Source organism: Eleutherodactylus coqui, chromosome 1, assembly GCF_035609145.1.
Source record: "Eleutherodactylus coqui strain aEleCoq1 chromosome 1, aEleCoq1.hap1, whole genome shotgun sequence".
Lineage (NCBI taxonomy): Eukaryota > Metazoa > Chordata > Amphibia > Anura > Eleutherodactylidae > Eleutherodactylus > Eleutherodactylus coqui.
Window position 1 is genome coordinate 536,351,600 of NC_089837.1, and position 144,179 is coordinate 536,495,778.

The 144,179-nt window shown below is 50.8% G+C and overlaps 1 protein-coding gene across 1 annotated transcript; it reads left to right on the forward strand.

The window, feature by feature from the left end:
- Positions 1-13,619: 13,619 nt before the first annotated feature.
- On the forward strand, positions 13,620-112,984 carry DCHS1 (dachsous cadherin-related 1). The gene is made up of 21 exons (XM_066588563.1): positions 13,620-14,096; positions 19,282-21,038; positions 32,441-32,617; positions 41,422-41,653; positions 58,630-58,866; positions 59,013-59,993; positions 63,612-63,799; positions 63,891-63,987; positions 67,661-67,818; positions 74,207-75,047; positions 79,525-79,764; positions 79,850-79,975; positions 80,054-80,263; positions 81,240-82,109; positions 95,514-95,627; positions 98,730-98,941; positions 99,018-99,172; positions 100,749-100,879; positions 102,796-103,082; positions 103,206-103,347; positions 104,700-112,984. The coding sequence occupies exons 2-21, from the start codon at positions 19,326-19,328 to the stop codon at positions 107,303-107,305; spliced, it is 9,717 nt and encodes a 3,238-aa protein (XP_066444660.1). The 5' UTR covers positions 13,620-14,096; positions 19,282-19,325; the 3' UTR covers positions 107,306-112,984.
- The last annotated feature ends 31,195 nt before the right edge of the window (positions 112,985-144,179 follow it).

Below are 144,179 nucleotides of genomic sequence, written 5' to 3' on the forward strand. Positions count from 1 at the left end.
TCGCACAGACGTGTGTACACAGCGCAGCGTCTCCCCCCCAGGGTGTTGCGCGGTGTGTTGCGGGGTGTTGCTCGGTGTGTTGTGTTGCGGTGTATGTGCGTTGCGCTGTATGTTGCGGTGTATGTGCGTTGCGCTGTGTGTTTTGCGTGGGGGGCTGTAGCACGGCGCACACACCCCGGCCTCGCACAGACGTGTGCACTCGGCGCAGCGTCTCCCCCCCAGTGTGTTGCGCGGTGTGTTGCGGTGTATGTGTGTTGCGCTGTGTGTTGTGTTGCGGTGTGTTGCGGTGTATTTGCGTTGCGCGGTGTGTTGTGTTGCGGTGTGTCGGGTGTATGTGTGTTGCGCTGTGTGTTGCGCGGGGGGCTGTAGCACGGCGCACACACCCCGGCCTCGCACAGACGTGTGCACTCGGCGCAGCGTCTCTCCCCCAGTGTGTTGCGCGGTGTGTTGCGGTGTATGTGTGTTGCGCTGTGTGTTGTGTTGCGGTGTGTTGCGGTGTATTTGCGTTGCGCGGTGTGTTGTGTTGCGGTGTGTTGCGGTGTATGTGCGTTGCGCTGTGTGTTGTGTTGCGGTGTATTTGCGTTGCGCGGTGTGTTGTGTTGCGGTGTGTTGCGGTGTGTTGCGCTGTGTGTTGCGCGGGGGCTGTAGCACGGCGCACACACCCCGGCCTCGCACAGACGTGTGCACTAGGCGCAGCGTCTCCCCCAGTGTGTTGCGGTGTATTTGCGTTGCGCGGTGTGTTACGGTATATGTGTGTTGGGCGGTGTGTTGCGGTATATGTACGTTGCGCTGTGTGTTGCAGTGTATGTGCGCTGCGCTGTGTGTTGCGGTGTGTTGCGCTGTGTGTTGCGGTGTGTTGCGCTGTGTGTTGCGCGGGGGGCTGTAGCACGGCGCACACACCCCGGCCTCGCACAGACGTGTGCACTCAGCGCAGCGTCTCTCCCCCAGTGTGTTGCGGTGTATTTGCGTTGCGCGGTGCGTTGCGGTGTATGTGTATTGCGCGGTGTGTTGTGTTGTGGTGTGTTGCGGTGTATGTGCGTTGCGCTGTGTGTTGTGTTGCGGTGTGTTGCGGTGTATGTGCGTTGCGCTGTGTGTTGCGGTGTGTTGCGGTGTATGTGTGTTGCGTTGTGTGTTGCGGTGTATTTGCGTTGCGCTGTGTGTTGCGGTGTATGTGCGTTGCGGTGTGTTGCGCTGTGTGTTGCGGTGTGTTGCGCTGTGTGTTGCGGTGCGTTGCGCTGTGTGTTGCGCGAGGGGCTGTAGCACGGCGCACACACCCCGGCCTCGCACAGACGTGTGCACTCAGCGCAGCGTCTCCCCCCAGTGTGTTGCGGTGTATTTGCGTTGCGCGGTGCGTTGCGGTGTATGTGTGTTGCGCTGTGTGTTGTGTTGCGGTGTGTTGCGGTGTATGTGTGTTGCGCTGTGTGTTGTGTTGCGGTGTGTTGCGGTGTATGTGTGTTGCGCGGTGTGTTGTTTTGCGGTGTGTTGCGCTGTGTGTTGCGGTGTGTTGCGGTGTATGTGTGTTGCGGTGTATTTGCGTTGTGCGGTGTGTTGCCGTGTATGTGCGTTGTGCGGTGTGTTGTGCGGTGTGTTGCGTTGCGCTGTGTGTTGCGCGGGGGGCTGTAGCACGGCGCACACACCCCGGCCTCGCACAGACGTGTGCACTCGGCGCAGCGTCTCTCCCCCAGTGTGTTGCGGTGTATGTGTGTTGCGCGGTGTGTTGCGGTGTGTTGCGGTGTATGTGCGTTGCGCTGTGTGTTGCGGTGTGTTGCGGTGTGTGTTGCGCGGGGGGCTGTAGCACGGCGCACACACCTCGGCCTCGCACAGACGTGTGCACTCAGCGCAGCGTCTCCCCCCAGTGTGTTGCGGTGTATTTGCGTTGCGCGGTGTGTTACGGTATATGTGTGTTGCGCGGTGTATTGCGGTGTGTGTGTGTTGCGGTGTATGTGCGTTGTGCGGTGTGTTGCGGTGTATATGTGTTGCGCGGTGTGTTGTGTTGTGGTGTGTTGCGGTGTATGTGCGTTGCGCTGTGTGTTGCGGTGTGTTGCGGTGTATGTGCGTTGCGCTGTGTGTTGCGGTGTGTTGCGGTGTGTGTTGCGCGGGGGGCTGTAGCACGGCGCACACACCTCGGCCTCGCACAGACGTGTGCACTCAGCGCAGCGTCTCCCCCCAGTGTGTTGCGGTGTATTTGCGTTGCGCGGTGTGTTACGGTATATGTGTGTTGCGCGGTGTATTGCGGTGTGTGTGTGTTGCGGTGTATGTGCGTTGTGCGGTGTGTTGCGGTGTATATGTGTTGCGCGGTGTGTTGTGTTGTGGTGTGTTGCGGTGTATGTGCGTTGCGCTGTGTGTTGCGGTGTGTTGCGGTGTATGTGCGTTGCGCTGTGTGTTGCGGTGTGTTGCGGTGTGTGTTGCGCGGGGGGCTGTAGCACGGCGCACACACCTCGGCCTCGCACAGACGTGTGCACTCAGCGCAGCGTCTCCCCCCAGTGTGTTGCGGTGTATTTGCGTTGCGCGGTGTGTTACGGTATATGTGTGTTGCGCGGTGTATTGCGGTGTGTGTGTGTTGCGGTGTATGTGCGTTGTGCGGTGTGTTGTGTTGCGGTGTGTTGCGGTGTATGTGTGTTGCGTTGCGTGTTGCGGTGTATTTGCGTTGCGCTGTGTGTTGCGGTGTATGTGCGTTGCGGTGTGTGTTGCGCGGGGGGCTGTAGCACGGCGCACACACCCCGGCCTCGCACAGATGTGTGCACTCAGCGCAGCGTCTCTCCCCCAGTGTGTTGCGGTGTATTTGCGTTGCGCGATGTGTTGCGGTGTATGTGTGTTGCGCGGTGTGTTGTGGTGTATGTGTGTTGCGCAGGGGGGCTGTAGCACGGCGCACACACCCCGGCCTCGCACAGACGTGTGTACACAGCGCAGCGTCTCCCCCCCAGGGTGTTGCGCGGTGTGTTGCGGGGTGTTGCTCGGTGTGTTGTGTTGCGGTGTATGTGCGTTGCGCTGTATGTTGCGGTGTATGTGCGTTGCGCTGTGTGTTTTGCGTGGGGGGCTGTAGCACGGCGCACACACCCCGGCCTCGCACAGACGTGTGCACTCGGCGCAGCGTCTCCCCCCCAGTGTGTTGCGCGGTGTGTTGCGGTGTATGTGTGTTGCGCTGTGTGTTGTGTTGCGGTGTGTTGCGGTGTATTTGCGTTGCGCGGTGTGTTGTGTTGCGGTGTGTCGGGTGTATGTGTGTTGCGCTGTGTGTTGCGCGGGGGGCTGTAGCACGGCGCACACACCCCGGCCTCGCACAGACGTGTGCACTCGGCGCAGCGTCTCTCCCCCAGTGTGTTGCGCGGTGTGTTGCGGTGTATGTGTGTTGCGCTGTGTGTTGTGTTGCGGTGTGTTGCGGTGTATTTGCGTTGCGCGGTGTGTTGTGTTGCGGTGTGTTGCGGTGTATGTGCGTTGCGCTGTGTGTTGTGTTGCGGTGTATTTGCGTTGCGCGGTGTGTTGTGTTGCGGTGTGTTGCGGTGTGTTGCGCTGTGTGTTGCGCGGGGGCTGTAGCACGGCGCACACACCCCGGCCTCGCACAGACGTGTGCACTCGGCGCAGCGTCTCCCCCAGTGTGTTGCGGTGTATTTGCGTTGCGCGGTGTGTTACGGTATATGTGTGTTGGGCGGTGTGTTGCGGTATATGTACGTTGCGCTGTGTGTTGCAGTGTGTTGCGCTGTGTGTTGCGGTGTGTTGCGCTGTGTGTTGCGCGGGGGGCTGTAGCACGGCGCACACACCCCGGCCTCGCACAGACGTGTGCACTCAGCGCAGCGTCTCTCCCCCAGTGTGTTGCGGTGTATTTGCGTTGCGCGGTGCGTTGCGGTGTATGTGTATTGCGCGGTGTGTTGTGTTGTGGTGTGTTGCGGTGTATGTGCGTTGCGCTGTGTGTTGCGGTGTGTTGCGGTGTATGTGTGTTGCGTTGTGTGTTGCGGTGTATTTGCGTTGCGCTGTGTGTTGCGGTGTATGTGCGTTGCGGTGTGTTGCGCTGTGTGTTGCGGTGTGTTGCGCTGTGTGTTGCGGTGCGTTGCGCTGTGTGTTGCGCGAGGGGCTGTAGCACGGCGCACACACCCCGGCCTCGCACAGACGTGTGCACTCAGCGCAGCGTCTCCCCCCAGTGTGTTGCGGTGTATTTGCGTTGCGCGGTGCGTTGCGGTGTATGTGTGTTGCGCTGTGTGTTGTGTTGCGGTGTGTTGCGGTGTATGTGTGTTGCGCGGTGTGTTGTTTTGCGGTGTGTTGCGCTGTGTGTTGCGGTGTGTTGCGGTGTATGTGTGTTGCGGTGTATGTGTGTTGCGGTGTATGTGCGTTGTGCGGTGTGTTGCCGTGTATGTGCGTTGTGCGGTGTGTTGTGCGGTGTGTTGCGGTGCGTTGCGCTGTGTGTTGCGCGGGGGGCTGTAGCACGGCGCACACACCCCGGCCTCGCACAGACGTGTGCACTCGGCGCAGCGTCTCTCCCCCAGTGTGTTGCGGTGTATGTGTGTTGCGCGGTGTGTTGCGGTGTGTTGCGGTGTATGTGCGTTGCGCTGTGTGTTGCGGTGTGTTGCGGTGTGTGTTGCGCGGGGGGCTGTAGCACGGCGCACACACCTCGGCCTCGCACAGACGTGTGCACTCAGCGCAGCGTCTCCCCCCAGTGTGTTGCGGTGTATTTGCGTTGCGCGGTGTGTTACGGTATATGTGTGTTGCGCGGTGTATTGCGGTGTGTGTGTGTTGCGGTGTATGTGCGTTGTGCGGTGTGTTGCGGTGTATATGTGTTGCGCGGTGTGTTGTGTTGTGGTGTGTTGCGGTGTATGTGCGTTGCGCTGTGTGTTGCGGTGTGTTGCGGTGTATATGTGTTGCGCGGTGTGTTGTGTTGTGGTGTGTTGCGGTGTATGTGCGTTGCGCTGTGTGTTGCGGTGTGTTGCGGTGTATGTGCGTTGCGCTGTGTGTTGCGATGTATGTGCGTTGCGCTGTGTGTTGCGGTGTATGTGCGTTGCGGTGTGTTGCACTGTGTGTTGCGGTGTGTTGCGCTGTGTGTTGCGGTGTGTTGCGCTGTGTGTTGCGGTGTATGTGCGCTGCGCTGTGTGTTGCGCGGGGGGCTGTAGCACGGCGCACACACCCCGGCCTCGCACAGACGTGTGCACTCAGCGCAGCGTCTCCCCCCAGTGTGTTGCGGTGTATTTGCGTTGCGTGGTGCGTTGCGGTGTATGTGTGTTGCGCGGTGTGTTGTTTTGCGGTGTGTTGCGGTGTATGTGCGTTGCGCTGTGTGTTGCGGTGTGTTGCGGTGTATGTGTGTTGCGGTGTATGTGTGTTGCGGTGTATTTGCGTTGCGTGGTGCGTTGCGGTGTATGTGTGTTGCGCGGTGTGTTGTTTTGCGGTGTGTTGCGGTGTATGTGCGTTGCGCTGTGTGTTGCGGTGTGTTGCGGTGTATGTGTGTTGCGGTGTATGTGTGTTGCGCTGTGTGTTGTGTTGCGGTGCGTTGCGGTGTATGTGTGTTGCGCGGTGTGTTGTTTTGCGGTGTGTTGCGCTGTGTGTTGCGGTGTGTTGCGCTGTGTGTTGCGGTGTATGTGTGTTGCGGTGTATGTGTGTTGCGGTGTATGTGTGTTGCGGTGTATTTGCGTTGCGCGGTGTGTTGCGGTGTATGTGTGTTGCGGTGTATGTGTGTTGCGGTGTATGTGCGTTGTGCGGTGTGTTGCGGTGTATGTGCGTTGTGCGGTGTGTGTTGCGGTGTGTTGCGGTGCGTTGCGCTGTGTGTTGCGCGGGGGGCTGTAGCACGGCGCACACACCCCGGCCTCGCACAGACGTGTGCACTCAGCGCAGCGTCTCTCCCCCAGTGTGTTGCGGTGTATGTGCGTTGTGCGGTGTGTTGCGGTGTATGTGTGTTGCGCGGTGTGTTGTGTTGTGTTGCGGTGTATGTGCGTTGCGCTGTGTGTTGCAGTGTGTTGCGGTGTATGTGTGTTGCGTTGTGTGTTGCGGTGTGTTGTGTTGCGGTGTATTTGCGTTGCGCTGTGTGTTGCGCTGTGTGTTGCGGTGTGTTGCGCTGTGTGTTGCGGTGTATGTGCGTTGTGCGGTGTGTTGCGGTGTATGTGTGTTGCGCGGTGTGTTGCGGTGTGTTGCGGTGTATGTGCGTTGCGCTGTATGTTGCAGTGTGTTGCGGTGTATGTGTGTTGCGTTGTGTGTTGCGGTGTGTTGTGTTGCGGTGTATTTGCGTTGCGCTGTGTGTTGCGCTGTGTGTTGCGGTGTGTTGCGCTGTGTGTTGCGGTGTATGTGCGTTGCGCTGTGTGTTGCGCGGGGGGCTGTAGCACGGCGCACACACCCCGGCCTCGCACAGACGTGTGCACTCGGCGCAGCGTCTCCCCCCAGTGTGTTGCGGTGTATGTGCGTTGCGCTGTGTGTTGCGCGGGGGGCTGTAGCACGGCGCACACACCCCGGCCTTGCACAGACGTGTGCACTCGGCGCAGCGTCTCTCCCCAGTGTGTTGCGGTGTATTTGCGTTGCGCGGTGTGTGTTGCGGTGTATGTGTGTTGCGCTGTGTGTTGCGGTGTATGTGCGTTGCGCGGTGTGTTGCGGTGTGTTGCGGTGTATGTGTGTTGTGTGTTGTGTTGCGGTGTGTTGCGCTGTGTGTTGCGTGGGGGGCTGTAGCACGGCGCACACACCCCGGCCTCGCACAGACGTGTGCACTCGGCGCAGCGTCTCCCCCCAGTGTGTTGCGGTGTATGTGCGTTGCGCTGTGTGTTGCGCGGGGGGCTGTAGCACGGCGCACACACCCCGGCCTCGCACAGACGTGTGCACTCGGCGCAGCGTCTCCCCCCAGTGTGTTGCGGTGTATGTGCGTTGCGCTGTGTGTTGCGCGGGGGGCTGTAGCACGGCGCACACACCCCGGCCTCGCACAGACGTGTGCACTCGGCGCAGCGTCTCCCCCCAGTGTGTTGCGGTGTATTTGCGTTGCGTCGTGTGTGTTGCAGTGTATGTGCGTTGCGCTGTGTGTTGCGGTGTGTTGCGGTGTATTTGCGTTGCGCTGTGTGTTGCGGTGTGTTGCGCTGTGTGTTGCGCGGGGGGCTGTAGCACGGCGCACACACCCCGGCCTCGCACAGACGTGTGCACTCGGCGCAGCGTCTCCCCTCCACTGTGTTGTGTTGCGGTGTGTTGCGGTGTATGTGCGTTGCGCTGTGTGTTGCGGTGTATGTGTGTCGCGCTGTGTGTTGCGGTGTGTTGCACTGTGTGTTGCGCGGGGGGCTGTAGCACGGCGCACACACCCCGGCCTCGCACAGACGTGTGCACTCGGCGCAGCGTCTCCCCCCAGTGTGTTGCGGTGTATTTGCGTTGCGCGGTGTGTGTTGCGGTGTATGTGTGTTGCGCTGTGTGTTGTGTTGCGGTGTGTTGCGGTGTATGTGCGTTGCGCTGTGTGTTGCGGTGTGTTGCGGTGTATTTGCGTTGCGCTGTGTGTTGCGGTGTATGTGTGTTGCGCTGTGTGTTGTGTTGCGGTGTGTTGCGGTGTATGTGCGTTGCGCTGTGTGTTGCGGTGTGTTGCGGTGTATTTGCGTTGCGCTGTGTGTTGCGGTGTGTTGCGCTGTGTGTTGCGCGGGGGGCTGTAGCACGGCGCACACACCCCGGCCTCGCACAGACGTGTGCACTCGGCGCAGCGTCTCCCCTCCACTGTGTTGTGTTGCGGTGTGTTGCGGTGTATGTGCGTTGCGCTGTGTGTTGCGGTGTATGTGTGTCGCGCTGTGTGTTGCGGTGTGTTGCACTGTGTGTTGCGCGGGGGGCTGTAGCACGGCGCACACACCCCGGCCTCGCACAGACGTGTGCTCTCGGCGCAGCGTCTCCCCCCCAGTGTGTTGCGGTGTATGTGTGTTGCGCTGTGTGTTGCGGTGTATGTGTGTTGTGCTGTGTGTTGCGCGGTGTGTTGCGGTGTATGTGCGTTGCGCGGTGTGTTGTTTTGCGGTGTGTTGCGGTGTATGTGCGCTGCGCGGTGTGTTGCGGTGTATGTGCGTTGCGCTGTGTGTTGCGGTGTATGTGTGTTGTGCTGTGTGTTGCGCGGTGTGTTGCGGTGTATGTGCGTTGCGCGGTGTGTTGTTTTGCGGTGTGTTGCGGTGTATGTGCGCTGCGCGGTGTGTTGCGGTGTATGTGCGTTGCGCTGTGTGTTGCGGTGCGTTGCGCTGTGTGTTGCGCGGGGGGCTGTAGCACGGCGCACACACCCCGGCCTCGCACAGACGTGTGCTCTCGGCGCAGCGTCTCCCCCCCCCAGTGTGTTGCGGTGTGTGTTGCGCGGTGTGTTGTGTTGCGGTGTGTTGCGGTGTATTTGCGTTGCGCGGTGTGTTGTGTTGCGGTGTGTGTTGTGTTGCGCTGTGTGTGTGTTGCGGTGTGTTGCGCTGTGTGTTGCGGTGTGTGTTGCGCGGTGTGTTGCGGTGTGTGTTGCGCGGTGTGTTGCGGTGTATGTGCGTTGCGCTGTGTGTTGTGTTGCGGTGTATTTGCGTTGCGCGGTGTGTTGTGTTGCGGTGTGTGTTGTGTTGCGCTGTGTGTGTGTTGCGGTGTGTTGCGCGGTGTGTTGCGGTGTGTGTTGCGCGGTGTGTTGCGGTGTGTTGCGCTGTGTGTTGCGGTGTGGTGCGCTGTGTGTTGCGCGGGGGGCTGTAGCACGGCGCACACACCCCGGCCTCGCACAGACGTGTGCTCTCGGCGCAGCGTCTCCCCCCCAGTGTGTTGCGGTGTGTTGCGCTGTGTGTTGCGGTGTATGTGCGTTGCGCTGTGTGTTGCGGTGTGTTGCGCTGTGTGTTGCGCGGGGGGCTGTAGCACGGCGCACACACCCCGGCCTCGCACAGACGTGTGCTCTCGGCGCAGCGTCTCCCCCCCCCAGTGTGTTGCGGTGTGTGTTGCGCGGTGTGTTGTGTTGCGGTGTGTTGCGGTGTATTTGCGTTGCGCGGTGTGTTGTGTTGCGGTGTGTGTTGTGTTGCGCTGTGTGTGTGTTGCGGTGTGTTGCGCTGTGTGTTGCGGTGTGTGTTGCGCGGTGTGTTGCGGTGTGTGTTGCGCGGTGTGTTGCGGTGTGTTGCGCTGTGTGTTGCGGTGCGTTGCGCTGTGTGTTGCGCGGGGGGCTGTAGCACGGCGCACACACCCCGGCCTCGCACAGACGTGTGCACTCGGCGCAGCGTCTCCCCCCAGTGTGTTGCGGTGTATTTGCGTTGCGTCGTGTGTGTTGCAGTGTATGTGCGTTGCGCTGTGTGTTGTGTTGCGGTGTATGTGCGTTGCGCTGTGTGTTGCGGTGTGTTGCGGTGTATTTGCGTTGCGCTGTGTGTTGCGGTGTGTTGCGCTGTGTGTTGCGCGGGGGGCTGTAGCACGGCGCACACACCCCGGCCTCGCACAGACGTGTGCACTCGGCGCAGCGTCTCCCCTCCACTGTGTTGTGTTGCGGTGTGTTGCGGTGTATGTGCGTTGCGCTGTGTGTTGCGGTGTATGTGTGTCGCGCTGTGTGTTGCGGTGTGTTGCACTGTGTGTTGCGCGGGGGGCTGTAGCACGGCGCACACACCCCGGCCTCGCACAGACGTGTGCACTCGGCGCAGCGTCTCCCCCCAGTGTGTTGCGGTGTATTTGCGTTGCGCGGTGTGTGTTGCGGTGTATGTGTGTTGCGCTGTGTGTTGTGTTGCGGTGTGTTGCAGTGTATGTGCGTTGCGCTGTGTGTTGCGGTGTGTTGCGGTGTATTTGCGTTGCGCTGTGTGTTGCGGTGTATGTGTGTTGCGCTGTGTGTTGTGTTGCGGTGTATGTGCGTTGCGCTGTGTGTTGCGGTGTGTTGCGGTGTATTTGCGTTGCGCTGTGTGTTGCGGTGTGTTGCGCTGTGTGTTGCGCGGGGGGCTGTAGCACGGCGCACACACCCCGGCCTCGCACAGACGTGTGCACTCGGCGCAGCGTCTCCCCTCCACTGTGTTGTGTTGCGGTGTGTTGCGGTGTATGTGCGTTGCGCTGTGTGTTGCGGTGTATGTGTGTCGCGCTGTGTGTTGCGGTGTGTTGCACTGTGTGTTGCGCGGGGGGCTGTAGCACGGCGCACACACCCCGGCCTCGCACAGACGTGTGCTCTCGGCGCAGCGTCTCCCCCCCAGTGTGTTGCGGTGTATGTGTGTTGCGGTGTGTTGCGGTGTATGTGCGTTGCGCTGTGTGTTGCGGTGTATGTGCGTTGCGCTGTGTGTTGCGGTGTATGTGTGTTGTGCTGTGTGTTGCGCGGTGTGTTGCGGTGTATGTGCGTTGCGCGGTGTGTTGTTTTGCGGTGTGTTGCGGTGTATGTGCGCTGCGCGGTGTGTTGCGGTGTATGTGCGTTGCGCTGTGTGTTGCGGTGCGTTGCGCTGTGTGTTGCGCGGGGGGCTGTAGCACGGCGCACACACCCCGGCCTCGCACAGACGTGTGCTCTCGGCGCAGCGTCTCCCCCCCCCAGTGTGTTGCGGTGTGTGTTGCGCGGTGTGTTGTGTTGCGGTGTGTTGCGGTGTATTTGCGTTGCGCGGTGTGTTGTGTTGCGGTGTGTGTTGTGTTGCGCTGTGTGTGTGTTGCGGTGTGTTGCGCTGTGTGTTGCGGTGTGTGTTGCGCGGTGTGTTGCGGTGTGTGTTGCGCGGTGTGTTGCGGTGTATGTGCGTTGCGCTGTGTGTTGTGTTGCGGTGTATTTGCGTTGCGCGGTGTGTTGTGTTGCGGTGTGTGTTGTGTTGCGCTGTGTGTGTGTTGCGGTGTGTTGCGCTGTGTGTTGCGGTGTGTGTTGCGCGGTGTGTTGCGGTGTGTGTTGCGCGGTGTGTTGCGGTGTGTTGCGCTGTGTGTTGCGGTGTGGTGCGCTGTGTGTTGCGCGGGGGGCTGTAGCACGGCGCACACACCCCGGCCTCGCACAGACGTGTGCACTCGGCGCAGCGTCTCCCCCCCAGTGTGTTGCGGTGTGTTGCGCTGTGTGTTGCGGTGTATGTGCGTTGCGCTGTGTGTTGCGGTGTGTTGCGCTGTGTGTTGCGCGGGGGGCTGTAGCACGGCGCACACACCCCGGCCTCGCACAGACGTGTGCTCTCGGCGCAGCGTCTCCCCCCCCCAGTGTGTTGCGGTGTGTGTTGCGCGGTGTGTTGTGTTGCGGTGTGTTGCGGTGTATTTGCGTTGCGCGGTGTGTTGTGTTGCGGTGTGTGTTGTGTTGCGCTGTGTGTGTGTTGCGGTGTGTTGCGCTGTGTGTTGCGGTGTGTGTTGCGCGGTGTGTTGCGGTGTGTGTTGCGCGGTGTGTTGCGGTGTGTTGCGCTGTGTGTTGCGGTGTGGTGCGCTGTGTGTTGCGCGGGGGGCTGTAGCACGGCGCACACACCCCGGCCTCGCACAGACGTGTGCTCTCGGCGCAGCGTCTCCCCCCAGTGTGTTGCGGTGTATGTGCGTTGTGCGGTGTGTTGCCGTGTATGTGCGTTGTGCGGTGTGTTGTGCGGTGTGTTGCGCTGTGTGTTGCGCGGGGGGCTGTAGCACGGCGCACACACCCCGGCCTCGCACAGATGTGTGCACTCAGCGCAGCGTCTCTCCCCCAGTGTGTTGCGGTGTATTTGCGTTGCGCGGTGTGTTGGGGTGTATGTGTGTTGCGCTGTGTGTTGCGGTGTGTGTTGCGGTGCGTTGCGCTGTGTGTTGCGCGGGGGGCTGTAGCACGGCGCACACACCCCGGCCTCGCACAGACGTGAGCACTCGGCGCAGCGTCTCCCCCCCCCCAGTGTGTTGCGCGGTGTGTTGTGTTGCGGTGTGTTGCGCGGTGTGTTGTGTTGGGGTGTATGTGTGTTGCGCTGTGTGTTGCGGTGTGTGTTGCGGTGTATTTGCGTTGCGCGGTGTGTTGTGTTGCGGTGCGTTGCGCTGTGTGTTGCGCGGGGGGCTGTAGCACGGCGCACACACCCCGGCCTCGCACAGACGTGTGCACTCGGCGCAGCGTCTCCCCCCCAGTGTGTTGCGGTGTATGTGCGTTGCGCTGTGTGTGTGTTGCGGTGTGTTGCGCTGTGTGTTGCGGTGTGTTGCGCTGTGTGTTGCGCGGGGGGCTGTAGCATGGCGCACACACCCCGGCCTCGCACAGACGTGTGCTCTCGGCGCAGCGTCTCCCCCCAGTGTGTTGCGGGGTGTTGGTCGGTGTGTTGCGGTGTATGTGCGTTGCGCTGTGTGTTGCGCGGTGTGTTGCGTTGCGCTGTGTGTTGCGGTGCGTTGCGCTGTGTGTTGCGCGGGGGGCTGTAGCACGGCGCACACACCCCGGCCTCGCACAGACGTGTGCTCTCGGCGCAGCGTCTCCCCCCCAGTGTGTTGCGGGGTGTTGGTCGGTGTGTTGCGGTGTATGTGCGTTGCGCTGTGTGTTGCGCGGTGTGTTGCGTTGCGCTGTGTGTTGCGGTGCGTTGCGCTGTGTGTTGCGCGGGGGGCTGTAGCATGGCGCACACACCCCGGCCTCGCACAGACGTGTGCTCTCGGCGCAGCGTCTCCCCCCAGTGTGTTGCGGGGTGTTGGTCGGTGTGTTGCGGTGTATGTGCGTTGCGCTGTGTGTTGCGCGGTGTGTTGCGTTGCGCTGTGTGTTGCGGTGCGTTGCGCTGTGTGTTGCGCGGGGGGCTGTAGCACGGCGCACACACCCCGGCCTCGCACAGACGTGTGCTCTCGGCGCAGCGTCTCCCCCCCAGTGTGTTGCAGGGTGTTGGTCGGTGTGTTGCGCTGTGTGTTGCGGTGCGTTGCGCTGTGTGTTGCGGTGTGTTGCGCTGTATGTGCGTTGCGCTGTGTGTTGTGTTGCGGTGTGTTGCGGTGTATGTGCGTTGCGCTGTGTGTTGCGGTGCGTTGCGCTGTGTGTTGCGCGGGGGGCTGTAGCACGGCGCACACACCCCGGCCTCGCACAGACGTGTGCTCTCGGCGCAGCGTCTCCCCCCCCCAGTGTGTTGCGGTGTGTGTTGCGCGGTGTGTTGTGTTGCGGTGTGTTGCGGTGTATTTGCGTTGCGCGGTGTGTTGTGTTGCGGTGTGTGTTGTGTTGCGCTGTGTGTGTGTTGCGGTGTGTTGCGCGGTGTGTTGCGTTGCGCTGTGTGTTGCGGTGTGTTGCGCTGTGTGTTGCGGTGTGTTGCGCTGTGTGTTGCGCGGGGGGCTGTAGCACGGCGCACACACCCCGGCCTCGCACAGACGTGTGCTCTCGGCGCAGCGTCTCCCCCCAGTGTGTTGCGGTGTATTTGCGTTGTGCGGTGTGTTGCGGTGTGTTGCGCGGTGTGTTGCGGTGTGTTGCGCGGTGTGTTGCGGTGTGTTGCGCTGTGTGTTGCGGTGTGTTGCGCGGTGTGTTGCGGTGTGTTGCGCTGTGTGTTGCGGTGTGTTGCGCTGTGTGTTGCGCGGTGTGTTGCGTTGCGCTGTGTGTTGCGGTGTGTTGCGCTGTGTGTTGCGGTGCGTTGCGCTGTGTGTTGCGCGGGGGGCTGTAGCACGGCGCACACACCCCGGCCTCGCACAGACGTGTGCTCTCGGCGCAGCGTCTCCCCCCAGTTTCCATGTTGTGAGCTCTTCTGGTCCTGGAATTCAGCATAAATTAGCCGGTGAGGAGGGGTGCTGGAGGGGGCAGCAGGGGCTCTGGTGAGGAGGAGGTGAGGGGGCCGAGGAGGAGGAGGAGGAGGAGGAGGAGGAGGTAGAGTCATGTTTCAGTCCAGGCTCTCAGTCCCTCTGAGCCCTCCGCTGGCTGCGCTCTCCCTCACATCCACAGCTGTCTCAATCCATTGTCCCAGCCAGAGAGACAGACAGACAGAAAGAGAGTGCAGGGAGCGCACCGAGACCCCCTCAGCATCCTGAGGACTCCCGGCTGGATCCTGCTCACCACATCTGGCCAGAGCGCTCACCTAGACCGCACTCACAAAAGAGACATCCATCTGACACAGAACAATAGCAAACGCTGCGCAGAGGGACCGCCCTGAATATCCGCACAAAGGGGATGAAAGAGACATCCCAGCCACCAGAACAAAGCGCTGAGACTGCCAGGGAAGAGACATCCTCGCCGCTGTGCTGAAGGCCAGAGGAGCGACCGCTGGCCTAAGACGAGAGAGAGGCAGACGGAGGTCTCCTGGGATGGAGACAGGATCAACACCAGGTGCGACTGACAAGCGGCCAAGACAGCGGTCACCTGAGCTGACACTCTAATGGTGAGTACAATACGTGTCTGCGTGACCTCAGGGTCTGACACCGCCGTTAACCGCTGCGTTACATCATGGGGAGACGGTCCCTCCGCCCCACGAAGCTGACACTCTAATACCGCCATTAACCATTTCAGTACATTAGAGATCTCTCCGCCCCACGGAGCTGACACTCTAATACCACCATTAACCGCTGCGTTACATCATGGGGAGACGGTCCCTCCGCCCCACGAAGCTGACACTCTAATACTGCCATTAACCATTTCAGTACATTAGAGATCTCTCCGCCCCACGGAGCTGACACTCTAATACCGCCATTAACCGTTTCAGTACATCGCAGGCAGCCGCCGTTGGGTCCCATCCGGGTGGATGACTCGGGGATATGAGATCCCCAGACACACTCCTCTGCAGACGTTCTTGCAGCCAGTAAGTGACCCCTCACTAGACGCGGTCACTGGGGAGTCATCCACATAAACATCCCCATAACCACACACACAAGGGACGTCCGGACGGGGCCACAGGGCGGTCCAGCTGGGGCAATGAACCAGGCTGACTCCTCACACTACATCTGCACGAGGGCACCTGATGTATGCAACGACCCCACTGCCCCCACAGGGCCTGGTAGGATGACCTGCAGATGGGGGAATCTGTGCACCAGACAACATGGAGAAATGGTGAGGACAAGCAAGGCAGGGACTACGTACAATAAGGACTCATTGTCCCATAATCTCAAATCTTGTCTTCTCTGAGAATCTATAAATAAAGACTGACAACCCTATATATATATACAGGAACATATGGTCCATAGGTCCTAGTAATCTATTCCTGATGGTTCCCAGTAGATGGTCCATGGATCCTGGTAATCTACACTGGATGGTTCCCAGTAGATGGTCCATGGATCCTGTTAATTTGCATCTGATGGTTCACAGTAGATGGTCCATCAATCCTGATAACCTGCACCTGAGAAATCCTAGTAGATGATCCATGGATCCTGCTAATCTCCAATTGATAGATCCCAGTAGATAGCACATGGATCCTGGTAATCTGTACTTGATAGATCCCAGTGCATGGCCCATGGATCCCAGTAATCTGTACCTGATAATCGCAGTAGATGGCCCATGAATCACCTTAATCTTCTGACATCTCTCAATATATGGTTCATGAATCCAGGTAATCTACTTCTGATGGTTCCCAGTAGATGGTCCATGGATCCTTGTAATCTAACCCTGATGGTTCTCAGTATATGGTCCATGGATCCTGGTAATGTGTTCCGGACACCTCCTGATAAATGAAGTACAGATTCTGGTGATTCATGCCAGAGAACCCAGAGTAGAGTCAATATATACTGATGGATATAGAGTAGATGGTACATGGATCCTTGAGTTCTTTTGTATACCTGAAGCTTCTCGGTAGAAGGCCAATGGATCGTGGTAATCTGCATCTGATAATTCCTAGTAGATGCTGGATGGACCCTGGTAATGTCTTGCTCTAAGCTCTCAATGGAAGGTATGTGGATCCTTATGCTCCCTTTAGATCTGAGCCACCAAAAAATGGTGGCAGTAGATTTCACGTGGATCCTTGCACTCTGTAATTCTCTGTATCTGGCACAGTGCTTGTGCTACTCTATATATCAGAGATAATTGTAGATGGTTTGTGGCTGGTGGTGCCTTCTATATCAGAGCTCTCGGCATCTGGTAAATGGATGATGGTGTCCCCTAGATCAGAGCTCTTGACATCTGGTAAATGGCTGGTGGTGCCCTCTAGATCAGAGCTCTTGGCATCTGATAAATGTCTGGTGATGCCCTCTAGATCAAAGCTCTCGGCATCTGGTAAATGGCTAGTGGCGCCCTCTAGATCAGAGCTCTCAGCATCTGGTAAATGGCTGGTGGTGCCCTCTAGATCAGAGCTCTCGGCATTTGGTAAATGGCTGGTGGTGCCCTCTAGATCAGAGCTCTCGGCATTTGGTAAATGGCTCGTGGTGCCCTCTAGATCAGAGCTCTCGGCATCTGGTAAATGGATGGTGGTGTCCTCTAGATCAGAGCTCTCGGCATCTGGTAAATGGATGGTGGTCTCCTCTAGATCAGAGCTCTCAGCATCTGGTAAATGGCTGGTAGTGCCCTCTAGATCAGAGCTCTTGGCATCTGGTAAATGGCTGGTGGTGCCCTCTAGATCAGAGCTCTTGGCATCTGATAAATGGCTGGTGATGCCCTCTAGATCAAAGCTCTCGGCATCTGGTAAATGGCTAGTGGCGCCCTCTAGATCAGAGCTCTCAGCATCTGGTAAATGGCTGGTGGTGCCCTCTAGATCAGAGCTCTCGGCATTTGGTAAATGGCTGGTGGTGCCCTCTAGATCAGAGCTCTCGGCATCTGGTAAATGGATGGTGGTGTCCTCTAGATCAGAGCTCTCGGCATCTGGTAAATGGATGGTGGTCTCCTCTAGATCAGAGCTCTCAGCATCTGGTAAATGGCTGGTAGTGCCCTCTAGATCAGAGCTCTTGGCATCTGGTAAATGGATCTCTAGATCATAAACTCATGGCTCCTAGTACTGTATTTGGCTCTAGGAATTCTCTAGATCAGAGCTTCTATGGCATATGGCAATTGGTGCTCTCTAGATGATTCATAGCTCCCATACTACATGGTTTGTAAAGCTCTGTAGATCACACGTTAGGGTGACCAGACATCCCAATTTAGGCGGTACAGTATCGCTTTGAAACCTTGTGTCTCACTTTCCCCAGGGTCCCAAGCGGGACAGCCATTTGCTTTCCGGACGTTGGTTCACCATGAAGGTCATTACCAGCCAGTGTGCTGCGGTTCTCCCCGCTGGTAAACACTCACTGGGGCTGCTGCGGGATGCACTCCCTTACGACAGTGTGTGCACCCGAGATCCTCCTTCCCTGACCTCTCCTCTTTGCTGGCACAGGAGAGAAAAAGGGAGAAGGCATCCGGGTGCAATACACTTCCACCCGCAGCAGCACTGAGCAAAGCAGCATCTCTCTGAAGACCAGTTGAAGAGTGAGTAGATCGGTCTCAGCGGGGCCACTGTGGGGGTCACTGTTACTATTAGGGCTACTATGGAGATCACTGTTACTACTGGGACCACTATGAGGGATGCTGTTACTACTGAGGCCACTGTGGGTGTCACTATAACTACTTATTCCATTGTTGGGGGACACTATTACTAATGAGACCACAGTGGAGGTCACTATTACTACTGAAGCCACTTTGGAGGTCACTATTACTGTTGAGGCCACTGTGGGGGTCACTATTACTACTGGGTCTGATATAGGGTACACTATTACTACTAGAGGCACTGTGGGGGACACTATTACTACTGAGGGCTACTGTGGGGTCACTATTACTACTGAGTCCACTGTGGGTGTGACTGTTACTACTGCGGCCACTGTGGCGGTCTCTATTACTACTGAGTCCACTCTGGGGGACACTATAACTACTGAGGCCACAGTAGGAGTAACTATTACTACTAAGGCTTCTGTGGGGGACACTATTATTACTGAGGCTACTGTGAGTCATTATTACTACTTAGGCCACTATAGGGGACACTATTACTACAGAGTCCAGGCTGATATAGGGTACACTATTCCTACTGGGGCTGATATAGGGGATACATTTACTACTGGGCCACTGTGGGGGTCACTCTTACTATTGGGGCCACTGTGGGTCACTATTACTACTTTGGACACTCTGGAGGTCACTATTACTACTGGGGCAACTGTGTGGGACCATTATTACTACTGAGCACACTGTGGGGGTCACTATTACTACTGGGGCCACTGTGGGGGGGGTCATTATTACTACTGAGCACACTGTGGGGGTCATTTTTCTTACTGGGGCATCTGTGGGCGTCACTATTACTACTGATGACACTGTGGATGACACTATTACTACTGGTGGCACTATTACTAGTGGGGCCACTGTGGAGGTCACTATTACTACTGAGGCTGATATAGGGGACACTATTACTACTGAGGCTGATATAGGGGACACTATTACTACTGAGGGCCCATTTGGGGGTCACTATTACTACATAGGCCACTGTGGGGGTCACTATTACTACTTGGGCTGATATAGGGGACACTACTATTTCTGCGGTTACTGTGGGGGACACTATTCTTGGTGCTCTCTAGATCATAACTCCCGAAGTACCTGGCTCATGGCACTCTAGAAGATCATAGCTCCCATAATACACGATTCTTGGTGCTCTCTAGATCATAGCTCCCACGGTACCTGTCTAATAGCTCCCAGAAAATGCTATTGTACTTGGCTCTAGGAATTCTCTAGATGATAGCTCCTAATGCATATGATTTATGGTACTCTAGATCTCGGCTCACATGCTACATGGCTTTCTCTAGATCATAGTTCCAGTAGCACATGGTGTTCTGTAGATCTTAACTTCCCATTGATGGTCCATGGATCCTGTTATTCCATACTTGACTGGTGCCATGAGATTATAAGGAGCTTCTGGACCGGAGTATAAGGTCGGAGCAGAGCAAAGGAGTGAGGAAAAGAAGCAGAATAGCTGGATTGTCCCTTGGTGTTGGAGGCAGTCTGAAGGCCACCTCCTGTCTCATCGCAGGCTTAGGTTGCAGTTCTGCTCATCTACATTAGCTGCTGTGTAGAAGCAGAAGCTGACCAGGTGAAGACGTAGGGTCATGGAGAAGCCATCTGCAATACAGCAAGGGCAGAATGAACTGCAAGTAAAACACCAGCTAGCCACGTGGAGGCAGGGTTCTGGTGCCGGGTATTACCATCTTCAGAGGCCACTGTTGGGGTGGAAGAGTTAATAATGGCAGATGTGAAGTGCTGAGAGTATGGGTTACTAGATTAGAGGCAGTAATTCTATCAGGACGAGGACAGAAAATAGAAATGTCTTTTCCTTACACATCTAGAAAAAGCAGCTGCAAACCCAATATAGTGAAGACTGTGCCATCCTCTGGAGTTGGAGGAATGCAGCGACTAAGAGAAGGACCCATGAAGGAACCGTAGGGTCAGCCTCACCCAGTTATCTTGGCAAAGATCCACAATGTATAGGGTCCACCTCAACTAAAGCAAGGTAGACACAGGGAGCCACACTCCATCAACCCATAGGTGGCGATGCCAGCAGGGTGTCATCCTGGAGGACCATTTTGTAGCTTTGTGTGATTTCTCCACCTCATTGTTAATTCTTCTCTCCGCAGAATGAACAACTGTAACCGTTGGCCTTGACGTGGGTGCAGGAAGAATGCTGCCGCTCGGGGCCTACCTGTTGCTCTTGTTGGCTTGTTCCCTGTCCTCTTCCTCTCCGGGGACACTGGAGCTCCACATTGATGAAGAACAACCCGCTGGAACCATTATTGGTGACATCAGTGCTGGTCTTCCACCTGACTCCACAGGGCACATGTTTTTTATTTCGGCACAAGAAGGTAGCGGTGTGACCAGTGATTTAGAGATAGATGAGCACACCGGGATCATTAAAACCGCTCGAATTCTCGACCGGGAGCAACGGAACCATTATAACTTTATAGCAGTCACCCCAGAAGGTGTTACCGTGGAAGTGGATATTCATGTGGATGACATCAATGACCACACCCCCACATTTCCTAAAAGTCGTTTAGAAATCGGCATTCCAGAGCACACACCCTGGGGTACTAGCTACCCGCTAGAGCCCGCTGTGGATTTGGACAGTGGGGCATTGGGCACTCAAGGTTATCATATTAAAAATGGAGATCCCATGCAAGCATTCCGACTAGAAACCCGCCAAATGTCCAGCGGCATACTGTCCGTAAAGTTGGTAGTAAATGCGGATATAGACCGAGAGAACTGTTCTTCGTATTCTCTAACTCTGGAGGCTTATGATGGCGGCTCTCCGAGTCGGAGCTCGCGGATGAAGTTGGATATATCAGTCCTGGACATTAACGACCACGCTCCCACATTCAATCAGAGCCGCTATCAGGCACTGATTTCAGAAAGTCTACTGCCAGGATCTAGCGTCCTTCAGGTCTATGCCACGGATGCTGATCTTGGTCAAAATGGGGAGATCACTTATGAGATCAACCGTCGGCAGAGTGACCCAGAGGGTTTCTTTACTATCAACCCACATTCCGGACTAATCCAGCTTAGCAAACCGTTGGATTACGAGACTCGGAAAGCTCATGAACTGGTTGTGCAAGCGAGGGATGGAGCGGCTCAGCCGGAGGTCGGAACAGCGTTTATATCTATCCAGGTCCGGGACTCCAACGACAACCAGCCCAGCATGACTATCATCTTTCTGAGTGAGGACGGAGCCCCCAGAGTGTCCGAGGGGGCCACTCCTGGGCAATATGTAGCGCGGATCTCTGTATCTGACCCTGACTACGGGGAGCATCCTGATGTGGATGTGACTCTGGAGGGTGGGGAGGGAAAGTTTGCATTGACCACTAAAGATAGCATCATCTACCTCATTTGTGTGGACAAGTTACTAGACCGCGAAGAGCGAGACTCTTACCGCCTACGGGTTCTCGCCACCGATTCAGGAACCCCTCCATTAAGGGCAGAGTCCTCCTTTGTTCTTGAGGTGACTGATGTTAACGATAACCCGCCAGTCTTTGACCGTCAAGAATACAGTCACAGCGTACCAGAAGCCGTTCATCCTGGGAGCTTCCTCCTTCAAGTGACGGCCCGGGATAAGGACCAAGGAGACAACGGAGAGGTCAGATATCGCCTTCTAGACACTCCGTGGTTCCAGATCAACCCAGAAACCGGAGTCATCACTACAGCTGCCCCACTGGATTACGAGAAAGACCCACAGCCACAGATGACGGTGCTGGCATTAGATGGCGGCATGCCACCACTGACAGCCACTGCTGTTGTAAGGGTCCAACTCCTGGATGTTAATGATAATGAACCCGTCTTTGCCAATGCAATATACAATGCCACCCTGAGCGAGGGCACCGCATGGGGCAGCTGCTTCCTGAAGGTGAGAACCGAACATCATACATTCCACCGACCCCCTACTGTCATGGGATTTATAAGGGTCCAAATCTACAGCAATCTTCTGTATGCATCTCACGGTCACAGGGATCCTGGCGATGTGATCCGGGTCCCCGAAATGTGGGGACCAAACACACTGCCCCTACAGGTGATACAGGGTACTGCATGACCACTATACACACTGGACTACAGGACTACCAAATACACTGCCCCTACAAGTGACAGAGGGGACTACAGGACTACCACACACACTGCCCCAACAGGAGAAAGAGGGGACTACAGAACTACCACATATACTGCCCTACAGGTGACAGAGGGGACTACAGGACTACCACATACAGTGCCCCAACAGGTGATACAGGGTAAGGCATGACCATTATACCCACTGGACTACAGGACTACCACATACACTGCCCCTACAGGTGATACAGGGTACTGCATGACCACTATACACACTGGACTACAGGACTACCACATACAGTGCCCCAACAGATGATACAGGGTAAGGCATGACCATTATACCCACTGGACTACAGGACGACCACATACACTGCCCCTACAGGTGATACAGGGTACTGCATGACCACTATACACACTGGACTACAGGACTACCACATACAAAGCCCCTACAGGTGACAGAGGGGACTACAGGACTACCACACACACTGCCCCTACAGGTGATACAGGGTACTGCATGGCCACTATACACACAGGACTACAGGTGATGCAGAGGACTATATGACTACCACACACACTGCCCCTACAGGTGTGACAGGGTACTGCATGACCATTATACACACCGGACTACAGGACTACCACATACACTGCCCCTACAGGTGATACAGGGTACTGCATGACCACTATACACACAGGACTACCACATACAATGCTCCTACAGGTCACAGAGGGGACTACAGGACTGCCACACACACTGCCCCTACAGGTGAAACAGGGTAAGGCATGACAATTATACCCAGGTCACAGAGGGGACTACAGGACTACCACATACACTGCCCCTACAGGTGACAGAGGGGACTACAGGACTACCATACACACTGCCCCTACAGGTGACAAAGGGGACTACAAAACTACCACATACACTGCCCCCTACAGGTGATACAGGGTAAGGCATGACCATTATACCCACTGGACTACAGGACGACGACATACACTGCCCCTACAGGTGATACAGGGTACTGCATGACCACTATACACACAGGACTACAGGTGATACAGAGGACTATATGACTACCACACACACTGCCCCTACAGGTGTGACAGGGTACTGCATGACCATTATACACACCGGACTACAGGACTACCACATACACTGCCCCTACAGGTCATACACGGTACTGCATGACCACTATACACACTGCCCCTATAGGTGATACAAAATACTGCATGACCACTATGACCACTTTACACACTGGACTACAGGATTACCATACACACTGCCCCTACAGGTGACAGAGGGGACTACAGGAAGACCACATATTCTGCCCCTACATGTGACAAAGGGGACTACAGAACTCCCATATACACTTCCCCTACAGGTGATAGAGGGGACTACATGACTACCACACACACTACCCCTATAGGTGACAGAGGGGCTACATAACTACCACATACACTGCCCCTACAGGTAATAGAAGGGACTACATGACCACACACACACTGCCCCTACAGGTGACAGAGGGGACTACATGACTACCACACACACTGCCCCTACAGGTGACAGAGAGGACTACATGACTACCACACACACTGCCCCTACAGGTGACAGACGGGACTACAGGACTACCACACACACTGCCCCTACAGGTGACAGAGGGGACTACAGGACTACCACACACACTGCCCCTACAGGTGACAAAGGGGACTACATAACTACCATATACACTGCCCCTACAGGTGATAGAGGGGACTACAGAACTACCACACACACTGCCCCTACAGGTGACAGAGGGGACTACAGGACTACCACACACACTGCCCCTACAGGTGACAGAGGGGACTACAGAACTACCATATACACTGCCCCTACAGGTGATAGAGGGGACTACAGAACTACCACATCCACTGCCCCTACAGGTGACAGAGGGGACTACAGGACTACCACACACACTGCCCCTACAGGTGACAGAGGGGACTACAGGACTACCACACACACTGCCCCTACAGTTGGGCTCGTTGTTCCATTTTCCGGTCCCGGAATGTTCTAGAGGCTGGGTGATTTCGGTAATAATTTATCGGCTAAAGAGTTTGTAGAGTGTGAGTTTCAATCTGCAGACCACCGCTGGCCTAAACTGAGCGTGATCAGAGGGGTCACATACTTCCTGGCCTGCAGTCTCCTGTGGATGCTCTCTCCATACATCTCTTCAGCAAACACCTGGTTTAGATTTGGCAAGAGACATTTTATCTGGGAAGGGAGGGGAGCTCAGGGTCCTGGCCGAGGCGGGAGGGTGCAGACCGTGAGCACCGCATGGCGGAGCTACACAGGGGAAGCACTGGCTAAAGCATGGATTACATGGGGTTGTCAGAATAGTAGATGCACTACACAGGGATGTCGGTATGGTACATGGATTACATGGGGTTGTCGGTATAGTAGAGGGATTATATGGGGTTGTCGGTATGGTACAGGGATTATATGGGGTTGTCAGTACGGTACAGGGATTACATGGGGTTGTCAGTATAGTAGAGGGATTATATGGGGTTGTCGGTACGGTACAGGGATTATATAGGGTTGTCGGTATAGTACAGGGATTATATGGGGTTGTCGGTATGGTACATGGATTATATGGGGTTCTCGGTATGGTACAGGGATTATATGGGGTTGTCGGTATAGTACACGGATTATATGGGGTTGTCGGTATGGTACAGGGATTATATGGGGTTGTCGGTATGGTACAGGGATTATATGGGGTTGTCGGTATAGTACAGGGATTATATGGGGTTGTCGGTATGGTACAGGGATTATATGGGGTTGCCGGTATAGTACAGGGATTATATGGGGTTGTCGGTATGGTACAGGGATTATATGGGGTTGCCGGTATAGTACAGGGATTATATGGGGTTGTCGGTATGGTACAGGGATTATATGGGGTTGTCGGTATGGTACAGGGATTATATGGGGTTGTCGGTATAGTACATGGATTATATGGGGTTGTCGGTATGGTACAGGGATTATATGGGGTTGTCGGTACGGTACATGGATTACATGGGGTTGTCGGTATGGTACAGGGATTATATGGGGTTGTCGGTATGGTACAGGGATTATATGGGGTTGTCGGTATGGTACAGGGATTATATGGGGTTGTCAGTACGGTACAGGGATTACATGGGGTTGTCAGTATAGTACAGGGATTATATGGGGTTGTCGGTATAGTAGAGGGATTATATGGGGTTGTCGGTATAGTACATGGATTATATGGGGTTGTCGGTATAATACAGGGATGATATGGGGTTGTTGGTATGGTACAGGGATTACATGGGGTTGTCGGTACGGTACAGGGATTATATGGGGTTGTCGGTATAGTAGAGGGATTATATGGGGTTGTCAGTATAGTGCAGGGATTATATAGGGTTGTCGGTATGGTACAGGGATTATATGGGGTTGTCGGTATAGTACAGGGATTACAAGGGGTTGTCTGTATAGTACAGGGATTATATGGGGTTGTCGCTATGATACAGAGATTACATGGATTATATGGGGTTGTCGGTATAGTACATGGATTATATGGGGTTGTCGGTACGGTACATAGATTATATGGGGTTGTCGGTATAGTACAGGGATTATATGGGGTTGTCGGTATAGTAGAGGGATTATATGGGGTTGTCGGTATAGTACAGGGATTATATGGGGTTGTCGATACAGTACAGGAATTATATGCGGTTGTCGGTATGGTACATGGATTATATGGGGTTGTCTGTATGGTACAGGGATTATATGGGGTTGTCGGTACGGTACAGGGATTATATGGGGTTGTCGCTATGATACAGAGATTACATGGATTATATGGGGTTGTCGGTATAGTACATGGATTATATGGGGTTGTCGGTACGGTACATAGATTATATGGGGTTGTCGGTATAGTACAGGGATTATATGGGGTTGTCGGTATAGTAGAGGGATTATATGGGGTTGTCGGTATAGTACAGGGATTATATGGGGTTGTCGATACAGTACAGGAATTATATGCGGTTGTCGGTATGGTACATGGATTATATGGGGTTGTCTGTATGGTACAGGGATTATATGGGGTTGTCGGTACGGTACAGGGATTATATGGGGTTGTCGGTATAGTACATGGATTATATGGGGTTGTCGGTATGGTACAGGGATTATATGGGGTTGTCGGTATAGTACAGGGATTATATGGGGTTGTCGGTATAGTACAGGGATTATATGGGGTTGTTGGTACAGTACAGGGATTATATGGGGTTGTCGGTATAGTACAGGGATTATATGGGGTTGTCAATATAGTACAGGGATTATATGGGGTTGTCGGTATGGTACAGGGATTATATGCGGTTGTCGGTATAGTACATGGATTATATGGGGTTGTCGGTACGGTACAGGGATTATATGGGGTTATCGGTATGGTACAGGGATTATATGCGGTTGTCGGTATAGTACATGGATTATATGGGGTTGTCGGTACGGTACAGGGATTATATGGGGTTGTCGGTACGGTACAGGGATTATATGGGGTTGTCGGTATAGTACAGGGATTATATGGGGTTGTCGGTATAGTACAGGGATTATATGGGGTTGTCGGTACGGTACAGGGATTATATGGGGTTGTCAGTATGGTACAGGGATTAGATGGGGTTGTCTGTATAGTACATGGATTATATGGGGTTGTCGGTATGGTACAGGGATTATATGGGGTTGTCGGTACGGTGCAGGGATTATATGGGGTTGTCTGTACGGTTCAGGGATTATATGGGGTTGTCGGTATAGTACAGGGATTATATGGGGTTATCGGTATGTTACAGGGATTATATGGGGTTGTCGGTATAGTAGAGCGATTATATGGGGTTGTCGGTATAGTGCAGGGATTATATGGGGTTGTCGGTATAGTAGAGGGATTATATGGGGTTGCCGGTATAGTACAGGGATTACATGGGGTTGTCGGTATGGTACAGGGATTATATGGGGTTATCGGTATGGTACAGGGATTATATGGGGATGTCGGTATAGTACAGGGATCATATGGGGTTGTCGGTATAATACAGGGATTATATGGGGTTGTCGGTATGGTACAGGGATTATATGGGGTTATCGGTATGGTACAGGGATTATATGGGGATGTCGGTATAGTACAGGGATCATATGGGGTTGTCGGTATAATACAGGGATTATATGGGGTTGTCGGTATGGTACAGGGATTATATGGGGTTGTCTGTATGGTACAGGGATTATATGGGGTTGTCGGTATAGTACAGGGATTATATGGGGTTGTCAGTATAGTACAGGGATTATATGGGGTTGTTGGTATGGTACAGGGATTATATGGGGTTGTCGGTATAGTACAGGGATTATATGGGGTTGTCAGTATAGTACAGGGATTATATGGGGTTGTCGGTATGGTACAGGGATTATATGGGGTTGTCGGTATAGTACAGGGATTATATGGGGTTGTCGGTATAGTACAGGGATTATATGGGGTTGTCAGTATAGTACAGGGATTATATGGGGTTGTTGGTATGGCACAGGGATTATATGGGGTTGTCGGTACGGTACAGGGATTATATGGGGTTGTCGGTATAGTACAGGGATTATATGGGGTTGTCGGTACGGTACAGGGATTATATGGGGTTGTCGGTATGGTACAGGGATTATATGGGGTTATCGGTATGGTACAGGGATTATATGGGGTTGTCGGTAAGGTACAGGAATTATATGGGGTTGTCGGTACGGTACATAGATTATATGGGGTTGTCGGTACGGTGCAGGGATTATATGGGGTTGTCGGTATGGTACAGGGATTATATAGGGTTGTCGGTATAGTACAGGGATTATATGGGGTTGTCGGTATAGTACAGGGATTATATGGGGTTATCGGTATGGTACAGGGATTATATGGGGTTATCGGTATGGTACAGGGATTATATGGGGTTGTCGGTATAGTAGAGGGATTATATGGGGTTGTCGGTATAGTACAGGGATTATATGGGGTTGTCGGTATAGTACAGGGATTATATGGGGTTGTCAGTATAGTACAGGGATTATATGGGGTTGTTGGTATGGCACAGGGATTATATGGGGTTGTCGGTATGGTACAGGGATTATATGGGGTTGTTGGTATGGTACAGGGATTATATGGGGTTGTTGGTATGGTACAGGGATTATATGGGGTTGTCGGTATGGTACATGGATTATATGGGGTTGTCGGTATGGTACATCGATTATATGGGGTTATCGGTATGGTACAGGGATTATATGGGGTTGTCGGTATGGTACAGGGATTATATGGGGTTGTCGGTATAGTAGAGAGATTATATGGGGTTGTCGGTATAGTAGATGTATTATATGGGGTTGTCGGTATAGTACAGGGATTATATGGGGTTGTCGGTATGGTACAGGGATTATATGGGGTTGTTGGTATGGTACATGGATTATATGGGGTTGTCGGTATAGTACAGGGATTATATGGGGTTGTCGGTATAGTAGAGGGATTATATGGGTTTGTCGGTATAGTTCAGGGATTATATGGGGTTGTCGGTACGGTACAGGGATTATATGGGGTTGTCGGTATAGTAGAGGGATTATATGGGGTTGTCGGTATAGTAGAGGGATTATATGGGGTTGTCGGTATGGTACAGGGATTATATGGGGTTGTCGGTATAGTAGAGGGATTATATGGGGTTGTCGGGACGCTACAGGGATTATATGGGGTTGTCGGTATAGTAGAGGGATTATATGGGGTTGTCGGTATAGTAGAGGGATTATATGGGGTTGTCGGTATGGTACAGGGATTATATGGGGTTGTCGGTATAGTAGAGGGATTATATGGGGTTGTCTGGACGGTACAGGGATTATATGGGGTTGTCGGTATAATACAGGGATTATATGGGGTTGTCGGTATGGTACAGGGATTATATGGGGTTGTCGGTATAGTAGAGGGATTTTATGGGGTTGTCGGGACGGTACAGGGATTATATGGGGTTGTTGGTATAGTAGAGGTATTATATGGGGTTGTCGGTATAGTAGAGGGATTATATGGGGTTGTCGGTATGGTACAGGGATTATATGAGGTTGTCGGTATAGTAGAGGGATTATATGGGGTTGTCGGTATAGTACAGGGATTATATGGGGTTGTCAGTATAGTACAGGGATTATATGGGGTTGTCGGTATAATACAGGGATTATATGGGATTGTCGGTACGGTACAGGGATTATATGGGATTGTCGGTATAGTAGAGGGATTATATGGGGTTGTCGGTATAGTAGAGGGATTATATGGGGTTGTCGGTATAGTACCGGCATTATATGGGGTTGTCGGTTTAGTAGAGGGATTATATGGGGTTGTCGGTATGGTACAGGGATTATATGGGATTGTCGGTATGGTACAGGGATTATATGGGGTTCTCGGTACGGTACAGGGATTATATGGGGTTGTCGGTATAGGAGAGGGATTATATGGGGTTATCGGTATGTTACAGGGATTATATGGGGTTGTCGGTATAGTAGAGGGATTATATGGGGTTGTCGGGACGGTACAGAGATTATATGGGGTTGTCGGTATAGTACAGGGATTATATGGGGTTGTCGGTACGGTACAGGGATTATATGGGGTTGTCGGTATAGTAGAGGGATTATATGGGGTTGTCGGTATGGTACAGGGATTATATGGGGTTGTCGGTATGGTACAGGGATTATATGGGGTTGTCGGTACGGTTCAGGGATTATATGGGGTTGTCTGTATAGTAGAGGGATTATATGGGGTTGTCGGTACGGTACAGGGATTATATGGGGTTGTCGGTATGGTACCGGGATTATATGGGGTTGTCGGTATGGTACAGGGATTATATGGGGTTGTCGGTTTAGTAGAGGGATTATATGGGGTTGTCGGTATGGTACAGGGATTATATGGGGTTGTCGGTATAGCAGAGGGATTATATGGGGTTCTCGGTACGGTACAGGGATTATATGGGGTTGTCGGTATAGGAGAGGGATTATATGGGGTTATCGGGATGGTACAGGGATTATATGGGGTTGTCGGTATAGTAGAGGGATTATATGGGGTTGTCGGGACGGTACAGAGATTATATGGGGTTGTCGGTATAGTACAGGGATTATATGGGGTTGTCGGTACGGTACAGGGATTATATGGGGTTGTCGGTATAGTAGAGGGATTATATGGGGTTGTCGGTATGGTACAGGGATTATATGGGGTTGTCGGTATGGTACAGGGATTATATGGGGTTGTCGGTACGGTTCAGGAATTATATGGGGTTGTCGGTATAGTAGAGGGATTATATGGGGTTGTCGGTACGGTACAGGTATTATATGGGGTTGTCGGTATAGTAGAGGGATTATATCGGGTTGTCGATACGGTACAGGGATTATATGGGGTTGTCGGTATGGTACAGGGATTATATGGGGTTGTCAGTATAGTAGAGGGATTATATGGGGTTGTCTGGACGGTACAGGGATTATATGGGGTTGTCGGTATGGTACAGGGATTATATGGGGTTGTCGGTACGGTACAGGGATTATATGGGGTTGTCGGTATAGTAGAGGGATTATATGGGGTTGTCGGTACGGTACAGGGATTATATGGGGTTGTCGGTATAGTACAGGGATTATATGGGGTTGTCGGTACGGTACAGGGATTATATGGGGTTGTCGGTATAGTAGAGGGATTATATGGGGTTGTCGGTATGGTACAGGGATTATATGGGGTTGTCGGTATAGTAGAGGGATTATATGAGGTTGTCGGTACGGTACAGGGATTATATGGGTTTGTCAGTACAGTACATGGATTATGTGGGGTTGTCGGTATAGTAGAGGGATTATATGGGGTTGTCGGTATAGTACAGGGATTATATGGGGTTGTCGGTATGGTAGAGGGATTATATGGGGTTGTCGGTATAGTAGAGGGATTATATGGGGTTGGCGATACGGTACAGGGATTATATGGGGTTGTCGGTATGGTACAGGAATTATATGGGGTTGTCGGTATGGTACAGGGATTATATGGGGTTGTCGGTACGGTACAGGGATTATATGGGGTTGTCGGTATAGTAGAGGGATTATATGGGGTTGTCGGTACAGTACAGGGATTATATGGGGTTGTCGGTATAGTACAGGGATTATATTGGGTTGTCGGTATGGTACAGGGATTATATGGGGTTGTCGGTATGGTACAGGGATTATATGGGGTTGTCGGTATAGTAGAGGGATTATATGGGGTTGTCGGTATGGTACATGGATTATATGGGGTTGTCGGTATAGTAGAGGGATTATATGGGGTTGTAGGTATGGTATAGGGATTATATGGGGTTGTCAGTACAGTACATGGATTATATGGGGTTGTCGGTATAGTAGAGGTATTATATGGGGTTGTCAGTACAGTACATGGATTATATGGGGTTGTCGGTACGGTACAGGGATTATATGGGGTTGTCGGTACAGTACATGGATTATATGGGGTTGTCGGTATAGTAGAGGGATTATATGGGGTTGTCGGTATGGTATAGGGATTATATGGGGTTGTCGGTATCGTACGGATTTCATTTTTTTCGCTCCTGCTGGAGTTGACGGGTTTTCTAGAGCTGGAAAAACATGGCTGCTTTTGTTCCACAGACACTGCCATGCCTGTGCAATGGTTATATGTGGTACTGCAATATGGGCACACTCCCTTCACTGCAGACGGACCGCTGTACCAGACACATGTTAGCCTAATCCTTGTCAGCCCCTTTAACCCCTTCAGGACCACAGAACGGCCATAAACATCCTGCGGTGAATGGAGCCGAGTCCACTCCGTACCGGGCCGCTATCAGCTGTGGCTGATAGCTGACCACCCCATGTAATTGCCACGACCAGTTAGCACTGATTGCAGTACTTAACTGTTTAGGTGCCACAGTCAAAGCTGACCCCGCATCTAAAGAGCAAGCGGCAGAGCGGAGGGGCCCTTGGGCTAATATGGCAACCCAGAGCCTACGGGAGGATCCCAGAGCTGCAACGCATAGATACCCTAAATACTGAAGTATTGCAGTACATAGCGGAGCGATCGGCGATCGGATGCTCACAGGACTCCTCTGGGGACTAGATAAAGTGTAACATAAAAAGGAATCGTTTTTAACCGTTAAAAAAATCTATTAAAAGTTATAAAGCTCCCTTCCCATTTGGCTTAAATTTAAAAAAATTAAATGATTAAAGAATTCCCCGTATTTGTCACCAAACTATCACCGTATCACAATATTTATCTCGCACGGTGAAGGACGAAAAAAAGATTAAAAAGGAACAGAAGGCTAGAAAGTATGAAATCAAAAGTTATCAAAAGGATGTGTGCGCCCCAAAATAACCCCACAGAAAGCGAGCCCTCACACGCCCGATCAACGGAAAACCAAAGGTTACCGGTCTTGGAGCGCAGGGATGGCGAGAAAAAAGTGAATTTACTTTTAAAAATAGAAAAACATTTTTAAAACGATATAAATGTGAAATCGCTGAAACCGTTCCGACTCAGGTCACTGTTACTGCATTGTCAACCCACCAAACATGGCTCAATGGCGGCATGTTTTTCATTTCTCTTTTTAAAAACTTGCTATAGGCCGCCTGCACACGAGCGGAAAATCCCGCTGCTGAAAGTTTGCATAGGAGTGCATTACAATACGCGCTCCTATGCAGACGGCCGCGGTTTGGCCACGCGAAATCTCGCGCGGCAAACAAACCGTGGCATGTCCTAATTTTCTGCGGGGCACGCACTCACCCGGCCGCTGGCTCCGGTGTGTGCATGCGCCGGCTGCGCGGCAGCCGGCACATGAAAGAGCCGGGGCCGCCAGGCGCGGGTGAGTACGCGCTCGTCCCTGCAGGCGCTCGGGTCAGATCGCGCGGCGAGAATTCTCGCTGCCGGATCTGACCCGCTCGTCTGCAGGCGGCCATACAGTATAATAAATGATGCCACTAAGAGATAAAACTCGCCCCCACGTAGCCATGCCAAGGGGAAAGATAAGAAGTTATGGCTCTTGGAAGGAAGCAAAAAGAGGGAAAATTAAAGTGAGAACTCTGGTCCTGTGGGGGTTGAAGGGATACCACCAATTATGAGAATAGTCGTTGTCACCAGTGGCCAGGATTATGGAAAGAACCGAACTAGCTGTAATGTATGGAGTGGGATAAACAGCTGAGCCTCAACATTCCCTCTTGCTGTCTTCCAGGTCTCCGCTTCAGATGCAGATAGTGGAAGTCTGGGAAGTGTGTCGTACTCGCTCAGTCTTACATCTCCTCCTCAGTTCCAGATCCACTCGGAAAGCGGAGAAATTTGCCTCTCAGACACTTTGGACAGAGATGACGGAGAGCGTTTTTTCCTTCTTCATGTGACAGCCACAGATGGGGTGAGACTTCTGTCCTCACTATGGAGATGATGTGATGTAAAATAAAAAGTACAAGGGGAAAATTTATCAAGTATGGAATCCAGAGTATGGAGACATCGGGGCCTTGTAGAGTATGGAGAGATCGGGGCCTCGGCTGTAGAGCATGGAGACATGTAGAGTATGGAAACATTGGGGCCTTGGCTGTAGAGTATGGAGATATAGGGGCCTCAGATCTAGGGTATGGAGACATATGGGCCTCGGATGTAGGGTATGGAGACATCAGGGCCTCGGCTGTAGAGTATGGAGACATAGGGGCCTCGGATGTAGGGTATGGAGAAATATGGGCCTCGGCTGTAGAGTATGGAGACACCGGAGCCTCGGCTGTAGAGTATGGAGATATCACAGCCTCGGATGTAGGGTAGGGAGACATCCGGGTCTGGAATGTATGGTATGAAGACATCGGGACCTCAGATGTATGGCATGGAGACACTGGGGCCTCGGATGTAGAGTAAGGAGACATAGCGGCCTTGGATGTAGGGTATGGAGACATCGCACCCTCGGCTGTAGAGTGTGAAGACATCGGGGTCTCGGATGTATGTTATGGAGATATCGGGGCCTCGGCTGTAGAGTATGGAGACATTGGGACCTCAGTTGTAGTGTATGGAGACATTGGGACCTCAGATGTAGTGTATGGAGACATTGGGGCCTCGGATGTAGGGTATGGAGACATTGCAGCCTCGGATGTAGAGTATGGAGACATCGCAGCCTCGGATGTAGAGTATGGAGACATCGCAGCCTCGGATGTAGAGTATGGAGACATCGCAGCCTCGGATGTAGAGTATGGAGACATCGGGGCCTCCGAATGTAGGGTAACATAGTAACATAGCATGTTAGGCTGAATTAAAGCAATGTCCATCCAGTTCAGCCTGTTTTAAACCCCCTTGTTGGTCCAGAGGAAGGCAAAAAGAAACCTGCAAGCCAATTAGCTCTTATGGAGGAAAAATTATCCTTCCTGACTAAATATGGCAGCCAGAGTAATCCCTGGATCAATGTTTGAGCTCCTACCTGACTGTAAGAACCGGATCAACAACCCCGCTGGTCACCTAATGTCTATATCCTGTAATATCATAGAAAGACATCCAGTCCCTCTTAAACTCCTCTATGGATTCTGCCATCACCACGTCCTCAGGCAGAGAGTTCCACAGTCTCACTGCTCTTACAGTAAAGAACCCCCTTCTGTGTTGGTGATGAAACCTGCTTTCCTCTAGACGTAGCGGATGCCCTCTTGTTACCGTCGCAGTCCTGGGTATGAACAGATCCTGGCAGAGATCCTTGTATCGTCCCCTCATGGATTTATACACAGTTATTTGGTCGTCCCTTAACCTTCTTTTTTCCGGGGTGAATAATCCCAGTTTTGGTGCCTCTCTGGGTATTCCAGTCCCGTCATTCCATGTATTAGTTTAGTCGCCCTTCTTTGAACCCCCTCCAGCACTGTAACATCTTTCCTGAGCCCCGGTGACCAGAGCTGTACGCAGTATTCCATGTGAGGCCTGACAAGTGCCTTATATAGTGGGGGGATAATGTTCTCATCCCTCGCCCCTATACCTCTTTTAATGCACCCCAAGACTTCATTAGCTTTTGCAGCAGCTGACTGGCATTGGTTGCTCCAGTTTAGTCTACAGTCCACTAGTACCCCCAGGTCTTTTTCCATATCACTTTTCCCTAGCAGTATCCCATTAAGTGAATATTGGTAACATCCATTCTTGCTGCCCATGTGCATAACCTTACATTTATCCACATTGACCTTCATTTGCCACCCCCACCCCCCCCCCCCACCCCCGATCCCCCGGCTTATCCAGGCGCCAATCCAATGGTACAACGACGATCTTGATAGTATCCATAAATATTAGCTATAGCGGCCTAGCTATCACATCACTTAGTTCCCTTAGTATCCTTGGGTGTAATCCATCTGGGCCTGGCGATTTATCGATTTTAATCTTCTTTAACCTGTTCCGCACTTCCTCCTGCGTTAGGTATGAGATATTTTGTGAGGGGTTCATTTTATTCCCCTGCATCTCGTGTGACATTTCCTTTTCGTTTGTGAAAACGCTTGAAAAGAAACTATTTAATAGATTTGCCTTCCCTCCATCATCTTCTATGATTCCTCCTGCATTATTTGTTAAAGGGCCAGCGCTCTCGGTGCAAATCCTTTTGCTGTTAATATAGTTGAAGAATAGTTTTGGGTTGTTTTTGCTCTCTTTGGCGATCCGTCTTTCTGGCTCCTCCTTATCTTTGCATATTTTGTTTTTTTCCCTGTATGATTTTAGTGCTTCTTCGCTGCCTTGTTGCTTTAGTAGTTTGAACGCTTTCTTTTTTTCATTTATTGCCCCCCTCTTACCGTCTTGTCGATCCACATTGGTTTCCTTCTACTTGTAGTTCTTTTATTTTTAAAGGGAATGAACTGCTCACATGAGGTGATTAGGATCCTTTTAAACTCCTCCCATTTGTCGTCTGTACTGATATTTTTGAGGATGTTGTCCCAATTAATGTTACCGATAGTTCTTAGCTGATCAAATTTTGCTTTACTAAAGTTTAGTTTCTTTGTCGCTCCCTGATAAGGCTTCTTATTGATTGACAGCTGGAAGTTGATTATATTGTGGTCACTGTTCCCCAAGTGCCCCTTAACCTGTACCCCCATTATTCTATCCGTTTTATTAGTTAATAGTAAGTCTAGAGTGGCCCTCCCTCTAGTTGCCTCCTGCACAGGTTGGATAAGGTAGTTATCTTTGATTGAGTATTATTGTATCTTGACACCACCGGAAGCTAGTGGTTTGACAGGGAAAAAGCCCCTCTCACACCCCAAGCTCCCAATTGGCTGTCTTAATGTAGTTCCTAGCAGCAGCCGCTGTTGGCAAAGTGTTTGCGTAATGATAATACACCCCCCCCCCCCCCCCCCCAGCGCTCTCCTCGGCTGGCTGCTCCTGCATGCTCAGCCCAGCCATCTGTCACACAGGTCCGGTGGTACCACTGTGGCCCCCAGTCACTCTGCATGGGCAAAAACTGCAAAGCTCATGAACGCCCCCCCTGCCCTGGGGCACCGATTGCATGTGAGTGCTGCAGCACCGCAGCACCCGACTCCCGCCTCTCACCTCATGGGCCCCCGAATGCAGCTGTGAGCCTCAAAATGGTGGAGTGAGATGGAGAGACCTCCAAGTTTTCATCACTGCTGGGAGGGCGACGCCATGGCTGAGTAAGGGGGAGACACGCGCAGAATCCAACAGCTCCCTCTGCACTCGTGACACGCCAACGACGGAGGAGACAACAGCAGCAGACCGCCAACCTTCGTCTGCGCTGCTGGGAGGCCGTTGCTGCGCCTCAGCATGGGGGACAGAGCCGGACACTGCTCTGCTTCTTCAGCTGTGCTGGGAGGACCAGTGAGGCCGAGGATGGGTGAAAGCCAATCAGAAACACTGGGCGTAAACCCCTTGTCAAACAACTTCTATCTTGACTCCACCAGTACTTCCGATGGCATCAAGATACAATAATACCCTTTGATTGTTCTCAAGAACTTATCCCCCCTGTGAGATTTGCAGGTTTCCTTCTCCCATGTTATATCTGGATAATTAAAGTCCCCCATGATAATTACTTCGTTGCGCTTTGACACCTCTTCTATCTGCCTTAGTAGTAAGGTTTCAGTTTCTTCTGTTGCTTTTGGTGGTCTATAGAAGACCCCTATCAGGATTTTGTTATTTCTTCCTCCCTGTATTTCTACCCACAGAGATTTCCCCTGTTCGTCTCCTGCACCTATATCTTCACGTAGCCTCGGCAATAAGTACGATTTAACAAACAATCATACTCATCCTCATTTCTGGTTTCCACAGTCTTTTCTGAAGAGATTGTAACCCTGTAAATTCGCCGCCCAATCGCACTTATCATCAAGCCATGTTTCCGTTATTCCTACTATATCGTAATTTTCATTAGACATTCTTGCTTCAAGCTCACCCACTTTACCGATCAGGCTTCTTGCCTTCGTTCCCATATAATTTATATGGTGGTTGTTGTTCTTTATATTAATTTTGCTACTAAGGGTACTAATGGCTGTTCTGTCAGTCCTAGCTGTACTAACCCCACCCCCTGCTCAATCCCCATTCCCATTACTTGACCACAGGTCACTATCTACACTGTCTACCCCCTGTTTCTCTTTTTGCCCTCCCCCCCAGTTCCTAGTTTAAACAGTCCTAGAACCTAAGAGTAAGAAGACATCGGAGCCCCGAATGTAGGGTATGGAGACATCGGATGCTAGAATGGTAGAGTTGGAAGGGACCTCCGGGTCATTGGGTCCAACCCGTTGCTCAGTGCAGGATTACTAGATCATCCCAGACAGATGACTGTCCGGCCTCTCAAGACTTCCATTGAAGGAGAACTCCCCACCTCCCGTGGTAACCTGTTCCACTCATTGATCCCCTCACTGTCTAATATCTAATCTGTGTCTCCTCCCTTTCAGTTTCATCCCATTGCTTCTTGCCTTTCCTTGTACAGATGAGAATAGGGCTGATCCCTCTGCACTGTGACAGCCCTTCAGATATTTGTAGACCGCTATTAAGTCTCCTCTCAGCCTTCTCTTCTGCTAAACATTCCCAGATCCTTTAACCGTTCCTCATAGGACATGATTTGCAGACCGCTCACCATCTTGGTAACTCTTCTATGAACTTGCTCCAGTTTGTCGATGTCTTTTTTAAAGTGGGGTGCCCAGAACTGGACCCAGTATTCCAGATGAGGTCTGACTAAGGAGGAGTAGAGGGGATAATGACCTCACATGATCTAGACTCTATGCTTCTCTTAATACATCCCAGAATTGTGTTTGCCTTTTTGGCTGCTGCATCACATTGTTGACTCATGTTCAGTCTATGATCTATTAGTATACCCAAGTCTTTTTCACGTGCTGCTTAGCCCAATTCCTCCCATTCTGTATGTGCTTTTTAAATTTTTCTTGCCCAGATGTAGGACTTTGCATTTCTCCTTGTTAAATACCATTCTGTTAGTCGCCGCCCACTGTGCAAGCTTTTCTAGATCTTTTTGAATTCTCTCTTCCCTAGTGTTAGCTATCCCTCCTAGCTTTGTGTCGTCGGCACATTTGATCAGTTTCCCACAATTCCCTCCTCCAGATCATTTATAACAATGTTGACCAACCCTGGGCCAGGACAGAGCCTTGTGGTCCCCACTTGATACATTCTTCCACTTGGATGTGCAGCCATTTATGACCACTCTTTGAGTACGATCACTCAGCCAGTTGTGAATCCACCTAACAGTTGCCTTGTCAATCACAGATTTGGTCATTTTTTCAGTAAGTATAGTATAAGATACTGTATCGACTGTGGATGTGGACCCACTATGTCAACCTACCGGGTAGGTGATGATCCAGTCCAGCACGGTTGACAGCCGACCCCAGCGTGGGAGGTAAGATACCAGATTTATGAACCCTGTATGCAGATGAAAACTAGGGAAGGAATCTTGCCCTGAACTAATAACCAGGAGAGGGAAACCCCTGCCTATAAGCGGAGCACTCGTCCCGATAGGGATGACCCCACGGTCTTCTTCTAGGCGCTGACTGACCCGGACAGGACATCTATAAAACAAATGAAAGAGCAATACCGGGGTGTACAGGAACAAAGGTACAGGCTGACAAGGATAAACAGAGAAGCAGACTCACGAGGATGACAGACAGCTGGATACACGAGCAGAGGACACAGAACACGAGCAGAAGGCAAGGTAGCAGGGAAACTGCCGGAGCAGCGGCCAAACATGGAGTTATGTTGACACATCACACAACAACACTACAGCACTGTCTGAAAAGCCCAGGACAGCTATAGAGGGAGGTGATTAGAAAAGGTGAGCAGGAGGCCCAGAAGCAATTAACCCTAGGAGTGCTGGAAGAGAATAAATGCAAGTTCAGTGAACAGGGAAAGCAGGATGATGCCCGCGCCTGCCAGACACAGAAGTAGAGGATTGTGTCTGACCAGTGCACTTAACAGATACTTTGTCAAATGCTTTACTAAAGCCAAGATATACTATATCCACCACATTTCCCTGATCAACCCAGTCGGGGATTCTGTCATTTTTATCCAAGTACTTGCATACAAGAGCCTTGTGTGGCGTAGAGTGTAAGCTTTTGCTCACAACATGAAGGTTGCAAGTTCAATCCCCGCTGGTTCAGGTAGCCGGCTTAAGGTCAACTCACCCTTCCATCCTTCCAAAGTCGGTAAAATGAGAACCCAGCTTGGTGGGGGGTAATAAATAAAAAATACCTGAAAGCGCTGCGGAATAACTTGGCGCTATACAAATAACCAGATTTATTTATACATGCTGTTTAATAATCTGTTTAAAAATCTTTCCCGGTAAAGAAGTCAGGCTCACAGGCCTGTAGTTTCCTGGATCCACCTTTTCCCCTTTTCTGTAGATAAGGACAACATTTGCCCTTTTCCAATCTTCTGGGACTTCTCCTGTTCTCCAGGAATTGTCACAGATTATGGCGAGTGGTTCAGCAATTACCTCCGCTGCTTCCTTTAGTATCCTAGGATGTAATTCATCTGGACCTTGAGACTTGAATTCATGTAAGTTAGCTAAGTGTTCCCTCACCATCTCTCTGCTTACAGATAGCCTGCATTCTTTTATTTCCCCAATAGCACAGGGAAGATCAGTTGATGTTCCATCTACTTTCTGAGAGAAAACAGATACAAAATAGGAATTTAATAGTTCAGCCTTCTCAACATCATTCTTAACCAATTCACCATTTTCATCCTGTAAGCACCCAATAGCATCTTTGGGCACATGCACAGAGAATCTTATCAACGCAGCCGGCTGATAACAGCCAGCTCCGGTGATAACAGCTGACTTCTCAATTGTAGCAAACTAGAATTCAGCGATCAACGACTCATGCGCGAAAACTGCACGATGTCCCTGCATTTAGACAGAATGTTCAGAAGACGGCTTGGAGCGATTCTTAAGCGATCCTCATTGCGTCTAAATGAGCCCTTATAAACACGTTGTATCCTTCAAGCCAATCATGTGTATCATTCCACCAAGTTTCCGTGATGCCGATGACATCATATTTCTCTTCCTGTGTTCGGAGCTCCAGTTCTCCTTGTTTGTTTCCCAGCTCTGGGCATTTGTGTAGAAACATGTTAGTTTGTGATCGGGGTCTCTTGCTCCTCTACTTGCCTTCTGAATGTTTTGTCTTTGTTCTATCTTCCCACTTCTAACAGTGAGGTTCTCGGATGTATTAATTAGATGTGTATTACCTTTCACTTCCCTTCCCGTATTGTTCTAGTTTAAAGCTCTCCTAATGAGTGAAGCAAGGCGCCCACCAAACATCAGGGCCTTGGATGTAGAGTATGGAGACATCAGTCCTAACTTGAGTGGTACAGATAAATCTCGTCTGTGGAGATATCAGTCTAAAGCTCCATTTAGACAGGACGAATATCAGGCAAACGATGCCCGCCCCTCCCTCCCGCACATACTCGCTGCAGTGCATGGGAGCTAGTTTCACTGGCTCACAGCGGGGTGGCTGCAGGAGATTTCAGTTCTGGACCCCCTTCTACATTCAGTTAACATAGTGGCTGTTCAATACTGAACGGCTGCTATTTAATGCTGCATAAAATCCTGAGTGATGACTTTAACTATGACAGGGCAGTGTAAATAGCAGAGGTTCAGTATTGAACAGCCACTATGTTACTGAATGGAGAGGGGCGGGGGGGAGCGAGAACTGAAATCTGCTCCTGCAGCCGCCCCGCTGTGAGCTGGAGATACTAGTTCCCGTGAAGCTGCACCGCAGCACGGTGTCAAAGTCATCTTCACCCATGGCCACATCAGCCTCATGTTTGCCTTCAACGTCTCGCCTCTCATTATAAGACTGCATAGTAATAATGTCCGTCTTGGTGGCCCCAGTAGTAATAGTTTCCTCCATAGTTACCCCAGTAATAATATTCCCTATAGTGACCCTAGTAATAATAGTGACCCCCATTGTGGCCCCAGGAGTAATAGTGACCCCCACGGTAGAACCAGTAGTAATAGTGCTCCTGTAGTAGCCCCAGTAGTAATAGTGATCTCCATAGTGGCCCCAGTAGTAATAGTGACTGCAGTAATAATAATGACCCCATAGTGGCAACCGTTAGTAACAGTGACCCCCACAGTGGTCCAAGTAGTAATAAGGTCCCTTGTAGTGGCCCAAGTAGTTAAAATGAACCCCCATAGGGGCTCCAATAGTAATAGTAACCCCCATAGTGGCCCCAGTAGTAATAGTTACCCCCATTGTGGCTCCAGTAGTAATAGTGCTCCTATAGTGGCCCCAGTAGTAACAGTGATCGCAGTAATAATAATGACCCCCATAGTGGCCACAGTAGTAAGTTTTCCCTATATTAGAGGCTGCAGTAGTAGTAAGTGACCCCCATAGTAGTCCCTATAACACTAGCGGCCTCCCCTATAGGCCTGCCTGCAGGTGGATTGAGTGGAATGACTGTTCGGCTGCTGCAAGGCTGGTGGGCCACATAAAATGAGGTGGTGGGCCGGAATCAGTCATGTACTATAAGAGTATGGAGGCGTCACTTCTGATGTAGATTGTGGATATTTCAGCCATAGTGCTCAGGTTATACGAGCATCACTGATCCTCCCCAGACCTTCATTTCTGGATCTGCAATTAAATCCATGATTCAAGGACAAGGACTCGGGTCCAGCAGATGGGGGTTTATATGGATTGATGGCGAAATAATGAGCTCTGAGTGTGGAAATAGCAGGAAACGTGTAAATCCGCCCTTCCTCTGTTCCCACAGGGAGGCCTGAGCTCAGGATGCCTCGTCCGGGTCTCTGTAGAAGATGTCAATGATAACCGGCCAGTCTTTTATCCATTGGAATACGGCGCTAGTGTAAGTGCGCTCAGTCCACAGGGGACACCCGTCGTTAGTGTGACCGCCCGTGATAAGGACGAAGGACTTCACGGCACCCTGACCTACCATATTATCTCAGGAAACAACCCTGCTCTTCTGCGCATTGAGCCTAACACAGGTAAGACCAATCATAACTGGCATCAAACAGTTTGCTGAGAAGGGAGTGCAAAGAGTCACGTGAGTGGGAGAGACTGCGAGAGACCGAGGGAGGAGGTGAGTGCTAGAAGCTGAGAGGCAGATGGGGTCCTTGATATCCCATGGCAGTGGTAGTGTGTTGTCCTCTGTATCCTGTGCGGTGGTAGTGTATTGTCCTCGGTATCCCATGGTGGTGGTAGTGTATTGTCCTCGATATCCCATGGTGGCGGTAGTGTATTCTCCTCAGTATCCTATGGTGATGGTAGTGTATTGTCCTCAGTATCCCATGGTGGCGGTAGTGTATTGTCATTGATATCCCATGGTGGCGGTAGTGTATTGTCATTGATATCCCATGGTGGTGGTAGTGTATTGTCCTCGATATCCCATGGTGGTGGTAGTGTATTGTCCTCGATATCCCATGTCGCTGGTAGTGTATTGCACTCGGTATCCCATGGTGGTGGTAGTGTATTGTCCTCGATATCCCATGTCACTGGTAGTGTATTGTCCTCGATATCCCATGGTGGTGGTAGTGTATTGTCCTCGATATCCCATGGCGGTGGTAGTGTATTGTCCTCGATATCCCATGGTGATGGTAGTGTATTGCACTCTGTATCCCATGGTGGTGGTAGTGTATTGTCCTCGATATCCCATGGTGATGGTAGTGTATTGTCCTCGATATCCCATGGTGGTGGTAGTGTATTGTCCTCAGTATCCCATGGTGGCAGTAGTGTATTGTCCTCGATATCCCGTGTTGCTGGTAGTGTATTGTCCTCGATATCCCATGTTGCAGGTAGTGTATTGCACTCGGTATCCCATGGTGGCGGTAGTGTATTGTCCTCAGTATCCCATGGTGGCAGTAGTGTATTGTCCTCGATATCCCATGGTGGTGGTAGTGTATTGTCCTCGATATCCCATGTTGCAGGTAGTGTATTGCACTCGGTATCCCATGGTGGTGGTAGTGTATTGTCCTCAATATCCCATGGTGCTGGTAGTGTATTGTCCTCGGTATCCCATGTCGCTGGTAGTGTATTGTCCTCGATATCCCATGGCGCTGGAAATGTATTGTCCTCGATATCCCATGGTGCTGGTAGTGTATTGTTCTCGGTATCCCATGTCGCTGGTAGTGTATTGTCCTCAGTATCCCATGGTGGTGGTAGTGTATTGTCCTCGATATCCCATGGTGGCGGTAGTGTATTGTCCTCAATATACCATAGTGGCGATAGTGTATTGTCCTCAATAACCCATGGTGGTGGTAGTGTATTGTCATTGATATCCCATGGTGGTGGTAGTGTATTGTAATTGATATCCCATGGTGGTGGTAGTGTATTGTCCTCAATATCCCATGGTGGCGGTGGTAGTGTATTGTCCTCGGTATCCCATGGTGGCGGTGGTAGTGTATTGTCCTCAATATCCCATGGTGGTGGTAGTGTATTGTCCTCGGTATCCCATGGTGGTGGTAGTGTATTGTCCTCAATATCCCATGGTGGTGGTAGTGTATTGTCCTCGGTATCCCATGGTGGTGGTAGTGTATTGTCATTGATATCCCATGGTGGTGGTAGTGTATTGTCCTCGGTATCCCATGGTGGCGGTAGTGTATTGTCCTCGGTATCCCATGGTGGCGGTAGTGTATTGTCCTCGGTATCCCATGGCGCTGGTAGTGTATTGTCCTCGGTATCCCATGGTGATGGTAGTGTATTGTCCTCGATATCCCATGGTGGTGGTAGTGTATTGTCCTCTGTATCCCATGGTGGTGGTAGTGTATTGTCCTCGGTATCCCATGGTGGCGGTAGTATATTGTCATTGATATCCCATGGTCGCGGTGGTAGTGTATTGTCCTCGGTATCCCATGGTGGTGGTAGTGTATTGTCCTCAGTATCCCATGGTGGTGGTAGTGTATTGTCCTCAGTATCCCATGGTGGTGGTAGTGTATTGTCCTCAGTATCCCATGGTGGTGGTAGTGTATTGTCCTCGATATCCCATGGTGGTGGTAGTGTATTGTCCTCGATATCCCATGGTGGTGGTAGTGTATTGTCCTCGATATCCCATGTCGCTGGTAGTGTATTGCACTCGGTATCCCATGGTGGTGGTAGTGTATTGTCCTCGATATCCCATGTCACTGGTAGTGTATTGTCCTCGATATCCCATGGTGGTGGTAGTGTATTGTCCTCGATATCCCATGGCGGTGGTAGTGTATTGTCCTCGATATCCCATGGTGATGGTAGTGTATTGCACTCTGTATCCCATGGTGGTGGTAGTGTATTGTCCTCGATATCCCATGGTGATGGTAGTGTATTGTCCTCGATATCCCATGGTGGTGGTAGTGTATTGTCCTCAGTATCCCATGGTGGCAGTATTGTCCTCGATATCCCGTGTTGCTGGTAGTGTATTGTCCTCGATATCCCATGTTGCAGGTAGTGTATTGCACTCGGTATCCCATGGTGGCGGTAGTGTATTGTCCTCAGTATCCCATGGTGGCAGTAGTGTATTGTCCTCGATATCCCATGGTGGTGGTAGTGTATTGTCCTCGATATCCCATGTTGCAGGTAGTGTATTGCACTCGGTATCCCATGGTGGTGGTAGTGTATTGTCCTCAATATCCCATGGTGCTGGTAGTGTATTGTCCTCGGTATCCCATGTCGCTGGTAGTGTATTGTCCTCGATATCCCATGGCGCTGGTAGTGTATTGTCCTCGATATCCTATGGCGCTGGTAGTGTATTGTCCTCGATATCCCATGGTGGCGGTAGTGTATTGTCCTCAATATACCATAGTGGCGATAGTGTATTGTCCTCAATAACCCATGGTGGTGGTAGTGTATTGTAATTGATATCCCATGGTGGCGGTAGTGTATTGTCCTCAATATACCATAGTGGTGGTAGTGTATTGTCATTGATATCCCATGGTGGTGGTAGTGTATTGTAATTGATATCCCATGGTGGTGGTAGTGTATTGTCCTCAATATCCCATGGTGGCGGTGGTAGTGTATTGTCCTCGGTATCCCATGGTGGTGGTAGTGTATTGTCATTGATATCCCATGGTGGTGGTAGTGTATTGTCCTCAATATCCCATGGTGGTGGTAGTGTATTGTCCTCGGTATCCCATGGTGGCGGTAGTGTATTGTCCTCGGTATCCCATGGTGGCGGTAGTGTATTGTCCTCGGTATCCCATGGTGGCGGTAGTGTATTGTCCTCGGTATCCCATGGCGCTGGTAGTGTATTGTCCTCGGTATCCCATGGTGATGGTAGTGTATTGTCCTCGATATCCCATGGTGGTGGTAGTGTATTGTCCTCAGTATCCCATGGTGGCAGTATTGTCCTCGATATCCCGTGTTGCTGGTAGTGTATTGTCCTCGATATCCCATGTTGCAGGTAGTGTATTGCACTCGGTATCCCATGGTGGCGGTAGTGTATTGTCCTCAGTATCCCATGGTGGCAGTAGTGTATTGTCCTCGATATCCCATGGTGGTGGTAGTGTATTGTCCTCGATATCCCATGTTGCAGGTAGTGTATTGCACTCGGTATCCCATGGTGGTGGTAGTGTATTGTCCTCAATATCCCATGGTGCTGGTAGTGTATTGTCCTCGGTATCCCATGTCGCTGGTAGTGTATTGTCCTCGATATCCCATGGCGCTGGTAGTGTATTGTCCTCGATATCCTATGGCGCTGGTAGTGTATTGTCCTCGATATCCCATGGTGGCGGTAGTGTATTGTCCTCAATATACCATAGTGGCGATAGTGTATTGTCCTCAATAACCCATGGTGGTGGTAGTGTATTGTAATTGATATCCCATGGTGGCGGTAGTGTATTGTCCTCAATATACCATAGTGGTGGTAGTGTATTGTCATTGATATCCCATGGTGGTGGTAGTGTATTGTAATTGATATCCCATGGTGGTGGTAGTGTATTGTCCTCAATATCCCATGGTGGCGGTGGTAGTGTATTGTCCTCGGTATCCCATGGTGGTGGTAGTGTATTGTCATTGATATCCCATGGTGGTGGTAGTGTATTGTCCTCAATATCCCATGGTGGTGGTAGTGTATTGTCCTCGGTATCCCATGGTGGCGGTAGTGTATTGTCCTCGGTATCCCATGGTGGCGGTAGTGTATTGTCCTCGGTATCCCATGGTGGCGGTAGTGTATTGTCCTCGGTATCCCATGGCGCTGGTAGTGTATTGTCCTCGGTATCCCATGGTGATGGTAGTGTATTGTCCTCGATATCCCATGGTGGTGGTAGTGTATTGTCCTCTGTATCCCATGGTGGTGGTAGTGTATTGTCCTCGGTATCCCATGGTGGCGGTAGTATATTGTCATTGATATCCCATGGTCGCGGTGGTAGTGTATTGTCCTCGGTATCCCATGGTGGTGGTAGTGTATTGTCCTCAGTATCCCATGGTGGTGGTAGTGTATTGTCCTCAGTATCCCATGGTGGTGGTAGTGTATTGTCCTCAGTATCCCATGGTGGTGGTAGTGTATTGTCCTCGATATCCCATGGTGCCGATAGTGTATTGTCCTCAATAACCCATGGTGGTGGCAGTGTATACTCCTCGGTATCCCATGGTGGTGGTAGTGTATTGTCCTCGGTATCCCATGGTGGCGGTAGTGTATTGTCATTGATATCCCATGGTGGTGGTAGTGTATTGTCCTCGGTATCCCATGGTGGTGGTAGTGTATTGTCCTCGATATCCCATGGTGGTAGTAGTGTATTGTCCTCGGTATCCCATGTCGCTGGTAATGTATTGTCCTCGATATCCCATGTCGCTGGTAGTGTATTGTCCTCGATATTCCATGGCGCTGGTAGTGTATTGTCCTCGATATCCCATGGTGGCGGTAGTGTATTGTCATTGATATCCCATGGTGGTGGTAGTGTATTGTCCTCTGTATCCCATGGTGGTGGTAGTGTATTGTCCTCGATATCCCATGGTGCTGGTAGTGTATTGTCCTCGATATCCCATGGTGCTGGTAGTGTATTGTCCTCAATATCCCATGGTGCTGGTAGTGTATTGTCCTCAATATCCCATGGTGGTGGTAGTGTATTGTCCTCGATATCCCGTGTTGCTGGTAGTATATTGTCTTCGATATCCCATGTCGCTGGTAGTGTATTGTCCTCGGTATCCCATGGCGCTGGTAGTGTATTGTCCTTGATATGCCATGGTGGTGGTAGTGTATTCTCTTCGGTATCCCATGGTAGTAGTAGTGTATTGTCCTCGATATCCCATGGTGGTGGTAGTGTATTCTCCCCGGTACCCATGTTGCTGGTAGTGTATTGTCCTCGGTATCCCATGGTGGCGGTAGTGTATTGTCCTCGGTATCCCATGTCGCTGGTAGTGTATTGTCCTCGATATCCCATGGCGCTGGTAATGTATTGTCCTCGATATCCCATGGTGGTGGTAGTGTATTGTCTTCGATATCCCATGGCGCTGGTAGTGTATTCTCCTCGGTATCCCATGGTGGTAGTAGTGTATTGTCCTCGATATCCCATGGCGCTGGTAGTGTATTCTCCTCGGTATCCCATGGTGGTAGTAGTGTATTGTCCTCGATATCCCATGGTGGTCATAGTGTATTGTCCTCGGTATCCCATGGTGGTGGTAGTGTATTGTCCTCGATATGCCATGGCGCTGGTAGTGTATTGTACTCGATATGCCATGGTGGTGGTAGTGTATTCTCCTCGGTACCCATGTTGCTGGTAGTGTATTGTCCTCGGTATCCCATGGTGGCGGTAGTGTACTGTCCTCGATATCCCATGGTGGTGGTAGTGTATTGTCCTCGGTATCCCATGGTGGTGGTAGTGTATTGTCCTCGGTATCCCATGTCGCTGGTAGTGTATTGTCTTCGATATCCCATGGCGCTGGTAGTGTACTGTCCTCGATATCCCATGGTGGTGGTAGTGTATTGTCCTCGATATCCCATGGTGGTGGTAGTGTATTGTCCTCGATATCCCATGTCGCTGGTAGTGTATTGTCCTCGATATCCCATGGCGCTGGTAGTGTATTGTCCTCGGTATCCCATGTCGCTGGTAGTGTATTGTCCTCGATATTCCATTCTGTGGTAGTATATTGTCATGGATATCTTGTAGCAGTGGCCATGTATTGTCCTCAGTATCCCATGGTGGTGGTAGTGTATTGTCCTCGATATCCTATGGTGGTGGTAGTGTATTGTCCTCGATATCCCATGCTGGTGGTAGTGTATTGTCCTCGATATCCCATGGTGGTGGTAGTGTATTGTCCTCGATATCCCATGCTGGTGGTAGTGTATTGTCCTCGATATCCCATGGTGGTGGTAGTGTATTGTAATTGATATCCCATGGTGGTGGTAGTGTATTGTCCTCGATATCCCATGGTGGTGGTAGTGTATTGTCCTCGATATCCCATGTCGCTGGTAGTGTATTGTCCTCGGTATCCCATGCTGGTGGTATTGTATTGTCCTCGATATCCCATGGCGCTGGTAGTGTATTGTCCTCTGTATCCCATGGTGGTGGTAGTGTATTGTCCTCGATATCCCATGGTGGCGATAGTGTATTGTCCTCAATAACCCATGGTGGTGGCAGTGTATTGTCCTCGATATCCCATGGTGGCGGTAGTGTATAGTCCTCGGTATCCCATGGTGGTGGTAGTGTATTGTCCTCAATAACCCATGGTGGTGGTAATGTATTGTCCTCAGTATCCCTTGGTAGTAGTAGTGTATTGTCATTGATTTCCCATGGTGGTGGTAGTGTATTGTCCTCGGTATCCCATGGTGGCGGTAGTGTATTGTCATTGATATACCATGGTGGTGGTAGTGTATTGTCCTCGGTATCCCATGTTGCTGGTAGTATATTGTCTTCGATATCCCATGTCGCTGGTAGTGTATTGTCCTCGGTATCCCATGGCGCTGGTAGTGTATTGTCCTTGATATGCCATGGTGGTGGTAGTGTATTCTCTTCGGTATCCCATGGTAGTAGTAGTGTATTGTCCTCGATATCCCATGGTGGTCGTAGTGTATTGTCCTCGGTATCCCATGGTGGTGGTAGTGTATTGTCCTCAGTATCCCATGGTGGCGGTAGTGTATTGTCATTGATATCCCATGGTGGCGGTAGTGTATTGTCATTGATATCCCATGGTGGTGGTAGTGTATTGTCCTCGATATCCCATGGTGGTGGTAGTGTATTGTCCTCGATATCCCATGTCGCTGGTAGTGTATTGCACTCGGTATCCCATGGTGGTGGTAGTGTATTGTCCTCGATATCCCATGTCACTGGTAGTGTATTGTCCTCGATATCCCATGGTGGTGGTAGTGTATTGTCCTCGATATCCCATGGCGGTGGTAGTGTATTGTCCTCGATATCCCATGGTGATGGTAGTGTATTGCACTCTGTATCCCATGGTGGTGGTAGTGTATTGTCCTCGATATCCCATGGTGATGGTAGTGTATTGTCCTCGATATCCCATGGTGGTGGTAGTGTATTGTCCTCAGTATCCCATGGTGGCAGTAGTGTATTGTCCTCGATATCCCGTGTTGCTGGTAGTGTATTGTCCTCGATATCCCATGTTGCAGGTAGTGTATTGCACTCGGTATCCCATGGTGGCGGTAGTGTATTGTCCTCAGTATCCCATGGTGGCAGTAGTGTATTGTCCTCGATATCCCATGGTGGTGGTAGTGTATTGTCCTCGATATCCCATGTTGCAGGTAGTGTATTGCACTCGGTATCCCATGGTGGTGGTAGTGTATTGTCCTCAATATCCCATGGTGCTGGTAGTGTATTGTCCTCGGTATCCCATGTCGCTGGTAGTGTATTGTCCTCGATATCCCATGGCGCTGGAAATGTATTGTCCTCGATATCCCATGGTGCTGGTAGTGTATTGTTCTCGGTATCCCATGTCGCTGGTAGTGTATTGTCCTCAGTATCCCATGGTGGTGGTAGTGTATTGTCCTCGATATCCCATGGTGGCGGTAGTGTATTGTCCTCAATATACCATAGTGGCGATAGTGTATTGTCCTCAATAACCCATGGTGGTGGTAGTGTATTGTCATTGATATCCCATGGTGGTGGTAGTGTATTGTAATTGATATCCCATGGTGGTGGTAGTGTATTGTCCTCAATATCCCATGGTGGCGGTGGTAGTGTATTGTCCTCGGTATCCCATGGTGGCGGTGGTAGTGTATTGTCCTCAATATCCCATGGTGGTGGTAGTGTATTGTCCTCGGTATCCCATGGTGGTGGTAGTGTATTGTCCTCAATATCCCATGGTGGTGGTAGTGTATTGTCCTCGGTATCCCATGGTGGTGGTAGTGTATTGTCATTGATATCCCATGGTGGTGGTAGTGTATTGTCCTCGGTATCCCATGGTGGCGGTAGTGTATTGTCCTCGGTATCCCATGGTGGCGGTAGTGTATTGTCCTCGGTATCCCATGGCGCTGGTAGTGTATTGTCCTCGGTATCCCATGGTGATGGTAGTGTATTGTCCTCGATATCCCATGGTGGTGGTAGTGTATTGTCCTCTGTATCCCATGGTGGTGGTAGTGTATTGTCCTCGGTATCCCATGGTGGCGGTAGTATATTGTCATTGATATCCCATGGTCGCGGTGGTAGTGTATTGTCCTCGGTATCCCATGGTGGTGGTAGTGTATTGTCCTCAGTATCCCATGGTGGTGGTAGTGTATTGTCCTCAGTATCCCATGGTGGTGGTAGTGTATTGTCCTCAGTATCCCATGGTGGTGGTAGTGTATTGTCCTCGATATCCCATGGTGGTGGTAGTGTATTGTCCTCGATATCCCATGGTGGTGGTAGTGTATTGTCCTCGATATCCCATGTCGCTGGTAGTGTATTGCACTCGGTATCCCATGGTGGTGGTAGTGTATTGTCCTCGATATCCCATGTCACTGGTAGTGTATTGTCCTCGATATCCCATGGTGGTGGTAGTGTATTGTCCTCGATATCCCATGGCGGTGGTAGTGTATTGTCCTCGATATCCCATGGTGATGGTAGTGTATTGCACTCTGTATCCCATGGTGGTGGTAGTGTATTGTCCTCGATATCCCATGGTGATGGTAGTGTATTGTCCTCGATATCCCATGGTGGTGGTAGTGTATTGTCCTCAGTATCCCATGGTGGCAGTATTGTCCTCGATATCCCGTGTTGCTGGTAGTGTATTGTCCTCGATATCCCATGTTGCAGGTAGTGTATTGCACTCGGTATCCCATGGTGGCGGTAGTGTATTGTCCTCAGTATCCCATGGTGGCAGTAGTGTATTGTCCTCGATATCCCATGGTGGTGGTAGTGTATTGTCCTCGATATCCCATGTTGCAGGTAGTGTATTGCACTCGGTATCCCATGGTGGTGGTAGTGTATTGTCCTCAATATCCCATGGTGCTGGTAGTGTATTGTCCTCGGTATCCCATGTCGCTGGTAGTGTATTGTCCTCGATATCCCATGGCGCTGGTAGTGTATTGTCCTCGATATCCTATGGCGCTGGTAGTGTATTGTCCTCGATATCCCATGGTGGCGGTAGTGTATTGTCCTCAATATACCATAGTGGCGATAGTGTATTGTCCTCAATAACCCATGGTGGTGGTAGTGTATTGTAATTGATATCCCATGGTGGCGGTAGTGTATTGTCCTCAATATACCATAGTGGTGGTAGTGTATTGTCATTGATATCCCATGGTGGTGGTAGTGTATTGTAATTGATATCCCATGGTGGTGGTAGTGTATTTTCCTCAATATCCCATGGTGGCGGTGGTAGTGTATTGTCCTCGGTATCCCATGGTGGTGGTAGTGTATTGTCATTGATATCCCATGGTGGTGGTAGTGTATTGTCCTCAATATCCCATGGTGGTGGTAGTGTATTGTCCTCGGTATCCCATGGTGGCGGTAGTGTATTGTCCTCGGTATCCCATGGTGGCGGTAGTGTATTGTCCTCGGTATCCCATGGTGGCGGTAGTGTATTGTCCTCGGTATCCCATGGCGCTGGTAGTGTATTGTCCTCGGTATCCCATGGTGATGGTAGTGTATTGTCCTCGATATCCCATGGTGGTGGTAGTGTATTGTCCTCTGTATCCCATGGTGGTGGTAGTGTATTGTCCTCGGTATCCCATGGTGGCGGTAGTATATTGTCATTGATATCCCATGGTCGCGGTGGTAGTGTATTGTCCTCGGTATCCCATGGTGGTGGTAGTGTATTGTCCTCAGTATCCCATGGTGGTGGTAGTGTATTGTCCTCAGTATCCCATGGTGGTGGTAGTGTATTGTCCTCAGTATCCCATGGTGGTGGTAGTGTATTGTCCTCGATATCCCATGGTGCCGATAGTGTATTGTCCTCAATAACCCATGGTGGTGGCAGTGTATACTCCTCGGTATCCCATGGTGGTGGTAGTGTATTGTCCTCGGTATCCCATGGTGGCGGTAGTGTATTGTCATTGATATCCCATGGTGGTGGTAGTGTATTGTCCTCGGTATCCCATGGTGGTGGTAGTGTATTGTCCTCGATATCCCATGGTGGTAGTAGTGTATTGTCCTCGGTATCCCATGTCGCTGGTAATGTATTGTCCTCGATATCCCATGTCGCTGGTAGTGTATTGTCCTCGATATTCCATGGCGCTGGTAGTGTATTGTCCTCGATATCCCATGGTGGCGGTAGTGTATTGTCATTGATATCCCATGGTGGTGGTAGTGTATTGTCCTCTGTATCCCATGGTGGTGGTAGTGTATTGTCCTCGATATCCCATGGTGCTGGTAGTGTATTGTCCTCGATATCCCATGGTGCTGGTAGTGTATTGTCCTCAATATCCCATGGTGCTGGTAGTGTATTGTCCTCAATATCCCATGGTGGTGGTAGTGTATTGTCCTCGATATCCCGTGTTGCTGGTAGTATATTGTCTTCGATATCCCATGTCGCTGGTAGTGTATTGTCCTCGGTATCCCATGGCGCTGGTAGTGTATTGTCCTTGATATGCCATGGTGGTGGTAGTGTATTCTCTTCGGTATCCCATGGTAGTAGTAGTGTATTGTCCTCGATATCCCATGGTGGTCGTAGTGTATTGTCCTCGGTATCCCATGGTGGTGGTAGTGTATTGTCCTCGATATCCCATGGCGCTGGTAGTGTATTGTGCTCGATATGCCATGGTGGTGGTAGTGTATTCTCCCCGGTACCCATGTTGCTGGTAGTGTATTGTCCTCGGTATCCCATGGTGGCGGTAGTGTATTGTCCTCGGTATCCCATGTCGCTGGTAGTGTATTGTCCTCGATATCCCATGGCGCTGGTAATGTATTGTCCTCGATATCCCATGGTGGTGGTAGTGTATTGTCTTCGATATCCCATGGCGCTGGTAGTGTATTCTCCTCGGTATCCCATGGTGGTAGTAGTGTATTGTCCTCGATATCCCATGGCGCTGGTAGTGTATTCTCCTCGGTATCCCATGGTGGTAGTAGTGTATTGTCCTCGATATCCCATGGTGGTCATAGTGTATTGTCCTCGGTATCCCATGGTGGTGGTAGTGTATTGTCCTCGATATGCCATGGCGCTGGTAGTGTATTGTACTCGATATGCCATGGTGGTGGTAGTGTATTCTCCTCGGTACCCATGTTGCTGGTAGTGTATTGTCCTCGGTATCCCATGGTGGCGGTAGTGTACTGTCCTCGATATCCCATGGTGGTGGTAGTGTATTGTCCTCGGTATCCCATGGTGGTGGTAGTGTATTGTCCTCGGTATCCCATGTCGCTGGTAGTGTATTGTCTTCGATATCCCATGGCGCTGGTAGTGTACTGTCCTCGATATCCCATGGTGGTGGTAGTGTATTGTCCTCGATATCCCATGGTGGTGGTAGTGTATTGTCCTCGATATCCCATGTCGCTGGTAGTGTATTGTCCTCGATATCCCATGGCGCTGGTAGTGTATTGTCCTCGGTATCCCATGTCGCTGGTAGTGTAATGTCCTCGATATTCCATTCTGTGGTAGTATATTGTCATGGATATCTTGTAGCAGTGGCCATGTATTGTCCTCAGTATCCCATGGTGGCAGTAGTGTATTGTCCTCGATATCCTATGGTGGTGGTAGTGTATTGTCCTCGATATCCCATGCTGGTGGTAGTGTATTGTCCTCGATATCCCATGGTGGTGGTAGTGTATTGTCCTCGATATCCCATGCTGGTGGTAGTGTATTGTCCTCGATATCCCATGGTGGTGGTAGTGTATTGTAATTGATATCCCATGGTGGTGGTAGTGTATTGTCCTCGATATCCCATGGTGGTGGTAGTGTATTGTCCTCGATATCCCATGTCGCTGGTAGTGTATTGTCCTCGGTATCCCATGCTGGTGGTATTGTATTGTCCTCGATATCCCATGGCGCTGGTAGTGTATTGTCCTCTGTATCCCATGGTGGTGGTAGTGTATTGTCCTCGATATCCCATGGTGGCGATAGTGTATTGTCCTCAATAACCCATGGTGGTGGCAGTGTATTGTCCTCGATATCCCATGGTGGCGGTAGTGTATAGTCCTCGGTATCCCATGGTGGTGGTAGTGTATTGTCCTCAATAACCCATGGTGGTGGTAATGTATTGTCCTCAGTATCCCTTGGTAGTAGTAGTGTATTGTCATTGATTTCCCATGGTGGTGGTAGTGTATTGTCCTCGGTATCCCATGGTGGCGGTAGTGTATTGTCATTGATATACCATGGTGGTGGTAGTGTATTGTCCTCGGTATCCCATGTTGCTGGTAGTGTATTGTCCTCAATATACCATAGTGGTGGTAGTGTATTGTCCTCGGTATCCCATGTTGCTGGTAGTGTATTGTCCTCAATATACCATAGTGGTGGTAGTATATTGTCCTCGATATCCCATGGTGGTGGTAGTGTATTGTCATTGATATCCCATGGTGGTGGTAGTGTATTGTCCTCGATATCCCATGTAGCTGGTAGTGTACTGTCCTCGGTATCCCATGGTGGTGGTAGTGTATTGTCCTCGGTATCCCTTGGTGGTGGTAGTGTATTGTCATTGATATCCCATGGTGGTGGTAGTGTATTGTCCTCGATATCCCATGGTGGTGGTAATGTATTGTCCTCGATATCCCATGGTGGTGGTAGTGTATTGTCCTCGATATCCCATGTCGCTGGTAGTGTATTGTCCTCGATATCCCATGGCGCTGGTAGTGTATTGTTCTCGATATCCCATGGTGGTGGTAGTGTATTGTCCTCGATATCCCATGGTGGTGGTAGTGTATTGTTCTCGATATCCCATGGCGCTGGTAGTGTATTGTCCTCGGTATCCCATGGTGGTGGTAGTGTATTGTCATTGATATCCCATGGTGGCGGTAGTGTATTCTCCTCAGTATCCCATGGTGGTGGTAGTGTATTGTCCTCGATATCCCATGGTGGTGGTAGTGTATTGTTCTCGATATCCCATGGCGCTGGTAGTGTATTGTCCTCGGTATCCCATGGTGGTGGTAGTGTATTGTCATTGATATCCCATGGTGGCGGTAGTGTATTCTCCTCAGTATCCCATGGTGGTGGTAGTGTATTGTCCTCGGTATCCCATGGTGGCGGTAGTGTATTGTCATTGATATCCCATGGTGGCGGTAGTGTATTCTCCTCAGTATCCCATGGTGGTGGTAGTGTATTGTCCTCGGTATCCCTTGGTGGTGGTAGTGTATTGTCATTGATATCCCATGGTGGTGGTAGTGTATTGTCCTCGATATCCCATGGCGCTGGTAGTGTATTGTCCTCGATATCCCATGGTGGTGGTAGTGTATTGTCCTCGGTATCCCATGTCGCTGGTAGTGTATTGTCCTCGATATCCCATGGTGGTGGTAGTGTATTGTCCTCGATATCCCATGGTGGTGGTAGTGTATTGTCCTCGATATCCCATGTCGCTGGTAGTGTATTGTCCTCGATATCCCATGGCGCAGGTAGTGTATTGTCCTCGGTATCCCATGTCGCTGGTAGTGTATTGTCCTCGATATCCCATGGCGCTGGTAGTGTATTGTTCTCGATATCCCATGGTGCTGGTAGTGTATTGTCCTCGATATCCCATGGCGCAGGTAGTGTATTGTCCTCGGTATCCCATGTCGCTGGTAGTGTATTGTTCTCGATATCCCATGGCGCTGGTAGTGTATTGTCCTCGATATCCTATGGCGCTGGTAGTGTATTGTTCTCGATATCCCAGGGTGGTGGTAGTGTATTGTCCTCAGTATCCCATGGTGGTGGTAGTGTATTGTCATTGATATCCCATGGTGGTGGTAGTGTATTGTCCTCGATATCCCATGGTGGTGGTAGTGTATTGTCCTCGATATCCCATGTCGCTGGTAGTGTATTGTCCTCGATATCCCATGGCGCTGGTAGTGTATTGTTCTCGATATCCCATGGCGCTGGTAGTGTATTGTCCTCGATATCCCATGGCGCAGGTAGTGTATTGTCCTCGGTATCCCATGTCGCTGGTAGTGTATTGTCCTCGATATCCCATGGTGGTGGTAGTGTATTGTTCTCGATATCCCATGGCGCTGGTAGTGTATTGTCCTCGATATCCTATGGCGCTGGTAGTGTATTGTTCTCGATATCCCATGGTGGTGGTAGTGTATTGTCCTCAGTATCCCATGTCGCTGGTAGTGTATTGTCCTCGATATCCTATGGCGCTGGTAGTGTATTGTTCTCGATATCCCATGGTGGTGGTAGTGTATTGTCCTCGGTATCCCATGTCGCTGGTAGTGTATTGTCCTCGATATCCTATCGCGCTGGTAGTGTATTGTCCTCGATATCTCATGGTGGTGGTAGTGTATTGTCCTCGATATCCCATGGTGGTGGTAGTATATTGTCCTCGATATTCCATTCTGTGGTATTGTATTGTCATGGATATCTTGTGGCAGTGGCCGTGTATTGTCCTCGATATCCCATGGTGGTGGTAGTGTATTGTCCTCGATATCCCATGGTGGCGGTAGTGTATTGTCCTCGATATTCCATTCTGTGGTATTGTATTGTCATGGATATCTTGTGGCAGTGGCCGTGTATTGTCCTCGATATCCCATGTCGCTGGTAGTGTATTGTCCTCGATATCCCATGGTGGTGGTAGTGTATTGTCCTCGATATCCCATGGTGGCGGTAGTGTATTGTCCTCGATATCCCATGTCACTGGTAGTGTATTGTCCTCGATATCCCATGGTGGTGGTAGTGTATTGTCCTCGATATCCCATGGCGGTGGTAGTGTATTGTCCTCGATATCCCATGGTGGTGGTAGTGTATTGTCCTCGATATCCCATGGCGGTGGTAGTGTATTGTCCTCGATATCCCATGGTGGCGGTAGTGTATTGTCCTCGATATCCCATAGTGGTGGTAGTGTATTGTCCTCGGTATCCCATGTTGCTGGTAGTGTATTGTCCTCAGTATTCCTTGGTGGTAGTAGTGTATTGTCATTGATATCCCATGGTGGTGGTAGTGTATTGTCCTCGGTTTCCCATGGTGGCGGTAGTGTATTGTCCTTGATATCCCATGTTGCAGGTAGTGTATTGTCCTCGGTATCCCATGGTGGTGGTAGTGTATTGTCATTGATATCCCATGGTGGTGGTAGTATATTGTCCTCGGTATCCCATGGTGATGGTAGTGTATTGTCATCGATATCCCATGGTGGTGGTAGTGTATTGTCATCGATATCCCATGGTGGTGGTAGTGTATTGTCCTCAGTATTCCTTGGTGGTAGTAGTGTATTGTCATTGATATCCCATGGTGGTGGTAGTGTATTGTCCTCGATATCCCATGGTGGCGGTAGTGTATTGTCCTCGGTATCCCATGGTGGTGGTAGTGTATTGTCCTCGATATCCCATGGTGCTGGTAGTGTATTGTCAATGATATCCCATGGTTCTGGTAGTGTATTGTCATTGATATCCCATGGTGGTAGTAGTGTATTGTCCTCGATATCCCATGGTGGTGGTAGTGTATTGTCCTCGGTATCCCATGGTGGTGGTAGTGTATTGTCATTGATATCCCATGGTGCTGGTAGTGTATTGTCCTCGATATCCCATGGTGGTGGTAGTGTATTGTCCTCGATATCCCATGGTGGTGGTCGTGTATTGTCCTCGATATCCCATGGTGGCGGTAGTGTATTGTCCTCGATATCCCATGGTGGTGGTAGTGTATTGTCCTCGATATCCCATGGTGGTGGTAGTGTATTGTCCTCGGTATCCTATGTCGCTGGTAGTGTATTGTTCTCGGTATCCCATGGTGGCGGTAGTGTATTGTCATTGATATCCCATGGTGCTGGTAGTGTATTGTCCTCGGTATCCCATGGTGGCGGTAGTGTATTGTCCTCGATATCCCGTGTTGCTGGTAGTGTATTGTCCTCGATATCCCATGGTGGTGGTAGTGTATTGTCCTCGATATCCCATGGTGGTGGTAGTGTATTGTCCTCCATAACCCATGGTGGTGGTAGTGTATTGTCCTCCATAACCCATGGTGGTGGTAGTGTATTGTTCTCGATATCCCATGGTGGTGGTAGTGTATTGTCCTCAGTATCCCTTTGTGGTAGTAGTGTATTGTCCTCGATATCCCATGGCGGCAGTAGTGTATTGTCATTGATATCCCATGGTGGTAGTAGTGTATTGTCCTCGATATCCCATGTTGGTGATAGTGTATTGTCCTCAATATCCCATGGTGCTGGTAGTGTATTGTCATTGATATCCCATGGTGGTAGTAGTGTATTGTCCTCGGTATCCCATGGTGGCGGTAGTGTATTGTCCTCGGTATCCCATGGTGGTGGTAGTGTATTGTCCTCGATATCCCATGGTGGTGGTAGTGTATTGTCCTCCATATCCCATGGCGGTGGTAGTGTATTGTTCTCGGTATCCCATGTCGCTGGTAGTGTATTGTCCTCGATATCCCATGGTGGTGGTAGTGTATTCTCCTCAACATCTTATGGCGGTGGTAGTGGATTGTCCTCGATATTCCGTTCGGTGGTAGTGTATTTCTGGTCTAGGAGAATGTGTACTATGACTCTGACAATCTCTTTTAGGTACTCTGTTGGTGGCACGTTCTCTGACTGCTCGGGCGGGCTCTGTCCTGCATCTTGAGGTGGGAGCACAGGATGGCGGTGGAGTAAGAGCTGAAGTGAATGCCCGGGTAAATGTCAGCATCTTACCAGGCTCTGCCCATATACCTACATTCCTTCAGCCTCAGTATGAGTTTGTAGTACCCGAAGACACTCCGCTAAGGACAATCGTGGGCAGTGTGAAGGCCAGCAACCCATCAGGTACCTTCCAAATGATGCCATACTTCTTGCTCATTGACGATTTTTATGGCAGATCTGCCACTGAATGTTATTTTGTCATTTTACTCACCACGGTGGGGGTCTGTATGGTGATTTGTAGTGGGTGTATCAGCTGTCCTTCTTTCTAGGTGCCCCTGGTGTAATCCTCTACTCCTTGGCTTATGGTGATCCCCGTGGACTGCTCTCTCTGGACCCTCATTCAGGAATATTGTCTACCCGCCGGCAGCTTGATCGAGAACAAGATGCTGAACTTCTTCTGGAAATCCAAGCCCATAGTGGGTCTCCTCCAGCCTACACCCGAGCACGGGTCATTCTCCGAATCACTGATGTTAATGATAACCCACCAACCTTCATGTCATCCTCACACACCCTCAGAATCCAAGGCTCCACTCCTATTGACGCCATCATATTTACTGCTAAAGCTTTAGACCCGGATGTAGGCGCCAATGGACAGATTGATTATCAACTTATGTCTCAGGGTCCCTTCAGCATCGATAGTTCTGGACAGATCCAGATTACCGGCCCGCTGAACCAGGAGAGCTACGAGCTCCGTGTCCTCGCACTTGATGCCGGGTTCCCCCAACTTTCTTCAGAATTAGAGATCACAGTCCTTGTGATAGAGCAAGAATTAGAGCCAGCTTGTGGAGCATCCGATTATCGCGTGGAGGTCCGGGAAGGAAGCCCCCCAATGAGTAAACTCTTGCAGGTACAAGCCTTGCTTCCTGGTGGGAAGGAGAACCCATTGCGTTACAGGTTGAGAACCGATGCAGATGCAGTGGGATTTAGTGTGGAGCCAGAAACAGGATGGTTGTATGTCCGAGGAGCCCTGGACAGAGAAAGCCGAGAAGTATATGTACTAGCAGTGCTGGCATCAGGGGGTTCTGGAAGTCGAACCGCCACGTGCACCGTACGAGTTCGCGTCACTGATGAGAATGACAACGCTCCACGGTTGAGCGAGGAGAGGTACTTCATGAGCATCTCTGAGAACCGACCACCAGGAGAGATTGTGGGAAGAGTCAGCGCTACCGACAGAGACGCCGGACAGAATGGACGCGTCACCTACAGACTTCCCACACAAGAAACGGCCTTCAGTATGCATCCACACACAGGTAGGAGCCGTATCTGCAAGGAGTCTGCTATTCAGGGTCTCCCCTAAATCTAGTGCCCTGTGGGCAAATGTCATGATAGAAGTTCCTTCCCATGGCGGTCTGTCTTGGCGTACCTTTACATGGAGCCGGCATTCACAGAAAAGTATCAACGAGTTTTTTGAAAGCTTTCTCCCCAGAGCGCTTATTGCTCCTTAGATGTCTGCCGACATATCTGTCATAGAGGGGTCTCCATGCAAACTTGTTGGCAAGTAGTTCAAATACGAATAACTGCAACTTGGCACCGCAACGTGTCATCAAGCAGCGCCTATTTGTTAGTGAGCTGAAACAAAGCTATCAGCCAGTCAGTGGATTATCGCCCGTCACGCTGTCGGTGGCCATATTTGCACAGACTGACTGTCATTTCCATTTAGTCTTCGGAGCAACTATTCAGACGACAGCGCACACCTCCTCGCTCATACACACTCAATAGTAGTATAAACAACCGTTGTGCCGTTTTATTCCAATTGCATGGAAATAAAAGGTTCTTAGCACTTACTGATCAAAACATGTGCGCCCATCTGCCCTACTGGACGGGTACCTAACTCTGGGACACCCCTCTTTGGGCCAAAAGCTTTCAATGGACTCGGGGAAAGCTGGATACTTGGCTATACACTTTCATTAAACCACCAGAAGCGTGAATGGAGTGCAAGCCAACAGTGAGGACGGCGCCCCCCCCCCACCCCCCCACCCCACCAATGCAATGCATACAGAAAAAGTCAGCACTTCCGACAAATACATGTGGAGCTGCAGGTAAGAGAGTAACAGAGACACAGGCCTCAGCATGTAGTTTTAGAGCTAAGTACCCATCCAATACGGGTGGCCTGATTGCGGCGGCTGAGCCCACATGCTTTGATCACATTGCGTGCCCAGAGCCTTGTCCTTTTGGTATAAACAACGATTGCGCAGGTTGATAGTAATTGTGTCCGGGGACTGAGGCCTGTGCTTCTGTCTCTGCATTGTTGCAGCCGGCTAACCTGCAGCTTCACATTTAGTTCATTTGTTGGAAGTGCTGATGGCTCATTGAGATGATAGTTGTCCCATGTAGTCGATGATAGTCGTCCCATGTAGTCGATGATAGTCGTCCCATGTAGTCGATGATAGTCGTCCCATGTAGTCGATGATAGTCGTCCCATGTAGTCGATGATAGTCGTCCCATGTAGTCGATGATAGTCGTCCCATGTAGTCGATGATAGTCGTCCCATGTAGTCGATGATAGTCGTCCCATGTAGAGCCACCTTTCTATGTCCCCTCACACCTGGCTGTCAACTTGGAATGGAATGGATCAGGTCCCGGGGAAGATGGCCGCTGCTATATACAGCTGAGCTGTGTGACAGTACGGCAGAGAGGAGAATGTCAGATGAAGCAGCAATGAAGAAAGCAGTTCAAGATAACTGGTGACGACACCGGGGTAATACAGTATATAAACAGTCTTTAAAGGGGTGGTCTCGTTACCAGACAATATTCCCCCTATAGCAGCCACCCAAAGGAGCAGTAATTACCCGTCCTCTGCCGCCACAGTCCAGCACTGCAGCCCCGCTGTGGTCCCGGTGTTTGTTGTGGAAGATGGTGTCACTGGATGTCACCTGACCGCTGCAGCCAATCAGCAGCTACACCATCACCAACCATTCTTTTGGCATCAGTGCTCACATCCGGACCACCATGATGCCAGGGGTTAACAATTATGCTGCAGACTCTGATTGGCTGCAGCGGTTAGGTGACATCATCTTCTGGGACCACAGCGGGGCAGTAGGGCTGGTTTGTGGCGGCAGAGGACGGGTACTTACAGCTCCTTTTGTTATTTTAGCACTGAGCTGTTATAGGAGGAATGTTGTTCGGTGACCAGACAACCCCTCTAAGTGCACAGACCGTTCCTACGTCACCCTCTGCTGGTGGTTTACCTGTACTGCGCTCTTCACTTGCTCAGCACTCTCTGCCTCCCTTCAGAGGCTTGTAGACCGCCACTGGCTTCTCTCCTCACTGGTGGGGTCTCATCTTCTCCGACCAGACTTACCTCTACGGCCTGCAGTTCCCTAGATGGAGGCTACACTACAACTCCCAGCAGTGTGGTGAGCCGTGGCTCCTCCCACACACCAGCAGTTAGCAGGGGTGCAGACATTGGCTGACTGTTGCCAGAAGCTTCCAGTTAACCCCTACAGTGCTGTCTGCTACACCCTATACATCACAAGACATTATGGACGGAGCACAGCGTATGGTTGGTCGCCAGGAGGCGTCTGGGGGGTCCCATTAAGAATCCTGTTCCCCTAAATCAGGGGCAAAGCTAGTAGGGCTGCAGAGGTAACGGTCACAGCAGCTGGAGGCCCTGGAGCTACTAGTTAGACCCCCCAGGGTCCCCGCAGCCCCCCGAGAAGTGAAGTGGAATTGTCATGTGAATGTAGAGGGGAACAGATGGGCCGCCCACAGCAAGCAGGTCACAAGCAGTGCTTGCTGTGGGTGGCCCGTCCGTCCCGGCTGAACTCCGAGATTCTGCGCGTGCGCAGTGGAGACGCGGCCCGTCCTGACTCCGCGGCTCGTGGAGGAAGAAGAGGAAGAGCAGCGCCTGCCGGGAGATGACCCCCCCCCCCCCCCCCCCGATGTCAACAACAACAGGAGACAAGGTAAGTATCATGTTTTTATGCTTTAGCAGCCATTGACCGTGGGTTCCCTGGGTCCATTAGGCAGACCAGGGAACAATGGCTGCTAAAGCATAAAAGCATTATTCATGTCAGAACCCCTTTAAAAAGGAAAAAACAGCAATGGTTAAAAAAAGCATGTTAAAAATACTATTAAAAAAAAAAAAAACACAATTAAAACTCCAATCTTTTGTATTATCACATCTGTAACGACCAGAAACACAAGTGTCCAACAAGCTGCCCGGCCGGCTGGCAGATGGATATGTGTTCCTCTGGTGTTGGCTCACCTGCGTTTAGGTCGCTACCTCTGTGCACATGTTGGGCGTTCTCCCAAGGGCCGACCTCACTTACAGATCTCCAGCGTCTTGGGTGATGCGTCGTTAGACAGCTCCTGTGGGCACTCTGATTCGCAGAGCTGCAGGCTGATGTGACACCTTCGTAGCAGTTAGTCTAGCTGTAGTCCCTGCAGGTTAGTTCCCTCAGTGACGCCGATTCTGGGGTGTTATGGAGCTGCGCTTCTCAAACATCGGCTGCCTTCTTTCTTGTGCCACTCTCCCTCCCCAACAGGCATAGATTCTCCAGGACACGTCTCACACAACTCCCCAAGCCGACTCCTCACTACTTTGGCAGCGCTCTCTCACGGCAATCTTTTAGGCTCAGTGCTACTGGCTCTGTAGCTTGCAGCTCTCTATGATCTCAAGTCCTCCAGATCTCCCACCTGACCTCTGCAGCCAATGGGAAGTTAGATACAACACTCCATAAAGAAATACACAAACTGCAGTAATGTAGGACGGCCAGTAGAGGTCACCCTTATACCATCCAGATTGCATGACTACAGGAACCATAACAGAGCTCATTACAGCAGAAACTCCAGCCTGGGCTCCCCCTTACATGACAGCTGGTGTTTGGTAATTGGAGATAACGCCCCATACGTCTCTTCTCTGTGTAGGGGAGTTATCAGTAAGACGGAGTCTGGACCGGGAGCACCAAGCCACATACCAACTGCTGGTGATGGCCCAGGATGGAGGGGCGCCTCCGCGCAGTGTGACCGGCACCATCCATGTGTCTGTGTTGGATGAGAATGACAACCACCCAGTCTTCCTGCACCCCAGCCCTGGAAGAGAGACCACCGTGCAGGTAACGGTCATGGACGGAGCACACCGCTCTGCCGGCTCGCCGCTCCTCACTCCTGCCTCTAACAGCATCTTCTATAAATGCTCTCTTGCAGATAATGGAGGGGAAGTTGTCTGGAGCATTTGTGTCCTCTCTCTTGGCGAAGGATGCAGATGAAGGAGAGAACGGGACAGTCACCTACAGCCTGTCAGGTACCTACCATATGTATAAGGTCATGGGTGAGAGCATAGAGAATAGACTGTTGATGGCATCATGGATGATTTGTGAGATGGTAGGAACATGATGTAATCTGCTAGATGGTTGGTCGATGATGTCACGTATATGACTGATGACATCATGAGCGGAGATCATATATTGTGCAGCCACACTGTAGATCATGTCATCATACTGATAGATATAAAGGTCCTGTTGGCTCAGGACTGCATGGTAGTGTGAACTGAATGATATCATCTCTACTGCGCTGCCCGGACCACCAGGGGCGTGGCTTACCACAGCGTATGGTAATACCATTATTTTAGTGGCCGCAGTAGTAAGAGTGACCCCCTTAGTGGCCGCAGTAGTAAGAGTGGCCCCCTTAGTGACCCCTGTAGTAAGAGTGACCCCTGTAGTAAGAGTGACCCCCTTAGTGACCCCTGAAGTAAGAGGGGCTCCCTTAGTGGCTTTAGTAGGAAGAGTGACCCCTGTAGTAAGAGTGGCCCCCTTAGTGGCCGCAGTAGTAAGAGTGGCCCCCTTAGTGACCCCTGTAGTAAGAGTGACCCCTGTAGTAAGAGTGACCCCCTTAGTGACCCCTGAAGTAAGAGAGGCCCCCTTAGTGGCTTTAGTAGTAAGAGTGACCCCTGTAGTAAGAGTGGCCCCCTTAGTGACCCCTGTAGTAAGAGTGACCCCCTTAGTGACCCCTGTAGTAAGAGTGACCCCTGTAGTAAGAGTGACCCCCTTAGTGACCCCTGAAGTAAGAGAGGCCCCCTTAGTGGCTTTAGTAGTAAGAGTGACCCCTGTAGTAAGAGTGGCCCCCTTAGTGACCCCTGTAGTAAGAGTGACCCCCTTAGTGACCCCTGTAGTAAGAGTGGCTCCCTTAGTGGCCTTAGTAGTAAGAGTGACCCCCTTAGTGACCCCTGAAGTAAGAGGGGCTCCCTTAGTGGCTTTAGTAGTAATAGTGACCCCTGTAGTAGGAGTAGCCCCCTTAGTGACCCCTGTAGTAAGAGTGACCCCCTTAGTGACCCCTGTAGTAAGAGTGGCCCCCTTAGTGACCCCTGTAGTAAGAGTGGCCCCCTTAGTGACCCCTGTAGTAAGAGTGACCCCCTTAGTGACCCCTGTAGTAAGAGTGACCCCCTTAGTGACCCCTGAAGTAAGAGTGTCTCCCTTAGTGGCTTTAGTAGTAATAGTGACCCCTGTAGTAGGAGTAGCCCCCTTAGTGACCCCTGTAGTAAGAGTGACCCCCTTAGTGACCCCTGTAGTAAGAGTGGCCCCCTTAGTGACCCCTGTAGTAAGAGTGACCCCCTTAGTGACCCCTGTAGTAAGAGTGGCTCCCTTAGTGGCCTTAGTAGTAAGAGTGGCCCCCTTAGTGACCCCTGTAGTAAGAGTGGCCCCCTTAGTGACCCCTGTAGTAAGAGTGACCCCCTTAGTGACCCCTGTAGTAAGAGTGACCCCCTTAATGACCCCTGAAGTAAGAGTGTCTCCCTTAGTGGCTTTAGTAGTAATAGTGACCCCTGTAGTAGGAGTAGCCCCCTTAGTGACCCCTGTAGTAAGAGTGACCCCCTTAGTGACCCCTGTAGTAAGAGTGGCTCCCTTAGTGGCCTTAGTAGTAAGAGTGACCCCTGTAGTAGAAGTAGCCCCCTTAGTGACCCCTGTAGTAAGAGTGGCCTCCTTAGTGACCCCTGTAGTAAGAGTGGCCTCCTTAGTGACCCCTGTAGTAAGAGTGACCCCCTTAGTGACCCCTGTAGTAAGAGTGACCCCCTTAGTGACCCCTGTAGTAAGAGTGACCCCCTTAGTGACCCCTGTAGTAAGAGTGGCCCCCTTAGTGACGCCTGTAGTAAGAGTGGCTCCCTTAGTGACCCCTGTAGTAGGAGTGACCCCCTTAGTGACCCCTGTAGTAAGAGTGACCCCTGTAGTAACAGTGGCTCCCTTAGTGGCTTTAGTAGTAATAGTGACCCCTGTAGTAAGAGTGACCCCCTTAGTGACCCCTGTAGTAAGAGTGACCCCTGTAGTAAGAGTGGCCCCCTTAGTGACCCCTGTAGTAAGAGTGGCCCCCTTAGTGACCCCTGTAGTAAGAGTGGCCCCCTTAGTGACCCCTGTAGTAAGAGTGACCCCCTTAGTGACCCCTGTAGTAAGAGTGGCCCCCTTAGTGACCCCTGTAGTAAGAGTGGCCCCCTTAGTGACCCCTGTAGTAAGAGTGACCCCCTTAGTGACCCCTGTAGTAAGAGTGACCCCCTTAGTGACCCCTGAAGTAAGAGTGTCTCCCTTAGTGGCTTTAGTAGTAATAGTGACCCCTGTAGTAGGAGTAGCCCCCTTAGTGACCCCTGTAGTAAGAGTGACCCCCTTAGTGACCCCTGTAGTAAGAGTGGCCCCCTTAGTGACCCCTGTAGTAAGAGTGACCCCCTTAGTGACCCCTGTAGTAAGAGTGGCTCCCTTAGTGGCCTTAGTAGTAAGAGTGGCCCCCTTAGTGACCCCTGTAGTAAGAGTGGCCCCCTTAGTGACCCCTGTAGTAAGAGTGACCCCCTTAGTGACCCCTGTAGTAAGAGTGACCCCCTTAGTGACCCCTGAAGTAAGAGTGTCTCCCTTAGTGGCTTTAGTAGTAATAGTGACCCCTGTAGTAGGAGTAGCCCCCTTAGTGACCCCTGTAGTAAGAGTGACCCCCTTAGTGACCCCTGTAGTAAGAGTGGCTCCCTTAGTGGCCTTAGTAGTAAGAGTGACCCCTGTAGTAGAAGTAGCCCCCTTAGTGACCCCTGTAGTAAGAGTGGCCTCCTTAGTGACCCCTGTAGTAAGAGTGGCCTCCTTAGTGACCCCTGTAGTAAGAGTGACCCCCTTAGTGACCCCTGTAGTAAGAGTGACCCCCTTAGTGACCCCTGTAGTAAGAGTGGCCCCCTTAGTGACGCCTGTAGTAAGAGTGGCTCCCTTAGTGACCCCTGTAGTAAGAGTGACCCCCTTAGTGACCCCTGTAGTAAGAGTGACCCCTGTAGTAACAGTGGCTCCCTTAGTGGCTTTAGTAGTAATAGTGACCCCTGTAGTAAGAGTGACCCCCTTAGTGACCCCTGTAGTAAGAGTGACCCCTGTAGTAAGAGTGGCCCCCTTAGTGACCCCTGTAGTAAGAGTGGCCCCCTTAGTGACCCCTGTAGTAAGAGTGGCCCCCTTAGTGACCCCTGTAGTAAGAGTGACCCCGTTAGTGACCCCTGTAGTAGGAGTGACCCCCTTAGTGGCTCAAGAAGTAATAGTAACTCCACTTATTGGCCCCAATAGTAATAGTACCCTCATAGTGGTCACAGTAGTAACATTGCCCCCCTTTGTGCACCTCTGGCCAGGTAGCAACCCCACACCCTCAATCATGCATATAACTCCCTGTAGCTCTGGTCCAATGGCCGCTGCTTCTGACTGTGACCCCTGACCTCATTAATGTGGTCAGTAGGGAAACAAATCTCGGCCCAAGCCTTCAGACCTAATGACCGTCTGGGTGGCACCTCTTACCCCACACATCTACAACTAGAACTCCTCTGGGGGTCCACAGATGTGGCTGTATGTATGGTGGGCAGGAGCCCACCAGGTGCTTATAGACTGACCCTATAGCACGACTGCTCCCCGGGCACCGGCTACCCGCACACACATATGTACCTGTGCGTCTCACTGGGGTCACCTGTATTAATGCCTTGGCAGGTCCTTGGGCGGAACGGTTCACTCTGCATCCGCACACCGGAGAGCTGCGTACGGCGACTTCTATACACCATGCAGAACGATCCCTCTACACAATGAGCGTCCAGGCCCGGGATTCTGGATCTCCTCCCCGGACCGCAGAGGCCGTCCTCCGTATACAGGTACTGGGGCAATTAGACTTCTCACGGGCGGTCCGTCAGTGTTAGGAAAGGGCCGGAGGTGGATGATGAGAACGTTACTTTATACATCAGATGCTCGAACACCGAAATATGCCCGCCCCACGCAATGCCAATGACAGCAGATCTCTCCGATCGGCGGATCATCTCCTACAATGGACTGATCTCTCTCCACCTTCTTCAGTACCTCCAAGACACCTTGTGTTTCAAGAACTGCTGCTCCTCTGCTGCACTAGGGGATCCGGCACATGCGCACTGACTCTCTAGCACTGTGACCATGCTCACACGCTGGATCCCGGCTGGCATCTTGTGGGGGCACTAGGGGATCCGGCGCATGCGCACTGACTCTCTAGCACTGTGACCATGCTCATGCGCTGGATCCCGGCTGGCATCTTGTGGGGGCACTAGGGGATCCGGCGCATGCGCACTGACTCTCTAGCACTGTGACCATGGCTCATGCGCTGGATCCCAGCTGGCATCTTGTGGGGGCACTAGGGAATCCGGCGCATGCGCACTGACTCTCTAGCACTGTGACCATGCTCATGCGCTGGATCCCGGCTGGCATCTTGTGGGGGCACTAGGGGATCCAGCACATGCGCACTGACTCTCTAGCATTGTGACCATGCTCATGCGCTGGATCCCGGCTGGCATCTTGTGGGGGCACTAGGAGATCCGACGCATGCGCACTGCCTCTCTGGCACTGTGACCATGCTCATGCGCTGGATCCCGGCTGACATCTTGTGGGGGCACTAGGGGATCCGGCGCACTGACTCTCTGGCACTGTGACCATGCTCACACGCTGGATCCTGGCTGGCATCTTATGGGGGCACTAGGGGATCCGGCACATGCGCACTGACTCTCTGGCACTGTGACCATGCTCATGCGCTGGATCCCGGCTGGCATCTTGTGGGCGCACTAGGGGATCCGGCACATGCGCACTGACTCTCTAGCACTGTGACCATGCTCACGCGCTGGATCCGGGCTGGCATCTTGTGGGCGCACTAGGGGATCCGGCACATGCGCACTGACTCTCTAGCACTGTGACCATGCTCACACGCTGGATCCCGGCTGGCATCTTGTGGGGGCACTAGAGGATCCGGCACATGCGCACTGACTCTCTAGCAGTGTGATCATGCTCACGCGCTGGATCCCGGCTGGCATCTTGTGGGGGCACTAGGGGATCCGGCGCATGCGCACTGACTGTCTAGCACTGTGACCATGCTCATGCACTAGATCCTGGCTGGCATCTTATGGGGGCACTGGGGGATCCAGCACATGCGCACTGACTCTCTAGCACTGTGACCATGCTCACGCGCTGGATCCCGGCTGGCATCTTGTGGGGGCACTAGGGGATCTGGCACCTGCGCACTGACTCTCTTGCACTGTGACCATGCTCATGCGCTGGATCCCAGCTGGCATCTTGTGGGGGCACTAGGGGATCCAGCACATGCGCACTGACTCTCTGGCACTGTGACCATTTTCACGCGCTGGATCCCGATGGCATTTTGTGGGGGCACTAGGAGATCCGGCGCATGTGCACTGACTCTCCAGCACTGTGACCATGCTCATGCGCTGGATCCTGGCTGGCATCTTGTGGGGGCACTAGGGGATCCGGCACATGCACAGTGACTCTCTGGCACTGTGACCATGCTCACGCGCTGGATCCCGGCTGGCATCTTGTGGGGGCACTAGGGGATCCGGCACATGCGCACTGATTCTCTAGCACTGTGACCATGCTCACGCGCTGGATCCCGGCTGGCATCTTGTGGGGGCACTAGAGGATCCGGCACATGCGCACTGACTCTCTAGCACTGTGACCATGCTCATGCAGTAGATCCCGATTGGCATTTTGTGGGGGCACTAGGGGATCCGGCGCATGCGTACTGACTCTCTAGAACTGTGACCATGCTCATGCGCTGGATCCCGGCTGGCATCTTGTGGGGGCACTAGGGGATCCGGCACATGCGCACTGCCTCTCTAGCACTGTGACCCTACTCATTCACTGGATCCAGGCTGGCATCTTGTGGGGGCACTAGGGGATCCGGCACATGCACACTGACTCTCTGGCACTGTGACCATGCTCATGCGCTGGATCCCAGCTGGCATCTTGTGGGGGCACTAGGGGGTCCGGCACATGCACACTGACTCTCTGGCACTGTGACCATGCTCATGCGCTGGATCCCGGCTGGCATCTTGTGGGGGCACTAGGGGGTCCGGCACATGCGCACTGACTCTCTGGCACTGTGACCATTTTCACGCGCTGGATCCCGATGGCATTTTGTGGGGGCACTAGGGGATCCGGCACATGCGCACTGATTCTCTAGCACTGTGACCATGCTCATGCACTAGATCCCGATTGGCATTTTGTGGGGGCACTAGGGGATCCGGCGCATGCGTACTGACTCTCTAGAACTGTGACCATGCTCATGCGCTGGATCCCGGCTGACATCTTGTGGGGGCACTAGGGGATCCGGCACATGCGCACTGACTCTCTAGCACTATGACCATGCTCATGAGCTGGATCCCAGCTGGCATCTTGTGGGGGCACTAGGAGATCCGACGCATGCGCACTGACTCCCTAGCACTGTGACCATGCTCTCGCGCTGGATCCCGGCTGGCATCTTGTGGGGGCACTAGGGGATCCGGCACATGCGCACTGACTCTCTAGCACTGTGACCATGCTCTCGCGCTGGATCCCGGCTGGCATCTTATGGGGGCACTAGGGGATCCGGCACATGCGCACTGACTCTTTAGCACTGTGACCATGCTCACGCGCTGGATCCCGGCTGGCATCTTGTGGGGGCACTAGGGGGTCCGGCACATGCGCACTGACTCCCTAGCACTGTGACCATGCTCACGCGCTGGATCCCGGCTGGCTTCTTATGGGGGCACTAGGGGATCCGGCATATGCGCACTGACTCTCTAGCACTGTGACCATGCTCTCGCGCTGGATCCCGGCTGGCATCTTATGGGGGCACTAGGGGATCCAGCATATGCGGACTGACTCTCTAGCACTGTGACCATGCTCATGCACTAGATCCAGGCTGCTATTTTGTGGGGGCCCTAGGGGATCCGACACATGCGCACTGATTCTCTAGCACTGTGACCATACTCATTCACTGGATCCAGGCTGGCATCTTGTGGGGGCACCAGGGGATCCGGCGCATGCGCACTGACTCTCTAGCACTGTGACCATGCTCACGCGCTGGATCCCGGCTGGCATCTTATGGGGGCACCAGGGGATCCGGCGCATGCGCACTGACTCTCTAGCACTGTGACCATGTTCACGCGCTGGATCCCGGCTGGCATCTTGTGGGGGCACTAGGGGATCCAGCACATGCGCACTGACTCTCTAGCACTGTGACCATGCTCACGCGCTGGATCCCGGCTGGCATCTTGTGGGGGCACTAGGGGATCTGGCACATGCGCACTGACTCTCTAGCACTGTGACCATGCTCATGCGCTGGATCCCGGCTGGCATCTTGTGGGGACACTAGGAGATCCGGCGCATGCGCACTGACTCTAGCACTGTGACCATGCTCTCGCGCTGGATCCCGGCTGGCATCTTGTGGGGGCACTAGGGGATCCGGCACATGCGCACTGACTCTTTAGCACTGTGACCATGCTCACGCGCTGGATCCCGGCTGGCATCTTGTGGGGGCACTAGGGGATCCAGCACATGCGCACTGACTCTCTAGCACTGTGACCATGCTCTCGCGCTGGATCCCGGCTGGCATCTTATGGGGGCACTAGGGGATCCAGCATATGCGGACTGACTCTCTAGCACTGTGACCATGCTCATGCACTAGATCCAGGCTGCTATTTTGTGGGGGCACTAGGGGATCCGACACATGCGCACTGATTCTCTAGCACTGTGACCATGCTCATGCGCTGGATCCCGGCTGGCATCTTGTGGGGGCACTAGGGGATCCGGCACAGGCGCACTGATTCTCTGGCACTGTGACCATACTCACGCGCTGGATCCCGGCTGGCATCTTATGGGGGCACCAGGGGATCCGGCGCATGCGCACTGACTCTCTAGCACTGTGACCATGCTCACGCGCTGGATCCCGGCTGGCATCTTATGGGGGCACCAGGGGATCCGGCGCATGCGCACTGACTCTCTAGCACTGTGACCATGCTCACGCGCTGGATCCCGGCTGGCATCTTGTGGGGGCACTAGGGGATCCAGCACATGCGCACTGACTCTCTAGCACTGTGACCATGCTCACGCGCTGGATCCCGGCTGGCATCTTGTGGGGGCACTAGGGGATCCGGCACATGCGCACTGACTCTTTAGCACTGGGACCATGCTCACGCGCTGGATCCCGGCTGGCATCTTGTGGGGGCACTAGGGGATCCGGCACATGCGCACTGACTCCCTAGCACTGTGACCATGCTCACGCGCTGGATCCCGGCTGGCATCTTATGGGGGCACTAGGGGATCCGGCATATGCGCACTGACTCTCTAGCACTGTGACCATGCTCTCGCGCTGGATCCCGGCTGGCATCTTATGGGGGCACTAGGGGATCCAGCACATGCGCACTCACTGTCTAGCACTGTGACCATGCTTATTCACTGGATCCCGGCTGGCATCTTATGGGGGCACTAGGGGATCCGGCATATGCGCACTGACTCTCTAGCACTGTGACCATGCTCTCGCGCTGGATCCCGGCTGGCATCTTATGGGGGCACTAGGGGATCCAGCATATGCGGACTGACTCTCTAGCACTGTGACCATGCTCATGCACTAGATCCCGGTTGGCATGCACACTGCACATGCACACTGACTCTCTAGCACTGTGACCATGCTCACGCGCTAGATCCCGGCTGGCATCTTGTGGGGGCACTAGGGGATCCAGCACATGCACACTGACTCTCTAGCACTGTGACCATGCTCGCACGCTGGATCCCGGCTGGCATCTTGTGGGGGCACTAGGGGATCCGGCACATGCGCACTGACTCTCTAGCACTGTGACCATGCTCATGCGCTGGATCCCGGCTGGCATCTTGTGGGGGCACTAGGGGATCCGGCACAGGCGCAGTGACTCTCTAGCACTGAGGACATGTTCACGCGCTGGATCCCGGTTGGCATCTTTTGGAGGCACGAGGGGATCCAGCGCATGCGCACTGCCTCTCCCGCACTATGACGATGCTCATGTGCTGGATCCCAGATGGCATCTTGTGCGGGCAGTAGGGGATCCAGCACAGGCGCACTGATTCTCTGGCACTGTGACCATGCTCATGCACTAGATCCAGGCTGGCATCTTGTGCGGGCAGTAGGGGATCCAGCACAGGCGCACTGATTCTCTGGCACTGTGACCATGCTCACGCGCTAGATCCCGGCTGGCATCTTGTGGGGGCACTAGGGGATCCAGCACATGCGCACTGACTCTCTAGCACTGTGACCATGCTCATTTACTGGATCCCGGCTGGCATCTTGTGGGGGCACTACGTGGTCCCGCGCATGCGCATTGACTCTCTGGAATCCAGCGCGTGATGTCATTTATGACAGGTGGCACAGTCACACATTGTAGAGCAGGAACAGAGGCAATGCACGGCTTGTCAAGGGGGCGTAGCGCTACACTGAAGATGGTGGGGAGAGGGCGGAGCACTGCAGGCGAAGATCAACGCATTTGCTTCATAGCCCAAGACATGCGGAAAGTGGGATATAAAAACATGAAAGTCCTCGTCCTCTTCCGCCTCTGCGCGTCCCGAACACAACCAGCTTACACCCGCGACCTCTACCACTTGACTCACTTTAACCCCCTAGTGATGCGCCCTATTTTAGCCATAATGATGCCACAATTCGGGGGGATTTTCAGCTCCCGTTTTCAAAAGCCATTAGTTTTTTACTTGTTGCTGTGGTTTCTCTTGGTACATATAATGTATTCTGTCATTTGTATTCATTATTTTGGAGGCATAAAACCAAATCTTTTTACATTTTTTTAACAACGAGGGGAAAGAATGCAAAAAAGTGTTATATATATATATAGTTTTTTATTATTTTTCTTACATTTCTCATGTCCCTGTAGGGGGCTTGAACCTACAACGCTACGATTATACTGATAATATATAGCAGTAATTCTGTACTGCAATGCATTATTGTTTCTCATGGCAGACCCAATCAGGCACCCATTGGCCATCTACAATTACAATCCCTTTACACTGATCGCGGCATGTTCGGGGTTAACAGTGGGGATCCGTGTTCTCCCTGATCACGGCTGTTGCAGGCGTGGCTCATTAGCTGTAACTGTATGCCCATTCGTGGGAACTGTTTCCCTGCCAGCACATACATTTACATCTGGGGCAAGAAGGGGTTAAAATGCTCCAAGGGGCGGCCTGCAGGTATCATGTGTATTTGTTTTGCAGGTTCTACCATCTGCCAGATACCCCACGAAGCTGAACCCCAGTACGCTTGTCCTCACACCAATGGAAGGGCTGCCGCCTGGATCGCTTCTGGGCACCGTTTCCCCTAAAGCTCCTCACGGCTCGGCAATCTACACCCTACTGGATGACCCAAATGGGACCTTCATGGTGGACGGGCGGACAGGCAGCATCTTCCTGGTAAAGGAACTAGACTTTGAGTCTCGCCCTCGCTATAGCCTGAGAGTGAGTGTTGAGGAAGCGAGAGAAGTGACTGGGGTGTACTTACCACCTCGAGTGGTTCAAGTAGAGATTGAAGTCCAAGATAGAAACGACCACTCTCCCGTGTTTCCGGAGGATCCGCTGACCCTGGTGGTCGCAGAAGATGCTCACGTTGGTTCTTCTGTGTTCACATTTGAGGCTTCGGACCGGGATGGGCCGGGCCCCAACAGTCAGATGCGATACTCCATACTGCGCCAGGAGCCGGAGGGTGCAGAACGTGTCTTCCGCCTGGATGCAGAGACGGGTGTAATGAGCATCGTGCATCGGCTGGATCGGGAAGAAGTGTCTTCATACTTGCTGCTGGTGGAGGCTAGAGACTGTGCATTAAACGCCAGCCAACGCCGTTCCACCTCCGTCACCGCCAGAATCTTCCTTAGTGATCGCAATGATAACACCCCCCACTTTATCACGCCTTCGGTTGTATGGCTGTCGGAGGACCTTCCGGTGGGATCTACAGCTCTTTTTCTGGTGGCACAAGACCCAGACCTGGGAGAGAATGGCCGGATTGGTTATCAGCTGGCGGGAGGCAACGAGGAGGGCAGATTCCAGATCCACCCGAGCAGCGGTAAGAGACTGTTCACATCAACACTTCATTGTCTTTATGCATTAGAACTGGCAGCCGGGCCTTTGTGGGCTTACGCCCCACAGTGACACCTACCTTCCAGTAGGTGGTGCTGTGGAGGACACAGCACTCATTTATATGGATTTTTCCCAGGAAGCATTGCATGAATTCTAGGACTCCCTTGAACTCACACTGGCAGACGCCGTCACTGAGGCAGAAGTGACCTGTCATCAATATGACCTTCACTGAAATACATTTTATTAGATCCTAGCTAAAAACATGGGGATAATAGGAAAATCACCCATCCATGGACAATCATAAAACAACCAGCGGGAGGGCAGCGTTACACACGGGCCCTCCCATGGACAATCACAAAACAACCAGCAGGAGGGCAGCGTTACACACGGGCCCTCCCATGGACAATCACAAAACAACCAGTGGGAGGGCAGCGTTACACACGGGCCCTCCCATGGACAATCACAAAACAACCAGCAGGAGGGCAGCGTTACACACGGGCCCTCCCATGGACAATCACAAAACAACCAGCAGGAGGGCAGCGTTACACATGGGCCCTCCCATGGACAATCACAAAACAACCAGTGGGAGGGCAGCGTTACCCACGGGCCCTCCCATGGACAATCACAAAACAACCAGCAGGAGGGCAGCGTTACACACGGGCCCTCCCATGGACAATCACAAAACAACCAGTGGGAGGGCAGCGTTACACACGGGCCCTCCCATGGACAATCACAAAACAACCAGCAGGAGGGCAGTGTTACACACGGGCCCTCCCATGGACAATCACAAAACAACCAGCAGGAGGGCAGTGTTACACACGGGCCCTCCCATGGACAATCACAAAACAACCAGCAGGAGGGCAGCGTTACAAACGGGCCCTCCCATGGACAATCACAAAACAACCAGCAGGAGGGCAGGGTTACACATGGGGCCTCCCATGGACAATCACAAAACAACCAGCAGGAGGGCAGCGTTACACACGGGCCCTCCCATGGACAATCACACAACAACCAGCGGGAGGGCAGCGTTACACACGGGGCCTCCCATGGACAATCACAAAACAACCAGCAGGAGGGCAGCGTTACAAACGGGCCCTCCCATGGACAATCACAAAACAACCAGCAGGAGGGCAGCGTTACACACGGGCCCTCCCATGGACAATCACAAAACAACCAGTGGGAGGGCAGCGTTACACACGTGGCCTCCCATGGACAATCACAAAACAACCAGCGGGAGGGCAGCGTTACACACGGGGCCTCCCATGGACAATCACAAAACAACCAGCGGGAGGGCAGGGTTACACACGGGGCCTCCCATGGACAATCACACAAAACAACCAGCGGGAGGGCAGCGTTACACACGGGGCCTCCCATGGACAATCACAAAACAACCAGCGGGAGGGCAGGGTTACACACGGGCCCTCCCATGGACAATCACAAAACAACCAGTGGGAGGGCAGCGTTACACACGTGGCCTCCCATGGACAATCACAAAACAACCAGCGGGAGGGCAGCGTTACACACGGGGCCTCCCATGGACAATCACAAAACAATTAGCGGGAGGGCAGCGTTACACATGGGGCCTCCCATGGACAATCACACAAAACAACCAGCGGGAGGGCAGCGTTACACACGGGGCCTCCCATGGACAATTACAAAACAACCAGCAGGAGGGCAGCGTTACACACGGGCCCTCCCATGGACAATTACACAAAACAATCAGTGGGAGGGCAGCGTTACACATGGGCCCTCCCATGGACAATTACAAAACAACCAGCAGGAGGGCAGCGTTATACATGGGGCCTCCCATGGACAATCACAAAACAACCAGTGGGAGGGCAGCGTTACACACGGGCCCTCCCATGGACAATCACAAAACAACCAGCGGGAGGGCAGCATTACACACGGGCCCACCCATGGACAATTACAAAACAACCAGCGGGTGGGCAGCGTTACACACGGGGCCCTCCCATGGACAATCACCAAAACAACCAGCGGGAGGGCAGCGTTACACACGGGCCCTCCCAAGGGCAATCACAAAACAACCAGTGGGAGGGCAGCATTACACACGGGGGGCTCCCATGGACAATCACAAAACAACCAGCGGGAGGGCAGCGTTACACACGGGCCCTCCCATGGACAATCACAAAACAATCAGCGGGAGGGCAACGTTACACATGGCCCCTCCCATGGACAATCACACAAAACAACCAGCGGGAGGGCAGCGTTATACATGGGGCCTCCCATGGACAATCACAAAACAACCAGCGGGAGGGCAGCGTCAAACACGGGACCTCCCATGGACAATCACAAAACAACCAGCGGGAGGGCAGCGTTACACATGGGGCCTCCCATGGACAATCACAAAACAACCAGCGGGACGGCTGCGTTACACACAGGGCCTCCCATGGACAATCACAAAACAACCAGCGGGAGGACAGCGTTACACACGGGCCCTCCCATGGACAATCACAAAACAACCAGCGGGAGGGCAGTGTTACACACGGGCCCTCCCATGGACAATCACAAAACAACCAGCGGGAGGGCAGCGTTACACACGGGCCTTCCCATGGACAATCACAAAACAACCAGCGGGAGGGCAGCGTTATACACGGGCCCTCCCATGGACAATCACAAAACAACCAGCGGGACGGCAGCGTTACACACGGGGCCTCCCATGGACAATCACAAAGCAACCAGCGGGAGGGCAGCGTTACACATGGGGCCTCCCATGGACAATCACAAAACAACCAGCGGGAGGGCAGCGTTACACACGGGCCCTCCCATGGACAATCACAAAACAACCAGCAGGAGGGCAGCGTTACACACGGGCCCACCCATGGACAATTACAAAACAACCAGCGGGTGGGCAGCGTTACACACGGGGCCTTCCCATGGACAATCACAAAACAACCAGCGGGAGGGCAGCGTTACACATGGGGCCTCCCATGGACAATCACAAAACAACCAGCGGGAGGGCAGCGTTACACACGGGCCCTCCCATGGACAATCACAAAACAACCAGCAGGAGGGCAGCGTTACACACGGGCCCACCCATGGACAATTACAAAACAACCAGCGGGTGGGCAGCGTTACACACGGGCCCTCCCATGGACAATCACAAAACAACCAGCGGGTGGGCAGCGTTACACACGGGCCCTCCCATGGACAATCACAAAACAACCAGCGGGACGACAGCGTTACACACGGGGCCTCCCATGGACAATCACAAAACAACCAGCGGGAGGGCAGCGTTACACATGGGGCCCTCCCATGGACAATCACAAAACAACCAGCGGGAGGGCAGCGTTACACACGGGCCCTCCCATGGACAATCACAAAACAACCAGCAGGAGGGCAGCGTTACACACGGGGCCTCCCATGGACAATCACAAAACAACCAGCGGGACGGCAGCGTTACACACGGGGCCTCCCATGGACAATCACAAAACAACCAGCGGGAGGGCAGTGTTACACACGGGCCCTCCCATGGACAATCACAAAACAACCAGCAGGAGGGCAGCGTTATACATGGGGCCTCCCATAGATAATCACACTAGGGATAGTAGTAGGGTTAGTAGTAGTAATGTTAGTAGTAATAGGTTTATTAGTGATAGGGATAGTAGTAGTAGGTTTAGTAGTAGTAGTGTTAGTAGTAGTAGGGTTAGTAGTAGTAATGTTAGTAGTAATAGGTTTAGTAGTGATAGGGATAGTAGTAGTAGGTTTTAGTAGTAGTAGTGTTAGTAGTAGTAGGGTTAGTAGTAGGCGGGTTAGTAGTAGTAGGGTTAGTAGTAGTAATGTAAGTAGTAGTAATGTTAGTAGTAGGAGAGTTAATAGTAGTAGTAAGGTTAGTAGTAGGAGGGTTAGTAGTAGAGGGGTTAGTAGTAGTAGTGTTAGTAGTAATAGTGTTAGTAGTAGTAGGGTTAGTAGTAGTAGTAGGGTTAGTAGTAGTAGTAGGGTTAGTAGTAGTAGAAAGGGGTTAGTAGTAGGAGGGTTAGTAGTAGAAAGGTTAGTAGTAGGAGGGTTTAGTACTACTAGGGTTAGTAGTAGAGGGTTTAGTACTACTAGGGTTAGTAGTAGAGGGTTTAGTACTACTAGGGTTAGTAGTAGGAGGGTTAGTAGTAGAAAGGTTAGTAGTAGGAGGGTTTAGTACTACTAGGGTTAGTAGTAGAGGGTTTAGTACTACTAGGGTTAGTAGTAGAGGGTTTAGTACTACTAGGGTTAGTAGTAGGAGGGTTTAGTACTACTAGGGTTAGTAGTAGAGGGTTTAGTAGTAGTAGGTTTAGTAGTAGTAGAGTTAGTAGTAGGAGGGTTTAGTACTACTAGGGTTAGTAGTAGAGGGTTTAGTAGTAGGACTAGTCGTTGGTTTAGTAGTAGGACTAGTCGTTGGTAGGACTAGTGACAATGTTGGGGTTCACAGTAATACTAACAGGCACCGTTGCCGCTTCTCTCACTGTCTTCAGGCGCTCTGTCTGTGGTGAGAGCGTTAGACCGTGAAGAGACGGCTGCCTACAACCTGACGCTGGTAGCCATGGACTTCGGTTCTCCGCGCCTCTCCAGCTCACAGACGCTTTCTGTCTCTGTTCTCGATGTAAATGATGAGGTTCCCACCTTTGAGAAGACGCAGTATGAGGGCAACATCCGGGAAAACCAGGCGGCGGGCACGACGGTCCTGAGACTGCGGGCGGTGGACAGAGACCTGGGTGAGTAGAGGAAGGTGTGGGGGTAAAGCGAAGGCAGGTAAGTGGAGCCGCAGTGTAAAGCTTCCATCCTGCCCATCGTACGTAGGCCCCGGAGGACACGTCACATACGGAGGCGTTACTGGCGACGAATTCTCACTCGATCCTCAAAGTGGAATACTGACCACCAAGAAACCGCTGGACCGCGAGAAAAGAGACGTCTACAAGCTGACAGGTAGGTGGCGCCATCTGACACGACCAGAACGCTTCCCCTGACTGCACATGCTGACTGCCTGCCCATCATGTCATGCAGCATACGCTCGGGACGGAGGGTCCCCACCCAAGGTGTCGGAGGTCAGGATCCATGTCACCGTCGCGGATGAGAATGACAACGCTCCGCTATTTGAGACCGATAGCATTTTACTTGAAGTCCCTGAGAATCAGGAGCCAATCCCACTGTGTGTCCTCCGAGCCTGGGACCCCGACGCGGGCAGCAACGGGCAGCTGCAGTACCGTCTGACAGGTGAGTGTCGCTGGGTCCCATTACTGCAAGGTTGGGGGTTATTACACCGAACGCCCCCTTTGTTAGAGACCCCCACCTAGTAGCATGTTGGACCTCCTATAGCCTTCAGAACCCCAGCAATTCCTCATGGTGTCCGTCCGCAGATGTCAGAGGACCCGGGTGCATCAAGAAAACCTTCCCCCCACCATTACTGCACCAGCTGACAGGAAGGGGTCAGCGATTCATGCTGCTTGCACCACATTCTGCCCTCCCATCAGCAACATAAATGTGGACCCATCTGACTAGGAGATGTTTGTCCGCTGCTCAGTGATACAAGTTTTGCGCTCTTTTGCCCGCTGGAGTCTTTCTGTTTCTCTTAGACACAATGGCGCTGGAACTGGTCGCCCGCTGTTATACCATCCGTGTGGAGGAACGGCGAGTTGTGCGTTCGGACATGTTAGTTGGAGCTCCAGCGTTGTATTCAGCTGACTGTGCAGCCTGTTGGTCAGAACGATTCCTGACATCCTCCTCCGACCCCTTTCAGTGATGAGTTGTTTCCATCCACAGGATCCCCTTTCACTGGATGTTTTCCTCGATCGTGCCATTCTCGGTATACTCTCCACACTGTTACATGATGCCCCCCGTGGTTGGCGGTGAGACCCCGGCTAGTCCAGCACCGATGACCGGCCTCGCTGGAACTCGCTGCAATCGCTGGATCTTCCATCTAATGTGGATTCACACTGAAACTCATCCACGGAAAACTTGTCCCGTGATTTTATGCCGCACGCCAGGGTCACGGAGAAAATTTCCATACAGGGGGCGCCAATCATGAGAGGGCCAGGGCTCTGATAAAGGGGCGTGGTCTAATAAAGGGGTCATTGGGTGTATATTACCGCTCAGGCGGACTCTATCCATGAAGTGTTCTTTGGTTTCTGACGCCATGATTCTTTTTGATATCAGTAGAGCCGTAGAGTCACTTGTATGAACTTTCTTTCAGATGGAGATCCATTACAAGACTTCTCATTAGATCCTTCCACGGGCGCCCTCTCCACGTCTCGAGCATTGGACCGCGAGTCTGTGGCGGAGTACCAGCTGACTGTGTTAGTCCGTGATTCCGGCAGCCCGTCCCTCAGTGCCTCCATCACTATCTCCGTCTCTGTGCTCGACCTGAATGACAACGCCCCGTCTTTCTCTGCGCCATCTTTCAGCGCGGAGGTCCCTGAAGACGCCCCGGTTGGTAGTTTAGTTCTGAAGTTGACGGCCATCGATCCTGATTACGGCCACAACAGGCGGACGACCTTCCATCTCTCTAACGGCACTCAGGGAGCGTTCCATATTGACCCTCTTACTGGACATATCACAACGGCGGTGCAGCTTGATCGTGAGTGGCGGGCTGCCTACACCTTCCTGGCATGGGCGATGGATTCTGACCCGTCTGGACCGCGCAGCGCAGAAGCCAGCGTGACTATTATAGTGAAGGATGTCAATGACAACCCTCCAACGTTTTTACGCAGTCCGTTCCACCTGAACCTGTCTCGTAACACGCCCACCAAGAGGACTCTGGCTGCAATGAGAGCAGAAGACAAGGACGCTGGCGCCAATGCTTCCATCTTGTACAGGTTGGCGCCACATTCTGGCACGGGACGTTTTTCAGTGGACCCTTACACAGGTGAAGTCCGTCTGCTAGAACCTCTGGACAGCATGAGCCCACGAGAACGCACGGTCTTTGTACAAGCCTCAGACCTGGGAGAGCCACCGCTCTCCACCACCGCTGTCCTCATCATACACGTCCGTGAGGAGGCGGCGCGGGGGCCAAGATTCCCGAAGGATGCCAACGAGTTTGTCTTGTCTGAGAACAGTCAGCAAGGTAAGTGCGAGTCTGTGTGATGCTGATAGACCCGTCCGAGGGGGCTGCATGCTGGTGACTATGGATGTGTGATGGGATAGTGCCCCACGGTTCTTGCGTGGCCTATAAGCCTCCCTCATGGCGCTCTCCTGACCGCCAGCCACACCAATTCTATCCTCAGACTGGGGATCAGTGTGTATAATGGCGGCCGGGCGTTGCGTTGAGCAGGATGTCATCACGGATGTCATGACGGCGCCTGACAGTAATGCCGTGTTCACACGGTTCCTCTTCCTCGGGCCGCTCTCACACAGTCTGTAAAAACAACATGGTTCAAGCACAACATTTTACAGCACTTTCAAATGTGTTTGAGGCGTTTCATTAACGCACCGCATCATTGCAATGGGTGATGAGGTGCGCTAAAAATCGCTGAAACACACGGAAATGGAGCAGCGGTCAAAAATAGAGGCCTTATACAGCGTTTGAAATGTCGCACTAAACGCTGTATAAAACGGTCGGTGTGAAAGCGGCCTTATCATCCAGGGGAGCAGGCAAAATATCAGACTCTGAAGGCTCCTCATGTACAACCGCCGCTCAGAAAGGCCGGCCGTTGTGTAACGCAAGGAAACTAAGAATGTAACGATCCGTAGATCTCATCACTGGGGACATCACAGGGGGGACATCAGAGGGGGAACATCAGAGGGGGGACATCAGAGGGGGAACATCAGGGGGGAACATCAGAGGGGACATCAGGGGGGGACATCAAAGTGGACATCAGAGGGGGGCATCAGGGAGGACATCAGAGGGGGGGCATCAGAGGCGAGACATCAGAGGCAGTGCATCAGAGGGGGGGCATCAGAGGGGGACATCAGAGGGGGGGCATCAAAAGGGGAACATCAGTGGGGACATCAGGGGGGGCATCAGAGGGGGGGCATCAGGGAGGACATCAGAGGGGGGGGCATCAGAGGGGGACATCAGAGGGGGGGCATCAGAAGGGGAACATCAGTGGGGACATCAGGGGGGGCATCAGAGGGGGGGCATCAGAGTGGACATCAGAGGGGGGGCATCAGGGAGGACATCAGAGGGGGGGCATCAGAAGGGGAACATCAGTGGGGACATCAGGGGGGGCATCAGAGGGGGGGCATCAGAGTGGACATCAGAGGGGGGGCATCAGAGAGCAGACATCAGAGGCGGGACATCAGAGGGGGGTCATCAGAGGGGGACATCAGAGGCGGGACATCAGAGAGGACATCAGAGAGGATATCAGAGGGGGGGCATCAGAAAGTGGACATCAGGGAAAACATCAAAGGGGACATCAGGCGGGACATCAGAGGGGGACATCAGTGGGGGGACAATAAAGGGGGGGGCATGAGGGAGTACATCAAAGGGGACATTAGAGAGTGGACATCAGAGTTGACATCAGAGGGGGGACTTCAGAGAGTGAACATCAGAGGGAGATGTCTCCACTTCATTTTTAACTCATTTAGACATGGCAGCAACACATTTCACGAAAGTCGGTCGAGGCCGCGTCTACTGTTGTGTAGCATCCGCTTTTCTGGGCAGAGAGGGAAACAATCGCTGGAGTTTTATCATGTAGCCCCAATCTGATGGAGGATTCTAGCTGCTCCACAGTCCTCAGGCATCTCTGCCAGATTATGCACCAAGGTCTGGACTGCAGGCGGCCGGTTCACCCCGGACTCCTCTCCTGTGAAGCTGTTGTGATGGATGTAGTATATGGTGGAAGGTCTGGACTGCAGGCGGCCGGTTCACCCCGGACTCTTCTCCTGTGAAGCCATGCTGTTGTGATGGATGTAGTATATGGTGGAAGGTCTGGACTGCAGGCAGTCGGTTTACCCCGGACTCTTCTCCTGTGAAGCTGTTGTGATGGATGTAGTTTATGGTGGAAGGTCTGGACTGCAGGCGGCCAGTTCATCCTGGAGTCTACTCCTGTGAAGCCATGCTGTTGTGATGGATGCAGTATATGGTGGAAGGTACGGACTGCAGGCGGCCGGTTCATCCTGGAGTCTACTCCTGTGAAGCCATGCTGTTGTGATGGATGCAGTATATGGTGGAAGGTACGGACTGCAGGTGGCCGGTTCACCCCGGACTCTTCTCCTCTGAAGCCATGCTGTTGCTATGGATGTAGTATATAGTGGAAGGTCTGGACTGCAGGCGGCCGGTTCACCTCGGATTCTTCTCCTGTGAAGCCATGCTGTTGTGATGGATGTAGTATATGATGGAAGGTCTGGACTACAGGCGGCCGGTTCACCCCGGACTCTTCTCCTGTGAAGCTGTTGTGATGGATACAGTATATGGAGGAAGGTCCAGACTGCAGACAGTCGGTTCACCCCGGACTCTTCTCCTGTGCCGCCATGCTGTTGTGATGGATGCAGTAAATGGTGGAAGGTGTGAAAAACAGGCGGCCGGTTCACCCCGGACTCTCTCCTGTGAAGCTGTTGTGATGGATGTAGTATATGGTGGAAGGTTTGGACTGCAGGCGGCCGGTTCACCCTGGACTCTTCTCCTGTGAAGCTGTTGTGATGGATGCAGTATGTGGTGGAAGGTCTGGACTGCAGGCGGCCGGTTCACCCCGGACTCTTCTCCTGTGAAGCCATACTGTTGTGATGGATGTAGTATATGGTGGAAGGTCTGGACAGCAGGCGGCCAGTTCACCCCAGACTCTTCTCCTGTGAAGCCATGCTGATGTGATGGATGTAGTATGTGATGGAAGGTCTGGACTTCAGGCGGCCGGTTCACCCCGGACTCTTCTCCTGTGAAGTCATGGTGTTGTGATGGATGTAGTATATGGTGGAAGGTCTGGACTTCAGGTGGCCGGTTCACCCCGGACTCTTCTCCTTTGAAGCTGTTATGATGGATATAGTATGTGCTGGAATGACTGGACTGCAGGCGACAGGTTCACCCCAGACTCTTCTCCCGTGAAGTCATGCCGTTGTGATGGATGTAGTATATGTTGGAAGGTCTGGACTGCAGGCGGTTGGTTCACCCCGGACTCTTCTCCTTTGAAGCTGTTATGATGGATATAGTATGTGCTGGAATGACTGGACTGCAGGCGACAGGTTCACCCCAGACTCTTCTCCCGTGAAGTCATGCCGTTGTGATGGATGTAGTATATGTTGGAAGGTCTGGACTGCAGGCGGTTGGTTCACCCCGGACTCTTCTCCTGTGAAGCTGTTTTGATGGATGTAGTATGTGGTGGAAGGTCTGGACTTCAGGCGGCCGGTTAACCCCGGACTCTTCTCCTGTGAAGCTGTTGTGATGGATGTAGTATGTGGTGGAAGGTGTGGACAGCAGGCGGCCGGTTCACCTGGGACTCTTCTCCTGTGAAGCCATGCTGTTGTGATGGATGTAGTATATGGTGGAAGGCCTGGACTGCAGGCGGTTGGTTCACCCTGGACTTTTCTCGTGTGAAGCTGTTGTCATGGACGCAGTATATGGTGGAAGGTCTGGACTGCAGGCGACCGGTTCACCCCGGACTCTTCTCCTGTGAAGCTGTTTTGATGGATGTAGTATATGGTGATGTAGTATATGGTGGAAGGTCTGGACTGCAGGCGGCTGGTCCACCCCGGACTCTTCTCCTGTGAAGCCATGCTGTTGTGATGGATGTAGTATATGGTGGAAGGTCTGGACTGCAGGCGGCCGGTTTACCCCGGACTCTTCTCCTGTGAAGCCATGCTGTTGTGATGGATGTAGTATATGGTGGAAGGTCTGGACTGCAGGCCGCAGGTTCACCCCGGACTCTTCTCCTGTGAAGCCATGCTGTTGTGATGGGTGTAGTATATGGTGGAAGGTCTGGACTGCAGGCGGCCGGTTCACCCCAGACTCTTCTCCTGTGCAGCCATGCTGTTGTGATGGATGTAGTATATGGTGGAAGGTCTGGACTTCAGGCGGCCGGTTCACCCCGGACTCTTCTCCTGTGAAGCTGTTGTGATGGATGTAGTATGTGTTAGAGGGTCTGGACAGCAGGCGGCCGGTTCACCCTGGACTCTTCTCCTGTGAAGCTGTTGTGATGGATGCAGTATGTGGTGGAAGGTCTGGACTGCAGGCGGCCGGTTCACCCCGGACTCTTCTCCTGTGAAGCCATACTGTTGTGATGGATGTAGTATATGGTGGAAGGTCTGGACTTCAGGCGGCCGGTTCACCCCGGACTCTTCTCCTGTGAAGTCATGGTGTTGTGATGGATGTAGTATATGGTGGAAGGTCTGGACTTCAGGTGGCCGGTTCACCCCGGACTCTTCTCCTTTGAAGCTGTTATGATGGATATAGTATGTGCTGGAATGACTGGACTACAGGCGACAGGTTCACCCCAGACTCTTCTCCCGTGAAGTCATGCCGTTGTGATGGATGTAGTATATGTTGGAAGGTCTGGACTGCAGGCGGTTGGTTCACCCCGGACTCTTCTCCTGTGAAGCGATGCTGCTGTGATGGACGCAGTATATGGTGGAAGGTCTGGACTGCAGGCGGCCGGTTCACCCCGGACTCTTCTCCTGTAAAGTCGTTGTGATGGATGCAGTATGTGGTGGAAGGTCTGGACTGCAGGCAGCCGGTTCACCCCGGACTCTTCTCCTGTGAAGCTGTTTTGATGGATGTAGTATGTGGTGGAAGGTCTGGACTTCAGGCGGCCGGTTAACCCCGGACTCTTCTCCTGTGAAGCTGTTGTGATGGATGTAGTATGTGGTGGAAGGTGTGGACAGCAGGCGGCCGGTTCACCTGGGACTCTTCTCCTGTGAAGCCATGCTGTTGTGATGGATGTAGTATATGGTGGAAGGCCTGGACTGCAGGTGGTTGGTTCACCCTGGACTTTTCTCGTGTGAAGCTGTTGTCATGGACGCAGTATATGGTGGAAGGTCTGGACTGCAGGCGGCCGGTTCACCCCGGACTCTTCTCCTGTGAAGCTGTTTTGATGGATGTAGTATATGGTGATGTAGTATATGGTGGAAGGTCTGGACTGCAGGCGGCTGGTCCACCCCGGACTCTTCTCCTGTGAAGCCATGCTGTTGTGATGGATGTAGTATATGGTGGAAGGTCTGGACTGCAGGCGGCCGGTTTACCCCGGACTCTTCTCCTGTGAAGCCATGCTGTTGTGATGGATGTAGTATATGGTGGAAGGTCTGGACTGCAGGCGGCCGGTTCACCCCGGACTCTTCTTCTGTGCAGCCATGCTGTTGTGATGGATGTAGTATATGGTGGAAGGTCTGGACTTCAGGTGGCCGGTTCACCCCGGACTCTTCTCCTGTGAAGCTGTTGTGATGGATGTAGTATATGGTGGAAGGTCTGGACTGCAGGCGGCCGGTTCGCCCCGGACTCTTCTCCTGTGAAGCCATGCTGCTGTGATGGATGTAGTATATGGTGGAAGGTCTGAACTGCAGGCAGCCGGTTCACCCCGGACTCTTCTCCTGTGAAGCTGTTGTGATGGATGTAGTATGTGGTGGAAGGTCTGGACTGCAGGCAGTCGGTTTACCCCGGACTCTTCTCCTATGAAGCCATGCTGTTGTGATGGGTGTAGTATATAGTGGAAGGTCTGGACTGCAGGCAGCAGGTTCACCCCGGACTCTTCTCCTGTGAAGCCATGCTGTTGTGATGGGTGTAGTATATGGTCATGACTTTATATAGTCATGCCTGTAGCCGCCACCCCCTTATATAGTCATACCTGTAGCCGACGCCCCCTTATATAGTCATGCCTGTAGCCGCCGCCCCCTTATATAGTCATGCCTGTAGCCATCGCCCCCTTATATAGTTATGCCTGTAGCCGCCCCCCTCTTTATATAGTCATGCCTGTAGCCGCCACCCCCTTATATAGTCATGCTTGTAGCCGCCGCCACCTTTATATAGTCATGCCTGTAGCCGCCGCCCCCTTTATATAGTCACGCTTGTAGCAGCCGCCCCCTTTATATAGTCACGCTTGTAGCAGCCGCCCCCTTTATATAGTCATGCCTGTAGCCGCCGCCCCCTTTATGTAGTCATGCCTGTAGCCGCCGCCCCCTTTATATAGTCATGCCTGTAGCCGCCGCCCCCTTTATGTAGTCATGCCTGTAGCCGTCGCCACCTTTATATAGTCATGCCTGTAGCCGCCCCCTTTATATAGTCATGCCTGTAGCCGCCACCCCCTTATTTAGTCATGCCTGTAGCCGCCCCCCCCCTTATATAGTCATGCCTGTAGCCGCCGCCCCCTTATATAGGTATGCCTGTAGCCGCCCCCCTCTTTATATAGTCATGCCTGAAGCCGCTGCCTCCTTTATATAGTCATGCCTGTAGCAGCCGCCCCCTTTATAGTCATGCCTGTAGCCGCCCTCTTTATATAGTCATGCCTGTAGCCGCCGCCCCCTTTATATAGTTATGCCTGTAGCCGCCGTCCCCTTTATATAGTCATGCCTGTTGTCGCGCCCCTTTATATAGTCATGCCTATAGCCGCCGCCCCGTTATAGTCATGCCTGTAGCCGCCGCCCCCTTCATATAGTCATGCCTGTAAATGCCGCCCCCTTTATATAGTCATGCCTGAAGCCGCCACCCCTTCATATAGTCATGCCTGTAGCCGCCACCCCCTTCATATAGTCATGCCTGTAGCCGCCGCCCCCTTTATATATTCATGCCTGTAAACGCCGCCCCCTTTATATATTCATGCCTGTAGACACCGCCCCCTTTATATATTCATGCTTGTAGCCGCCGCCCCCTTACATAGTCGTGCTTGTAACCACCGCCACCTTTATATAGTCATGCCTGTAGCCGCCGCCACTTTATATATTTATGCCCGTAGCCGCGGCCCCCTTTATAGTCATGCCTGTAGCCGCCGCCCCCTTATATAGTCATGCCTGTAGCCGCCGCCCCCTTTATATAGTCATGCCTGTAGCCGCCACCCCCTTATATAGTCATGCCTGTAGCCGCCGCCCCCTTATATAGTCATGCCTATAGCCACCGCCCCCTTTATATAGTAATGCCTGAAGCCACCACCCCCTTTATATAGTAATGCCTGAAGCCGCCACCCACTTTATATAGTCATGCCTGTAGCTGCCGCCCCCTTTATATATTTCATGCCTGTAGCCGCCGCCCCCTTTATATATTCATGCCTGTAGCCTCCGCCCCCTTCACATAGTCATGCCTGTTGCCGCCGCCCCCTTATATAGTCATGCCTGTTGCCGCCGCCCCCTTTATATAATCATGCCTGTAGCCGCCGCCCCCTTTATATATTAATGCCTGTAGCCACCGCCCCCTTTATAAAGTCAGGCATGTAGCCGCCGCCCCCTTTATATAGTTATGCCTGTAGCCGCCGCCCCCTTATATACTCATGCATGTAGCCGCCGCCCCCTTTATATAGTTATGCCTGTAGCCGCCGCCCTCTTATATACTCATGCATGTAGCCGCCGCCCCCTTTATATGGTCATGCCTGTAGCCTCTGCCCCCTTAAATAGTCATGCTTGTAGCCGCTGCCCCCTTTATATACTCATGCCTGTAGCCGCCGCCCCTTTATATAGTCATGCATGTAGCTGCCCCCTTTATATAGTCATGCTTGTAGCCGCCGCCCCCTTACATAGTCATGCTTGTAACCGCCGCCACCTTTATATAGTCATGCCTGTAGCCGCCACTTTATATATTTATGCCCATAGCCGCGGCCCCCTTTATAGTCATGCCTGTAGCCGCGGCCCCCTTTATAGTCATGCCTGTAGCCGCCGCCCCCTTATATAGTCATGCCTGTAGCCGCCACCTTTATATAATAATAATAATAATAATAATAATCTTTATTTGTATAGCGCCAACATATCCCGCAGCGCTTACATAGACAGGGGATACAGAAAGACAAAAGTACAAACATTACAGAACCACGGTTACATAGTAATCAGCTGATGGAGACAATAGGGGTGAGGGTCCGGCTCCAACGAGCTCACATACTACAAGTAATGGGGTGATACAGAAGGTAAAGGGGCTGGAGATGGGCACGGTATGGCGTGCTGGAGAGTGAGGGATGCTATATACAGACAACAGTCAGACATTTAGCTATGCGACGGCAGGATCAATATGACTACAGGAGCGGTTTATGATGGCTAGCAGGGATTGCAGTCAGTAGGTCAGGGAGCATGTTATCAGGCGGAGTACAGAAGGGTTTGTTTAGGGAATGCGGTATGCCTCCCTGAAGAGGTGCGTCTTTAGAGCACGCCTGAAGTTTTTCGAGTCCTGGATTGCCCGGATGTTCTTTGGTAGTGCGTTCCAGAGGACCGATGCTGCTCTGGAGAAGTCTTGGAGGCGGGAGTGAGAAGTTCGAATTAGAGGGGTGTGCAGTCTAGTTTCGTTTGCCGAGCGGAGAGCCCGGGCTGGGTGATGGATTGAGATGAGGGAGGCGATATAGGGGGGCGCTGCACTGTGGAGGGCTTTGTGGATGAAGGTAATAAGTTTAAATTGAATTCTGTATTTAACTGGCAGCCAGTGCAGTGACTGGCACAGGGCATGCTTGTAGCCGCCGCCCCCTTTATATAGTCATGGCTGTAGCCACCGCCACCTTTATATACTCATGCCTGTAGCCGCCGCCCTCTTTTTATAGTCATGCTTGTAGACGCCGCCCCCTTATATAGTCACGCCTGTAGCCGCGGTCTCCTTATATGGTCATGCCTGTAGCCACAACCCCCTTAATTTAGTCATGCCTGTAGCCACCCCCTTTATATAGTCTTGCCTATAGCTGTACTGAAGGGGTTCTTTGTATTCTGAGCGGTGTCTGTGTATAGTGAGCGGGGTCCCTCTATTCTGAGCAGGGTACCTGTATAGTGAGTGGGGTCTCTCTATTCTGAGCAGGGTACCTGTATAGTGAGTGGGGTCTCTCTATTCTGAGCGGGGTCCCTGTATAGTGAGTGGGGTCTCTCTATTCTGAGCGAGGTCCCTGTATAGTGAGTGGGGTCTCTCTATTCTGAGCGGGGTCCCTGTATAGTGAGTGGTGTCTCTCTATTCTGAGCGGGATCCCTATATAGTGAGCGTGGTCCCTCTACACTGTGGGGGTTCCCTCTATTCTGAGCAGTGTCACTCTGTTCTTACCGGGGTCCTTATATAGTGAGCGGGGTTCCTCTACACTGAGGGGGTTCCCTCTATTCTGAGCGGGGTCCCTGTATAGTTAGTGGGGTTCCTCTACACTGACGGGGTCACCTCTATTCTGAGCAGTGTCACTCTATTCTTACCGGGGTCCTTATATAGTGAGCGGGGTTCCTCTACACTGAGGGGGTTCCCTCTATTCTGAGCGGGGTCCCTGTATAGTTAGTGGGGTTCCTCTACACTGACGGGGTCACCTCTATTCTGAGCAGTGACACTCTATTCTTACCGGGGTCCTTATATAGTGAGCGGGGTTCCTCTACACTGAGGGGGTTCCCTCTATTCTGAGTGTGGTCCCTTTATAGTGAGTAGGGTCCCTCTACACTGAGGGAGTTCCCTCTATTCTAAGCAGGGTCCCTGTATAGTGAGTGGGGTCTATATTCTGAGCGCGGTCCCTGTAAAGTGAGTGGGTTCTCTCTATTTTGAGCTGGGTCTCTGCATAGTGAATGAGGTCTATATTCTGAGCGGCGTCCCTGTATAGTGAGTGGGGTCTCTCTATTCTGAGCGGGGTCCCTGTATAGTGAGTGGTGTCTCTCTATTCTGAGCGGGATCCCTATATAGTGAGCGTGGTCCCTCTACACTGTGGGGGTTCCCTCTATTCTGAGCAGTGTCACTCTGTTCTTACCGGGGTCCTTATATAGTGAGCGGGGTTCCTCTACACTGAGGGGGTTCCCTCTATTCTGAGCGGGGTCCCTGTATAGTTAGTGGGGTTCCTCTACACTGACGGGGTCACCTCTATTCTGAGCAGTGACACTCTATTCTTACCGGGGTCCTTATATAGTGAGCGGGGTTCCTCTACACTGAGGGAGTTCCCTCTATTCTAAGCAGGGTCCCTGTATAGTGAGTGGGGTCTATATTCTGAGCGCGGTCCCTGTAAAGTGAGTGGGTTCTCTCTATTTTGAGCTGGGTCTCTGCATAGTGAATGAGGTCTATATTCTGAGCGGCGTCCCTGTATAGTGAGTGAGGTCTCTATTCTCAGCTGGGTCCCTGTATACTGAGTGGGTTCTTTCTATTCTAAGCGGTGTCCCTGTATAGCGAGCGGGGACCCTCTACACTGAGGGGATTCCCTCTATTCTGAGTGGGGTCCCTGTATAGGGAGCGGGGTTCCTCTACACTGAGGGAGTTCCCTCTATTCTGAGCAGGGTCCCTGTATAGTGAGTGGGGTCTCTCTATTCTGAGCGGGGTCCCTGTATAGTGAGTCGGGTCTCTCTATTTTGAGCAGAGTCCCTGTATAGTGAGTGGGGTCTATATTCTGAGCGGGGTCTCTGTATAGTGAGTGCGGTCTCTATTTTGAGTGGGGTCCTTGTATACTTAGTGGGGTCTCTTTATTCTGAGCAGGGTCCCTGTATAGTGAGCAGGGTCCCTGTATAGTGAGCGGGGTCCCTCTGCACTGAGAGGGTTCCCTGTATAGTGAGTGGGGTCTTTCTATACTGAGCCGGGTCCCTGTATAGTGAGTGGGGTCTCTCTATTTTGAGCAGAGTCCCTGTATAGTGAGTGGGTTCTATATTCTGAGCGGGGTCTCTGTATAGTGAGTGGAGTCTCTATTTTGAGTGGGGTCCCTGTATACTGAGTGGGGTCTCTCTGCACTGAGAGGGTTCCTTCTATTCTGAGTGGGGTCCCTGTATAGTGAGTGGGGTCTTTCTATTCTGAGCGGGGTCCCTGTATAGTGAGTGGTGTCTCTATTCTGAGTGAGGTCCCTGTATACTAAGTGGGGTCTCTCTACACTGAGGGGATTCCCTCTATTCTGAGCGGGGTCCCTATATAGTGATTGGGGTCTCTATTTTCAGCTGGGTCTCTGTATAGTGAGTGGGGTCTCTCTATTCTGAGCGGGGTCCCTGTAAAGTGAATGGAGTCCCTCTACACTGACGGGGTTCCCTCTATTCTGAGCGGGGTCCCTGTATAACAAGTGGGGTCTCTCTATTCTGAGCGGGGTCCCTATATAGTGAGTGGGGTCTTTATTCTGAGCAGGGTCCCTATATACTGAGTAGGGTCTCTCTATTCTGAGCGGGGTCCCTCTTTTCTGAACGGGGTCCCTGTATAGTGAGTGGTGTCTCTCTATTCTGAGCGAGCTTCCTGTACAGTGAGTGGGGTCTCTATTCTGAGTGGGGTCCCAGTATAGTGAGCGGGGTCCCTGTATAGTAAGTGGGGTCTCTATTCTGAGCAGGGTCCCTGTATGGTGAGTGGGGTCTCTCTATTCTGAGCTGAGTCCCTGTATAGTGAGTGGGGTCTTTCTATTCTGAGCAGAGTCCCTGTATAGTGAGTGGGGTCTTTCTATTCGGAGCAGAGTCCCGGTATAGTGAGTGGGGTCTGTATTCTGAGTGGAGTCCCTGTATACTGAGTGGGGTCTCTCTATTCTGAGCGGGTTCCCTCTATTCTGAACAGGGTCCCTGTATAGTGAGTAGGGTTCCCTCTATTCTGAGCAGGGTCCCTCTATTCTGAGCAGGGTCCATGTATAGTGAGTGGGCTCTCTCCATTCTGAGCGGGGTCCCTGTATAGTGAGTGGGGTCTCTCTATTCTGAGCGTAGTACCTGTATAGTGAGCAGGGTTTCTCTACACTGAGGGGGTTCCCTCTATTCTGAGCAGGGTCCCTGTATAGTGAGCGGGGTCCCTGTATAGTGAGTTGGGTCTCTATTCTGAGTGGGGTCCTTGTATAGTGAGTAGGGTCTCTCTATTCTGAGCGGGGTCCCTGTAGAGTAAGTGGGGTTCCTCTACACTGAGGGGGTTCCCTCTATTCTGAGCGGGGTCCCTGTATAGTGAGTGGGGTCTCTCTACTCTGAGCAGCGTCCCTGTATGGTGAGTGGGGTCTCTCTATTCTCAACAGGGTCCCTGTATAGTGAGTGGGGTCTTTATTCTAAGCGGAGTCCCTGTATAGTGAGTGGGGTCTCTCTATTCAGAGCGGGGTCCCTGTATAGTGAGCGTCGTCACTCTAAATTAAGGTCTTCCCTCTATTCTGAGCAGGGTCCCTGTATAGTGAGTGGGGTTCCTTTACACTGAGGGGGTTCCCTCTATTCTGAGCGGGGTCCCTGTATAGTGAGTGGGGTCTCTCTATTCTAAGCGGGGTCCCTGTATAGTGAGCGTGGTCCCTCTACACTGAGCGGGTTCATCTATTCTGAGCGGGGTCCCTGGATAGTGAGTGGGGCCCCTCTACACTGAGGGGGTTCTCTCTTTTCTGAGCGAGGTCCCTGTATAGTGAGTGTGGTCTCTCTATTCTGAGCGGGGTCCCTCTACACTGAGCGTGGTCCCTGTATAGTGAGCGTGGTCCCTGTATAGCGAGTGGGATCTCTCTATTCTGAGGGGGGTCCCTGTATAGTAAGCGGGGTTTCTCTACACTGAGGGGGTTCCCTATATTCTGAGCGTGGTCCCCTCATAGTGAGTGGGGTCCCTCTACAATGAGGGGGTTCCCTCTCTTCTGAGCGGTGTCCCTGTATAGTGAATAGAATCTCTCCATTTTAAGTGGGGTCTCTGTATACTGAATGGAGTCTCTCTATTCTGAGCGGGGTCCCTGTATAGTGAGTGGGGTCTCTCTATTCTGAGCGTGGTCCCTGTATAGTGAGTGGGGTCTCTATTCTGAGCGTGGTCCCTGTATAGTGAGTGTGGTCTCTCTATTCTGAGCGGGGTCCCTGTATAGTGAGTGGAGTCTCTCTATTCTGAGCGGGGTCCCTGTATAGTGAGTGGGGTCTCTCTATTCTGAGTGACGTCCCTGTATAGTGAGTGGGGTTTTATTCTGAGTGGGGTCCCTGTATACTGAGTGGGGTCTCTCTATTCTGAGCGGGGTCCCTGTATAGTGAGTGAGGTCTCTCTATTCTAAGCAGGGTCCCTTTATAGTGAGTGCGGTCTCTCTATTCTAAGCAGGGTCCCTTTATAGTGAGTGCGGTCTCTCTATTCTGAGCAGGGTCCCTTTATAGTGAGTGAGGTCTCTCTATTCTAAGCAGGGTCCCTTTATAGTGAGTGCGGTCTCTCTATTCTGAGCGGGGACCATGTATAGTGAGTGGGGTCTCTATTTTAAGCCGGGTCCCTGTATAGTGAGCGGGGTCTCTCTTTTCTGAGCGGGGTCCCTCTACACTGAGGGGGTTCCCTCTATTCTGAGCGGGGTCCCTGTATAGTGAGTGAGGTCTCTCTATTCTAAGCAGGATCCCTTTATAGTGAGGGAGGTCTCTCTATTCTGAGCGGGATCCCTGTATAGTGAGGGAGGTCTCTCTATTCTGAGCGGGGTCCCTGTATAGTGAGGGAGGTCTCTCTATTCTGAGCGGGGTCCCTCCGCTGATGTTTGTGCCCTTCCTGTGAAGGAATGAAGAGCTCAGGGCGGTGTGAAGGGCCTCATCTTTCTGTGCTCGTCCTTCGCAGGCACCGCGGTTGGATCCGTGAAAGCAGCACACAGCGGAGGATCGTCCGGGAAGATCAGCTACAGCGTCCTAAGCGGAAATGAAAACGGAGCCTTCAGCATCAGCCCGAATACAGGTAGCAACCGGAGGCCGCCGCTACGAATACCCGTCACTGTAGTGATATCCGCAGCCATGATGAGCTGCAATACCCCTGACTGCGGCACGCTGAGGACCCCGGAGTCACCGACCTTTTTACGGACCGCACTACTGGGGGTTATGCCTGACATACATCTTAATAGGCCGGAGATTTGTTATCTGACAGCCCAGCTCCTGCTCTAACAGCCAGAAATCATAACCAGTGGGGGAGGCTCTGTCATCCATCGGGACCCCACAGTGCGATCCCAAGGTAACAATGGGTTCCCATGGCAGCCGAAAGCCTGACAAAGTCCTCCATGTCTGCCATGTAACTAAGCCTATTAGGCCCCGCCCCCCGCATGGTCTCATAGGCTGCTATCACAGGCGTCCCTAACGAGCGTTACCACTTCTCAGAAATCATCCCGATCAGAAGAGGAAGTGATCAGCTTACTGAAGGGGAGACATCTCCAACACATTATATGTCCCCCAGAGTGCAGCCAGTAACATCTCCAACACATTATACGTCCCCCAGAGTGCGGCCAGTAACATCTGCAACACATTATACGTCCCCCAGAGTGCGGCCAGTAACATCTCCAACACATTATACGTCCCCCAGAGTGCGGCCAGTAACATCTCCAACACATTATATGTCCCCCAGAGTGCGGCCAGTAACATCTACAACACATTATATGTCCGCCAGAGTGCAGCCAGTAACATCTCCAACACATTATATGTCCTCCAGAGTGCAGCCAGTAACATCTACAACACATTATATGTCTCCCAGAGTGCGGCCAGTAACATCTCCAAGACATTATATGTCCCCCAGAGTGCGGCCAGTAACATCTCCAACACATTATATGTCCCCCAGAGTGCGGCCAGTAACATCTACAACACATTATATGTCCCCCAGAGTGCAGCCAGTAACATCTACAACACATTATATGTCTCCCAGAGTGCGGTCAGTAACATCTCCAACACATTATATGTCCCCAGAGTGCGGCCAGTAACATCTCCAAGACATTATATGTCCCCCAGAGTGCGGCCAGTAACATCTCCAACACATTATATGTCCCCCAGAGTGCGGCCAGTAACATCTCCAACACATTATATGTCCCCCAGAGTGCAGCTAGTAACATCTACAACACATTATATGTCCCCCAGAGTGCAGCCAGTAACATCTCCAACACATTATATGTCCCCAGCGTGCAGCCAGTAACATCTCCAACACATTATATGTCCCCCAGAGTGCGGCCAGTAACATCTCCAACACACTATATGTCCCCCAGAGTGCAGCCAGTAACATCTACAACACATTATATGTCCCCCAGACTGCAGCCAGTAACATCTCCAACACATTATATGTCCCCCAGAGTGCGGCCAGTAACATGTCCAACACATTATATGTCCTCCAGAGTGCAGCCAGTAACATCTACAACACACTATATGTCCCCCAGAGTGCGACCAGTAACATCACCAACACATTATACGTACCCCAGAGTGCGGCCAGTAACATCTCCAACACATTATATGTCCCCCAGAGTGCGGCCAGTAACATCTCCAACACATTATATGTCCCCCAGAGTGCGGCCAGTAACATCTCCAACACATTATATGTCCCCCAGAGTGCAGCCAGTAACATCTCCAACACATTATATGTCCTCCAGAGTGCAGCCAGTAACATGTCCAACACATTATATGTCCTCCAGAGTGCAGCCAGTAACATCTACAACACATTATATGTCCCCCAGAGTGCGGCCAGTAACATCTCCAACACATTGTACGTCCCCCAGAGTGCAGCCAGTAACATCTCCAACACATTATACGTCCCCCAGAGTGCAGCCAGTAACATCTCCAACACATTATACGTCCCCCAGAGTGCGGCCAGTAACATCTCCAACACATTGTACGTCCCCCAGAGTGCGGCCAGTAACATCTCCAACACATTATACGTCCCCCAGAGTGCGGCCAGTAACATCTCCAACACATTATATGTCCCCCAGAGTGCGGCCAGTAACATCTCCAACACATTATATGTCCCCTAGAGTGCGGCCAGTAACATCTACAACACATTATATGTCCTCCAGAGTGCGGCCAGTAACATCTACAACACATTATATGTCCCCCAGAGTGCAGCCAGTAACATCTACAACACATTATATGTCTCCCAGAGTGCGGCCAGTAACATCTCCAACACATTATATGTCCCCAGAGTGCAGCCAGTAACATCTCCAAGACATTATATGTCCCCCAGAGTGCAGCCAGTAACATCTCCAACACATTATATGTCCCCCAGAGTGCAGCTAGTAACATCTCCAACACATTATATGTCCCCAGCGTGCAGCCAGTAACATCTCCAACACATTTTATGTCCCCCAGAGTGCGGCTAGTAACATTTATAACACATTATATGTCCCCCAGAGTGCGGCCAGTAACATCTCCAACACATTATATGTCCCCCAGAGTGCGGCCAGTAACATCTCCAACACATTATATGTCCTCTAGAGTGCAGCCAGTAACATCTATAACACATTATATGTCCCCCAGAGTGCGGCCAGTAACATCTCCAACACATTATATGTCCCCCAGAGTGCGGCCAGTAACATCTCCAACACATTATATGTCCCCCAGAGTGCAGCCAGTAACATCTCCAACACATTATATGTCCCCCAGAGTGCAGCCAGTAACATCTACAACACATTGTATGTCCCCCAGAGTGCAGCCAGTCACATCTCCAACACATTATATGTCCCCCAGAGTGCAGCCAGTAACATCTCCAACACATTATATGTCCCCCAGAGTGCGGCCAGTAACATCTACAACACATTATATGTCCCCCAGAGTGCAGCCAGTAACATCTACAACACATTGTATGTCCCCCAGAGTGCAGCCAGTAACATCTCCAACACATTATATGTCCCCCAGAGTGCGGACAGTAACATCTCCAACACATTATATGTCCCCCAGAGTGCGGCCAGTAACCTCTCCAACACATTATATGTCCCCCAGTTTGCAGCTAGTAACATCTCCAACACATTATATGTCCCCCAGAGTAACATCCACTATACATTACGCTGTAATGACCTTTCTGACCCTCTTCCTCCAGGACAGATCAGCGTTCTCCAGCCGGCGTTACTGGACTTTGAGTTGAACCCGCGCCATAAGCTTGTAGTGCAGGCGGAGAGCGCTCATCATTACGCCTTCACCACGGTCACCGTCCTGCTGCAGGACGCCAACGACAACGCTCCCCGCTTCCAGTTGCCTGCCTACACGGCTTATATCAGGGAAGGCCAGGCGGACGGGAGTCGCCTCATACAGGTAAAGGGCACAGGGGTCACTGGGTGATAGAAGGGTTAACGGGCGCTGGTTACCCAGACCGATGTCTTCTTCCTAGGTCCTCGCTGAGGATGCCGACCAAGGAGCCAATGGGCAGCTCACCTACATGTTCGAGATGTTCCAGCCCATGAAGGATCTTTTTCGCATTGACCCTCACACAGGCGTTGTGACCACCGCGGTTATCTTAGACCGTGAGATCTGGTCCGAGGCGCGGTGAGTGCAGGCGGACTACGCACTATTGTGTCCTATAATGAAGGGATTGTCCAGTTGTGAATCATCGATGGCCAATCCTCAAGCCATCTCTGGGCCCGTGTACACATGCATTAAGCTGATTTCTGCAGGAAGCGGACAGCTCCGTTCTCACGATAGTGGTCAGATCTGGTATTTTAGGTATTGAAGTATATGAGTACTTGGATTGCAATACCAAACCTGTCCACTGCAGAGAGAATGGAGCTGTTTGCTTCCTGCAGAAATCAGCTTAAGTTCATGAATTTAGCAGCCAAGCAAACATCTGAGCGACAGGAGTCCTGGGCAACGGCCTTCCACCAATCTACTACTCGTGGCCTATGCCATCTTTATACATGTAATACTAGACAGAGGACAGCGGTGGGATTACATGTCCTCATGCTTCATGTCAATCTGTCCAAGATCTAAACCTTCCTGTATGCTAAACAGTAAGAGGGAAGTCATCAGCATGTTCTTCCACAAAACACATCATTTAAAGGGATGTCCTCCTCTTGGTTTATCTGAGACTCCTCATCCGCAAGTCTCAGATAAACCAAGATGGCAACATGGATTCTCTGTCTACCTGATTCACACTCTGCATTGGTAGACTAAAACTACACATTGCTCTGATTGGCCACCGCTGATCACATGAACGGCCTGCAGTGTCTTCGAACATCCCCGTTACTTCATCCTTGCTGCAGACTATTCCTTCTCTGTCTCGCTCAGTATGAACTGTAGAACTTTTAGGTACTCGCACTTTCTCCCCACTGCACTGGTAGCTCTGGAGCTCTCTCAAGCAAGCACCTTCTTTCTTGCTCCTCAGCTTCCTTCCTTAGACTTCTCCTTAGACTAAACTAACTCCTCTTATTCTTTCACTCGGACTTCTATCTACCAACCCCTGCCAAGCTTCCTTCTACCTATCACAGGCTAGGCTGTACCTTGTGAGGGATAAAGTGTGGTTGACCAACATCAAGTTAGCATATTACAGTGATATCTACAACATTGCATCACCTAGGAGTCCACAGCCTTTTATGGAGTCTACAATCCTGTACATTACAATCGTATGCCATGGGGACGGGGAGGAAAGAGCGTGGCTGCCATCAGTGGGAGCTAAAGCCGCTCGTACGCTTCCAGCTCTTCCACCTCAGACACCGGCGACGGCTGTGGAAGTAGAAGAGCCGCTTCACCTCCTATTGGTTTCCCTGGGGGCGTGAAGCCAGACAGGCTGCTTCCTTCCCCCATGATGCATGTCTTGCCCACTGCACTGACAAGTGGGCGATCGGCATATACCCGGGCATCCTGAGTGGTGGGTGGCTGGCGATTGACTACTGCTGACCTACCCTAGAGATAGGCTATCCATAGTTATTGCCTGGACACCCTTGTGCCCCTGTGCACTAAGCAAAGCCCATAAAGACATAAGGGAGGAAACTCCATAATAGCCCTGGTTCTGGAAGAGGATGCCCAACAAGCCCTTACAGGTGGGATGGTCTGGGGTTCATATACTTTAGGTCATGTACAGTGTATATGTGAATTTCTATCTTTAGACATCTAAGTGTATTTCCAGGTTGGTGGTCACAGCGACAGATCGTGGGTCCCCTCCGCTGACTGGATCGGCTACACTAACCCTGGTGGTGATGGACATCAATGATAACAGTCCGACTATCCCCCTCCAACTGGAGCTCAGCATCCCGGAGGGTGGGTATATAGTTGAACCCGGAGGGTGGGTATATAGTTGATCCGGGAGGGTGGGTATATGGTTGATCCCGGAGGGTGGGTATATGGTTGATCCCGGAGGGTGGGTATATGGTTGATCCCGGAGGGTGGGTATATGGTTGATCCCGGAGGGTGGGTATATGGTTGATCCCGGAGGGTGGGTATATGGTTGATCTCGGAGGGTGGGTATATGGTTGATCTCGGAGGGTGGGTATATGGTTGATCCCGGAGGGTGGGTATATGGTTGATCCCGGAGGGTGGGTATATGGTTGATCCCGGAGGGTATGTATATGGTTGATCCCGGAGGGTGGGTATATGGTTGATCCCGGAGGGTGGGTATATGGTTGATCCCGGAGGGTATGTATATGGTTGATCTCGGAGGGTAGGTATATGGTTGATCCCGGGAGGGTGGGTATATGGTTGATCCCGGAGGGTGGGTATATGGTTGATCTCGGAGGGTGGGTATATGGTTGATCTCGGAGGGTGGGTATATGGTTGATCTCGGAGCGTTGGTATATGGTTGATCCCGGAGGGTGGGTATATGGTTGATCTCAGAGGGTGGGTATATGGTTGATCTCGGAGGGTGGGTATATGGTTGATCCCGGAGGGTGGGTATATGGTTGATCCCGGAGGGTGGGTATATGGTTGATCCCGGAGGGTGGGTATATGGTTGATCCCGGAGGGTGGGTATATGGTTGATCTCGGAGGGTGGGTATATGGTTGATCCCGGAGGGTGGGTATATGGTTGATCTCGGAGGGTGGGTATATGGTTGATCCCGGAGGGTGGGTATATGGTTGATCTCGGAGGGTGGGTATATGGTTGATCTCGGAGGGTGGGTATATGGTTCAGGTCTCGTTTTTACTGCATATCATATTTTTCGAACTAAAGACACACTTTTTACCAAGAAAAAATCTTGTTAAGTGTGTTCGTCTTCTCATCCAACGTCAGGAGGGTCTGGCAGCACCAGACCCCCGGACCACTTCCATGATGATCAGGCAGAGTGCTTTTGCAGTATAACTGATTATTAGGACCACCAGAAAGTGCTTCACCTCCCTCTGTAGCCCTGGTGAAGCCGCCACTGATTATCACAGGCTCTGACCTATGACCCTTCCTCTCGATGTCAGCGCTGCGTGTACAGGATGTGCAATAATGCAGATGCCGGGGGGGGGGGGGGGGCAGAGCCGGTGATATTCAACAGCGGCTGCACTGGAGCTACAGAGGCAGGTAAAGTCCTTCCAGCTGGAGGTACTGGGGCCACTTTTCCTACTTGGTGCTCTATTACCACAGGGACTGACTATTACTACTAGAGGCACTATTACAATTGAGACCATTGCAGGGCCACTGTACTTCTAGGGCCACTATTACTACTGGAGGCACTATTATTATTGGGGTCACTACTACTACTGAGACCACTGGGGCCACTATATTACTGGGACCACTATTACTACAGGGGGCACTATTACTATTGAGACAACTGGGGGCCACTATTACTGCCAGGACCGTTTGGGGCTACTCTTACTATTGGGACCATTGGAGGCCACTATACTACTGGAGGGCCATTGTTACTACTGGGACCACTATACTACTGGGGGGGCTAGGGTCACAATTACTATAGGGCCACAGAGGGGGAAGGATTACTGTAGGGGCCACCAGAAAAGATTTAATTGGTATGAGTTTTTCCGTTGTCTAAACCTGCCTGTGTCTTATAGTCTGAACAGTGGGGTCCTCTCCCTGATCACGAAATATTAGAATGGGGAGATCCCAGTAAATACCAGGAAACCAAACTATTTTTGCTGATGCCGCTGTGGAGTGCCCCTTATGAGCTGGCACGGTGATGCCCACGTCTCTCCTGAACCGACCACCAGGGAGACACAACTAATGGTCCTCTACTCTACAGATGCTCTCATCGGCTCAGAAATTGCTCAGGTGACGGCCAATGATGTGGACTCGGGCCCTCCCTTGTGGTACGTGCTGAGTATCGATGGCTCTCCGGGAAGCACATTCAGCATCTTCCGTTATGGGGGGCAGATATGGCTCACGGAGCCCCTGGACTACGAGCAGCGGGCATCGTACACGTTAACGATACAGACGTCAGATGGGAAACACCAGACCCGGGCGGATGTGAGGATCGCCCTACAAGACGTCAATGATAACGCACCAGAGTTCAAGCAGAGCCTATACCAGGTATGGCGGACCCTCCTGTAACCCTCTGCATGCCGGGCGCTGCCTCATGTAATGCTCCTAGCTCTTGGTAACACTTCTGCATCTCTGATACAAGATGGTAATCAGTCAGCTTCCACCCATCAGGTCATAATCGTGGAACATACTCAGGCGTGGACCCCACTGATCACTATTTCTGCCACCGATCGAGACTCCGGAGAGATGGGCAGAGTCACTTACAAAGTCTTATCATCGGATCCCAACGCCTTTCACATCGATCCAGATAACGGTATTATTACTTGACTATCTGTATCTCTAGTATTGATCAAGTCCGGCCCCAAACCTGGGCTTTATATGTCCATAGACTGGGAAGCCACCCACACTAATTTGGGCCGGGGATGGGGGGGGGGGGGGGGGGGGAGGGGTTGATTGTTAATAGATAGAGCTACAGCAGAGGCCATAGAGGGGGGCACCATTATTAAATGGGGACATAGAGAGGGAAGTAATACTAATTAGGGTCACATCATTACTAAATGGGGCCGCAGAGAGGGCATTATTACTAAAGGGGGCTGCAGAGGAGGCACTATTACTGAATTGGGCCAGAGGTTGCAGTATTATTAACTGGAGACACAGAGGTGGTAGTAATACTAATTAGGCACAGAGAGGGGGGACTATTATCACTTGGGGCCACAATAGGGGGTATTATAAAAAAATTAGGGTCACAGAGGGGTTTCACTGTTAATGATTCGGACCACAGGTGGGACACTACCACTAAATGGGGCCACAAAGAGGGCCGTAATACTGATTGGGGACAGAGAGGGGCACATAAGGGAGCACTATGACTAAATGAGAGGTTATTACTAACTGGGGACACAGAAGGACATGAGAGGGGACAGTATTACTTCATCCTAGAGGTTATGCCACCCAGTGTTGGGGCTCTGGTGGAGCCCCCAGTGCAGATGCCCCTATTTCTTTGTTGAGGAGGTCTGGTAGCTATAAACCTCTGATGCTTCACATAGAAGGTTCTAAATGCCGATGAGTTCAGAGGAGACGGCAGATCCAGATACCTAATGATTCCACAGCAGGTTCTTGCTTTTCGGTCCCCTCCATCCCCTCTGTGTTTATATTCTGTGGGACTGAAAAGCAGATATTAGGCTGTTCACATATTTTGCACAGGGGCACTTACTTACATAAGTGTGCCATTCATTTTCCTCAGGGTCAGGAGGGGTATGGTTTCTCCTTAAGGAGAGCACCTAGTGAGGAGACTTATAAGGGCATCCATGCTTCTCTGGGAAATTTATGCAAATGAGAAGATGGAACAATGCCTCTGCAGCGCCACCTGTTGGAAGGCAGCATTCACAGTACCTGTTGAACCGTATGGAGCCTCTTGTGCAGATCCAGCACGAAATCCCAGACAGAATAGCGCAGTGTAAAATGTTCTGCATCATGACGGAAGCCTGGCCAACCCCATTATAGTCAATGGTACTGTTCGCTTCCGTCATACAACAGATCCGCCTCTGGCTGGCATTAAGCTTTCCTGACCCATGACAGAACAGGGAAATGGAATGCCACCGAGCAAGTGTGAATGTGCCCTTATGTCCATTTTGTGCCTGGCTGATAATCTTTATTTTCCATTCACAGGGACACTTTTTACCAAACAGCCGATAGAGTTGGACACCTCTCGACCTTTGGTGGACGTGCTGGTAGAAGCTCGAGATCATGGGTCGCCAACTCTGACTTCTCTTGTAACAGTGCAGATTCTGGTGACAGACGTGAATGACCACGTCCCCACATTCCCACAACAAGAGTACACAGCGGCTGTACCGGAGGACCTCCCGCTGGGTAGCACCATCTTGATTTTAGAGGCCACTGACGCCGACTTGACACCAGAAAATTCAGTCCTAGATTACACAATTCTGAGTGGGAACATCGGTAACGCCTTCCATGTACAGAGCGGATTGCGCTTCTGGAATGGCCAATTTCAGCAAATTGGCTCCATCATCTTGACAGATAACTTGGATTTTGAGACCACGCGCTCTTATAATCTTACTCTGGGTGCGTCTGATAGAGGTGTTCCCCAAAGAAGTCATTCTGTTCATGTACTCATCACTGTATTAGATGTCAATGATAACCCGCCAGTATTTCCACGCCCGGATTATAGTGTACTCCTTAGTGAAGCTGCACCCGTCGGCTCCGATGTGCTACGGGTATTGGCTCAAGATTCCGACTCTGGACAAAATGGCCTGGTGCATTACAGAATCACATCGGGGGATGAGAGCCGACTTTTTCAGATCAATGAGGCAACGGGCGCCATTAAGCTGGTGCGTCAGCTCGACAGGGAGAGGCAAGCTCTGCATTCATTGGTAGTCCTTGCTTTTGATGGTAAGAGTGGGCTGGTCAATTTTGCACTTACTCCTGTCACCGTGGAAGTTCGTGACATCAATGACAACAAGCCGTACTTTCCTGTACAGATTCTGACTACAAGTATAAGGGAAAACCAGCCGGCGAACACTTTACTTACTATCATTCACGCCATTGACCTCGACACGGGAATGTTTGGCCAGTTGCTGTATACAGTGGTTGAGCTTCCAGCAACGGAACCAGGACTACCTACCGGCAAAGATGTATTTTCTGTGAACAGGACTTCAGGAGAACTTCTCTCCCGGCAGAGCTTTGATTATGAGCGCAGCAAAGCCTTCAATATGATAGTAAAAGCAACAGACGCAGGAAACTTTTCCGCTACGGTCACTGTGCAAGTCCTCGTGACTGGGGAAGATGAATACGATCCCGTATTTGTCGCTCCATACTTCAGTTTTGAGGTGCCAGAAGGTGCAAACAAAGGGCAGATCATCGGGCGGGTTCAGGCCACAGACGAGGATGAAGGGGCCGACGGTGTGGTCCTCTACGCTTTATCTAAACCATCGCCCTACTTTGGAATTAATGAAACAACAGGTCAGATCTACCTAAAAGTAGATAGCCAAAGACACCGATCTGGACGCTCGAAAAGAGAGACGAGAGAAATGAGTATGGAAGTCCATGCTCACAGTCCTCTACCATCCTCACGTGTAGCCATGGCTCAGTTGACAGTGGACATTACACATACATCTTTTGGTTTGGCTCCAGACCTGAATTTACTTCTCATAGTATCTGTAGCTTCATCATTGGCAGTCGTTGTGGTTCTAGCTGCAGTTGCTATTATTCTGGTGGTCTGCAGGTCGCGGGGGATCCAAAAGAAAAGTGAAGAGGCTGATGCCCAACTGGACACTTTACAAGGTAGCAACCTACAAAGAATGGGGCATGAAAAATCCGCACTTGGTAGCGGTGATCGAATTTATCACCAAACCCTTCCAGGTTACTCTATGGAATCGTCCACTGTCGATGGGTCTTATACTAGAGGGGGCTCTCTAGATCCCTCACATTCCAGCGGCCGTGGATCAGCCGAAGCGGCAGAAGATGATGAGATCCGTATGATCAATGAATATCCACGTGTTGCAAGCATTACATCTTCTATGCAAGAGCACATATCTGCACGCGGTCCAGATTCTGGTATACAACAAGATGCTGACCAGTTGTCCGATATCTCTTGTGACCCCTCTATGGATAGTGGACAATGGTTTAAGAACAAAAAGGGTTCTGCTCAGTCAACACTATATCGAGATGATAGTGGGGGAGGAGGCGCTTTTATGGGGGTGGGATGTGGGCTAAATATGTCCCACCCAAAGGACTATTCTTTCCCTGAAGATGGTAAGCCATCTGTAGAAGGATCGTTGACAGCTATCGTTGCTAGTGATGAGGAATTACGAGGCAGCTACAACTGGGATTATTTGCTGAACTGGTGTCCCCAGTTTCAGCCGTTGGCCAGTGTGTTCATGGAGATCGCCCGACTCAAGGACGAGTCAGCACTAAGGAAACCTTTCCAGCCAAAACCAAAAGCAATTCCCCAACCCCGTATTGATCCACCTCCTCTTATCACATCTGTTGCTCATCCTGGTGCCAAAACCGTGCCTCCGAAGCCTGCTGTGGCCAGAACCTTTCCTAACTTTTCATCCCTACGCCGTTCCCCCATAACTCATGACGCTTCTCTTTCCTCTTCTATTATACCACCTAGCTTCTCCCCATCTTTGTCTCCTCTGGCTGCACGCTCGCCTGTTGTGTCCCCGTTTGGGATCTCCCAGGGCCCATCTGCTTCTGTACTTAGTACAGAGCATAATCTTGACCCTTCTGGTGACGGGGAACTGAGGATTTAATAGGATCAGTGAACATGGAGGATACAGACACGTGGGAAAAAAAAGTCTGAATTGGTAAGGAAAAAGTTTCTTATGGCAAGAGACTAAAAGCTAAAAGACGGCAACATCTGCGGAGCATGAAGCCAAATAACAGAGCGTGGGAAGGGTCGAGACAGACCCCTCTTACTGTTTCTGGGGCCAAATTGATGGGTAATCCTTCTATGGTGTTTCATGCAAGGTTCCCTCTGTTGACCAGGGGTAGGCCGCTTCATGTCTCTGCAGAAAGACTTGTCAACGCTCCACTCGGCTACAATGCAGTCCTGCTCTAGACTGGCAGCTAACTTTTTGGGTTTTTTTGTTACATTTTCTACATATCAGGCGGGACCTGCTCACCAGCAGCTGCATACAATCTGCAAGAGCCGAGACATATCCAGGCTCCTGTGAACTTGACTAGACGTATCATTGTGGTCATGTATGCTTGACCAAACCTCTTGACCAGATAGGGAACCTACGACCGAAGGTGGATTAAGGAATGTTTGCTTCCATGAACCGTATAGTGCGAGAGGGCTCCGCGGAGACTAGCTGGATGTATAGACGTTACCTGTATTACACAAGCACTTCAAAGGCTTTATATAGCAGAGACCAAGCGTTGTATGTAGGATGTGGGACTGAGGGCGGTATTGTATACAGTTATCTCACCTGTCTTCGGTACATATTTTTGTTTTTTTCTATTTGCCCTCCGCTCGACATAAGATATTAGGAATACAGATTACCAGTAAAGTCTGTGCGCTTCAGATTTACCAAGAAACGTTCCACACACAGATTCAATCTTAGAAACTGCAATAGACAGTTTAAGGGGGTTGTCCAGTTGTTAACTATTGACCGCCTATGATTAGGAGAGGCCATCAATAGTAGATTGGCTGGGGGCCCCACTGATCAGCTGGTTGCTGAGCTGGTGTGCTAATGCACTTAGTTGATTTCTGCAGGAAGCAGACAGCTCCGGTCTAACTGCAGTGGTCAAGCTTGGTATGAAGGTCCTATTCATGTCAGTGGGAACTTTGCTTCTAATACCAAGCCTGACCACTGCAGTAGGAACAGAGCTGTCTGCTTCCTGCAGAAATCAGCTGAATGTATGACTGCATGGCTGACAGCTGATTGGTGTAGGTCTTGGACAACAAACCCCTGCCAATGTACAACTTATTGCCCATCCTGCCCCTTCAAGGCTGGGCAATCCCAAGAGCCAAGTAGCCATTGCATCTAAACATTTGCGTCTAGCACACTTTATTTTGCCTTTTGATGTTGATGGAAGTTTCTATTGTCAGTCCAACAAACGTTAAACGGGCTCTTGGAGTGAAGTAACTAGCACTCGTCTGCAATACTCGATGCACACCTGGTCTAAACTATTTTCTGGCATTGCCCATAACATCACCTTGTGTAATTTGCTTATAGTCTTTCCATAGAACACTCCAACCCACAACATGACCAGAATACAATTCGAAGAGCAAATAGAAAACAAAATAAAGTAGCCAACAATAAGAAAAGACCAGTTTTACTAGACCAAGAAATAATAAATATACAACATCTATCTGTTACGTCTGCACACCACCAGGGCCCCAGGCCCCAGCACGGATGCAAGACGGCGTTCACACAAATGCACACTGACCACCAACGGTAGGACTGCGAAGTGGTCTCACAGGCAGGCATAACATACCCCTACTCTAACAGGGCAACCACCACTTGAAAACCTGCCTGCAAGCAGGGTGATCGTCCTGATAAGGATGGCCTTGCGCTGGAACCTAGGGACCTACCTACCCCCGGATGGCAAACGATCCACAGCAGGACAGGATACAGCTCACACCAACTCACAGAACAGGACTGTTCACACCTGATGTCTGGAAGCCTACACAGACACTGAACATGTCAATGTTCACACCAACACCCCAGGGACTTGCACGCAAGATAGAACAGGACTGTTCATACACCTTGTCTGGCACCCGCACAGACCCAACGAACACAACACTGTTCACACACGTCCGGCCACAGGATGGTAGGAAGCAGAGCTACCATGCATGGGAATAATCCTCACATCACAGGTATTCTAGCAAATAACTGCAATTGGGGCACAGAAGTATTCTAGTATACGAACTTGCATCACAGAGGGGGAAATATAAAAAAATCATAAACAATCACAGAAAACGGCCGTTCCTTACTGACTGAGGAGTGCATATAGATGCATCCGCCCCTCACCATGCAGGTAGCTGGAGGAGCCAATAACACCTGTGAGGGACACCGATGAGACGGCCAATCACACTGCCTCCGGATAATGAGGGGGGTGGATGCTTGGTGTACACTCCTGCACAGCTACCTGCATGGTGAGAGGAGGACGCATCTATATGCACTCCTCACTCAGTAAGGAACAGCCATTTTCTGTGATTGTTCGTATACGAACTTGTGCACCCAGGAGTGCATCTTATATATAAAGACTATGGCAAGTAGGAGGCAGGAAAGGTCTTAAAGATGGCACCTAGTATAGCCAAGTAGCATCAATGCTTTCCCTGACTCATGGCAAAGTGTAAACCCACGGACGCCAGACAGACCACGCCCCCAGACAGACCACGCCCCCAATGCGCATGTTGCTGTGATTAGCTTTGTGAGGATTACCACACAACCAAGAGCTTCCTACAGTCCTTGGAATTAGCGGCACCCAATCCCACACGGCATGCATCAATGTCATCACGTCACCACCGTGATAAGGAAGGCGCTACTGAGGAAGCAGATTCCAGGGATATATACTGTATGTAATATACACTTCTGGGTGCACAGGTTCATATACTAGAATAGGTATGTGCCATATCTGTAATGCAGGGTTTGCTCCCATTGGTGCTCGCCCCCCGTTTTGTGATATAGATTGTATATGTATTCTCTGATGGTAGTAAAAGGGATTTTTTTGTTTATTATTTTGGCTACTTCTCCCTTTTGGAGGTAATATATACGTAATTCTAACTCCGAGCATAAACCCGGCAGCTGGACAAAATGATCATGTTCTTTATAGTTGTAGTCCACTACACAATCAGACACAGCTCTTCGCAGTTGGAGTACCCTTCTCCTACGTGTTTGGGCACACCCGGACATTTTCTTTATATTATACCCTTTACATAAAACACTACAACCCCCAACATGACCAACCTTTGGACGAGGCCATAATACAATTCTAACCCCCCAACATAATCTGACTGCTCGACATGACCAACATGCCCTTAATAGTTGTAGTCCACTACACATGCAGACACAGCTCTTCACAGTTGGAGGACCCTTCTCCTACATCATCTTCTTTGTAAGATAACTGTATAGAATATCTGCAGTAATGAACAGTTGGCTGGTAATATGAAGATCCACAATTCAGAAGCTATTATAATAGTTAGTGGATATGTTGGCAGGTGGTTGTATTGGGATAGGTGACCTAGGTAAAGTTGGTTTAACATAGGAACGAAAATGTTTTTTGTTAGATAAAAGGCCCAAAACGGCAAGAAAGACCCCGGGGGACGCGGGAGCATTATTGGGAACCTGCTGCTGGTTCTCCTCAGAGATGGGTCTACACACAAAGCCTTATGTCCACTCATGGTGTCTTACCTTTGACCGTGCACTGTCACTCGTCTAGCCTCCTCCATGGACGTACGACTTTAAGGAGGATGAAATAGACTTGGTAATGTTTAAGGGATGGACATCTCTCAAGGAGACGGCCAGCAAATAGTGCTGGAGAGTTCTGTGGTCAAGGAAATGGTTCTGCTCCCACTATGCAATGTCATTGAGGTTCGTGTGGCGGCCATCGTCTTGCCACAGAGTTCCTATAAATGAGGGCCAAAGATTCCTCTGCATCTCCAGTGCGAAGGATGGGTCTGCCCAGACTAAGCAATAAATCCTGTGCACCCATTAGTTAGCATTGTGCGTTCATGTCTGGGGTGGGGCATGTGCTTTGGGTTACATCCGGACTCCATAACAGTCTCCATCATTGCATGTATAGTACTCATCACCTTGTATTGGGGCAGAGGAGCAAGTGCATGTTGTCTCGTATGTTGAGTGGCCATTGTCCTGTGTGTCCGCCTCTGAGGACTTCATTCCGATTGTTCGTTCTTCATTGGTCTTTAGGACTTTCTGCTTTTCCTCTCCTCTGGCTTCCTTGTATGTCTATAGTCGATCCTTCTTTCTCCACCCTCTCACCACGTGACGTTGAGGGAACCTTCTCTCATATCACAGCGCCCGTGCCGTGAACCCACCATTTGTGGCATCTCCACTTTGTACTCTAGTGATCTCATTATCGGTCAGGAATGCCATAATCTGCTGAATATTCCCCATAATGCACTTGTAGAGGATACCGAGCCTTCCGTCAGGATAGCTGCAGCCATTTCTCTATTCGCCCTTTATGAAGACGCTGCTTATCAGTAGATGATGAGATTAATAAGCTACCTGTAACCATGATAATGTCAGTATTACCCCACGCTGCACCCTTGTAGTCGTGTCAGTATTACCCCGCAAGGCATACCACATCAGTATTATCCTCCCAGGGCAGCTTGTACTTAATAACGGTACCTCTGTCTGTATACCTGGGGGGAATGTTCCATGAAAAGTTGTACAAACACTTGAATCGAGGTGCTGTCTATAGCGACCAGTTAGGTTATCTCTCACGTGGTAACCTGAACTAGAGGCTATCGCCAACACCACATTTCTTCTGCTCTTGTCTTTATAACTATCCTTACCAAACACTGCTACACTATGTTGACAGAAGTATCGGGACCCCCACCAATCCTGTGCCATTAGGTGAAGGGGATATACAAATGGGATGGAAAGGACTAGGGCCATTGGTTATAGTGAAGCCCATCCCCTCCACCAATGGTGGAGACATAGAGACATCCCGGACAATGTGGCATCACCTCCCCTGTGGTAATACTCTGGTACAGCTCCATGTCTCCACCAACATGACGGAGCTCCAGGTCATACGGCACACAGGGTGGGGGGGGGGGGGGAATGTCTGCAGACTTCGTTGGCCACCCAAAGTCCAGATCACAATCCCATCGAGCGGGACAAACTAGAACGCCGTCTCCGTGAGCCCAACACACCCAGCATCCCCCCATCACTATCTAAAGCTCCTCCAGGAATGGAGGCAAATCCCTCCACAGATCTATGGGGATCTGGTGGAAGCGGCCGAGGAGGGGGCCTGCAGTCATGGGGGGAAGAATGGGAATAACATCCAATTTCCCAACCTTCTATGTGTCCCAGCACTTGTGTCATCATAGCGTATTTCAGAGCTTCAGGTTCAGCCGTGTAAAGAGATTTCTCATCATTGTTACTGCTCTGGGATCTTGGTCACCGACCAGTCAGCGCTCCATTCCCACGCCGGCATCCACGCCCCCCGCATTACAGCCAGCAGCCGTCTTTGTGTATCTCTTATTTATTATACTCCAGAAAACCAGCCGTGGCGCTTCATTCTCTTTGTATTTAAGAAGACTATGTTGGGGTGATTGGGGCGGGGGAGGGGTTATGAGGATTATTGTATTACAGGGTGGATACTGGGCACAAGGGACACTGCTATGTACCCGACGCCTCCCTTGGGGTTTCCAGTTCACAAGTGCCAACTTTTATACAAAACTCCTTTTTAAACATGTGGAAATCTCTTTGTAATAAAATAAATGAGAATTGATGACTGCGGAGGCTCCGTGTGGCATTCTGTCCAGAAGGGGGCGCGCCGGACCCTGCAGAAAGATGGTGACTAGCACAGAGGAACGGAGTGAACTATAACATGGTGTCTGATCCGACGCGGACGGAGGGTGAACTGCGGGAAGTACAAGACGCAGACAAGAAGTCCGAAGAGAACAATAATCCCAGAAAATAGGCGGCTCCGTGGCAGCGTGTACCGGGAGAATGTATACCCAGAATATGGAGGAGGGTAGATTCCTAGAACCGCGCCCGCAGGATGCCCACCCCGCACATAAACTCACACAATGTGTCAGTCTGCAAGAGTCCCTGCACCTTCCTGAAACAATAGAAATGCTGCAGGGAACACAGCAGGGCCGGCCTCATGTTACATGACACGCGGCGTAGCACCCCTGTCATAAGAGAAGCATTACATACCAGCTGGTACACCCCGCTTCGCCCGCGTTGATTTGGTGCCAAGGTTTACGTCTTGTTCATAAGGAAAATTTTGATGAAGTCGTAGTTAATTCAGAGGAACCGAGGAATAAAATCTGTCTACACACAGTGGAGTGTTAGATTCTCCTCAGACTGCATGTACCGATGTCTCTCTGCAGAATATGCCGCCCTCCACACTACTCCCTTTATACCCTTAAAGGTAACACCCCTTTTTATTCAAAATTACCCCCCAGACTGGAAGTTGCAGGCCCTTCTTAGCCTTATATGTTCCAACCCTGCAGTCCATGAACGCTACCTTCTATACTTTACAGCCTTTCAGTGTATATACCCACACAGAGGCGAGGTAGGTTCTCCTCAGTATATACACGTAGAGGGGAGGTAGATTCTCCTCAGTATATACACGTATAGGGGAGGTAGATTCTCCTCAGTATATACACACAGAGGTGAGGTAGATTCTCCTCAGTATATACACATAGAGGTGAGGTAGATTCTCCTCAGTATATACACATAGAGGTGAGGTAGATTCTCCTCAGTATATACACATAGAGGTGAGGTAGATTCTCCTCAGTATATACACATAGAGGTGAGGTAGATTCTCCTCAGTATATACACATAGAGGTGAGGTAGATTCTCCTCAGTATATACACATAGAGGTGAGGTGGATTCTCCTCAGTATATACACACATAGAGGTGAGGTAGATTCTCCTCAGTATATACACTCAGAGGGGAGGTAGATTCTCCTCAGTATATACACATAGAGGTGAGGTAGATTCTCCTCAGTATATACACACAGAGGTGAGGTAGATTCTCCTCAGTATATACACATAGAGGTGAGGTAGATTCTCCTCCATATATACATATAGAGGTGAGGTAGATTCTCCTCAGTATATACACATAGAGGTGAGGTAGATTCTCCTCAGTATATACACACAGAGGTGAGGTAGATTCTCCTCAGTATATACACATAGGGGTGAGGTAGATTCTCCTCAGTATATACACATAGGGGTGAGGTAGATTCTCCTCAGTATATACACATAGAGGTGAGGTAGATTCTCCTCAGTATATACACATACAGGTGAGGTAGATTCTCCTCAGTATATACACACAGAGGTGAGGTAGATTCTCCTCAGTATATACACATAGAGGTGAGGTAGATTCTCCTCAGTATATACACATAGAGGTGAGGTAGATTCTCCTCATTATATACACAGAGGTGAGGTGGATTCTTCTCAGTATATACACATAGAGGTGAGGTAGGTTCTCCTCAGTATATATATATACACATAGAGGTGAGGTAGGTTCTCCTCAGTATATATATACACATAGAGGTGAGGTAGGTTCTCCTCAGTATATACACATAGAGGTGAGGTAGATTCTCCTCAGTATATACACATAGAGGTGAGGTAGATTCTCCTCAGTATATACACACACACACACACACAGGCGAGGTAGGTTCTCCTCAGTATATACACACACAGGAGCGAGGTAGGTTCTCTCACACACACACACAGGCGAGGTAGGTTCTCCTCAGTGTATACACACACACAGGCGAGGTAGGTTCTCCTCAGTGTACACACACACACACACACACACACACACACACAGGCGAGGTAGGTTCTCCTCAGTATATACACACACACACAGAGGCGAGGTAGGTTCTCCTCAGTATATACACACACACAGAGGCGAGGTAGGTTCTCCTCAGTATATACACACACACACACAGAGGCGAGGTATGTTCTCCTCAGTATATACACACACACACAGAGGCGAGGTATGTTCTCCTCAGTATATACACACACACACACACACACACACACAGGCGAGGTATGTTCTCCTCAGTATATACACACACACAGGCGTGGTAGGTTCTCCTCAGTATATACACACAGAGGCGAGGTAGGTTCTCCTCAGTATATACACACACACACACGCGAGGTAGGTTCTCCTCAGTATATACACAGACACACACACAGGCGAGGTAGGTTCTCCTCAGTATATACACACACAGGCGAGGTAGGTTCTCCTCTGTATATACACACACACACACACACAGGCGAGGTAGGTTCTCCTCAGTATATACACACACACACACACACACACACACACACACACACACAGGCGAGGTAGGTTCTCCTCAGCATATACAGTGGAGGAAAAAAAGAGAGGCCTGTAACTGACATGATAGGTGACCTCAACTAAGAGACAACATGAGAAAACACATCCAGAAGATCACATCGTCTGATTTTTAACGAATTTATTTGCAAATTATGGTGGAAAAATCATTATTTGGTCGCCTACAAATCAGCAGGATTTCGGGGTCTCACAGACCTGTAACTTCTTCTTTAAGAGGCTCCTCTGTCCTCCACTCATTATCTATAGTAATGACACCTGTCCACAACCTCCAGCAGTCACACTCCAAACTCCACTATGGGGAAGACCAAAGAGCTGTCGAAGGGCACCAGAAACACAATTGTAGCCGCACCAGACTGGGAAGACTGAATCTGCAAGAGGCAAGAGGCTTGGTGGGAAGAAACCAACGGTGGGGGCAATAATTAGAGATGGAAGAGATACAAGACCACTGATAATCTCCCTCAATCTGGGGCTCCACACAAGATCTCACCCCATGGGGTCAAAATGATCACAAGGACGGTGAGAAAATCCCAGAACCCCATGGGAGAACCTAGTGAGTGACCTGCAGAGAGCTGGGACCAACGTAACAAAGGCTACCATCAGTAACACACTACACCGCCAGGGACTCAGATCCTGCAGAGAGCGGGACCAACGTAACAAAGGCTACCATCAGTAATACACTACACCGCCAGGGACTCAGATCCTGCAGAGAGCGGGACCAACGTAACAAAGGATACCATCAGTAACACACTACACCGCCAGGGACTCAGATCCTGCAGAGAGCGGGACCAACGTAACAAAGGCTACCATCAGTAACACACTACACCACCAGGGACTCAGATCCTGCAGAGAGCGGGACCAACGTAACAAAGGCCACCATCAGTAACACACTACACCTCCAGGGACTCGGATCCTGCAGAGAGCGGGACCAACGTAACAAAGGCTACCATCAGTAACACACTACACCTCCAGGGACTCAGATCCTGCAGAGAGCTGGGACCAACGTAACAAAGGCCACCATCAGTAACACACTACACCTCCAGGGACTCGGATCCTGCAGAGAGCGGGACCAACGTAACAAAGGCTACCATCAGTAACACACTACACCTCCAGGGACTCAGATCCTGCAGAGCGGGACCAACGTAACAAAGGCTACCATCAGTAACACACTATGCCGCCAGGGACTCAGATCCTGCAGAGAGCGGGACCAACATAACAAAGGCTACCATCAGTAACACACTACACCGCCAGGGACTCAGATCCTGCAGAGAGCTGGGACCAACGTAACAAAGGCTACCATCAGTAACACCCTACACCTCCAGGGACTCAGATCCTGCAGAGAGCGGGACCAACGTAACAAAGGCCACCATCAGTAACACACTACGCCGCCAGGGACTCAGATCCTGCAGAGAGCGTGACCAACGTAACAAAGGCCACCATCAGTAACACACTACACCGCCAGGGACTCAGATCCTGCAGAGAGCGGGACCAACGTAACAAAGGCTACCATCAGTAATACACTACACCGCCAGGGACTCAGATCCTGCAGAGAGCGGGACCAACGTAACAAAGGCTACCATCAGTAATACACTACACCGCCAGGGACTCAGATCCTGCAGAGAGCAGGACCAACGTAACAAAGGCTACCATCAGTAACACACTACACCGCCAGGGACTCAGATCCTGCAGAGAGCGGGACCAACGTAACAAAGGCCACCATCAGTAACACACTACACCGCCAGGGACTCAGATCCTGCAGAGAGCGGGACCAACGTAACAAAGGCTACCATCAGTAACACACTACACCGCCAGGGACTCAGATCCTGCAGAGAGCGGGACCAACATAACAAAGGCTACCATCACTAACACACTACACCGCCAGGGACTCAGATCCTGCAGAGAGCGGGACCAACGTAACAAAGGCTACCATCAGTAACACACTACACCGCCAGGGACTCCGATCCTGCAGAGAGCTGGGACCAACGTAACAAAGGCTACCATCAGTAATACACTACACCGCCAGGGACTCAGATCCTGCAGAGAGCGGGACCAACGTAACAAAGCCTACCATCAGTAACACACTACGCCACCAGGGACTCAGATCCTGCAGAGAGCGGGACCAACGTAACAAAGGCTACCATCAGTAACACACTACGCCGCCAGGGACTCAGATCCTGCAGAGAGCGGGACCAACGTAACAAAGGATACCATCAGTAACACACTACACCGCCAGGGACTCAGATCCTGCAGAGAGCGGGACCAACGTAACAAAGGCTACCATCAGTAACACACTACGCCGCCAGGGACTCAGATCCTGCAGAGAGCTGGGACCAACGTAACAAAGGCCACCATCAGTAACACACTACACCTCCAGGGACTCGGATCCTGCAGAGAGCGGGACCAACGTAACAAAGGCTACCATCAGTAACACACTACACCTCCAGGGACTCAGATCCTGCAGAGCGGGACCAACGTAACAAAGGCTACCATCAGTAACACACTATGCCGCCAGGGACTCAGATCCTGCAGAGAGCGGGACCAACATAACAAAGGCTACCATCAGTAACACACTACACCGCCAGGGACTCAGATCCTGCAGAGAGCTGGGACCAACGTAACAAAGGCTACCATCAGTAACACCCTACACCTCCAGGGACTCAGATCCTGCAGAGAGCGGGACCAACGTAACAAAGGCTACCATCAGTAATACACTACACCGCCAGGGACTCAGATCCTGCAGAGAGCGGGACCAACGTAACAAAGGCTACCATCAGTAACACACTACACCGCCAGGGACTCAGATCCTGCAGAGAGCGGGACCAACGTAACAAAGGCTACCATCAGTAACATACTACACCGCCAGGGACTCAGATCCTGCAGAGAGCGGGACCAACGTAACAAAGGCTACCATCAGTAACACACTACACCGCCAGGGACTCAGATCCTGCAGAGAGCGGGACCATCGTAACAAAGGCTACCATCAGTAACACACTACGCCGGGGGGGACTCAGATCCTACAGAGAGCTGGACCAACGTAACAAAGGCCACCATCAGTAACACACTACACCGCCAGGGACTCAGATCCTGCAGAGGGCGGGACCAACGTAACAAAGGCTACCATCAGTAACACACTACACCACCAGGGACTCAGATCCTGCAGAGAGCTGGGACCAACGTAACAAAGGCTACCATCAGTAACACACTACACCGCCAGGGACTCAGATCCTGCAGAGAGCGGGACCAACGTAACAAAGGCTACCATCAGTAACACACTACGCCACCAGGGACTCAGATCCTGCAGAGAGCGGGACCAACGTAACAAAGGCTACCATCAGTAACACACTACGCCGCCAGGGACTCAGATCCTGCAGAGAGCAGGACCAACGTAACAAAGGCTACCATCAGTAACACACTACACCACCAGGGACTCAGATCCTTCAGAGAGTGGGACCAACGTAACAAAGGCCACCATCAGTAACACACTACACCGCCAGGGACTCAGATCCTGCAGAGAGCGGGACCAACGTAACAAAGCCTACCATCAGTAACACACTACGCCACCAGGGACTCAGATCCTGCAGAGAGCGGGACCAACGTAACAAAGGCTACCATCAGTAACACACTACGCCGCCAGGGACTCAGATCCTGCAGAGAGCGGGACCAACGTAACAAAGGCTACCATCACTAACACACTACACCGCCAGGGACTCAGATCCTGCAGAGAGCTGGGACCAACGTAACAAAGGCTACCATCACTAACACACTACGCCACCAGGGACTCAGATCCTGCAGAGAGCTGGGACCAACGTAACAAAGGCTACCATCAGTAATACACTACACCGCCAGGGACTCAGATCCTGCAGAGAGCGGGACCAACGTAACAAAGGCCACCATCAGTAACACACTACACCGCCAGGGACTCAGATCCTGCAGAGAGCGGGACCAACATAACAAAGGCTACCATCAGTAATACACTACACCGCCAGGGACTCAGATCCTGCAGAGAGCGGGACCAACGTAACAAAGGCTACCATCAGTAATACACTACACCGCCAGGGACTCAGATCCTGCAGAGAGTGGGACCAACGTAACAAAGGCTACCATCAGTAACACACAACACCACCAGGGACTCAGATCCTGCAGAGAGCGGGACCAACATAACAAAGGCCACCATCAGTAACACACTACACCGCCAGGGACTCAGATCCTGCAGAGAGCGGGACCAACGTAACAAAGGCTACCATCAGTAACACACTACACCGCCAGGGACTCAGATCCTGCAGAGACTGGGACCAACGTAACAAAGGCTACCATCAGTAACACACTACACCGCCAGGGACTCAGATCCTGCAGAGAGCGGGACCAACGTAACAAAGGCTACCATCAGTAACACACAACACCACCAGGGACTCAGATCCTGCAGAGAGTTGGGACCAACGTAACAAAGGCCACCATCAGTAACACACTACACCGCCAGGGACTCCGATCCTGCAGAGAGCGGGACCAACGTAACAAAGCCTACCATCAGTAACACACTACGCCGCCAGGGACTCAGATCCTGCAGAGAGCGGGACCAACGTAACAAAGGCTACCATCACTAACACACTACACCGCCAGGGACTCAGATCCTGCAGAGAGCTGGGACCAACGTAACAAAGGCTACCATCACTAACACACTACGCCACCAGAGACTCAGATCCTGCAGAGAGCTGGGACCAACGTAACAAAGGCCACCATCAGTAACACACTACACCGCCAGGGACTCAGATCCTGCAGAGAGCGGGACCAACGTAACAAAGGCCACCATCAGTAACACACTACACCGCCAGGGACTCAGATCCTGCAGAGAGCGGGACCAACATAACAAAGGCTACCATCAGTAACACACTACGCCACCAGGGACTCAGATCCTGCAGAGAGCGGGACCAACGTAACAAAGGCTACCATCAGTAATACACTACACCGCCAGGGACTCAGATCCTGCAGAGAGCGGGACCAACGTAACAAAGGCCACCATCAGTAACACACTACACCGCCAGGGTCTCAGATCCTGCAGAGAGCGGGACCAACATAACAAAGGCTACCATCAGTAATACACTACACCGCCAGGGACTCAGATCCTGCAGAGAGCGGGACCAACGTAACAAAGGCTACCATCAGTAACACACAACACCACCAGGGACTCAGATCCTGCAGAGAGCGGGACCAACATAACAAAGGCCACCATCAGTAACACACTACACCGCCAGGGACTCAGATCCTGCAGAGAGCGGGACCAACGTAACAAAGGCTACCATCAGTAACATACTACGCCACCAGGGACTCAGATCCTGCAGAGAGCGGGTCCAACGTAACAAAGGCTACCATAAGTAACACACTACACCTCCAGGGACTCAGATCCTGCAGAGCGGGACCAACGTAACAAAGGCTACCATCAGTAACACACTACACCTCCAGGGACTCAGATCCTGCAGAGCGGGACCAACGTAACAAAGGCTACCATCAGTAACACACTACACCGCCAGGGACTCAGATCCTGCAGAGAGCGGGACCAACGTAACAAAGGCTACCATCAGTAACACACTACACTGCCAGGGACTCAGATCCTGCAGAGAGCTGGGCGTAACACACTACACCTCCAGGGACTCGGATCCTGCAGAGAGCGGGACCAACGTAACAAAGGCTACCATCAGTAACACACTACACCTCCAGGGACTCAGATCCTGCAGAGCGGGACCAACGTAACAAAGGCTACCATCAGTAACACACTACGCAGGGGGAGACTCAGATCCTGCAGAGAGCGGGACCAACGTAACAAAGGCTACCATCAGTAACACACTACACCGCCAGGGACTCAGATCCTGCAGAGAGCGGGACCAACGTAACAAAGGCTACCATCACTAACACACTACGCCGCCAGGGACTCAGATCCTGCAGAGAGCGGGACCAACGTAACAAAGGCTACCATCAGTAATACACTACACCGCCAGGGACTCAGATCCTGCAGAGAGCGGGACCAACGTAACAAAGGCTACCATCAGTAACACACAACACCACCAGGGACTCAGATCCTGCAGAGAGCGGGACCAACATAACAAAATGCCACCATCAGTAACACACTACACCGCCAGGGACTCAGATCCTGCAGAGAGCGGGACCAACGTAACAAAGGCTACCATCAGTAACATACTACGCCACCAGGGACTCAGATCCTGCAGAGAGCTGGGACCAACGTAACAAAGGCCACCATCAGTAACGCACTACACCACCAGGGACTCAGATCCTGCAGAGAGCGGGACCAACGTAACAAAGGCTACCATCAGTAACATACTACGCCACCAGGGACTCAGATCCTGCAGAGAGCGGGTCCAACGTAACAAAGGCTACCATCAGTAACACACTACACCTCCAGGGACTCAGATCCTGCAGAGCGGGACCAACGTAACAAAGGCTACCATCAGTAACACACTACACCTCCAGGGACTCAGATCCTGCAGAGCGGGACCAACCTAACAAAGGCTACCATCAGTAACACACTACACCTCCAGGGACTCAGATCCTGCAGAGAGCGGGACCAACGTAACAAAGCCTACCATCAGTAACACACTACACCGCCAGGGACTCAGATCCTGCAGAGAGTGGGACCAACGTAACAAAGGCTACCATCAGTAACATACTACGCCACCAGGGACTCAGATCCTGCAGAGAGCGGGTCCAACGTAACAAAGGCTACCATCAGTAACACACTACACCTCCAGGGACTCAGATCCTGCAGAGCGGGACCAACCTAACAAAGGCTACCATCAGTAACACACTACACCTCCAGGGACTCAGATCCTGCAGAGAGCGGGACCAACGTAACAAAGGCTACCATCAGTAACACACTACACTGCCAGGGACTCAGATCCTGCAGAGAGCTGGGCGTAACACACTACACCTCCAGGGACTCGGATCCTGCAGAGAGCGGGACCAACGTAACAAAGGCTACCATCAGTAACACACTACACCTCCAGGGACTAAGATCCTGCAGAGCGGGACCAACGTAACAAAGGCTACCATCAGTAACACACAACACCACCAGGGACTCAGATCCTGCAGAGAGCGGGACCAACATAACAAAGGCCACCATCAGTAACACACTACACCGCCAGGGACTCAGATCCTGCAGAGAGCGGGACCAACGTAACAAAGGCTACCATCAGTAACATACTACGCCACCAGGGACTCAGATCCTGCAGAGAGCGGGTCCAACGTAACAAAGGCTACCATCAGTAACACACTACACCTCCAGGGACTCAGATCCTGCAGAGCGGGACCAACGTAACAAAGGCTACCATCAGTAACACACTACACCTCCAGGGACTCAGATCCTGCAGAGAGCGGGACCAACCTAACAAAGGCTACCATCAGTAACACCCTACACCTCCAGGGACTCAGATCCTGCAGAGAGCTGGGACCAACGTAACAAAGGCCACCATCAGTAACACACTACACCTCCAGGGACTCAGATCCTGCAGAGCGGGACCAACGTAACAAAGGCTACCATCAGTAACACACTACACCACCAGGGACTCAGATCCTGCAGAGAGCGGGACCAACGTAACAAAGGATACCATCAGTAACACACTACACCGCCAGGGACTCAGATCCTGCAGAGAGTGGGACCAACGTAACAAAGGCCACCATCAGTAACACACTACACTGCCAGGGACTCAGATCCTGCAGAGAGCTGGGCGTAACACACTACACCTCCAGGGACTCGGATCCTGCAGAGAGCGGGACCAACGTAACAAAGGCTACCATCAGTAACACACTACACCTCCAGGGACTCAGATCCTGCAGAGCGGGACCAACGTAACAAAGGCTACCATCAGTAACACACTACACCACCAGGGACTCAGATCCTGCAGAGAGCGGGACCAACGTAACAAAGGATACCATCAGTAACACACTACACCGCCAGGGACTCAGATCCTGCAGAGAGCGGGACCAACGTAACAAAGGCTACCATCACTAACACACTACGCCGCCAGGGACTCAGATCCTGCAGAGAGCGGGACCAATGTAACAAAGGCCACCATCAGTAACACACTACATCTCCAGGGACTCAGATCCTGCAGAGAGCTGGGACCAACGAAACAAAGGCCACCATCAGTAACACACTACACCGGGGGGGACTCAGATCCTGCAGAGAGCGGGACCAACGTAACAAAGGCTACCATCAGTAACACACTACACCGCCAGGGACTCAGATCCTGCAGAGAGCGGGACCAACGTAACAAAGGCTACCATCAGTAACACACTACACCGCCAGGGACTCAGATCCTGCAGAGAGCGGGACCAACGTAACAAAGGCTACCATCAGTAACACACTACACTGCCAGGGACTCAGATCCTGCAGAGAGCGGGACCAACGTAACAAAGGCCACCATCAGTAACACACTACACCGGGGGGGACTCAGATCCTGCAGAGAGCGGGACCAACGTAACAAAGGCTACCATCAGTAACACACTACACCGCCAGGGACTCAGATCCTGCAGAGAGCGGGACCAACGTAACAAAGGCTACCATCAGTAACACACTACGCCGCCAGGGACTCAGATCCTGCAGAGAGCTGGGACCAACGTAACAAAGGCCACCATCAGTAACACACTACACCTCCAGGGACTCGGATCCTGCAGAGAGCGGGACCAACGTAACAAAGGCTACCATCAGTAACACACTACACCTCCAGGGACTCAGATCCTGCAGAGCGGGACCAACGTAACAAAGGCTACCATCAGTAACACACTACGCCGGGGGAGACTCAGATCCTGCAGAGAGCGGGACCAACGTAACAAAGGATACCATCAGTAACACACTACACCGCCAGGGACTCAGATCCTGCAGAGAGCGGGACCAACGTAACAAAGGCTACCATCACTAACACACTACGCCGCCAGGGACTCAGATCCTGCAGAGAGCTGGGACCAACGAAACAAAGGCTACCATCAGTAACACACTACACCGCCAGGGACTCAGATCCTGCAGAGAGCGGAACCAACGTAACAAAGGCCACCATCAGTAACACACTACACCGCCAGGGACTCAGATCCTGCAGAGAGCGGGACCAACATAACAAAGGCTACCATCAGTAACACACTACACCACCAGGGACTCAGATCCTGCAGAGAGCGGGACCAACGTAACAAAGGCTACCATCAGTAACACACTACGCCGGGGGAGACTCAGATCCTGCAGAGAGCGGGACCAACGTAACAAAGGCTACCATCAGTAACACACTACACCGCCAGGGACTCAGATCCTGCAGAGAGCGGGACCAACGTAACAAAGGCTACCATCACTAACACACTACGCCGCCAGGGACTCAGATCCTGCAGAGAGCGGGACCAACGTAACAAAGGCCACCATCAGTAACACACTACACCTCCAGGGACTCAGATCCTGCAGAGAGCTGGGACCAACGAAACAAAGGCCACCATCAGTAACACACTACACAGGGGGGGACTCAGATCCTGCAGAGAGCGTGACCAACGTAACAAAGGCTACCATCAGTAACACACTACACCGCCAGGGACTCAGATCCTGCAGAGAGCGGGACCAACGTAACAAAGGCTACCATCAGTAACATACTACGCCACCAGGGACTCAGATCCTGCAGAGAGCGGGTCCAACGTAACAAAGGCTACCATCAGTAACACACTACACCTCCAGGGACTCAGATCCTGCAGAGCGGGACCAACGTAACAAAGGCTACCATCAGTAACACACTACACCTCCAGGGACTCAGATCCTGCAGAGCGGGACCAACGTAACAAAGGCTTCCATCAGTAACACACTACACCGCCAGGGACTCAGATCCTGCAGAGAGCGGGACCAACGTAACAAAGGCTACCATCAGTAGCACACTACACCTCCAGGGACTCGGATCCTGCAGAGAGCGGGACCAACGTAACAAAGGCTACCATCACTAACACACTACACCGCCAGGGACTCAGATCCTGCAGAGAGCGGGACCAACGTAACAAAGGCTACCATCAGTAACACACAACACCACCAGGGACTCAGATCCTGCAGAGAGCGGGACCAACATAACAAAGGCCACCATCAGTAACACACTACACCGCCAGGGACTCAGATCCTGCAGAGAGCGGGACCAACGTAACAAAGGCTACCATCAGTAACATACTACGCCACCAGGGACTCAGATCCTGTAGTGCCAGACGTGGCCCCCTGCTGAAGCCAGTACATGTCCGGGGCCGAGTCAAGTTTGGGTGATCCAGAAGAGTATTGTGAGGATGTCATATGGTCAGATGAAACCAAAGAACTGTTTGGCAGAAACACAACTGCTCGTGTTTGGAGGAGAAAGAATGCTGAGAACACCATACCTACTGTGAAGCATGGGGATGGCAACATCATACTTTGGGGCTGTTACCAGGACGACTGATCCGTATACATGAAAGAATGAATGGGGCCATGTATCGTGAGATTTTGAGTGCAAACCTCCTTCCATCAGCAAGGACACTGAAGATGAAACGTGGCTGGGTCTTTCAGCAGGACAATGATCCCAAGCACACCGTCAATGCAATGAAGAAGTGGCTTCGTAAGAAGCATTTCAAGGTCCTGGAGTGGCCGAGCCAGTCTACAGATCTCAACCCTATAGAAAACCTTTGGAGGGAGTTGAAAGTCCGTGTTGCCCAGCGACAGCCCCAAAACATCACTGCTCTTGAGGAGATCTGGGCCAACATACCAGCAACAGTGTGTGCCAACCTTGTGAGGACTTACAGAAAACGTCTGACCTCTGTCATTGCCAATAAAGGATATATAACAAAGTATTGAGATGAACTTTTGTTATTGACCAAATACTTATTTTCCATCATAAATTGCAAATAAATTCATTAAAAAACAGACAATGTGATCTTCTGGATGTGTTTTCTCATGTTGTCTCTCATAGTTGAGGTCTACCTAGGATGTCAATTACAGGAGAACTTGTACCATTGGGATCTGACTAAATACTTTTTTCCCCCACTGTACACATAGAGGTGAGGTAGATTCTCCTCAGTATATACACATAGAGGTGAGGTAGATTCTCCTCAGTATATACACATAGAGGTGAGGTAGATTCTCCTCAGTATACACACATAGAGGTGAGGTAGATTCTCCTCAGTATATACACATAGAGGTGAGGTAGATTCTCCTCAGTATACACACATAGAGGTGAGGTAGATTCTCCTCAGTATATACACATAGAGGTGAGGTAGATTCTCCTCAGTATACACACATAGAGGTGAGGTAGATTCTCCTCAGTATATACATATAGAGGTGAGGTAGATTCTGCTCAGTATATACACATAGAGGTGAGGTAGATTCTCCTCAGTATATACACACAGAGGTGAGGTAGATTCTCCTTAGTATATACACACATAGAGGTGAGGTAGATTCTCCTCAGTATATACACATAGAGGTGAGGTAGATTCTCCTCAGTATATACACACAGAGGTGAGGTAGATTCTCCGCAGTATATACACATAGAGGTGAGGAAGATTCTCCTCAGTATATAGACACAGAGTGCGGGTAGATTCTCCTCAGTATATAGACACACACACACACACACACACACACACACACACACACAGAGGTGAGGAAGATTCTCCTCAGTATATACACATAGAGGTGAGGTAGATTCTGCTCAGTATATACACATAGAGGTGAGGTAGATTCTCCTCAGTATATACACATAGAGGTGAGGTAGATTCTCCTCAGTATATACACATAGAGGGGAGGTAGATTCTCCTCAGTATATACACATAGAGGTGAGGTAGATTCTCCTCAGTATATACACATAGAGGTGAGGTAGATTCTCCTCAGTATATACACATAGAGGTGATGTAGATTCTCCTCAGTATATACACATAGAGGTGAGGTAGATTCTCCTCAGTATATACACACACACACACACACACACACACACACATACACACACAGAGGTGAGGTAGATTCTCCTCAGTATATACACATAGAGGTGAGGTAGATTCTCCTCAGTATATACACATAGAGGTGAGGTAGATTCTCCTCAGTATATACACATAGAGGTGAGGTAGATTCTCCTCAGTATATACACATAGAGGTGAGGTAGATTCTCCTCAGTATATACACATAGAGGTGAGGTAGATTCTCCTCATTATATACACATAGAGGTGAGGTAGATTCTCCTCAGTATATACACATAGAAGTGAGGTAGATTCTCCTCAGTATATACACATAGAGGTGAGGTAGGTTCTCCTCAGTATATACACATAGAGGTGAGGTAGGTTCTCCTCAGTATATACACAGAGGTGAGGTAGGTTCTCCTTAGTATATACACAGAAGGGAGGTAGGTTCTCCTCAGTATATACACATAAGGGAGGTAGGTTCTCCTCAGTATATACACAGAAGGGAGGTAGATTCTCCTCAGTATATACACAGAAGGGAGGTAGATTCTCCTCAGTATATACACAGAAGGGAGGTAGATTCTCCTCAGTATATACACAGAAGGGAGATAGATTCTCCTCAGTATATACACAGAAGGGAGGTAGATTCTCCTCAGTATATACACAGAAGGGAGGTAGATTCTCCTCAGTATATACACAGAAGGGAGGTAGATTCTCCACAGTATATACACAGAAGGGAGGTATATTCTCCACAGTATATACACAGAAGGGAGGTAGATTCTCCTCAGTATATACACAGAAGGGAGGTAGATTCTCCTCAGTATATACACAGAAGGGAAGTAGATTCTCCTCAGTATATACACAGAAGGGAGGTAGATTCTCCTCAGTATATACACAGAAGGGAGGTAGATTCTCCTCAGTATATACACATAGAGGTGAGGTAGATTCTCCTCAGTATATACACATAGAGGTGAGGTAGATTCTCCTCAGTATATACATAGAGGTGAGGTAGATTCTCCTCAGTATATACACACAGAGGTGAGGTAGATTCTCCGCAGTATATACACATAGAGGTGAGGAAGATTCTCCTCAGTATATAGACACAGAGTGCGGGTAGATTCTCCTCAGTATATAGACACAGAGTGCGGGTAGATTCTCCTCAGTATATACACACACACACACACACACACACACACACACACACACACACACACACAGAGGTGAGGAAGATTCTCCTCAGTATATACACATAGAGGTGAGGTAGATTCTGCTCAGTATATACACATAGAGGTGAGGTAGATTCTCCTCAGTATATACACATAGAGGTGAGGTAGATTCTCCTCAGTATATACACATAGAGGTGAGGTAGATTCTCCTCAGTATATACACATAGAGGTGAGGTAGATTCTCCTCAGTATATACACATAGAGGTGAGGTAGATTCTCCTCAGTATATACACATAGAGGTGAGGTAGATTCTGCTCAGTATATACACATAGAGGTGAGGTAGATTCTGCTCAGTATATACACATAGAGGTGAGGTAGATTCTCCTCAGTATATACACATAGAGGTGAGGTAGATTCTCCTCAGTATATACACATAGAGGTGAGGTAGATTCTCCTCAGTATATACACATAGAGGTGAGGTAGATTCTCCTCAGTATATACACATAGAGGTGAGGTAGATTCTCCTCAGTATATACACATAGAGGTGAGGTAGATTCTCCTCATTATATACACATAGAGGTGAGGTAGATTCTCCTCAGCATATACACATAGAGGTGAGGTAGATTCTCCTCAGTATATACACATAGAGGTGAGGTAGGTTCTCCTCAGTATATACACTTAGAGGTGAGGTAGGTTCTCCTCAGTATATACACAGAGGTGAGGTAGGTTCTCCTCAGTATATACACAGAAGGGAGGTAGGTTCTCCTCAGTATATACACAGAAGGGAGGTAGATTCTCCTCAGTATATACACAGAAGGGAGGTAGATTCTGCTCAGTATATACACAGAAGGGAGGTAGATTCTCCACAGTATATACACAGAAGGGAGGTAGATTCTCCACAGTATATACACAGAAGGGAGGTAGATTCTCCTCAGTATATACACAGAAGGGAGGTAGATTCTCCTCAGTATATACACAGAAGGGAAGTAGATTCTCCTCAGTATATACACAGAAGGGAGGTAGATTCTCCTCAGTATATACACAGAAGGGAGGTAGATTCTCCTCAGTATATACACAAAAGGGAGGTAGATTCTCCTCAGTATATACACAGAAGGGAGGTAGATTCTCCTCAGTATATACACAGAAGGGAGGTAGATTCTCCTCAGTATATACACAGAAGGGAGGTAGATTCTCCTCAGTATATACACAGAAGGGAGGTAGATTCTCCTCAGTATATACACAGAAGGGAGGTAGATTCTCCTCAGTATATACACAGAAGGGAGGTAGATTCTCCTCAGTATATACACAGAAGGGAGGTAGATTCTCCTCAGTATATACACAGAAGGGAGGTAGATTCTCCTCAGTATATACACAGAAGGGAGGTAGATTCTCCTCAGTATATACACAGAAGGGAGGTAGATTCTCCTCAGTATATACACAGAAGGGAGGTAGATTCTCCTCAGTATATACACAGAAGGGAGGTAGATTCTCCTCAGTATATACACAGAAGGGAGGTAGATTCTCCTCAGTATATACACAGAAGGGAGGTAGATTCTCCTCAGTATATACACAGAAGGGAGGTAGATTCTCCTCAGTATATACACAGAAGGGAGGTAGATTCTCCTCAGTATATACACAGAAGGGAGGTAGATTTTCCTCAGTATATACACAGAAGGGAGGTAGATTCTCCTCAGTATATACACAGAAGGGAGGTAGATTCTCCTCAGTATATACACAGAAGCGAGGTAGATTCTCCTCAGTATATACACAGAAGGGAGGTAGATTCTCCTCAGTATATACACATAGAGGTGAGGTAGATTCTCCTCAGTATATACACATAGAGGTGAGGTAGATTCTCCTCAGTATATACACATAGAGGTGAGGTAGATTCTCCTCAGTATATACACACAGAGGTGAGGTAGATTCTCCTCAGTATATACACATAGAGGTGAGGTAGAATCTCCTCAGTATATACACACACAGAGGTGAGGTAGATTCTCCTCAGTATATATACATAGAGGTGAGGTAGATTCTCCTCAGTATAAATACATAGAGGTGAGGTAGATTCTCCTCAGTATATATACATAGAGGTGAGGTAGATTCTCCTCAGTATATATACATAGAGGTGAGGTAGATTCTCCTCAGTATATACACCTAGAGGTGAGGTAGATTCTCCTCAGTATATATACATAGAGGTGAGGTAGATTCTCCTCAGTATATACATAGCGAGGTGAGGTAGATTCTCCTCAGTATATACATAGCGAGATGAGGTAGATTCTCCTCAGTATATACACATAGAGGTGAGGTAGATTCTCCTCAGTATATACACAGAGGGGAGGTAGATTCTCCTCAGTATATACACAGAAGGGAGGTAGATTCTCCTCAGTGTATACACATAGAGGTGAGGTAGATTCTCCTCAGTATATACACATAGAGGTGAGGTAGATTCTCCTCAGTATATACACATAGAGGTGAGGTAGATTCTCCTCAGTATATACACACAGAGGTGAGATAGATACCTCTCAGTATATACACACAGAGGTGAGGTGGATTCTCCTCAGTATATACACATAGAGGGGAGGTAGATTCTTTTCTGCATACAAATCATTTCCTTAGGCTTTATGCTTTCTGAGTAAAGAACTATGTTATGTATCGTGGTTTTTCACAGTTTTTCATGCTTATAATTGAATTTTAACTTATCCTATAAGATCGTAAAGAATAGTCATGACAAATTTCATGTTTGTGCGGTTCAGATGTGCGCTGTTAGGTACATTACATAGGGGTTCACTTACTTTCGCACTTAGAATTGAATAATTAAGTTGTGAGCCCTTTACGTCTCCTATTAGGACCTAAAGAAGGGTCGTGTCAAACTTCATGTTTGCAGGACAATGGGAAGTTAGAGACTTAGTGACAAGTCAGTCTCTGAGGGCTTACACATACATATAACTAGCTGACCCGTCGCGCGTTGCTGCGAAGACAGACAGACAGACATTCGTTTTTATATATCTAGATAATCACAGCGCAGCTTTCATGTTACTTCAGCGGTATAATATATAACAACCAATCACAGAGCAGCTTTCATGTTACCTCAGCAGTATAATATATAACAACCAATCACAGCGCAGCTTTCATGTTACCTCAGAATAATATATAACAACCAATCACAGCGCAGCTTTCATGTTACCTCAGTATAATATATAACAACCAATCACAGCGCAGCTTTCATGTTACCTCAGCAGTATAATATATAACAACCAATCACAGCGCAGCTTTCATGTTACCTCAGTATAATATATAACAACCAATCACAGCGCAGCTTTCATGTTACCTCAGTATAATATATAACAACCAATCACAGCACAGCTTTCATGTTACCTCAGCGGTATAATATATAACAACCAATCACAGCGCAGCTTTCATGTTACCTCAGTATAATATATAACAACCAATCACAGCGCAGCTTTCATGTTACCTCAGCATAATATATAACAACCAATCACAGCGCAGCTTTCATGTTACCTCAGCGGTATAATATATAACAACCAATCACAGAGCAGCTTTCATGTTACCTCAGCAGTATAATATATAACAACCAATCACAGTGCAGCTTTCATGTTACCTCCGTATAATATATAACAACCAATAACAGCGCAGCTTTCATGTTACCTCAGTATAATATATAACAACCAATCACAGCGCAGCTTTCATGTTACCTCCGTATAATATATAACAACCAATCACAGCGCAGCTTTCATGTTACCTCAGTATAATATTTAACAACCAATCACAGCGCAACCTTCATGTTACCTCAGCGGTATAATATATAACAACCAATCACAGCACAGCTTTCATGTTACCTCAGTATAATATATAACAACCAATCACAGCGCAGCCTTCATGTTACCTCAGCGGTATAATATATAACAACCAATCACAGCACAGCTTTCATGTTACCTCAGTATAATATATAACAAGCAATCACAGCGCAGCTTTCATGTTACCTCAGCGGTATAATATATAACAACCAATCACAGCACAGCTTTCATGTTACCTCAGCGGTATAATATATAACAACCAATCACAGCGCAGCTTTCATGTTACCCCAGTATAATATATAACAACCAATCACAGCGCAGCTTTCATGTAACCTCAGTATAATATATAACAACCAATCACAGCGCAGCTTTCATGTTACCTCAGTATAATATATAACAACCAATCACAGCGCAGCTTTCATGTTACCTCAGTATAATATATAACAACCAATCACAGCGCAGCTTTCATGTTACCTCAGTATAATATATAACAACCAATCACAGCGCAGCTTTCATGTTACCTCAGTATAATATATAACAACCAATCACAGCGCAGCTCTCATATTACCTCAGTATAATATATAACAACCAATCACAGCGCAGCTTTCATGTTACCTCAGTATAATATATAACAACCAATCACAGCACAGCTTTCATGTTACCTCAGTATAATATATAACAACCAATCACAGCGAAGCTTTCATGTTACCTCAGTATAATATATAACAACCAATCACAGCGCAGCTTTCATGTTACCTCAACAGTATAATATATAACAACCAATCACAGCGCAGCTTTCATGTTACCTCAGAATAATATATAACAACCAATCACAGCGCAGCTTTCATGTTACCTCAGTATAATATATAACAACCAATCACAGCTTTCATGTTACCTCAGCAGTATAATATATAACAACCAATCACAGCGCAGCTTTCATGTTACCTTAGTAGTATAATATATAACAACCAATCACAGTGCAGCTTTCATGTTACCTCAGTATAATATATAACAACCAATCACAGCGCAGCTTTCATGTTACCTCAGTATAATATATAACAACCAATCACAGAGCAGCTTTCATGTTTCCTCAGCAGTATAATATATAACAACCAATCACAGCACAGCTTTCATGTTACCTCAGTGGTATAATATATAACAACCAATCACAGCACAGCTTTCATGTTACCTCAGTATAATATATAACAACCAATCACAGCGCAGCTTTCATGTTACCTCAGTATAATATATAACAACCAATCACAGCTTTCATGTTACCTCAGCAGTATAATATATAACAACCAATCACAGCACAGCTTTCATGTTACCTCAGTGGTATAATATATAACAACCAATCACAGCACAGCTTTCATGTTACCTCAGTATAATATATAACAACCAATCACAGCGCAGCTTTCATGTTACCTCAGTATAATATATAACAACCAATCACAGCACAGCTTTCATGTTACCTTAGTATAATATATAACAACCAATCACAGCACAGCTTTCATGTTACCTCAGCAGTATAATATATAACAACAAATCACAGCACCGCTTTCATGTTACCTCAGTATAATATATAACAACCGATCACAGCACAGCTTTCATGTTACCTCAGTATAATATATAACAACCAATCACAGCACAGCTTTCATGTTACCTCAGTAGTATAATATATAACAACCAATCACAGCGCAGCTTTCATGTTACCTCAGCAGTATAATATATAACAACCAATCACACCGCAGCTTTCATGTTACCTCAGTATAATATATAACAAACAATCACAGCGCAGCTTTCATGTTACCTCAGTATAATATATAACAACCAATCACAGCACAGCTTTCATGTTACCTCAGTGTAATATATAACAACCAATCACAGCACAGCTTTCATGTTACCTCAGTATAATATATAACAACCAATCACAGCACCGCTTTCATGTTACCTCAGTATAATATATAACAACCAATCACAGCACAGCTTTCATGTTACCTCAGCAGTATAATATATAACAACCAATCACAGCACAGCTTTCATGTTACCTCCGTATAATATATAATAACCAATCACAGCGCAGCTTTCATGTTACCTCAGCAGTATAATATATAACAACCAATCACAGAGCAGCTTTCATGTTACCTCAGTATAATATATAACAACCAATCACAGCGCATCTTTCATGTTACCTCAGCAGTATAATATATAACAACCAATCACAGAGCAGCTTTCATGTTACCTCAGCAGTATAATATATAACAACCAATCACAGCACAGCTTTCATGTTACCTCAGTATAATATATAACAACCAATCACAGAGCAGCTTTCATGTTACCTCAGTATAATATATAACAACCAATCACAGCACAGCTTTCATGTTATCTCAGCAGTATAATATATAACAACCAATCACAGCACCGCTTTCATGTTACCTCAGCATAATATATAACAACCAATCACAGCGCAGCTTTCATGTTACCTCAGTATAATATATAGTAACCAATCACAGCACAGCTTTCATGTTACCTCAGTATAATATATAACAACCAATCACAGCGCAGCTTTCATGTTACCTCAGTAGTATAATATATAACAACCAATCATAGCGTAGCTTTCATGTTACCTCAGTATAATATATAACAACCAATCACAGCGCAGCTTTCATGTTACCTCAGTATAATATATAACAACCAATCACAGCGCAGCTTTCATGTTACCTCAGTATAATATATAACAACCAATCACAGCGCAGCTTTCATGTTACCTCCGTATAATATATAATAACCAATCACAGCGCAGCATTCATGTTACCTCAGCAGTATAATATATAACAACCAATCACAGCGCAGCTTTCATGTTACCTCAGCAGTATAATATATAACAACCAATCACAGCACAGCTTTCATGTTACCCCAGCAGTATAATATATAACAACCAATCACAGCGCAGCTTTCATGTTACCTCAGCAGTATACTATATAACAACCAATCACAGCACAGCTTTCATGTTACCTCAGCAGTATAATATATAACAACCAATCACAGCACAGCTTTCATGTTACCTCAGTATAATATATAACAACCAATCACAGCACAGCTTTCATGTTACCTCAGTATAATATATAACAACCAATCACAGCACAGCTTTCATGTTACCCCAGTATAATATATAACAACCAATCACAGCGCAGCTTTCATGTTACCTCAGCGGTATAATATATAACAACCAATCACAGTACAGCTTTCATGTTACCTCAGTATAATATATAACAACCAATCACAGAGCAGCTTTCATGTTACCTCCGTATAATATATAACAACCAATCACAGCGCAGCTTTCATGTTACATCAGTATAATATATAACAACCAATCACAGCGCAGCTTTCATGTTACCTCAGTATAATATATAACAACCAATCACAGCGCAGCTTTCATGTTACCTCAGTATAATATATAACAACCAATCACAGAGCAGCTTTCATGTTTCCTCAGCAGTATAATATATAACAACCAATCACAGCGCAGCTTTCATGATACTTCAGTATAATATATAACAACCAATCACAGCGCAGCTTTCATGTTACCTCAGTATAATATATAACAACCAATCACAGCGCAGCTTTCATGTTACCTCAGTATAATATATAACAACCAATCACAGCGCAGCTTTCATGTTACCTCAGTATAATATATAACAACCAATCACAGCGCAGCTTTCATGTTACCTCAGCGGTATAATATAACAAGCAATCACAGCGCAGCTTTCATGTTACCTCAGTATAATATATAACAACCAATCACAGCACAGCTTTCATGTTACCTCAGTATAATATATAACAACCAATCACAGCACAGCTTTCATGTTACCTCAGCAGTATAATATATAACAACCAATCACAGCACAGCTTTCATGTTACCTCAGCAGTATGATATATAACAACCAATCACAGCGCAGCTTTCATTTTACCTCAGTATAATATATAACAACCAATCACAGCACCGCTTTCATGTTACCTCAGCATAATATATAACAACCAATCACAGCGCAGCTTTCATTTTACCTCAGTATAATATATAACAACCAATCACAGCACAGCTTTCATTTTACCTCAGTATAATATATAACAACCAATCACAGCACCGCTTTCATGTTACCTCAGCATAATATATAACAACCAATCACAGCGCAGCTTTCATGTTACCTCAGTATAATATATAACAACCAATCACAGCGCAGCTTTCATGTTACCTCAGTATAATATATAATAACCAATCACAGCACAGCTTTCATGTTACCTCAGTATAATATATAACAACCAATCACAGCACAGCTTTCATGTTACCTCAGCAGTATAATATATAACAACCAATCACAGCGCAGCTTTCATGTTACCTCAGTATAATATATAATAACCAATCACAGCGCAGCTTTCATGTTACCTCAGCAGTATAATATATAACAACCAATCACAGCGCAGCTTTCATGTTACCTCAGTATAATATATAACAACCAATCACAGCGCAGCTTTCATGTTACCTCAGTATAATATATAACAACCAATCACAGCACAGCTTTCATGTTACCTCAGTATAATATATAATAACCAATCACAGCGCAGCTTTCATGTTACCTCAGTATAATATATAACAACCAATCACAGCACAGCTTTCATGTTACCTCAGCATTCTCAATATCCAGCAATGGTTTAGTGATACATTCGGCGGATGCATCATCTTGTAGTTGAACACGCCTCCCGTCGCTCGTAATGCCTTTTGCTTTCGTGCTTGAGATGGAAATCAAACGATCTTTGTCTGGGGGGCATAACTGTCGACGACGCTCGCACGGCGCCATTTATCATAGGATAGATGTACTATGGCAGTAATCTTCCCAGGAGTGTACTCAACAACTTCCCAAAGTTTCATGGCGATCGGATGAATGGTGTAGTAGCGCATAAAGGACAAACAGACAAACAGACAGACAGACAGACAGACAGACAGACAGACAGACAGACAGACAGACAGACAGACATTCATTTTTATATATATATAGATGACATCAGGAAGTGAGAAAATTACATTCCGTACGTAAAATTTGGACGCTAATTGTTTTGCGCATAGAATTGAATAATCGAGTTGGGACCCATTAGCTTTTCCTATTTATCACATAATCAATGCTTGTGCCAAATTTCCCGTTTCGGATGAATGGTGTAGTAGCGCATAAAGGACAAACAGACACATTCATATATATATAGTGCACTGATAGCAGCACTCACACCACAACAGCCCAGGGGGTAAATACAGTACCAGAACCAAGCTGATAAATGTCGGGGCGGCGGGGCTGCTGCTGAGCGACCCCCTGACGTCCGCCGCAGCCTCAGTGGCCGCTCGTGGGTGATTATTTACACTAGCTGAATAGCTTCATGTGGAGTGTGATGAGATGAGGACATCACACAGAGTAAACAATGCCGCTCTTGTTCTTGCTCGGGGGTGCAGATTGGTAAATCCTGCAGCCGGCGGCAGATGAAGGACCTCGTATTGGTTATTTACTGTTCATCTTCATCAAAGCTCAGGAAACGGCCGCTGTGTGAATCCGGTGCCGGCGCTCCTCTATGACCGGTCAGACCACAGGGGCCGATCAGGTGGAGTGCCCCTCTGACTGACATCTACCTGCGCTCCTCTATGACAGGTCAGACCACAGGGGCCGATCAGGTGGAGTGCCCCTCTGACTGACATCAACCTGTGCTCCTCTATGACAGGTCAGACCACAGGGGCCGATCAGGTGGAGTGCCCCTCTGACTGACATCAACCTGCGCTCCTCTATGACAGGTCAGACCACAGGGGCCGATCAGGTGGAGTGCCCCTCTGACTGACATCAACCTGTGCTCCTCTATGACAGGTCAGACCACAGGGGCCGATCAGGTGGAGTGCCCCTCTGACTGACATCAACCTGTGCTCCTCTATGACAGGTCAGACCACAGGGGCCGATCAGGTGGCGTGCCCCTCTAACTGACATCTACCTGCGCTCCTCTATGACAGGTCAGACCACAGGGGCCGATCAGGTGGAGTGCCCCTCTGACTGACATCAACCTGTGCTCCTCTATGACAGGTCAGACCACAGGGGCCGATCAGGTGGAGTGCCCCTCTGACTGACATCAACCTGTGCTCCTCTATGACAGGTCAGACCACAGGGGCCGATCAGGTGGAGTGCCCCTCTGACTGACATCTACCTGCGCTCCTCTATGACAGGTCAGACCACAGGGGCCGATCAGGTGGAATGCTGCTCTGACTGACATCTACCTGCACTCCCCTATGACAGGTCAGACCACAGGGGCCGATCAGGTGGAATGCCGCTCTAACTGACATCTACCTGCGCTCCTCTATGACAGGTCCGACCACAGGGGCCGATCAGGTGGAGTGCCCCTCTAACTGACATCTACCTGCGCTCCTCTATGACAGGTCAGACCACAGGGGCCGATCAGGTGGAGTGCCCCTCTGACTGACATCTACCTGCGCTCCTCTATGACAGGTCAGACCACAGGGGCCGATCAGGTGGCGTGCCCCTCTGACTGACATCTACCTGCGCTCCTCTATGACAGGTCAGACCACAGGGGCCGATCAGGTGGAGTGCACCTCTAACTGACATCAACCTGCGCTCCTCTATGACAGGTCACACCACAGGGGCCGATCAGGTGGAGTGCCCCTCTGACTGACATCAACCTGCGCTCCTCTATGACAGGTCAGACCACAGGGGCCGATCAGGTGGAGTGCACCTCTAACTGACATCTACCTGCGCTCCTCTATGACAGGTCAGACCACAGGGGCCGATCAGGTGGAGTGCCCCTCTGACTGACATCAACCTGCGCTCCTCTATGACAGGTCAGACCACAGGGGCCGATCAGGTGGAGTGCCCCTCTGACTGACATCTACCTGCGCTCCTCTATGACAGGTCAGACCACAGGGGCCGATCAGGTGGAATGCCCCTCTGACTGACATCTACCTGCGCTCCTCTATGACAGGTCAGACGACAGGGGCCGATCAGGTGGAGTGCCCCTCTGACATCAACCTGCGCTCCTCTATGACAGGTCAGACCACAGGGGCCGATCAGGTAGAGTGCCCCTCTGACTGACATCTACCTGCGCTCCTCTATGACAGGTCAGACCACAGGGGCCGATCAGGTGGAGTGCCCCTCTGACATCAACCTGCGCTCCTCTATGACAGGTCAGACCACAGGGGCCGATCAGGTAGAGTGCCGCTCTGACTGACATCAACCTGCGCTCCTCTATGACAGGTCCGACCACAGGGGCCGATCAGGTGGAGTGCCCCTCTGACTGACATCAACCTGCGCTCCTCTATGACAGGTCAGACCACAGGGGCCGATCAGGTGGAGTGCCCCTCTGACATCAACCTGCGCTCCTCTATGACAGGTCAGACCACAGGGGCCGATCAGGTGGAGTGCCCCTCTGACTGACATCTACCTGCGCTCCTCTATGACAGGTCAGACCACAGGGGCCGATCAGGTGGAGTGCCCCTCTGACTGACATCTACCTGCGCTCCTCTATGACAGGTCAGACCACAGGGGCCGATCAGGTGGAGTGCCCCTCTGACTGACATCAACCTGCGCTCCTCTATGACAGGTCAGACCACAGGGGCCGATCAGGTGGAGTGCCCCTCTGACTGACATCAACCTGCGCTCCTTAATGACAGGTCAGACCACAGGGGCCGATCAGGTGGAATGCTGCTCTGACTGACATCAACCTGTGCTCCTCTATGACAGGTCAGACCACAGGGGCCGATCAGGTGGAGTGCCCCTCTAACTGACATCAACCTGCGCTCCTCTATGACAGGTCAGACCACAGGGGCCGATCAGGTGGAGTGCCCCTCTGACTGACATCAACCTGCGCTCCTCTATGACAGGTCAGACCACAGGGGCCGATCAGGTGGAGTGCCCCTCTAACTGACATCTACCTGCGCTCCTTAATGACAGGTCAGACCACAGGGGCCGATCAGGTGGAATGCTGCTCTGACTGACATCTACCTGCGCTCCTCTATGACAGGTCAGACCACAGGGGCCGATCAGGTGGAGTGCCCCTCTAACTGACATCTACCTGCGCTCCTTAATGACAGGTCAGACCACAGGGGCCGATCAGGTGGAATGCTGCTCTGACTGACATCTACCTGCGCTCCTCTATGACAGGTCAGACCACAGGGGCCGATCAGGTGGAGTGCCCCTCTAACTGACATCTACCTGCGCTCCTTAATGACAGGTCAGACCACAGGGGCCGATCAGGTGGAATGCTGCTCTGACTGACATCTACCTGCGCTCCTCTATGACAGGTCAGACCACAGGGGCCGATCAGGTGGAGTGCCCCTCTAACTGACATCTACCTGCGCTCCTTAATGGCAGGTCAGACCACAGGGGCCGATCAGGTGGACTGCCCCTCTGACTGACATCTACCTGCGCTCCTCTATGACAGGTCAGACCACAGGGGCCGATCAGGTGGAGTGCCCCTCTGACTGACATCAACCTGTGCTCCTCTATGACAGGTCAGACCACAGGGGCCGATCAGGTGGAATGCCCCTCTGACTGACATCAACCTGTGCTCCTCTATGACAGGTCAGACCACAGGGGCCGATCAGGTGGAGTGCCCCTCTGACTGACATCTACCTGCGCTCCTCTATGACAGGTCAGACCACAGGGGCCGATCAGGTGGAGTGCCCCTCTGACTGACATCTACCTGCGCTACTCTATGACAAGTCAGACCACAGGGGCCGATCAGGTGGAGTGCCCCTCTGACTGACATCTACCTGCGCTCCTCTATGACAGGTCAGACCACAGGGGCCGATCAGGTGGAGTGTCCCTCTGACTGACATCTACCTGCGCTCCTCTATGACAGGTCAGACCACAGGGGCCGATCAGGTGGAGTGCCCCTCTAACTGACATCTACCTGCGCTCCTCTATGACAGGTCAGACCACAGGGGCCGATCAGGTGGCGTGCCCCTCTAACTGACATCAACCTGCGCTCCTCTATGACAGGTCAGACCACAGGGGCCGATCAGGTGGAGTGCCCCTCTAACTGACATCTACCTGCGCTCCTCTATGACAGGTCAGACCACAGGGGCCGATCAGGTGGCGTGCCCCTCTAACTGACATCAACCTGCGCTCCTCTATGACAGGTCAGACCACAGGGGCCGATCAGGTGGAATGACCCTCTGACTGACATCTACCTGCGCTCCTCTATGACAGGTCAGACCACAGGGGCTGATCAGGTGGAGTGCCCCTCTAACTGACATCAACCTGCGCTCCTCTATGACAGGTCAGACCACAGGGGCCGATCAGGTGGCGTGCCCCTCTAACTGACATCAACCTGCGCTCCTCTATGACAGGTCAGACCACAGGGGCCGATCAGGTGGAGTGCCGCTCTGACTGACATCTACCTGCGCTCCTCTATGACAGGTCAGACCACAGGGGCCGATCAGGTGGAGTGCCCCTCTAACTGACATCAACCTGCGCTACTCTATGACAAGTCAGACCACAGGGGCCGATCAGGTGGAGTGCCCCTCTAACTGACATCAACCTGCGCTCCTCTATGACAGGTCAGACCACAGGGGCCGATCAGGTGGCGTGCCCCTCTAACTGACATCAACCTGCGCTCCTCTATGACAGGTCAGACCACAGGGGCCGATCAGGTGGAGTGCCCCTCTAACTGACATCAACCTGCGCTACTCTATGACAAGTCAGACCACAGGGGCCGATCAGGTGGAGTGCCCCTCTAACTGACATCAACCTGCGCTCCTCTATGACAGGTCAGACCACAGGGGCCGATCAGGTGGCGTGCCCCTCTAACTGACATCAACCTGCGCTCCTCTATGACAGGTCAGACCACAGGGGCCGATCAGGTGGAGTGCCGCTCTGACTGACATCTACCTGCGCTCCTCTATGACAGGTCAGACCACAGGGGCCGATCAGGTGGAGTGCCCCTCTAACTGACATCAACCTGCGCTCCTCTATGACAGGTCAGACCACAGGGGCCGATCAGGTGGCGTGCCCCTCTAACTGACATCAACCTGCGCTCCTCTATGACAGGTCAGACCACAGGGGCCGATCAGGTGGAGTGCCACTCTGACTGACATCAACCTGCGCTACTCACCGCACGGCTCCTCGGCTCTGACTGACGCCACGACTGTCTCACTATTTCTTCTGCTGTGCAAGCTCTGGAGCTCCATAGCAACCAGCACACCAATCACTGATGGCTTTGCTCCAGTCACCCTACGCCTTGACAGCCTATCAGGCTGCTCGGCTCATCTGTGCTGCTGCCCTAGTGCTGAATCTGTCAGCAAAAATGAGAATTACCTGATTGCCAGGCAGATTAATAGCTCAGTTGCAGGGCAGGATAACCAGTGGGCAACCCGACAAATAATGACAAAGGCGCTTTTGTAGGACCAATTTATGGGCCGCTACAACTCCCCCTTACTTTAAAGGCAGCCATCCTCTACGTCTCCTCCAGGACGGGGTAGTGGATGGCTGGGTACTGACAGTTTGTCTAAAATGAGGACGCTCAATTACAAAACTATTTGGTTGAGTAGGGGCTGAACTCCCAGATCTCACTGGACTAGGGGGCCCTCCTTACATGTACTTCTCCCCACATCTTATTTCATCCTGCATTATAACATTATAGTGATAATATCGAGAACTAATTCATACAATCCATCTGCTGGGAGAAGCCCAGATGAACACATCGGACCGCAGACAGCACAGGTACTCGAGTTATTATCCGATCCGTGCTCTTTGCAGGTTAGAGAGCCCCTATAACAGGGCCCAGAGGTGTCCCTTCAGACCCGTCCGCCGGTACAGTCTAGGGCACACAGCCCAGAAAACTCCTGGCTGTAAGAAATTGGTAATCCAAAAGGAATAAACTGGGGAGAGGATCACTAGAAGCTCCTCAGCAAACAGTACTCCGAGCGTGGCAAACACCTCCGAAGAGTCGTTCAGGGCACAAAATCCATAATGAAGGGAAACAAAACAAAACTGTAAAACTGTAAACAGTCGTCTCTTACTGGCCAAACGCACCCGGCTGGGTCAGATTCTGTACGTGGGATCCCGAAGCAGAAGTCAACCCGGTCCCCGGCCGGTGACCCCTCTAGACCTCTGCGTCCCTGTCCACAGTGTTCTTTTTCTGTAATACGGATGTGCCGGCCGGTCCATCAACAGTGGCAGATGGTACTGATTATGGAGGGCCTCCATCATTAAGTTGTAGCAATTCCTTAATTCATCCATGCGCAGAATCAGAGCGGGGGCGCCTCTTTCTTCCACATCAACAAAAAAGGTATGCTTGCCTCTCAGTATCCTACCAAGGGGCCAACCTGCCCATTGGGGGCAATAACATCTAGAACTTGTTCTAGTGGTTGTATTAGAGTGTCAGTATTCCAATACTGCTCGAATGCGGCTCCTCTGATGGTGGTGACTTAGAACCCGGTATCCAATAAAGGAGGTAGTGGTATACCGTTAAAGTAAAGCGGTCACTTCAGGACATAGTCCCACATACTCAGAGAAGCATTTTCAATGCTCAGAACCTAACCTTTGTCCACACAAGTCCTCGACCTTATTCATTTAACTTCCAGCAATTTCTTTCTAGATGTCCTCTTTTGTGGCAGTGCTTGCAGATGACTGGTCCCAACCTATCTTGCCACACTTCAGCCCATCT

Coding starts and splice junctions, on each gene's coding strand:
- DCHS1 (XM_066588563.1), top strand. CDS start 19,326: ATGCTGCCGCTCGGGGCCTACCTGTTGCTCTTGTTGGCTTGTTCCCTG. Junction 82,110..95,513: donor GTCTGAGAACAGTCAGCAAG/GTAAGTGCGAGT, acceptor CGTCCTTCGCAG/GCACCGCGGTTGGATCCGTG. Junction 100,880..102,795: donor GGAGCTCAGCATCCCGGAGG/GTGGGTATATAG, acceptor TCTACTCTACAG/ATGCTCTCATCGGCTCAGAA.